We start from the raw sequence: 141,191 nt of genomic DNA on the forward strand, positions 1-141,191 counted from the left end.
AACGAACCTACACACTTATTGCAAAGAGTAGGGAATGTAGCTCCCAGTGTCTTAAGGGCACAGACTTAATTTAGAGCAGTGCACTGTTGTGTGTCCCACACCTTCATGGTTCTTGTGACCTTGTTTAAAAGCAATTAAGTAAATAAAGTATGTCTAGCACCCAACGCATGTTTTTTATAGAGCAGTTGATAGTAAAATTTAGCTAATATCTAAGACACAAGGGTTTGAACCCCATAAAGACCTGAGTTTTACCGACTTCTTAATTATTTCTCCAATTGAAATTTATGATGAGATGTTATGGGAGCACAGCTTGTTTACCTTTTGTGCCCACTGCTTTATTTCTAAGTCTTGTACACATAGAGCTTCAAGTTTCTTTTAAATTGACCAAGCTTCTGTGGGTTTACTCTGCAACTCAAAACAAAAGAGTAACATACTACCTGGTACCCAAACTGATCTGGAGATTCCACCGCATCAAGCAACTAAGAATATTGCTACTCCCCCTCCCCCCATACTTTCTCTAGAAGTTCAACCAGTAATCTTTGGTAAAAAAGGCTACATCTACATTCTAACCAAGTGGCCCTCAGGGCTCCTTATCTCATCCCAGTTTCTGCACCATGAAGTCAATAAAACTATTGCTTGGATGGGATGGTAGTCCATTATCAGCTACCCCCCTCTCCCCAGGCTTCCCTGACAGTTTGCACATACCAGTCTATACCCCCTGGATGGAGAGAGACAATGTCTAAGTAAAGTGTCTTGCTCAAAGATACAACACAATGTGCCAGCAAACTTATAAACCTAAACCTCCTAACTCCAAGTCCAGCATATTAATCACCATTAGGTCACAGCACTGTAGTAGTGTAAAAATCTTCTTGCCCAATTACCTAGCTGTTCTTCCAGCTCAATGAATGCATGTGTTTGCATCCTCTGGACAGTCTAGTTGAACCACCCAGTGTGCTGCAGGAATTTCTGCAGAATAGAAAATAACGGAGTGACCTTCATTACGGCAGACTTTTAAAGGATTGAATAACTATTTTATCCTAAAATACTCACCCAGATCCCTGAGTGCAATATATATCTGTAGCAAATAACACAGCCTCTGTCTTCCTACAGAATTCATTATAAATTGTTTTTGTTTTCTGTGGAGCCAGCAATGAGATTGCAGCACATAGACAATGAAAAGATTCATAATAAATTTTACCTGATTGAAGAAAGAGATGATAAAGAAGTTACGTGACAACTCTTAAAGTCAATTTTTGTGCAGTGCAAAACTAACTTTAACTTGAAGGAGACTACATGATCATTAAGACTTAAAGCAGCCAGGATGGCAACACTAAGGAAGACATTCATCAAAAAATGAATTTAAGTTTTTTGTTAGAATTTTGCAAATGTCTGGAGGTATTTACTGTCTCCCAGGGCACTACATCTCAACTTCAACATAATCTGTGTGAGCTGCATTGAGTTCCAAATGGAAAATTAAATAATTCACTGTCTGAGTTTCCATTTTAGAACAGGCAAATTTTGGTGATATGCATTGCTGTTTTGCAGAAGACAGCCAAGAAGTGTACAAAGTTTTAAAATGCACGTGCTGAGCTTTTTTTCTGCTCATTAGACCTTTTGTTTTGCCACCTCCTTGTTGCTGTCACTACTGTGATTTGCTTATTATAAGGTACCTGCTAGCTCAGTAGGTAAACAATAAAACAAAACCTGTAGCAGACAATAGTAAACTAAAAATAAACTTCCCGTCCAATTTCAGAAATAGTTTGGTCGTTCTCCCATTCTTTTTTTTGTGTTGTCACAAGCCAAAATTTATTTCTGGCAAGACCACCCATCTGGACAGCAATCAAAGGTGTAAATTTCACAGATTTGTCAAGCATACTGTGATTGCAATGATATACACCTGAGGCTCACGGTATTTGCTCTTGCTACAAGTTACAAGATGTATTCAGTCATTTCACAAAGTGTGGAAACTTTACCCGAAACTGTTTTCATACCAGTATGATCTGAGACCCTAATTCTCTTCAACCTTGGTTTGCATATCAAAAATTCACTGCTTTGTAAGAAAGAATTCTCAAAATATACACATTAATCAGGCAAAAATAATGCAAATCAATGTGTTTACTTAATTTCGCTTGTGTCAAAGCTTGCATTTGCATAATTCTGAAAATTGACCAGGAGATCCTTTGGACCATTAAAATACAGAGATATGAGCTCCATTGTGTGCTCCTCAAAACTGATAGTTACAACGGAAAAGAATGAGAAACACTAGGTGTAGTTGTCAGTCTTTCAAGGTAGTATGTAAGGAGAAACAAGTCACCCATTCAAAGATACTTAACCCTTGAAAACTCAAATCCCTGAAATTTTATCTCTCAAGTGGCCAAGATATCTATTACCAGTAGAACATAATAAGCCTTGATCCAAAGGGATTCTTAGTTCTTCTTAGTTGGCCCTGCTTAGAGGCCCTCTAAAAACATGTCGAAAACGAAGTTGATAACTTTATCATTCTAGCATGTCAAATGATCCATGCCCTCTAAAAAGCAATGTCCCCTTTGGGCATATCTTTATTGTGGCTCCGTGGCATCTGTTGAGGAGGGGGCCTTACCACTTCCTGTTTTGATGTTATGGCTGTCGTTTTGACTGCTTTTTCCATTTTATAGGCCAAAAGACTTTGGATTTCCCTTTGGGTGTTCATTGCAACTTGTGGAATGTCTGGTTTTCTCAAAAATACAAATGGGTTTTCACATTTGGTATTCAATGTTCTTTTCTGTTTTTTCTTATTTGGGTTCTGGCTTCTCTTTGGTCTAAGCAGCAATTATATGCCTCTATGATCTCAAATAGCGGTGAAACCTCTATGTGCTCCACTTGTCACCGCTCTATTGATTCGATTAGGGATTTGATACCTGGGATGTGAAAATTTTGTCGGTTTTAATGGTTTTGCACACAGTTTTCCATTTTGATAAAAAATATTTGCAGTTTTGAGGTTTTGGATGATTTTTTTCACAGTTTTGTGGTTTCTAGTAGACCCTAATAACCCCTGGTTGATTGGCATTCATTCACTCAAAGAAGCTTTAATTACAGTGGGTGCCCTTTGTAAATAAAGCCCTCTAGAAACGTGACAAAAACAAAGTTGTTTACTTTGTCGTTCAAAAGTGTCAAACGATATTTTTAGGTAGATAAATACAGATCTTAGTAATCTAGTACACATCTAGGGGTAACTCCTGAGAAAGGTAAGTTTACCCATTTTTCATCCAATTGTTATGAAAACCTAAATACTTTGTGACGGATTCGATTTTAGGGGGTCTTAGTGATACTGCCAAAAGGCGTGCCTTTCGTGGCCGCTTACAGCAATGATTTCAAACGCTCGATCGGAGGGTGAGGTTTGAACTAATGAAGAACCGACAAAAATACAAGTTTTCAAATGTAAAAATATAAAACTGAAAGGCCGCTAAAGCGAACGCGATGAACATAATAACTAGGAACTTACATTGTATCGGCGCTGTAGGCCGCGAAAAAAGGCAACTCTAAGCCAGATGTTCTCTCGGTGAAATCAACGATGAAACTAAAAAGCTACTAGAATATTAACAACATGTAAATTATAGCGAACGCGGGAAAGAAAAACAAAACGTATTCCCGAGGGAATGCTAATAAACTGAAATAAAATGCAAAGAATGCTAAATTCTACACTTAGTTTTCATTATCTCGAAAACTAAGACGGGTCTTACGTCTTACGTCTTAGTTTTCGAGGGTCTTAGTTTTTGTAACACCCCTTAGGTTTTGGCTGTTGTGTGTTAACACTACAAAAGACTAGTGAGAAAGTAGATGCCAGTTTTGAAAATTGACTAGGACATCCTTTTGTCGGTTCAAACTTTGTTTATTTACCTCTCACATTGAGGATTTTATGTTTTCCCAGAAATTTTGGACTTTGCTGTAGATTCTGATCTCCTTCCTTCAAAACATTTCAAAGCATTTGTGAGATCGTAGCTGAGAATGGATCTACTTGAAACACGCAATTAATCGTTAAATCTCCACGAGCCAACCATGATAACAAAAACTCACGTTTCTGTAGCGATCATTTAACTCTTTAATTTCTTGATCTACTTTCGTCCGTGATTCTTTACTTCGTTTCCGGCGATATTATTCAGACTTCTAACATTGTAACGTCCGCCATATCACTTCCCATCATAGCCTCCCAGTGGTTATCTCGCTCGGCTCGGCTCGGCTCGGCTCGGCTCGGCTCGGCTCGGCTCGGTTACAACTTATGTACGAAATCAGTCGTTTGCCAAACCTCAAGACCTTGGCGGTGTGCGTACTCTGATTGCATTGCATTGTGGTAGCGTTATTTTCAATATGGCGGTAAAAGCGGCGGAAATCGGCAGATTTTGACTGAACATTCCGTAAAAGTTAGGCCAATTATTTTTCCTTTTTCAATAGGTAAATATAATTTGATATATTTTGAATATGTAGAAGTATTTTTCGTACGTATTTGTCGCGTATTCTATCGTTCTCAAGAACAAACGCAAGCGCTGTTTTTAGCATGTAATTTGAAACCGGTTTTAGAGAAGGTCAGATTCGTTGTACGTCGTAGTTTGAAGCCTTTCAAAGATTTATATGGCCACTTTGATCCTTCTTCAACAGCTGTGACCAAACGCGCTCCAATAGTACAAATGTTTTATACATTTTAAATGATAGTGTTTGAGACCCTTTATGGAGCGAAAACGCCAATTGTTGCCTTTAGTGTGTTGCGTTACATAGCGTTACTACTGCAAGGACATTTATTTTATGTACTCAGTCGTGTTGTAAATCTATTTTCCTAAGTGAAGGAAAATTAACTAATCGCGAGTGTTGCATGGTAAATCTTCTGTTTTGATCATTGAATGAAGGACAGTTTAATAAGGGCAATGAAAAGAGTCACTTGATCACGTGACGTGAGGCTACACGCCGGAAAACCGGAAAGCTAAGGGCAGTCAACAGTTGAAAGGTGATGAGAGGCCATTCGCTAGTGCTTTTAAATCTTCTACCCTCAAAGTTTAGCTCTTTTTAGGATAACTCTTGATGACTTTACCGATGCAATGTGTTAATGAGGGTCAGTTTGGAGATGTCATTTCCCCATCCGTACGTTCTTGAGGTTTGGCAAAGCTGGATGAGATTGTGGTACAAAAAGAAATATTTTCTTGTGCGCGCGCGCTATTTTCTTTGTTTTAAAGTATATCTACTTCCCTACTGCAGAAATAAATCCAGAGATACGTTTCTCAAAACGCTCATCTTGGTTTCCTCTATTCTCGAAGGGTATTTTGAAACTCTACGTTTTTACTAAACGCGGAGTATGGGCGGCCGTCACCATAGTAGTCTCCCCGCAGCCGTGATGTTTCAGTCACACAACGCTCCCTCACGGTGTCTGTGAGGGAGCGTTGCGTGACCGAAACATCACTGCTGTGGGGAGACTATCACCATAGCGGAGCGAGACAAATTTGTTCTTAGGAGGCGTGGGGCTTCCTCTTTGACAAATCCCGTATTTACGCTTGAAATCCTCGAGGGAAAAAGTTCGTGTATTACTAGGTTTCTGTCTCTTTAATATGCGTTTGCATGTCAAGGGTCAATTCCCTGTTTTCACATTTGCTACCTCGGAATGAAACGAATTATTTTTGCAGTTTCAGGAGCCAGGACCATTTGGAACTAAGAACAGCTCCAGTTGACATGCAACAAGTTAGAAACGATAGACTTGAAGGTCGTTCCTCGCATGCCCAAACACTGACAAAATTGATTCGAAACATTCAGCTGCCAAAATTAACGCAGAAAAAGCAGAAGTTAATTGTTACGAATTAAATTTTGTTTGTTTCAGCATTTACCTTTAATTTTCAATGGTATTTTAACCTTTATTGCTTAAAATTAGATTCAAAGCAATATTTTTCATTAAGTGTTTGAAATGTCACAACTTGAGAGGAGGAGAGCTTAGTTATATACAACGCGCGCTCGAAAGTCGCCTCTGTCATACAATGTTTACATTAGAAATTACCTCAATATAAATTAGGGTAAAATGTAACTTTCAATTTCTTCATCACTGCGAGCGATGTAATAAGGCGTGTTTCTAACGACGAAAGTTGTAAAAAAAGACAACTTCAAAGCGCTCTGGTCGCTAATGTAAAGCAAACTGGATAAAATGGCAGTTATTTTCGAATTCCTGAGGAAAAAGTCTTCTGAGATAAACATTTTCTAGACCGTACTTTCCCTTTAAAGTTGTAGTAGTCAGGGAAGTAGTTTCTTTGGTGACACAGATCATTTAACATTGAAATTGCTCGTGGGCAACATCAAGCGAATCCTGTGTTCTGATTGGTTACCCAAGCGGGTAAGATGGGCCCACCTTCCCTCCTCGGGATTTCCCGCTTTGATTCGCGTATGAAAAAAATAATTAGAACTACGTTCGTAATTCTTGGACAATTTCGGCAATGAAAACGCAAAAAGCGGCAGAAAATAGTCAAAACAAAGAAAACAGGAACGACTCTCGCGAGTTTGTTATGCAACAAACACAGGTGGCTTTCTTTCCCGGCCCTCGAAGTAAAAAAGTCATTCTTAATTTTTTAATAAAGCGAAATATTTTTGCAATATAATAAATCCTTTATCAACCAAGCTTGTTCGGTCAAGATGGCTGGTTGTTAGAAATATTAGCCCAATTCAAATTTCACATTTTTATGAACTTCTACTTCGTATACGTCCACAAAAATGCCAAAAAAGAACTCGGCCATTATCCAGCCATCTTGACCTCAAGCTTGGTTAATAACTCATATTTATTGCAACATTTCTGTTTCAGCAAAGCTTTTTCGTGTTTTAAAGATCACCTGGATTTCTTGAAACTACTCTGGGTACAAAATGGCAGCTTTGGTTGGTGGATTTAGTAAGGAAATGAAGGCTACTGAAGAAGTGCAAAAGATTGTCGACGAGGTTTGTTTAGAACTCGTTAACTATTAGCAAGCGCGAGACATACAGCACAGGAGCACCAAGAGTACTGTGTGTGATTTTGGGTTCTAAAGATCATTAACGGAAATACCTAACAAATTAAGATCGAATTTTAAGCGTAAGGCCAAGCTCAGTCAGCCGATTTCAGAGTTTATCCAGTTGAATAGTAGCACAACAAGCGTTTGCAAAGAAAGTCGCCAAGAACGCGACAGAACACCTACGGAAAAAAGGTAACGAGACTTCACATGTTCTATTCCTCGCTTTTATTATGCTTTTTAACGTTTTTGACTTTTCCTTTTTTTAACGGCCCACGCCTACGCTTAGAATTAGATGTTAGGTATTCTCGTTAATGACCTTTAGACCCCAAAATCGCACACAGTATGCTTGGGTAGCCTGTGCATCCACACTAGCAAGGAGTATAGTGCTCGTTTCCTCTCGTTATTATGGCGAATCCAGATCTTGAGCTGGGGGGGGGGGGGGGAAGTTTTCTGTGGGTATATACGCCTGCCGGCTTTTCTTTCCTCTGCGTTTATTTTTACCCAAAAATAAGGGGGGTGGACTCCCTGGACCCCCCCTAGATCCAGCAACGATTAGTAATTTGGCTTGACTGTGTCTCGCCAAAATACAAAGCATGGCTAAACAATATTCGCTTGATATACAAATGTACCACTGAAGCATGCCAAAAAGTTAGGATTTGGAAAAGTAATAAAAGTTTAGCTGAAATTTCTATAAAAGAAGTTTAACAAAATTATATGCAACAGTGAAAAGTTAATCTTGACTAGATTTAATAAGTATGTCAACTTTGTTAGCCATCACAGCATCCTAACCATGTTGTTTTCCTTTTAAAATTCTCTGCCCCCTTCCCCTCTTTATTTAAAAAAAAAAAAACAATTTGGACTAAAATTTCCTGTGGACCCTCTTCTTTGGCAATTACGTTGAGGCTTATTTTTTAAGTCTGACCGTTAGTGCTCCATAGTAGGCAGGGCTGCAAATAACGGCCGGTCAACGGACAATGTCCGGTCAAAATTGGGTACTGACCGGACAAATCCTTGGATTGCCGGACATCTTGTCCGGTCCTTTACCGATTCGTTCAAAGAAATTTTAATTTTTAACTGTTTGATAATCACAAGAGACAACAGTAATGTTTCCGAAAGAAAAAAAAAAACGAATGTAAAAGTAGACAAATTAGTGGTCTAGAAATTCCCGGCAGTCGCAAATTTCCACGATGTCATCAAGTCCTGTCGCGACCGATGCGCAAATCATCGTGTATTCCGTTATTTTATTTGCTTTATTTAAGTGTTACCAGTTAGTAGAGGGTTTTACCGTTGGCTAGATACCATAATTTATTCTTAAATAAAGTGATTGTTTGATTGATTGAATGATCGGAAACTGAGCACCCTCATGAAGAATAATCTCGCTGCATCGAGAATACTCCGAGTAGCATTTATTGCAAAGTGCAAAAAGCGAGCAAAAGGCCCAAAACCTGTAGAAACCGACCACTCTTTCCCTCTAACAAAAATTCACAACTGTAACTTAAAAAAAAGGGCTCTGAGTTGTACTGAAAACAAAAAAAGTCAAGATATATAAAAAGAGAGTTTGTTTGGCTGCTTCTGTAGTAAAGAATAGTAAAATTATTAACTTGTAATTTTTATTGCTAGACCGACTTGGATTCAGTTGTTTTTTAGTTGTAAAAGGATTACTGTGCAATCTGGGTTCACTATGGCAAGAGTTCGGACTGTTAAAATTTGACCGGCCAAAAACGGGTAGTGTCCAAGCAAAAGCATGTTTGACCAGACAACGTGACCGGCGACTGCCCGTTAGTTATTTGCAGCCTTGGTAGGAGCTCAAAGTCCATGGCTTTTTCTAAAACAAGTAACTCACTATGCAGAAAATTATCTGGTTTGTCTCAGAATTTATACATTAGGAGATTATTTGAGAATTTCCTTGGCTGCAGATCACATGAACACAATTAAGGAGCATACTCTGGGAACTTAACCCAGAAACTACATGGTAAAAATCTTAAACCCACTTTGTGCACACCAATCTAAAAACAATGTATTTATTTTTTGCTTTAAAGGAGGAAAAAGTGCAGCCAACCAACGATTTCCCTTGCAAAAACCAAAAAGAAATCCAAAAAATGCCCAACTGCACAACAAAAATCTGAACCCCCCCCTTGGGTTTTTCCTCAGAGGCAATGCAGTCAGTTATTTTAGGTCTGAATTTTAATTGAAAATGATCACACTTTGTGCCATTTTGTCCTGACCAACCTTAATACACAAACTATGCACTTTGCTAGACGTGTCCTGGTATGGAGAAACAAAATTTGTTACCAAAAAAATTAATGAATACATTTTAGAAATCGCTGGTATTTATTTTGTTTAGGTGAGGAGCCAGGCCGAGGCAATGGCTGGTAAATCATTCAAGGAATTTAAAGCCATTTCTTATAGATCTCAAGTTGTACAGGGTATGAATTACTTAGTGAAGGTTTGTATTTGGTATTTGTAGAGATCTAATGCAATGTAAATGTTTTCTAGGCTTAAATTTTGTTGCAGAATAGGTCAGGATAATATTCTCCTCTCCCCTTTAGATTGTAGTTCACCACTTAATGTCATAGAGATGGCCAAGTGATATAAGGATGAGGGATAGGAGGTGGAGGCTGTTGTTAAGAGTGTAAAGAAGTGCTCCTTCTTAATCATCTTTTGAGACTTGGTGGTTTAACCGTTGGCACACTTAGAATAATTTAAAACAAGTTATTCCACAGACTTAATCTAAAAGGCTATTTAACTATTTAAAAGATATTCAAAATTTCCTCTCTCTTTGCTTAGCAATTAAATTCGTATACAATTTCTTTTAAAAGATTAAACATTTTCATTTTTATTTGCCTCAAAGTTTGTTCCAATTTCTAATAGTTTGTGTGCAAAAAGTCCGGCCTCCTCCTGTATTTTTCTTTTAAACAGGACAATGGAAATTTAAATTTGAAAAATGAGTAGATTGATTATGAATTCAGAATTTGTCTTTAATATAGAATTTATATAATCTGGAGTTGTACCCTCTAGTCTCTTAAAGGCTATAGAACATCCACTTTTACATGCCTTGATAAAAAATTAAATCCAGTTAATTTCATTAACCATAGTTAGTGTGCCTGTTGTTCTTTTAGCATCTAATATAATGCACGCAGCTGTCTTCTGCATCTGTAAGACTCTTTCTAGCAATTTCTTACTCCAAGATGACAAAATTGGACTGAGGTACAACATGACTAGCTCTATAACAGCAAGATAAAAAATTTACTTGTGCCTTCGCTTGAGATAAGGACTAATATGCCTCAAAAGTCCAAGTTGTTTTGACAGTTTCTTACATAAATCATCCATGTGTGCTTCAAAGCTAAGATCTTAATCAAAGATTAAACCAGAGACAAATGCTGTCATGCAGGCTAAGCTCAGCCAGGATTTGAAACTTTACCAGCTTATTGGTAATTTGAAGTAGTAACCTTGTATCACCTCCTTTTAAGGATAACTTCCGTTTTATTTCTCAGGTGCAAGTAGGTGACTCTTCTTATGTTCATTTGCGCATACACCAAAGTTTACCGCAGGATGGATCAAAAATTGAGTTAATAGCCATCAGAACTGGATTGTCGGAAGATGACAGCTTGGATGACTTTAAAGCTGATGGAAAAAATTAGTTTTTTGACCAATTAAAAATAATGGTAGTTTGGTTGGATAACTAGTCAATTCAGAATGTCTTTTTACAGCTTAAGAGGTCAAAAGAATTCATAACTGTTGGCACAAATTAGAAAGAAAAAATAATGATTAAGTTTTGTAACTTTTTTCAGTTTAAGTTAGCTTTTTGTAAGTGAACCCACTATCTGCAACTTACTTGTAAAACCACTACTTAACAAAAAAGGAAGGCCATGAACATTTAAAGAACTTTGCACAAACTCTCCTTTAGTAATACAATAAAAGCATCTCAACGCGGAGGAAAATGTGTGTTTTGATAACCAGATATATAGGTAAAGTCTTCTCTCACGCTTAGTGGCCCCCCCCCCCCTCTCCTGAGCTTCTCCTGGCTTCTGTAGCAAGTGATTGGATGGGATGCCACTCCATCAGGGTTGCTGTTATCATTATATACTCTTGTGTGGGGTGAGGGTTAGGGTTTGAACAAAAGCCAACCCTGCCTGAGAGCTTGAAGCTGAACTCCCAAACACAGAGTCTTGCTGGTTAAGGGTTAAAAACAGTCAATTTAACTCCTTTTTTTCCAATGCAATTTTGACCAAGGCTTAATTGAGATGATCTACAATTCAAGGCCTCCTTCATGGAACTTGTCTCTCAGAGAAAATCAAATCCCATGTAACTTGAGGAAAACATGTTTAAGTTCCTTGTTTCCCACTGCCCTTCTTGATGAGATAGGATTCCTACTCACAGTGATGCTTGATCGTGGGAGGAGAATCACTCTGCAATAACCAACATGTAACTATTGGCTGCCTTGTTTAACAAAGCCATTGACAAAAGCAGTAAACTAATGGAGGCATTTCATACTCAACAATGGTGAATCAGCCTGATTGAATTGAATGATTATTGATAATTTATACTACCAAAACAGCATACAAATGAAAGTAGTGCTGTACAAAATATTTATTTTTAATTGAATCAGTCATAACAATCAGTGCATATCAAAGAGCTATGGAGAGTGGCTTAGAAACAATTACAAGTAAGATACTCTCAATGCTAACTCTGGTGAGAAATACAGAGCATTACCAATCAAAAATAACATCTGTCTTTTTAATATTTACCAAAAAACAGAGGTTTCTATTGAGACCCATCAGTAGCGTATTATTTTAGCAGCTATTGTTTCCCCAAAATTCCCATGGTGTTTGTTGAAAAGGATGGTATAGTTTTCATGCAGTAACTCACTTCCTGGTTTAGAATTCTACTGACAATCAACCCTAATAAGAAAAGGTAAATATTGCTCCTCAAACAAAAGAAAATTAAAAAAAAGAAAAATGCTGGCCCTGCCATTTGTTGAAGAATGATGAAGAAAAAAGATAGACCACTGTGGTGCTTTGCTGTCTGTGTGGTCCAATAGAGTCAAGAAACCTAATTGGTCCCTCTACCTAAACTGCAATCTTGCTGAGTATCAGAAACACCCATCAAATCAATACATACATGGGATAACATTTGAGTTAAAATGACTTGAATTAATCCTAACTGGATGTTGCAGATGTCATTGTGGTTTGAAATACTTCCAGCACCGTCCACTGAAAGCCTAAAATGCAAAGAAAGAGTAGATATTTATAGGTCACAAACTAAAAGTCAGAGAGAGGAAAACAGTTCAAAGATTTAATCAATATATTAATAATTAAAAGTACCGTGGTTTAGGGTGAGGTGATAGTAAAAACTTTTCATAGTACAAATAGACGCATAAGAAACTGCAATGTCTTTATTGTCATGACAGCAGTGAAACTTCGCTTGTCACACCTTTTCAAAAATTCCATAACTTTTTTTTTTTTTTTGTTCTTCCTTCCATATCTAAATATTTTTACTGTCATCACTACTTGCTTCCATGCATAAAGGCTCTAAATTTAGGACTGAACAAGAGGCACAAAGGATATCACAATATCAACCTACCTTGAGGGTCCGGTTTTGTAAAACTTCTTCCACACTAAGTTCAGTTTGCATTAACCTAAGCTGTAAATGAAAAGAAAAATCCAGACAAGCTGATTTCGTTAGTGATCCTCCCCACTATTTGCCATACAATTCTTATGATGTTAGTTGGAGAATTTAGTATCATAATCAATTAAAAATCCCTTAATTGTATAGGTAATCACATGCTTTCAAGTGCAATTTAGAATAAATAAGCACGAGTTAATATCTTCAAAGACTAACAAAATTGCATGAGCCCATCGGGCAAGTGCAATTTGTGGTCTTTGAAAAAATTTACAAGTGCTTATTTATTCCAAATTGCATGAGAAAATCATGTGATTATGTATTAATAATATACAAGAAAAAATACGAGGAAGCTTCTCATAAATATGCAAAAGAAAAGCGTGTGCATCATGTGCAAAAATAATTTATTCAAACCCTGCAAGTGACATTGACCTTGACATTGACCAATCATTCTGACCAATCAGAATGTCCAGTTAGTTACTTTCTTTGCGCTGAATTAACCCTCTTCTGCACTGAATTACCTCTCTTCTGCACTGAATTACCCGAAAACCGCATTTATCTTAACCAACCAGAACGGAGTAATTTTTTTCATGTATATTATTAGGTTTGATATTGTTTTTTAATTCTCATCACTTGTCTGCTTGATATTGTATTGTTATTGTAAGGAGAAACTCTGGCTTGGTCATTCATTGGAGTTAAAGGGTTAATGACAGGAAAAACTGGAATATACTGACCAACTGTCCAGTTTCGCCCATCACTCTTGCATACATAGAGTATGTTCACTCACATAGTACAGAACTCATCCAAATTAATTAGAAAAAAAGTAGAATGTCGACACAAGAATAGAATGAAAATTGAACAGGAATGGCTTGTATACTTCAAGTAACAGGCTTTTTGCCAGATGGGCATCCATGCGGACCCCCACATTTTGAGGGAAATCCTCTTTTTTCTTTCATCTTGACATTGATCTGCTCCCTTTTAGCATAGCTAAATTTGGATAGCTTCACAAAAAATAATCACTATCTTTTTTCTTCCCTGTTGGATCATTTTGAGAAATTATTTTGCAGTCTTTTTCATTAGAGATGAGTGAAGATGGGACAGTAGTAAGAGTGCTCACTTCCTTGTGGCTCTTCTTGTCCACCATTCCCAGGTCAAATTGGAAGGTTGAACGATGAGGTTTTTGTGCAGGGAGGCAAACTGGAGGACCCAGAGAAACTACCCTCTGGGCAAGGACAAGAACCAACAACAAACTCAACCTATATGTGAAGCCAGATTTGGGAATTGAACCTGGACCACCGTGTTAGTAGAATGCCCACTGCTAAATTCCCATTATTAAATTCCCATTATTTCACATTACTGTTACCTTTGTTTGTTCTTTTTTAAGATTTCTCATGATTTGACCATTCTCAGGGTTCTTTTCTGTTTCCTCTCTGAGTTGTTTGGTGTTTTCAGAAACTACTGTGATACATTTCTTAATGGCTTGATCTCTTGTCATGTAGCCTGACATCAACTGCATATTGAAAAAGACATTGAAATAAAGAAAAATAATTCGAAGTAAGTCACTCAAAGAATATGCATAAGGTAATCATTACTATTTAATGAATTCCTGATAGCATCATCACTTGGCATTATATTATTTGGGAACACAAGCATATGCAAGGCTGTGCTCTAAGGAAAACTGAATGGAGCCAGTGCTCTGAAACTGTGAAATCCAAGGTGCTCAGCATAGGCTTAATATGAAAAAACTAAAATTCTTGAGTTCCCCAAGAGCAAGAGTAAGGCACCAGGGGCCACCAGGCACTGCTAGACCACAGCCTTTGTATGCAAGGTTATTCTCCATCTCTACACAAAATAAGTCCCTCACGACATTAAAATATTCTACTGAGAATTCTGGGTAGCAGGCAGACAAGTCTCCCATCTTTGATGCCTACTGAACAAAATATATTTAACCACCTTGTTATTACAAAGACTGAGTGAACCTTGACTTACTCTTATAAGCTTAGCAAACTGACTGATCCAAATACTAAAGCCAGTTTTTTTTTTTTTAATGAGGCGGTGGTTGTAGCAGTACAGTTTGATATTGTTTCTCATTTACCTCGTTATAGAGTTCTTGACATTTTTGTTCAGCATTGATTTCACCAACAAAGGAATCTGTTGGAATACTTGTGTTCAACTTATAAATGATTGCATCATCAACAAGTCTTAGGACCTTCAATGCTTCCTGCAACAAGACCAGATAATAAAGAAATGTCTTTTTATTTCGGTTTTTTTTTTTTTTTTTAATGGAAGATGCATGAGCCTCGCGGTCAACACAACATGCTCCGGATAAAAGTTCTTACTCTGAGCTCTGGCCAAGTAATTAACCCTTTACACCCTAACATTGTTATGCATATTCTCTATACTGTTCTCTGTATATTTCCTTTGGAGCTGGCAAGGAGAATTTGTTTAACAATCAAGAGCTTCTTTAGTTTGTCATCAGTTCCTTCATTCTCATGACCTTAAAATATGATCTAGGGTTAAAATTGCATTTGTAGGGAAGACACTTCTCTTCTCTAACTTCTCTTCTTCCCTGAGGAGTACAAAATGCTAAAAGGTTAGCATTATATCAAGGGAAAGAAGCAATTCTCTTGGTCACCTGGGGCTACAGTAAGAGGTAATAAGTTCATTTCCCATATAGTGAATGATGCATTCTGGTTCCTTACCTTAAGAGCTTTTTCATATTTAGTGCCAAAATGTTGTATTGTTTAACATTTCCACTGAGGATAGCGTTTAGAAGTAACAGATTCAGTCTGAATTTTTGGTTACATTTTGCCAGGCAAAAGAGAAATTTCCCCAAGACAATGATTCCCACAGTTTCTCTTAGGGTTTCTCTGGCAAATGTACTGGTGATAATGGATGACCAAGTGGTAAGTTTTCTTGAAAATGGTAAATCTGCAATAGGATAGGTTTGATTGGGTCTCTTCAAGCTATAGGGCTAACAGAAAAATACAGGTCTCTTTTATTGTAAGGATAGCCCAATCCTATGGGCACACACCCTCTTAACACCCTCTGACAACCCCCCCTCCCCAAGAAAAAAATATGTACTCATAAACTGTATTCAGCAGAAGTCCCTTGAAGTTTCCAGTTGTTTGACTTAACACTTAAATTTTTATCAGATGGTACTAATTACACAGAATGACTGTAAAATGTTACATCCTTCCTAATAAGTAACTTCTGCAAGTAGATGACGAAATCAAGTTCTGGCCTATATTGGATTATGCTGCCTGGCAATGCAACTGTAGTGCAGTTTTTCAAACATTAGCACTAAAACACAAACGATATTTCAGCCGATGTATTCAAACATTACGGTAAAGCCAGATACCTTGAATTCCCCAAAATCTTCGCATGACATTCGACTCAGCTCTTTTCCACCGGTGGCCATTTTAATACACACGTGCAAAGTAGATGTTCTGCTGGTTGTTAAATGAACATGGTACTAGTCCGCTGACCAGGTAATGTCCCAAGAAAGTTACGTCATAAAGTTTTAACCACCTGCCGGTGTTCGAAAATGACTTTCCGAAGTTTAATGATTAATAGACGAACGCCAAAAATCTCGAAATAATGGCGTAATGTTTGTTTTTCAGACTGGTTTTTGATCATTGCTCTCTGCTATCAAGAGGACAATTTTGAAAACTTACCATTGGATTTTGATGCGTTGAGCTCAGGGTCCAAAAGATTTTGATGGAATCATTAACTGATGGCGTCCGTTGTGTTCCGGCTTTGCGACAAAGCGCCGGATATTCTCAGAGAAGTATGTCTAGAACGTGGATGGGAAGAATACGACGAAAGTAGAGATGAATCGAATGGCGAGTGGAATCTATGGTGGAAAACTCAGGGCTTTACTTCAGGTGAATTCGAACACTGTCGTCCATGGCAACGCCTGAACCACTTTCCCAAATCGACAAATATCACCAAAAAAGATGGTTTAGCCAGAAATCTTAGGCGAATGAGAACTTCATATGGAGGCTCCATGTTTGAGTTTTTTCCACAAACATTTATCCTTCCTAGTGAGTTTAAGAAGTTTGTCGCAGAATTTTTTAAACAAGATAGTGGCCAGAGATCCAAATACTGGATCTGCAAGCCGACTGAGCAGTCTTGTGGAAGAGGAATTTTTATTTTCCAAGATTTACATGATCTCACTTACGACTGTGCTGTTGTTGTGCAAAAATACATAATCAAACCATTTCTTATCTCGGGTTACAAGTTTGATTTGCGTTTGTATGCCATAGTCACATCGTATCATCCTCTCCTTCTCTACATCTATCACGAGGGTCTTGTGCGGTTTAGCACAGAAAGATTTGATTTGTCCTCACTTGACAACCGTTTTTCACATCTTACCAACACTAGTATTAACAAAACTGGACCACAGTATTCAGCAGAAAAAGAAAGCATTGGAACTGGTTGTAAATGGACACTGAGTAAACTACGTCATTTCTTTCACAAACATAACATTGACGATCGCCTTTTGTGGCACCGCATTACATCCATCATAATCATCACACTGCTTTCACAAATGCAAGACATACCCAGTAATAGTTCAAACTGTTTTGAACTATTTGGCTTTGACATTCTTATTGATGAAAAATTGAAGCCATGGTTATTAGAAGTGAATTTCTCACCAGCACTGGGTAATGATTGCAGTCAAGATGAGATAGTGAAGAAACCATTGTTGAATGATATTTTGGAGAGCCTAAACTTTACTGAGCTGGACATCAAGAGAGGGGAAAGAGAAAGAGGAAGTAATTCAACCAAGAAAAAGGGGTTGAAAGGAAGCATTGCAAAAAGTGGCTCAGCAAGAAATGGTAAAAGCGTGTCCTTAAAATCCAAAATTGGCTTCAATCTCTCTTCACTAGAAGCAGAATCCAGATTTAAGCAACATGGTGACTTTGTCAAGGGACCGGTTTTAGACGGCAAGAAGCAGTATGCTCATATGGGTCCTCAAAATCAAAAGCGAAGCTATCTACAAAGACAGAAAGGTGACATGACTCTGGCTGTTTTCAGTGAAAATGACAATAAAGCAACAAATTGCAACCATAGTGGCAAACTGCCATCTTCAAAGAACAGTTTTTGTAGTTATGGAAGACTAAGCACTTCAGAGGATTTTGTCAAAGCTGGAAAAATCAACTGCAATGAACCTGGTCAAGATGAAATGAACAAAAACAAGTTGGCATCATGTGATGATATAGGTTTTCAGAGTAATCCTGATTTTGCCACATTTGCAGAGAAAAATCTTTCACTTTCAACAGATCCAAAAAAAGAAGTTGAGAAAAGTTGCACAGTACGGGAACCGTTATTGTCTTCACCAACAATAAGAGGTCAAAGTGACGGTCAGACATCTCTGCATTTATCCCAATCTGCAAACACATGCAAGCAGCTGCCACCTCACCTGCGCTTTTGTCGCTCTAATTCAGAAGCATCATCGCTGAAATCTCTTCATTTAGTTGATAAGGGCAGTTTGTCTAACGGAAGTCCAAAAACCTTGCACCACATTCCCTCCAAGTACTCAAGGTGCCCTCCAGGGAGAACTCCTAGAAACAAAGCAACTTCGGACATTGTGAAACTTCAGCCTAAAATTGGTAATTGCATTCTTGCCTTTCCTTTCAATGAAGTGACACATAAGGCCAGTAAAGGGAAGCTTGAGCAGAAGATAGTTGTTGAAGAAATCAAGAAAATGTTGAAAGCAATAAGTAATGACATAAAAACAACACCACTACAAACCAATGAGGAATCACTGGATTTACAAAAACCATTTTGGGGGTATAGGTTAAAATTCAACACCTTTTACAGCTCCTTATAACTAGATGTTCAGTGAAGAAGTCTTTTTTTTTTTCTCTAATTGCATGATCTTGAAGAGTGTTGGTGTTAAAGCTATAATATATTTTTTTTTTAATTAAGGATAATAATTTATGCTGGTGTGGGGTTTAAAATGCAACAATAGTTATTGTGATGTCAATAGTTTGAATTGATGTGTGGGGAAAAAAGATGTAGATGTAATTAAACTGCATCCTTTAATAAGAAGGAAAGGTGATAGAGAAAAAGGTTTAATTTCAAAATAATTGAGTGAAAGTGTATTATTTAAATCATTTGGAGAGTTTTATATATTTTCAGTTAATAAACGAGTGCTTTGAATTAATAACTTAGGTTAGGTTACTTGGAATCACTCACCAAAATATATGTTGTGTGTACATGAAAAATCAATATCTTTAATTAGTAAGAATAGTTTTCCTTTTTTCCCCAAAAGGAGAAACAGATAGAACATGAAACAATAAAAATGTGCAGCTATAAACTTCAACATTCATGTGAATTTCAAAAAAGTATTCCTAGTGAAGTGTTGCACACTGTATTTACTTTGCATATCACCTCCTTTGTAAATCTGCCATTGTACAACTTTATGACTTTTGTATTAGGTAATTGATCAAACTTTTCACTTCCATTAGTAACTAAGAGATAATTTCTCCTAACATTATCAATACACTATCGAACAGAGAGGTGTTTAGTGTAAAGAAAATATCAATTAGGACATACTATTTGATTTAAAACAAAATTCTCAGAACTGACATGTTAAGAAATGTATGAAGGCAGAGAGGAGAATTCCTCTGGAGATCTTGGGAGTGAAAGGGTTAAATCCTGCGCACTAGTGAATTTGGCTGATTCACATAAGTGAGAATCCGCACTAATGATTTTGGCTAATTCACATAAGTGAGAATCGGCACTAGTGATTTTGGCTAATTCACATAAGTGAGAATCCGCACTAGTGATTTTGGCTGATTCATGTAAGTGAGAATCAGCACTAGTGATTTTGGCTAATTCACATAAGTGAGAATCCGCACTAGTGATTTTGGCTGATTCATGTAAGTGAGAATCAGCACTAGTGATTTTGGCTGATTCACATAAGTGAGAATCAGCACTAGTGATTTTGGCTAATTCACATAAGTGAGAATCAGCACTAGTGATTTTGGCTAATTCACATAAGTGAGAATCAGCACTAGTGATTTTGGCTAATTCACATAAGTGAGAATCAGCACTAGTGATTTTGGCTAATTCACATAAGTGAGAATCTGACAATGAAAAAACTTGTCTCATGCATGTCTGCTCTTTGGCATGAATCTTGTTTGCCTGCTCATTGCTTGCTATAGAAGTGTAAAATTTTGTCAAAATAGAGAATTTTCATTTTGGCTAAAGTGCTCTAAGAGAAAATTTTGATTTGATGGAGAGAAACTGCTTCAGATGTCAGATGCGATACAGGGTGATTTAGAGTGCTTAATTAAAGCATCAATTTCAAAAATTTGGTACACAACTCTGTTTTCTAACTACAACTCTCTCCCTATTTAGCAATTGCTCCCACAATGAAATGTTTTCAGTTATTTTTTGGACTTTGATGCTAGTCAAAGTGTGCAAAAGATTTGTCACAGTCAAATCAAATCTTAATTTCTTCACTGTGGGGAAGGGGTGGGTGGGAGTTGGGAAGTTGAGTCCCTTCAGTAATTTTCAAGGATAGTCTTTATTGCAGCTGAACAACTCTTCTTTTTCCTGAACCTTCCCCTTCTGACCCTCAAGTTCCCTCCCCCCCGGCCCAACACCCTCTCAAATTTTAGAAATGAGACTAATCCACCTTGAAAAGTTTCCCATCGCCAATGCTACCACTTCATGAAATTCTCTCAGCTTCCATAAGCGCACCCGCGTTGTTTAGAAGTGTACTTGTCAGCGGCTGCCATTTAAGCACATGTGATCCATTTCTGCATGTTTCATATAATTTGAGAATTAGAGAGAAGTTTTCTGTTATCTTTACCTGTAAAATTCGAGGTATTCCTTGCTATAATGTCGACAGATCAGCTGCTACTATGTTATAATAAGGGTTGTGGAAAAAAATACAAAGAGGACGAAAATGGAGAAGGTAATGATTATTCGTTGGATAGTTGACAAGTACTAGTCTAGTAGTTCCGTCGAAATGACTTATCGCTTGCATGATACTCATTACTGTACAACTAATTTTACTTTTTCGATCAGTTTTAAAAGTGATATCTTTTCTACTGTGACTTTTAATATATTTTGAATGATCTGCAGCCAGTTTGGTATCCGACAGCTGAAATGTACTGAAACATATTTAATATCTAGTATGTACCCAGGTAGCACTTGTTATACGTTGAAAGGGAAATGTTTAAGGACATGTTTGAAATCAAAGAAAACCAGAGACAACATAGTTGAATAATCAAATGAAAACCCAAATGGCCTTTTTAGAAAGAAAATTTGGAATACATGTAGATGATTGGGGAAATTAAAAGTTTGCATTAACTCTTGTCATATTATGATACAGGTTCTTTTAGTTTTGGATATAACTATCATGCTTGTTTAGGCTGGTATAGATATAATTTCCTCTCTTTTCTGAGATTATTTGAAATGTCTGTTGAAAACAAGTGATATCAATTTTTTTACAGATGTATGTTTACATCATCCTGGTTGTCCAGTATTTCATGATGCTCTGAAGGTAAGATAGTAGTGAATCATTCTAGTATTGTTGTTCAAGTCATAGTAGAGATGCACACACTCCGATTGGTCAAGGATTGCATCAAATCTTGCTCTAATCACCTCACCTGTGCAGGGGCGCTAGATTTCAAAATGGCTGCCTCAACTTTGTTTTGGGGATTATTCAACAGAGTTCACTTAGCCTGCAACCAAGAATTGTTTAATATATCTGAGAGGGTTATTTGTAATTCTGGCCCAGGTTGTTCAAAGGTGGGTTAAGATAACCCAGAGTTAGTGTGAAATTTGATATCAGATCTAAAAGCTTTAAAAGAAAATTCAGTTCAATTCCATTTGTCTACAATTAATTGATGACTGAATGCTCTGAAAAGAATTGGGAAAATTAGTCCAAAATGGCTTTTGAACAGAGAAATATAGAAACCTATTGGTGCTAATCAGCCTTCAAACAACTGGGCCAGCTCTGCATTCATAACCAGAGCTGTGGTCTAGCAGCGCCCGGTAGCCCCTGGCGCCTTATTTTTGCTCTTGGGCGACTCAGGAATCTTAGTTTTTTCATAAAAAGCATATGCTGGGCACTCTGGATTTCAGCTTCAGAGCACTGGGCTCCCTTCAATTTTTCTTAGAGCACAGCCTTGATAACTAGTAAGCTTGCTGTCAACTCCAAGATAGAATTTCTCTTAAAAATAGCAACAGTAACAAGCAGACAACAAGTGAGAATTAAGAAAATTATCAATGTGGAGATTATTAGTTGATCCAAAATTGAATTCTCCAAACTGAAAATCATAAGAATTGTATGACAAACACTAATGAGAATTACTTAGGAGATCTTGGAAGGGAAAGGGTTAAAGAACATGGTTACCAGTAGGTACACTTGCATTGACATTAATGCCATTTTTAAATGAAAAATTTTAAAAATGGCAGACTTTTGCTTGTTTTTTCATTGTTTAGGTCTCTGTCTGTGGAGGCTAGTGCAGTGAACACAGACAAAAGATATGATCACGTGATCGATTGATCACTTGTAGAAATGGGAAAGAAAGAAAAAATGATAAAAATAATTTACTCTGATTTGTAGGGCTGGTCCTGTTGCAAGAAAAGAGTTACAGACTTTACAGAATTCTTAAACATCAAGGTAAGCTAGATAACTAAGCTTTATCTTTTTTTAAGGACATTTATAATTGGAAACTGGTATACATAACCAAAATGTGACAAACAAACTATGTAACAGAGAACAGATTTCTCAAAATGCTTTCTTTTGCTAGGGTTGCACTAAATCATGCCATACTAATGTGAAACCTCCTGAACCAGAAAAACCCAATACAGATGACAAGGCTCTCGGACTTGATGAGGTGAGATTCAACAACTGTTTTTCAAGGCCAGGTTTTTATGATTCCATTGTGTCTCTACTTACTTATAATCATGGATACTCTTACTTTTCAGGTGATAAAAGTTGAACCACCTAAACGAAAACCAATACCAACTGAACCTGTAGAAAGACCAAGGTATTTATATACTGTTATGGTATTATCCAAACCGCCAGAAAGATACAACTCGTACAACCCAACTACTTTATTGACTGACTTAATAACTACGGAGTGAAATCAAAACTAGTACAATAACTATCCTCGTAACTTAGAGCCCTCTATGAATCATATAACTTCAATCTCAGTGCACTACCGCACAACTCACAGTTCTCTTGAAAAACTCTTAAAACTTGTCGACGCACACAATACTTTTTCCAACGTAGCCTTCCACACGGCTCACAACAACTCCGTCCGGCTCTTGCTCCTCTGGGCTCTTCGCAACAGCAGCTTTATCTCACTAAAAAGGCCTTTTTCTCTAAGCTAGCATGACTCCTTATATACCTTTCACAAAAGTTCTAGAATGTTCTGGAGATCTTTGATATTGCTATTTTTAGTAACATTACACTACGATTACATCTTAGCAAAAATATGCTGAGTCACGGTTCTAGAAAGTTCTTCTAAAAGTTTCCGCTTAGTCAGTGTAACTAAGTGTTCTAGAAAGTTCTTCATGCTATTTTTAGGAATCATGTAACACCGCGCTCTTTGGAAAAATATGGGCGCTCTCCATAACAATACCAACTCAAAACTGTTTATTATGATTTTTAATTTCATTAATTGAAAAAAAATACTCATAAGAAAAATCTTTGAGGGCTTTCTCTCTGAAATGTTTTGAAATAACGTTTACCCAAAATGTGTCATGTTTTAAGTAATACTATCTGTGTTCTTGTTTCAGTGATGACCTTCCTAAGATAAAACTTAAAATGACAGTAGCAGATTCTTTGAAGAAAGCCCTGGTAAAACTTAAAGACCAAGAAAAGGACAAACCTGGAGTTTGCGAGGGTAAGTGACTTGAAAAATGTTTTTCAGTTTATGTGACTTTTTGGGAATTTGAATTTTTAGGTGTAAAAGTTGTATAGAATGAGAATACTGTGTAAGTGTACAAATGCTGTTAACCCTCAAACCCCAAGAAGTGATTAACAGGTAACTTCTCCCTATAATATGTATATTTGTATATTGTAGATTTGTATATTTTTATTATTAAGATTTTCAAACTATTTTAACTATGAATTTTGTTTCTTGTATATTATACACGTAATTCAGTCTTCGGACTGGGAGGTGTTTCTTTTTAATAAACGATTTATCTAACATCATCCATCAAACAGGTAATGAGAATACTCAGATTTATCACATAAAAGTTGTTACCTTGATGTAACACCAAATTCTTGTAACTAATTTTTAAGGAAATAATTTGAATATATCAACAAAGTTGAAATGGTAAATTGGCCACCGTTACGATTATAAAAGCTGACGTTTCATCAGAGCGAATCAATGGTGAATCATCGGTGGCCAATTTACCATTTCAACTTTGTTGATATATTCAAATTATTTTGTTACCCCCACCGATGCAGCCCCAAACAGTTTCTTTAGAAACTATCAGCCTTTATTCATGTGTAATTTTTAAGGAAATGTGTAGCAGCTAGAGGGCAGAATTAACAGTCAGATCTTTGGAGTTAGAGGGTGAAAAAAAAAAAGTGTTCAAAAGTTGTGGCTGACCTTGGAAACAAGGATCATTTCATTTCAGGTAGTGAAACTGATGGTGGAATTAAACCTGGAACAACCTGCAAGAACAGTGGATGTATCACTGTAAGTTTTTCAGACTTTACTAAATTAAATGGGATGAGTCAACCTTGGAAACAAAATTGTAACCCTGTTATTTGTTTTGCTATTTTTTAGTCATATGTAGATGAGAGTACAAATGATGATAAGTGTTGGCATCATTATGGAGTACCAGTGTTTCATGAAGGGTAAGGAACTGTTGACTTTGTTAGATAAAAATGACCCTAAGGAGAGGAAATACTTTCAACCCAGGCAAGGGGGAGAAGATCGCACTTCCACCCATAGGAAGTATTTTCCTAAAATTGAAATTGAGATGAGGTTAAGGAATCTTCTTTAAAAAATATAATAATTTACTGAACTTGAATAAAGTTTCCATGTTTTTGTTAGTCCCGGCAATCCTTAGTTACTCTACATTACTTTTAAATTGCTCATAATTCTTCTGTGTTCTACCTCAGGAAATGATTGTAACGAACTTTTTTTCCAATTAACCCTTTAAGTCCTGAGATGACCTCGTTCCCAGGGTCTCTCATCTTCCCGCCCCCTGGAGCGAGAGAAGAGAGACCCTGGGAACAGGGTTGGTCTTAAGAGTGATTAGCCTCTGATTTCTCTTTACAGTATCAACCCTGATCAAACATTAACCCTTTAGCTGAGTGACCAAGACAGATTTTCTCCTCACAGTAGCAATGCAATGTTGAGCAGACAAGTAAAGAGAATAAAGAAAAATATCAGTTAGGGGATTATCAGTTGATCCAATACCAAATTCTCCAAACTTGCACCATAAGAATTGTATGGCAGACAGTGGGGAGAATTATTAAGAAGATCTTTGGAGTGAAATGGTTAAGGTTGTAGAGAAATATGAAATGATTGCCAATACCATTGGTAATGTCTAGAGAACAGTATGGAGAATGTACATGCTGATGTTAGACTATAAAGAGTGAAAGGCAATTCACTTCCATGTGTTTTTGGGCAAGGCAACAGAAAGTCACAAGACCTCTTTCCACCCCGGAGAAGAACTGGGTACCAGGGGCCCTGTTTCTCAAAAGTCCCGGTAACTTAATGGGCCCATAAAGCTGTTCTGCTTTCATTCAAGATGGGGATTTCAAAAGTTTTGAGAATGTTACAGTAAAATTATCAGCGAAAGAAACAAAAAGGACTGGTTTGGTTGCCAGAACCTGCTTTCCTATCCTTTAAATTTTGATTTTAAAACATGGCTTCGGGCCCGTTAAGTTACCAGGACTTTCGAGAAATAGGCCTCAGGAAGTTGTCAGGGAATACTCACAAAATACTGAGGAGAGAGATGGGCTGGTTTCCTGTTCTTCCTCTTCCTGCTAGGACTTGAGTAACCCTTTCACTCTCATGGATACCCACTGTGTCATTTCACCTTAAACTGTCAATACATCATCCACCAGAAAGGTGATGAGAAGAAAGAAAAAAATATCAATGAGGGAATAGTGTTTGATTTAACATCAAATTCTCATAGCTCTAATTGTAAGAAATGTATTGAGGACAGAGAAGAGAATTGATAATGAGATCTTGGGAGTGAAAGAGTTGAACTTCAGCAAGATGGAGTTTAGTGCCCAAAAGGATTAACTTTTAATTACCTTTACCCAGTTGGTGAGGAAGAATTCAATATACTCGCAACTGATTTCAGGTATAAATTTTGGTCTTGTTGTCGGAAACGAACAACAGACTTTGATGAGTTCTTGAAACAGGAAGGATGCGCGTCGGGGTCTCACAGATGGGAACTAACGGAAGAGGTTGGTGGCATCCAAACTGATGTGTTGTTATAATTTGTACTGTGCAAGGCCCATCTATAGGAACTGTGGTGGGATATTTCGTGTGGTTTGTTTTTTTCGTCTCATTTACAAATTTTTCATCAAATTGTAGAAAACCATAAAATATAGGCAGGGCTTGACACTAACAGTAACCCACTAGTGACAGACTAGTAGAAATTTGGCCAGTGGCTTTCGATTTCCACTAGCCAGTTTGGCTCGGAAACAAACTGAAATTTGTCATAACATCTAAGATGTCACTAACCACTCAGCTTGTAAGCTGAAAAGTTTGTCAAACCCTGATAGAGGCAGAAAGAGAGAGAAATTTGAAGGACTTAGAAACAAAGAAAGATGGAATAAGTTTGGATTTTTTAGTGGGAGAGGATGGAAAAAGTATTATAAAATATATATTTTTGGCATCATGCACACATTTAGTTTTTTATCTTCTTGATTTACTTTTATTGGCAGGAAAAGGCAAAAAGAGTTGTTTGCCGGTAAGAGTTTACATTAACTTTTCAAGCTCACTTTAGATCAGCCAACTGAATGGCCATAACAAGACAGTAAAGCCAATTTGAAATTAAAATCTCTTTGTCAGTGCCATGTGACTAATGCATTTCTTTTAGTCCCTTTTTAAACTTTTCATACCTTCAACTACAAATACTACTCTCTGGGTGTGTTTTCAATTGCAAAACTCAGGGGTACAAGGGATTGGAAGGTCATGACCCTGGCCATGGGTAATAACATTACAAATGGAACACTGAATTCAAAAATTGGGAGTGGAACTAAAAGTAGATTGCTTTGGTCACATCTATAACCCTTTCACTCTCGTTGTTAACCTTTTAATTCCCAGAAGTGATTACATGTAACTTCTCCCTTTAATATCCAGTTATTACCCATCAAACAGGTAATGAGAATTCTCAAACGTATCTGGTAGAAATTTTTGTCTTAATCTAAATCCATATTCTAGTAGCTAATTTATAAGGGAATGTGTAGCAATGAGAGGGGAGAATTAACTATCAGATCTCAGGAGGTAAAGGGGTCATCCTCGGTGTAAAACCTGATGAGGTTTTCTTTGTTTCATGAGGTATTGTTTTGTTGTACGCTATTGTTTATAATGTTTTGTTGTCTTTGTTTTACGTCACTCGTGAGCTTCACAGGTTTTTACACCGAGGATGAGCTAGTTAAAGGGTTGATAAACTGACAGGCAGAAAGGTGATGAGAAGCAAAGAAAATTAGGGAAATTAATTTTGTTATCAGTTAGGAGACAGTTTTTAAATCCAGGGAAATGGAAATTTCATCAAAGAATTCCTATGCAGACGACATGTTTGTGTTCCTTTCCAGGTATGACTGGTTCAAGATGGGAAACTTTATCGTCATTTCAGTATTTGCTAAGCTGAGTGATCCTCAACAAACTTTTGTAGAAGCAAATAAAACAATTGTAAGTTGAACATTTCAATACTATTGACAGATATAGGTAATGGACAAGTGACCAAATTCCCTGTGCATGTAACACTTTGCTGGCAAGAAACCATTCCATCCACATAACCATTCTACCTTTCAAAAAGTGTCCAAGTTCTCTTAAGCACCCATCTGTCAAATAAGAACAACCCTACTTCCTCACTCTCTTAAATGGTAAGGATACAAAGAAACCCATGTCTATTTATAACCTTAAAGCTTCCTCTATAGCAGAATCAGTGTTTGAGAGTAGTAAGCATCCCCCTCCAGTAGGTGCCCCCCATTCACTTTTTAGCCAAAACTTTAATAAACTGCTGAGGTGCTTATTTGAAAAACAGTATCTGAACAGCATGATTATTTATTTTTACTTCAGGTGAAAGCCCATGTGGTGTTTGGGGGCTCAAATGTATTTGAACTTCAGCTCAATCTTCATGGGGTGAGTTGTAGTTTAAAATTACTTTGGAAAAGTTAGCTAGGGAAATCCAATATACAAAAATCAATTAAGTATCATGATAGCAGTTTTTAAAATGAAGTATGTCTTATTGTCTTGGATGTAAATTTGATATTTTATGGCCATTTGGGAGAACACAATATCTTATTTTATTACACGACTCAGGCAGTCAGAGGGCCAATAACTAAAATCAACCAATCAAAATGCTCTATTGCCAGTCAATATTCTCTCACTCTTGGTCTCGAATGGTCCCGAATGATACCGCACTTGTGTCCCTTTGAACTTCAGTCGTATAATAAATCTCTTATTAACCAAGCTTGCTCGGGACTGTACTGGAAGAATATCGGCCCTCGGTCTTTTTTGTACGGACCTCGCTGCGCTCGGTCCGTACTGTCAAGACCTTGGGCCAATATTCTCCCAGTACAGCCCTCACGCTTGGTTAATAAGATATATATATAATATGCCCTCCTGAATTTAAGTGTTTGTTTGATGTTAATGTTGGAACGTTTATTCCTTGGCATTTGGTGTTGATGTCATCTCAGCTCACCAGTATTAAATCACAATTGAACCTTTGTAAGATCAGAAAGAAAAGTCTTTTGGAAAGAAGAGTGGGACTGGAAGGACAAAACAGGTTGTTTAAATTGGCTGAGACATAGGCATACTCAATTTGTTTTGGATTGAGCAACAGCCAATCTAATAATAAGGAGTTTAGGAAAACTCAATGCTAAAACAAGTAAACTGTACAAAGTATTGCAGCACCTTGCCCCAATATTGGTTTTAGATTCAAATCTGGTTGTTTTAGTAGGTGGTGCATGGTTTCCAGACCAATCACAAATTGATTGTAGTGAAGCCTCACATGATGAAATCCCTTGTCACTTGTAACATAATTGTCAGGCAGACTTCAGATAAGCAGACAAGTAGGAAATATTGAGATCGATGTCAGCTTCTGAGCAACTGTGCACCCCCACCCCTCCCTTAATCCAACAAGTGTTGAGTTAGGGGAAGGGTGGGTACAGAGTTGTGCAGATACTGATACTGATCAAAACATTTCTGTTAGGAAGGAGCTAAATCTTCGCACAATGGTTTCTTTTTTAAGGTGATTATTCCAGAACAAAGTTCAGTGATGTTATCCCAGACCAAGGTGGAGATAAAACTACGAAAAGAAGACATCGGAAGGTGGCCTTCTCTGGAACTAAAGAAACCAACTGAAGAAAACCCAGTGAAAGTGGAAGAGTCAAAATAAATTCAATTTTTAAAATGAGAAACGTACATAACAAATAACAGTCAGAAACATCAAACACGATATGTATCACAGAAGTTTTCTTGTGCATGGCAATTTTCTTGTAGTTTTGGAATACTCTGTGGTTATTATTTAATCTTATTTCTGCTTGCCTTGGATAAAAGAAAAAGAAAAACAGAGGGAATAAACACTGCAGTGCAATGGTCATTTGGTTATTTCCCTACCGATTTTCTTCGGCAAGACACGACGCGAGCTATTGACCCTTTTTTTTAAATGAGCTTAGGAATTAGCAAAAATGGTGTGAAGAAAACAATTTTACAAATACAGAAATACTGTCTTATCTGTTGACAATAAGGTAATAAAGAAATTGGAACTGATTGTGGCGGTCGTTTAAGCAGTTTTTCCACATTCTCCGAAATGGCAAATGGCTACTTGCTTTAGCAATGTTACCCTTGCTCATCGGAGGGCGTTACCGCAAGGACCTCCTGATCCATCAAATATTTGTCTCGCTCCTAATTAGTTGTATAAGGGCGTTACCCACGCCAAAAGAACCATTTGCACAACCTGCTGTGCGCATAAATAAATCTTTAGTCATTTTTGGTAGAATTATCAAACCGACGCTACAAAAAGATATTCCACCCACGCTAATGCAATTGAACGTTTAACTAGAGTGCAAAAAAGCTCTCTTCGCTCAGCCGTCCAAGTCTGCTCTTCCCCAACCGCGACCCCTACTGACCACGGATTACACTATCTGTAACATCCAAGCAACTTAATGTTCCAAGAAAATAAGTTTTCGGTCAGTTTTGTACCAAAAAACAGTCGCAATCAGGTCTCAAAACTATGTAACCCACTAAAAACACGGAACCCTCCGATATCTCAGGGGAAAATTTGAACCTAGTGTTTCGTTGCTGCGTTGGTAGAGCATTAGTACGCGAAAACTGATCCGATGGTCGACTTTCGACCACTCGAAGGGAACTTTTTAGGTCCCAAGCGTGACCAAAAGAAAACAACGTTCCTTCTTCATGAGTTTTTTTTTTTTTTTGCGCGATTGACTGTTACCATATTATATTCAACAATTCACTATTTCAGTAACTGTGCAGTCCTGAAAACAGTAAAACACCAACAATGTATCACCATATTACCAAGAATTTATTTCAAATCCCTTTTGAGAAGTTCCTCTACAGAGTGGCACAATTAAAATTAAGAAACGTTGTCAGGTATCAGAGTAAGTGCGTCTACTGTAAGACCCATTCCAACGAACACTACTCATCGCATCACGGCACAGGGCCTCTTTTTAACCCAACTTGTGTCTTTCACTACTTATAGGTACTAATTCTATTGGAAGTAACGCGAGAAACTGTAAAAGTTCCTAAGGGAAGGGAGGGAAAAGGCTTAACCTCTAAGAGTGACAAGAGTCTAGTTTCTACTGACAATGTCACCCCTGAGTCACACAGAGAGGTCATGAAAATAAATCAAATGTGTAGAGAACAGTACTGAGAACATATATACTGATGTCGGGGTGTAAAGGCTCGAGAAAACCCTTCAAAGAAACACTACCCACAAAAAGAGCTAACTTCACTTGTAGCATTTCTAAGAATACTTTTTTTTTTAAAGAAAAGGTAACGCTTTCTATGTTCCTCTAGCTACCTACACTTTTATCATCTAAGAAGTCATAAAATTTTTAATTTTGCACGAATGGAAACACGTTAAAAAATTACTTTTAAACGAGACTTGGCACATAGAATTGATTTAAATCGATAACTTAATCGTTCCAAGTTTCAAATATATATTTATATATTAATATTAGGTCACGTTCATTGACAGAAAAATAAGTTAATAACCATGATTATACATAAGCTGATAGATAACGTAATAAATATCCTTGTATCAACGTCATAAATGTGCTCTTAACTTTGACATTAAGTGAGGAGGGTTTTTCCTATTTCGGCCACTTTTTTTCTCAATCTACGAACGATCCTTATTTCTAACACGATAAAATCTAAATCGACACCTGCTTGAAAGCGATAAATTATTCTCGTGATAAGTTCCACATTATATTAAAAAGCTAGTCTGGTAAAAGGGTAAAACAGCCCGTTGCTACCATGCTTAGGTGGCGGTAGCGTTTAAGGAATTGCTGGGCGCTTTTTGTATCATTTTGTTTAGGCAGACGATTGTATTTCAGAGGGGCGGGGTTGAATAACATGTATCTGTCCCCCCGGACCCGCCAATGAGGTTTCACCCATCAAATCGAGGTCAATCTGACGAGCGGCTTGTCGTCCTTCAGAGATGGCTGTCACAATCAGTGACTGACCGCGGCGACAATCTGAAGAAAGGAAAACAAAAGTTCACCCTTTGACTCCTTAGAGTGACTAACATTCAATTTCTACTAACATTCAATTTCTCCTAACAATATCAGCCCTGAATCAAACATTAAGGTCATGAGAATGAAGGAAATGATCAGTAACTTGTCAGCACCTTAATAAATGTGCCGAGAACAGTATGGAGAATATGTATGTTGACGTCAGGATGCAAAGGGTTCATTCAAGAATCTTTGATACGTCAGCCCAAGAGCCTAACGGAAGACGACGTGAAAACGAGGTAAAACATCATAAAATGCCCCTCTTATGTCGCGCTATTGTTCTCATTACATTTGAGTTTCCCTGTGTTCTGTTGGTGAATAGATGCAAAGAAAAATGGACCTATTTGTTAATTATTTTATAAACTTTTGCAACTATCATATTCTGTTACAGTTCAAGCAACAGACATAGCTCACCTCCTGCGGCATACACTTTGGGAGCACTGGTTAAATACTTGTTCTTTTCGGTGGCAAAATTGCTTCTGGGATCCTGAGGACGAAGACCCAGAAAACAATTGACAAAAAGAAACAAACGAGAAAAACTGAACTTGTAAAAGCATCGAAACCTAACCTTCTTTATTCCAAACTGTTCCGCCAGTGTTTTCTCAGGACCCAAAAATCCAGCCGCAATGATCACTTTATCCGCCGGGAACACTTTTTCTGAATTAGGTATTTCCTCCATTATCCACCTTCCAGTAGCATCCTGATGATAGTGAAAAAGAGGCACGTGTTCTGTTACTTACTTTAGGTATTATTAACACTCGAAGTGAATGGTATCCTTAAACAGTGCTCAGTGGGTGTGGCAGGTATTCAAGAGTTTAAGCACAGAAAAGTATTTCAGAAGTAGAGGTTAAGAGCTCTTTACCCTAGTACCTGCTTTAGCTTTCTTGTCTGCAGCGTTTATCAAAAGCTACAGCAAGAGCTTTTCAGTTGATTGAATTACATTAAAGAAAGCAATACATAGTTTCAGACTATGTCTACCCTGTAGAGGATAACTCTTGGACCAGCACGAAAACCATATCGGATAGGGTGTTTATCTGGATTTCCATTATCTCAGGCGCTCTTCTGAATTTCTTATCGGTTCTAATCTTCTTCAGCTTTGCTGATACTCTTTCTTTAGTGATAAATTAGGTTTTACCAATACGGGGAAATTATTCGTCTGTGCTGTCACTTGCATATCGTTCGAAAAGAAGTTCTTTTATCTTCTCGTACTTTGCTCTTGTCCCTTCCAACCCGGACCTTCGTACTCACATTTAGACTTGTAGACGAACTAACAACGCAGAACATCAAATTCATGGTCCGCCCACGAAAACCCCTTAGAAACCGCCATAATGAAAATGCGCGTAAATAAATTGCTGTACGTAGTAAATAGCACTTTCAGCACCAAACCCTCTTCCGCTAACCGTTCCGATACGATCTGTTGGACTGTGTGAATGAACGACTTGTTTCAGTTCGCAGCCGTTTCTGTTCACACCGGGCGGGAGTATTTTTCATGACGACATGATAAGCTGTCCAGTGTAGTGTAGACAAAGCCTCAATTGTGTCTCACTCAAAGACCGAGATATCGCGCGTGTTTTCACGCACATTGTGCGCCTGTAATCAAACATTACTTGATATCAATTTGAAGTAGAACGTACCTGGACCCACTTGATCTGAACTGTTTTAATTCCCTTAACGTGGCCTTTCTCGTCTCCCATGAATTCCTGGAAGCAAAGAGACGCGCAATTTGATTGTGAGAAGAAAATATGATCAAAATCAATTAACTTTATTACAAAAAAGGAAGAAATCAATATTCTGTGTTTACCTTGCTCATGATACTGAAGACACGAGGATCTGCACCATATTTGAGAGAGGCCTAAAAAAAAAAAGGTACGCGAGCAGCTTAGATATTGATGACATCGATTCACAAACTGACAACTTCCTTAATTATTCCACCGATCACTGAGGCGGATTCCTTAGTGGCTACATTAGGGAACGACGTGGTTTCCTGTTAAAATAAACGGGGCACCAACAAACCGTTTGGTGGGCGTACCCTTTTCATTTACCACCTCCCTTTCAGTAACTGTAAAACTAAAACTAAACTAGCACTGGTGAAAATGTTTATATTTGCCTGCTAAAAAAAATAAGTTGCCGCTTTTTTTCAGTTACATAACTTTGGAAGGCCTCTCCAAGATACTCCGACAACTATAGCGGCGGTCACTTTAGGTTTTGAAAATCTAGGCAGCACCGAAACGCAAATTTTAAACCCCTTCAAGGATTCGATGGGCACCTCCTTCATTAATACAGGAGGGTAAACCCCCGGGTGTAAGTCAAACTATCCTTCCCTTAAAAGCGCATGATATGATGACAAGGTGAATTCTTCATAGGAGCAGTCGTATTCAGTTGCAGCATTCCAACAACTGAGTCTCTATTACATAGACCCTACCTCTTCGTGGCCATATTCCACTCTAAAAACTCGTGGCCAGAGAGGCCATGGGTTGGTAGAGGTTCTACTCTTTGGAGGTTGGCCCAACACTTCGAAATTTGTGATGCTCTTGGCATGCTGTCGAGCAAAAGGAAAATATTCAGGCGAAGTGTTACTTGCAGTTGACATCATCAGAACTCCAAATATAGCGATCCCAGCAGACCTCTCCTTCCGCCATCTTTGACAAATAATGTTATTGTATGTATGCGTGTACCTGTCTGAGCGAAGTTCCAATGCAATCTACCCCAGTGTCACCTCCGCCGATAATAACAACATCTAGTCCAGTGGCATCAAGGGAAGGCAGATTATAGTTGCCTGCAGGAACAAGAGCAAACGCAGACAAGCCAATAAGCAACAAGAAATACTGATTAAGGAATGTCTTGACTGACTGACTGACTCAGTAACTCTTTCTCTGCCAAACTAACTGATGTACTGACGACCTGACTGGCTGAGTGACATAACGACCGACTCAATCCCTCACTCATTCGCTCTGTCAACTCGCTAACCCATTGACTAACTACCTACCTCACTCACTCACTCACTCACTCACTCACTCACTCACTCACTCACTCACTCACTCACTCACTCACTCACTCACTCACTCACTCACTCACTCACTCACTCACTCACTCACTCACTCACTCACTCACTCACTCACTCACTCACTCACTCACTCACTCACTCACTCACTCCCCCACTGACTGACTGACGACCTGACTGGATGTATCAGCGAATGAATGATTGACTGACTGACTGACTGACCGACCGACTGATTGGATGACTGACTCACTTACTCGCCCACAGATTGACTGACTACCTGTTTGCCTGACTAGCTGAATAAGTGAATGACTGACTCACTACCTCACTCACTGACTTACTTGCTGACCGACTGACAGACCGAATCATTGACTGACTGGCTTATTTTCATTTTTGAGTGAGGTTGTTAATTTGGTATCTCTTTTCTTTGGGTCCCAGTTGGTCAAATAGGATGGGAAGTGTTTGATTACATTTTCATACAACGGGAAAAAAAGGAAAATGCAACGCATTGAAGAGCATCTGACAAGTCTTCAGTAAACAACCTACCCATGAGCCTCTTCTGGCATGTTTCCAAGAACTGCAGAGCAAAATGGATTCCTTCCAAATCACGCCCTAAAAAGGGGAAAACAATCAAGGCCCATTAGACACTTCGTGCGTGGATGCGCTTCAAAACATTACTTAGCTTACCTGGGAGTGGAATGTCACGTGGACACGTTGAGCCCACAGTCAGCAGTACAGCATCATTTTCTTGCAACAGTTGTTGTGCATCCATGTTCTTTCCAATCTCGACATTATTAACGAACTTGACTCCTTCAGCCGCCATGAGGTCCAGGCGACGTTGTACTATCTGTTGAGACAAACATTCTTACTTAAACTAAGTTGAATAACTTCATAACCTGACACTTCTTGCCACTCACTCTTTCCATTACTCCCAAGAAAAACCACTGAAATCAGATAAGTTACAAGGACTAAAATTCGCGGTCGCACGATGATTTATAAACTAGAAACAGTAAGTGCAGGGGAAACGTTTAAAAGCCGAGGCTAATCAGTTGGGAAATCATCCCAATTCTCACAGTACGAGACAACGTTTAGAGCACTGCTACTTTTCCTAGAAGGGACGCCGGCCCGTAACAGATTAACCCCTCTCCAGCTAGCCGTTTAGTATCCCGAACAGTTCTCCAGTGGCCATTTATTACTGTTAGGGAGAGGCACTCTATCCATAAACACAAACCATGTTTCGCACTCAGAACATTAAATCTAAGTATTTATCATTCCGACACGTACGTACGTACGTACGTACATACATACATACATACATATACTTTATCTAACCTCGAATTTAGAGTACCTAAAGATAAGCTAGTATCTTCGAGCTACAAGTGTAATTCTAAATACTACTAAAATGTAAAATGTAAAATGTAAAATGTAAAATTGTAACATTCGAAAATTTAACTATGAAAAAGAGTCATACTGTAGAATCTTGCGCTTGAAATCAGGGAAGCCAGACGTTCTTAAAACGTCTTCCACATGATGGGTATTATTAACCTGCGACTGGGCGTTCTTATTCGCGAGGAAGGGGTGGGGGTGGGGGTAGGGGGAGCGTAAGAGAATAGTAGGCCAAGATTCAACGATCGCTGCTGTACCATCGCGCTCCCCAAAAAAGAACACCTGATCGTAAGTTAGGGTTTTATTCAAAATCTGCCAAGGAGGAAGATTTCCTGAGACACTGAAAATGAATTCTTCTTCCTTTCCTTAAAAAAAAGAAAAAAGACTTTGAGGAATACAATTTTACTGACCTTCTTGCTTAGCTTCATGGGTGGTACACCATACATCAACAGACCTCCACACCTGTCATTCCTCTCGTAAACTGTTACCCAGTGACCAGCCTAGAGAGAGAGAGAGAGAGAGAGTAAAACGTGGTAATGAACGGCACAAAGACCTGCTTGCTAATTTTAAAAAAGAATTCATCAAGAGTGCGATTTGTGTTGCAAGATGAATTCCTCACCCAGCAAGAGTGCTTAGTGACAACCTAAACAGCTTCATGAGTCGATGCCTCGGCTAATGCATAACAGTACCAATGTTTCCTCACCTTGTTTAGTTGCGCTGCGGCTGCTAATCCTGAAGGTCCACTTCCTACAATAGCGATCTTCTTCCCAGTTCGATGGGCTGGAATCTGCAGGCAAGAATAGGGAACATGTCAGAAAATTTACAACCAAAACACAGTGAGAATCGTTTGGACTCTAAAGAAAGCAACTCCGAAAGTTTGAATCTTCGAATGGGTTGTTCCAGGGGTTAAAATGAACGCATATTAACCCTTTGGCCCCTATGACTCCTAAGAGTGACCAGCATCTAATTTCTCCTTACAATATCACCCCCTGAATCACACATTGAAGTCACGAGAATAAAGGAAATGATCACCAACTAAACAAGCTCTTGAATGTTAAACAAATTCTCCTTGTCAGCACACTACGATATGCACAGGGAACAGCGTGTAGAATATGCAAATTCGGTGTAAAGGTGTAAAGAATTAACGGACATATGTCACATTTGCAAGTCCTTTAAGTCTTCTCTACGACCTTTTGTACACAGCTCTTTTAAAGGGAGACCACTTAAATGCTGATGTACCTGTGGTGTAATCCATCCTTGTTCAAATCCATAGTCGATGATAGTGCACTCTATTTTCTTGATTGTCACCGGCTCGGCATTGATTCCCAGTACACAAGCGCCCTGGAGCATTTAAGGGGAGAAAACGTTATCTCGACACTCTGACTATTTGTACGCAAACAATCGGAAAATCGCAAGCAAAATGAATTCTCTTCACACTGGTTTTTCTGATATTCACCTCGCAAGGTGCTGGGCAGACCCTTCCAGTGAATTCTGGAAAGTTGTTGGTGAGCAAAAGTCGGTCTAGAGCGTCCTTCCATTTGTCCTGAAAAACCAAATGATCAATTGAAATTTAGAACAACAGTAAATTGTGCAACAAATCCGAGTACTTTCAAGATCATATCCCAACTACACACTAACTCGTGCAGTAGGAGAATGTCATCAATAATGGAACCTTACCTGGAACACCAAGTCATTCCATCTTGGGATAATGTTTCCTAAAGGACACCCCGTATGAGACTGACAAAAAGGCACGCCACACTCCATACACCTATCAATTGAAGGGAAACAACGAATCTACGAGTTAGTTGGTCACCTCCATCAAAAGTTGAAGGATACACGTTTTCAAGACGTATGTAAAACTTCAACCCACCATGTCTGCGTCAAGTGACGAAAGAACTCGTTGGAACGTGATGAGACTGGGGGGGTTTTTCTATCGCCCAGAAAAGGGTCTTTTAGCTTGGCAATTCGGCGCTGAAACATTTTGGTTGACGCCCTTACCTGGCAGCTTGAACTTTTAGTTCCGATTTTCCTTTGTTGTAGTATATCTCATCCCAATCCTTCATTCGCTGTTTAGGGGAGCGGTACTTCACCTTGCTTCTGGAGTATTTCACGAACCCTCTGTCACCAAATAGAAACAATAAAATGTTATCGTTTGCCAAAACTACCAAGTGAGACGAAAATCTGCTTTGAAAGCAAATGCTTACGTGAAAAGGCTACAGTTTAGGACTATTTAAGATTAATGAGACAATGACTTGAAACCATCTGCGATTTACTCAAAGAGGGAACTTTCCAAACTGAGTACAGATTACGCTGTTAGGGCGTTTTTTAACCCTCAAACTCTCATGAGTGACCAAGATAGAATTTCTCCTTACAATAACAATGCAATATCAAGAAAACAAGTGATGAGAATACAAAACACTATCAATTAGGGGATTATCAGTTGATCCAATACCAAACTCTCCTAACTAACATCATAACAATTGTATAGCAGACATTAAGGAGAATTACGAATACCACCTTGGGAATGAAAGAGTTTATACAAAGACCAATCGTAACAAAGGAAAATGTCACTAGGAGCAGATAAGAACTAGATGTAAAAACAAGCACAATGCCCAACGCGCGAGAATACGCGCGTGACCAGGACGCTGGGTTGGTTCTAGTTTTGCATCTGATTAGTTGAGAGGGTAGCGAGAGTTTTCAAAACCAATCACAGATTGAAGTGAAACAAAAACAGTGCAGCTAGGAATAACTTTCGAAACCCATTTTAAAGTTTTTCAATCAGCAATCAGCAATACTGAAAAATTGAAAAACAAAGCAACACAAAGGAAGCACTTCATCAACCTTGAACAACTGCACAGAGACCTTCTTCGGCCGCCCTTTGAACCGAGATATACTTCTTTACCTGGTCTTGTCCAACACTCTGTCGATAATTATCTGGTCATTGGTTGTATTTGGGATGGCTTCTTCTATGTCAGTCAAATTCTGTTCCGCTGATTTCTGCACTGGGTGAGGTGACTCTTCCTGTGTACCTCCGTTTGACATTTCGTCATTCATTTTTTCCCCGTTTGTCTTTTCTCCATTCGTTTTTTCTCCGTTTGTCTTTTCTCCATTTGTTTTTTCTCCGTTTGTCATCTCTCCAGTTGCGTTCTCGCCATTCTCTTCCGTGCGGTTTTCGTTTTTGAGTTTCTGCCAAGGAAAAAGCAGTTTCAAAATCACGTGCCACGTTTTCAGATGTCCCTCAGCTAAAAACAAGGGCCACATAAGGGAGGAGAGGAATACGAAAGAGAGAGAACTCGCGTCATTTTTATTTTCTTCCCAGTTGTTCGCGGTTTACGGTCCTAAGAAGTTACTTTACCAAGTGCCACAACAAACGATACGACGTCTTCACGTCGGCGAAATGTTTTCACTGCACTACGCCATCTACGTTTCGGCTTCAAAATTTTCCAACCTCCTTATGTGCGGTTTATTAGCAAATCCTCAAAACATTTATCAGGGATAAAAATTATAAGGATCTTTTTTCAGTCACTGGGAAGATTTGATAGCACTGTTCATTTTGCTATGATCTCGCTATCACTGAAGTTCTCCTACAGACTCTCGGTATCACTAGCACAGCAGAAAAAAAATGGGCTCAAGATCAACATGTCTTTAACGGTTTGTTGACTTCCTCTGCAGGTAACAGTCACTTCGCCTACACTTGTCAACTCGCCTCCGTCCTCTCCACTTCTTTGAAAACAAAATATTATCGAGGCCATTTCGAACGAAACTTTGCGCCGGGTAAACTAAAAATAGCGACTGCACACGAAATTAGTATATTTCTGTTGCTTTTTCATACTTAAAAGGTCACTGGAGGGGGCAACTTTAATTTCGCTGCACTCTGAGAGATATGATGATTGAGTTGCCTGGCGATAGAAATACTCTTTCCCCCGCAGAGTCACCTTAAAAGAAATTGCAAGTGACATCAAACTAAGTGATCTTTGGTTCGATTTATACCTCTGTTCACTGTGTTCAGCGGATAGCTATCTTAAAGCATCTACGGAGGAGAGAGCTCTCGAGCAATAAACAAGAATTTAATGATACCTCAGCTTCCTCCTCTTCTTTAAATTGTTCCAGAGCTCTTTTATAGTCACGAGGCATCACCTATCACCGTCAACGAAAAAAAGAAAACAACATTAACCACCAGCGATACGAACTGCGATACTCTATGAAACAGATGGTAGACGTCCTTGTTAAACTACGCAGCTAGGAGTAACTTCTCACCCGAATATCGAAAGTACTTGTGGATCGTGTTAGATTTGTTTCCCCTTAGTTCTCTAATTGGTCCAGAAAACTGGCGCAATCCCGCCATCGAATGCAAGAATTAAACCAATTGTGTACTTTGCTCCTGTTTGTTTCTTCGATTTCTCATTGGCTCTTTATCATATTTCACTTTTTTCTGATTTGCCTTCTGATTTCTTTGGTTTTTCCGTTATACTTCACGACACTATACCTTCACAAACATCTTCAACGAGCTTTCCCATTCTTCCAGAAGACGTTCGGCCACGAGTGAACCGGTCAGCTGATGATGCTCTCGCACCAGTCCCCTGACCAGTTCTGCATCTGCTCCTGCAACAGGCTCTAAGTCCACGATCTCCTGGTTACACAATGTGGTAAAGACCTTCTTCCTGTAAATTCAAGAAGTTAGAATAAATTCATTGTGGCTGATATGACTGCGTAGCGGGCACTCAATTTTAAGCAGCCAAGAGTGATGAAGACCAACACGCGCGAGCGATAAACTACGCGCACGTGTGTCTGCTCTCCCACGCACGTTTATCACCTTCTTACTGAGTGCCTACCACGCAAGATAAATTTTCAAATCTCATTTTACCTGTCAAGTACAAAGGCAATTCCTCCAGACATTCCAGCGGCAAAGTTTCGACCAGTGTCACCAAGAACAACCGCAACACCTCCAGTCATGTACTCACAGCCATGATCACCAACGCCCTTATAAGATGATGAGATATCGTTCGTTTTTTGTAATATTCTAAACTTTCTGCTTTTAAAGCATGTCAAGGTTCAGTTACATGTTAAGTAAGGAACGAACTTCAAGAAAAGCTAGTCAATGGTAAAACTAATAATGGATAAGATAAAGCAGAACCAAATAAATGAAATTAAACAAGGAAATTAATTACAAAACTCAACTCAACTCACCTCTACAACAGCTGTCACTCCAGAATTCCGGACACAAAATCGTTCGGCAGCAATTCCTCTTATAAAGGCCTAAATAAAAAAATAAAAAATATATACCTTAAAACAACCCATTTGGTCCACAAAATGTTGGTTAAGTTTACTTTCCGAAGACGAAGTTTACGAAGTCAGTAGGTTTACGATACGAGGTCATTTTTGTTGAAAATTAGGACGAATCAATTAAACGAATCAATTGTAATACAAGTCTCGAAGTTTACGATAGGTACTTTACCTTTCCGGCAGTGGCACCGTAGAAGCAAACGTTTCCCACAATAATGTTTTCTTCGGCTTTGAAGTTTCCAGGACGTTTGCTGCTTGGATAAACTATAATCTTGCCTCCAGCTAAACCCTAGGAGCGAATTTATTGCAGTTTGATAAATCGCAAAATCATTCAGAGTATTCGAAAGAGGGCATGGAGAAAACCTTGAGTGCAACAAGTAAGTCAAGCTCTTGGATTATATGTACAGCATCATTTAGAAAATTTCTGAAGGACGTCTAAGGTAAAGATTTTAAGTACATAATTACCTTGCCAACATAGTCATTTGAATCACCCTCGTGTTCCAGTGTTACACCAGGAGAGAGGAAAGCACCAAAACTCTGACCTAAAAAAATTAAAACAGACTACGCTGAAATCATAACTACTCGTCTGGTACCGTGAAACAAACGAACATCTCTAATACGGACATTTAAACGCTTAATGATCTATTTTATTTTAATTTGATAAGGCTTCGTAGATATTTTGGGTTTAATGTGGTTTTATGGTTCCCAATCGAAGAATCCAAAAGCAATGGCTGCTTTACAAAGAGATCAAATGCACATTACTTACTTACCTGCTGAGCCTTGGGTTTTGATGTGTATCGTGCCATCAGGAAGACCTTTCTCGCCAAATTTCCTAACAAAAAGTTTACTTCTCAATTCATTTCCTCCACAAAACCACGAAAGCAGGTAATATTGTTATAAGATAACAGGCAACATAGAAAAGGCTTCAAGCTTAAAATTAAAGGAAAGGAAAAAGGAAAAGGAAACTCTTTATTCGCACTAACTTGCGCGGATACATTTCTCAGGTCTAACCAACTCGGTGGAACTAATCAGTATTTATGTGGGCAGTCTAATGACAGTCAAGCTGATCATCAGTTGATAAACGTCGATGAAAGGCCAAAGCCAGTTTCAGAAAGCTGAAATTTCGAGCACTTGCCTTCCTCGGTCCAAATTGGGGAATTATGGGTGTGTACATATGGTGAAGACTGGAGGGTTACGCCGAAACGTCGATCGTTCGTCTATAATTTTCCAGTCTTTGAATTATTTTCGTTTTATCACGGGAGAGTTACTGTTAGAGTGAGTGTGGTAACGGATGACGCATGTGTAAAAAAAAAACATTTACGCGATAATCGTTCGAGGATAAAAAGAAAAAAAAAGGGAGCTTAGAGACCGATTTAAAAGACACTATGACGCTTTGCGACTTTCAGTGCAGCCTTGGTCGAGACAAAGCCTGCAAGCAACCACATCTTTACTAGAAAGACCAAGATGAAAGTTTAGAAAAGGGCTTCGGACATTATTGTCGGTAACTCATCACCGTGAAGATATAAATATCCCTGGTGATAACACCTCAGTTTGTGGTGGTTAACTAGCGCTGTTCAGGTGAGGGGAGTGATATCACTTTTGAGCTGATTACTCACTTTGCAATGTGGTAACTGAGAGTGGTTCCAAAAGCTCGGTCCTTGTTCATCACGGGAACCTCAAGACGTAAATGTTTTGAGGCCCCATTCAGAATGTCTTTCGCAGCCTCAATGAGCTGGTTGTCCTGTGAAGTGAATAAAAGAGTGGCACATCAAACCTGAAAGTGCGTCTCTTCAACAAGTTCAAGCAAAAAGCAATCAATTACAATCTTACAACTCTCAAATATTTTCTTATTCCGGCAGTAAAATACCTAAGTAAGAAGGTCTAAGAAGCTTAAAATCTAATAATTCTTTGACGTTGAAGTGTAAACTGCAAACTTGACACTACACTGGACTTGGTTAAAGCAATTGTGCCGAATCAGAAGAATCCAACTGTTTTGGGATAAAAGGTCGACTTCAAGTACTCGACTCAGTCCTCTTGGTTCGCGTCCAATGTTTACCTTTCGCTGCTCCAGTTTATGATTTTGTGGCTCACTTCCTCCCAGGTGATCTCCAGGGTTCAACTCATTACCGAGCGTAAGGATGGCACTAAAGTCTAACAACTGTGGAAAAGAAACAAGATGATTACGGAAAATAAAACTACAATCTCTTCCTGCTGAATCTGTGCGCGCTTCTCAAGTGAATTCCGTAAAAACCAAACTTAAAGTAATCACAATAGTCAATCAATGCAAAGATATGTACTCAATGACACATACATGGCCTTAAGCATTGGGAAGCGGAGAAACCGAGAGGCAAGTGGTTTTATTTTAGCATCTGATTAGTATAGAAGGAAGCGCACATGTTTTTTTACCAATGTCTGACCAAAGTTAATAAACACCAATCTAATGCCAAATACACCGTATTTCCTCGAGTAAGCGCTCACGCTCTAATAGGCACCCACCCCCGAATAGGCGCTCCCTTCTAGGCCATAATTTCAAACAAGCACCCCCCTCGAATAACCGCCGCCCCCCCCCCCTCCTCCCGTCTTGTATTGACCGGGGAGAAATATGAGTTACGTCAACGCGACAAAACGAACTATGAGTAGGAGCAAAAAGACTCTCAGCTTTCTCGGCCAGAAGTTTCAAATTCATAATCCCAAAAGGTTATTTATCTCTTGAAATTACTCATGTCCGAGGTCGAAACGAGTTTCACTGCGTTCGGATTTTCTAAGTTGAATCACTTTTTTTTTTTTTTTTTTGTATGAAAATAGAAATAGCACCACTGCCGCAAAACGTACCTTGACTTTTTCGTTGAGAGGGTTTGCGGGCTCAAGAAAATCACATCGCCCAACCATCTCGCTCAATTTTCGGAAGCCCATCTTCGCCATATACTCACGGACCTAAAGACAGAATGTTGACGGAGGCTCAAAACCTTACACCAGCCGTTAACTAAGCACTTTATTTTACATACCGTAGGAAAGGAAAAATAGATTTAAACAGAGGTTCTAACAGGTACCAAAGGAGAAATGTTCTTAATTACTCTTCACGAATCAAGATAAGAATAGAAATATTCTTCAAACAGGAAGTAACAAGTGTATCACAAACAGAGATCATTTTCTCATCACCTCTTCGGCCAACATGAAAAAGAAGTTGATAACATGCTCCGGTTTGCCTGCAAACTTTTTCCTCAGTACAGGGTCCTGTAATAAATTTAAGTTCCTTCATTACAATCACATAACTATTCTTCACTTCTTATTCATACCTTGCGTTTCCTCCGATCAAAAATTTGAAAGAAAGTATTGAAAACAAAAATTTCCGCAAACTATTAGATCTCGCTAGTTTTAGATGCTGACAGAACAGCCAAGGTTAAATCCAGCCAGAGGTGATCTTATTGGCAAATGAATTATCAAAATGGAACACCAAAGATGGCTTAAAAAATCCTCACGCATCAGCGAGTTCTGGATCCAATCGGGTGCCATGGCAACGAAATAGTCCAGCTCGTCTCGTTGGAGCACATCTGGTTGGGTCCTTTTTTTGCCTCGTTGGTATCACTAGGAAAGCACAATTCTGTGCTCATCACATCGTTTCTGACTCAGACTATACTTTTTTCTGTAACAAGAGCAGTTGTGCAAGAGCAGTTGTGCAACTACCTGTGTAGCAATTCCAACTGGACATGTATTCAAGTGGCACTTCCTCATCATGGTACAACCCATAGCAATGAGTGGAGCAGTAGAAAATCCAAACTCATCAGCACCCAACAGAGCACCCACTACCACATCACGCCCAGTCCTGAGCTGCCCGTCAACTTGAAGGATGACTCTTCGGCGCAGATTGTTCAGCACAAGAGTTTGATGGGTTTCAGAAAGGCCTAGTTCCCAAGGCAACCCAGCATGCTTGATGCCTGACCATGTGCTTGCGCCAGTCCCACCGTCGTGACCAGAAATAACAATGTGTTCAGAGTGGCCCTGGGGAAATTAAACAGGTTAACTTAACCCTTTGATTACTAAAAGAGAAGAAAACGTATCATCTCCATACAAACTTCCTACATTAGAAATTCATTAATATTTCCAGGTGAAGAGACACTGTACACCTTAAGTGGAATATCTTCAAACCTATGGTTAAACTCGCCACAGCTGGAACTTCAAACAAAAAGCAAAGACCATACACAGGATTTTGAAAAGATCAGTTTTTTAAGAGCTCACAAACCTTTGCAACTCCAGCAGCAATAACACCTACGCCGACTTCAGACACCAGTTTCACACTGACTCTAGCATGAGGGTTGGAGCACTTTAAGTTGTAAATAAGCTACAAAACAATGGAAAGAAATGTTTTCAAAAGAATTATTTGATAACAAATATGAAGCATTTGAATAATAAAAAAACAAACAGACAAGAAGAAAATGACTGTGTCTCAAAGTAAACTAACCTCTGCCAAATCTTCAATAGAGTAGATATCATGGTGGGGTGGAGGGCTAATCAAACCTACTCCAGGTACAGACTTGCGAGTCTTAGCAATATGCTTAGAGACCTGTCAAGACATAATTCACAATATGCTTAACACCTCACACAGTTAATCTGTGCATATAGATGATGATGTGAAAATTCTTTTTACAAAAAAACACTTCTTTAGTGAAAGAGTCAGACTAATACGCCTCTACTTAAATTTGGTTATTTCTTCAGTCAGGAGATTTGAGTGCATAGTATCAGGCAGATCCAACCCTTGAGTCCAGGTGGGTGGGGTAGTGTGCTTCCATCTTGCTTCTCTGGCTGATTTACCCTGGTGACCATCCCAATTTAACCCCTTTTTTTGTCTCAAAAATTAGTTACGCACCTATTTTGATCTGACAAGGTGTGCACAACCTTTGTGTCACACTGACCTTCATTTTGACCAGCTCATGGCTAATATTTATCAGCAAGTTATAATAAAGCAAATATAGTCATTCATACCTTGTATCCTGGCAACTCTCCACCTTCACCTGGCTTAGCTCCCTGAAAAAGAAAAAAAATCAGATTTGATTAAGTTTGGCCAAAATCCATTACATAAAGTACAGAAGGCCACCGGAAGTAGGAAAAAACAGGAATTAGACTCAGTTACACCAAGTGAACACCCTGGTTGGTAAACAAGATTAAAAATGGTTGCATACATTGAATTTTTTTTTTTAATGAAAAGAAATTTTTTAAAAGGTTACATTACTCTCTTCACAATTTCACTCATACCTTTAGAAAGAGATTAAATTATGTTTTCTAAAGCTTAATGCCTTTCCAGGTTTACCTGTGCCATCTTGATCTGCAGGTCTTCTGCCATTGCAAGATACCAAGCATTCACTCCAAATCTTCCTGAGGCCACTTGCCTGATGGCAGATCTGGTGTTGTTGTCACTTCCTCTCACTGGATCCTCGCCACCTTCACCTGTGTTGCTTTTACCACCCATCCTAATCAAAGAAGAAATCAATGTTCCTATCCACAAACTATTACATATTTTACAATTACCAGTACTTTTTTACAAATATGATTTTCCCTCATTTATGGCCAACAGAAGAATAACGAATATAGAAACTCATAAGTCATTGATGGCCAAATACATTTCAAAAACAAAAACAAAATTAAACAAAACAAATAATGCAGATCTGAAATCACAACAGAGGACAATTACAGCTTTTCATAAACAAAGAGAGTCAGTTTTTAAGTCAAGGGGCTCCCAGTAGTGTGATATTTTGCTAAACACTGAATGAGATCAGGAGTGCGTCCTTGTATAGTGACTTTTGAACTAAGAGAGAAGTCTGAACTAGTTTCTGATAGATAGTGTCTGCATCTAATTAGGGAAAGGTCTTCTCCCCAGAATCTGTATATAGTGTTTGTGAAGGGAATTTAACCCGAGTTTGAAAGAGAATTTTTCTTTTATGAGAATGGCTATAAGGAAGGATCCAATTAGATTCAATATACACTAATAAATCAGACAAGTTCAGAAAAATTAAACATAAATTCCTACTTACTTGTTCATGGCTGTAGCGAGAGTCGAGTGGGTTTCATATGAAATGGAACCAAAACTCATGGCACCTACAGAGAAAATCAGTAAGACAACTTTCATACAGAAAACAAGTTCTTAAATACTATTTCACCTATACATACTTTTGAGAAATAAGTAAAAGAAGGCAAAAGAATGGTTTTTAAACAAACTTTATGGTGGTTTTTGTCACAGATGGTTTAATTTCCTGCTTACCTGTTGCAAACCTCTTGACAATCTCTGAAGCTGGTTCAACTTCTGAGATGTCCAGAGGTTTCTCGGTAAATTTAATCTTCAGCTGTCCTCGGAGGGTGCAGGAACGTACCTACAGTATTCAGGACATACATAAATGACAAGCTTAAACAAGACTACTAGCAGATGTCCAAAATAAAGCAGACAATTTTTCACTAAAAAATCTACCCACCACTTCAATTGATGTCTCACTATACTTTTGATAAGCAGGTTGGCTATTCATTCTTACAGCATCCTGTACAAAAACAATACATATTAAAAGTGTATGATATTGATGGATGCTACATCTCATATAAAACACACCGACACCTTGACTCTTTCTATTTCATACATGATCCAAGCAATAATCTAAGCTATGCAATATTCCCTGTTTGACACTCCTCTTACTTCTCATAACCAATCCCCTTCACTTTTCACAGTGAAATTCAAAGCAGAATTTATATACTCATCACTCTCTAGGTGGAAGGTCAAGAGGAAATGTGTGGCAGAAACTTTGCAAGAGAAGTTATACTGTTTCTATTCCCATATTGAGTAAGGTGATGCTCTAGTTATTTTACAAAGAACATTTTAAAACCCAAGTGAGGTAGTTTAATCGAGTACTAGAGTGTTTTAGAAGCTAACCTGCAGGTTTGCAATGCATCTGGGATCATTGATATGCTTTTCTCCTCCCAACCGCCAGTGGTACTCACCCTAAACACAAACCAGTCAAAACATGATTCACGTCAATTTGACTTTGTACACAGTTTAAATTGAATAAACCTTTCATTCAGTCTTCCTAATTGTACACACATTGCTATCGTGGAAGTGCACCAGGGAAGTATCACTAAGCATGACCTGTGTCTAAGTAAAAAGTTTTAGGGCCAGTTATTTTAAACAAAGTTTAGCTGTTGTTTAACAAAACCACACTCTAAACTGTCTTTGTTTCAGCCATACCTTTTATGTGAACATGTCAAAGGACATTTCTTTAATTAAATCAACCCTCCAATAGAGTAAACTCGCACCCCATTGTTTGCGTAAAACCATAGTTAAGGTTAGAACTCCTTTAAATAACTGTTCCTAAATGTCCAACAACCCATGAACACTCTCAAGTACCTTGTTGTTGATGAGGACATTGTCACATTCCCTATCCGAAAATGCAATACTGTGCTTGTCCAATGCCTGTAAAATAGGAAGCCATAACTAATTATAATCTCACACTTACACTAAACTGATCACTTTTTAGGCATATGCCATTGAACAGCCTAAGGGACTGTAAGTACGCACCTCTCGTGCTAACAATTCAAATGTCACTCCACTCAATCGTGATGCAGTTCCTGCAAAACACTTATCCACCACCTGCAAGACAAGAAAATAATTTTTTTTAAATGATTTCAAAGAAAACAGCATCACTGTGTTTACTACAACAATGGGTGCCTGAGTAGTCTTTCAGGGAATTAAATGTTATTCCATTCCAAAAAAAAAGCTACCAAACAGAAAAACTTTTTTTATCAATCAGACATATCAAGTGGTGATAATCAGAGTGAAGTTCATAAAAATGCTAATTACTTGTGAAGATAAAAATTCAAACAACATTCAGAATTCCAAATTATTTGTAATACATAACTAGAAATTTTTTACCTCCTCTGCAAGCCCAACTGCTTCAAATATTTGTGCACCCTATCAAAATATGATCAGTACTAAATGTTAATGCCTGACTGGGTATTACAGTCATACTTGGAAAGCTTTTAGCAAATACCTGAAATCTTTGGAAATTTTTACCATGTTAACACAATCTCAGTGGTGAGCAAGATACATCAGAAAACCATGAAACAGTACAGTAATTACTGTCACTACTTACAGCTTCATTCTATCATTTCTAGTTCTGCCTTTTGTTCTAATGAACTAACCAGGCAGTACTAGGATACAGCAACATTCCAGAAATGTTTATGAAGCCATTACAACTTCACACTGATTTAAGTGTGTCATTTGAAAATGGGTTATATTGTTGGATGTTGTGGCTTCAAGGCTTGAGTTGTTCCTCTGGACATTCATTTCAAAGCTTATGCTGATCCACTGAAAGTGAGTTGAGTAAGTTTGGTTTCCTTCATTTGGGAAAAGGCAACATCTTTTCAATGAAGACCTGAAGAATTCTTAAACGAATGGGCCAATAGCACAATTAAGTGGACTTGAGCAGTGAGTTTAATCACATTGTCCTTTTGTTCTTGAAGTACTGCATGTGTATAAAAAGACAGGACCTTACTTTGTAACTGTGAAGTGTAGAAATCCCCATTTTTGCCATGACCTTTGCTATGCCTTTTTTCACAGCAAACATATAGTTCTCAACTATTTCCTTATCTGACAGAGGAGGATCCAGCAGGCCTTAACAACATAACAAAGGAAGTACATCAGTAAAGCTATAAAATTATTTGAATTACAGTCTTATGAATAAGAAATGCTGCAAATAGTTTGAACCTAACAGTAACAACCTCATCAGAAATAATCTTTAAAGCTATGCGGGACACCATCATTTGACTATGCCACCTCATGTGCCTAGTCTCATAGAACACCATGGTGAAAGCTGATAAGTCTAGGGCCACACAGGTAGATGTGAGATGGTCCCGAAAAACAGTTGTCCAGCCCCACATTTGTGGGGCTCTGTTGCATTTTGCAGGAATATGAATTCTAATGGTACACTTCAACTTAAAATGAATCATGGCTTTCTTGTTCTCACTCAAAGAAATAACGGAAAGAGTTTTTTTACTGTAAAATCTTTTTTTTAGTTGTCCAGTGTGCCATTCTTATGTAATCACCTCCTATCCAGGTTAAAAAATAATGACTGAGTAAGGCTGCACTTGCTCAGTGCTTTCTGATTGTGACCAAAAACCAAACATCTAAAGGTTCTGGCCTCCTGCCCAGTCAGTAAAGTACATTATTGACAATACGATAACTTCCTCTCAGGCGTTTCAAAAGTCAGTGGATAAGGCTAGCCTTAACCAGAAAATAACAGTGAACAACTTGCTATAAACAGTGATCACAACACCTTGTTTGATACTATACCTTGTTGTCGCTGATTTACAACAGTCTCAAAAACCAGGTATGGACAAATACCATCTGCACCGTAACCCAGCAGAACACAGAAGTGATGGATTTCCCTGTAAAGAAATAAATGAGCTGGTGTAATTGCCATCCTATAATATCCAACCACACAAGTTTAAACAAACTGAGTAAAAGTGAAAAAAAAAGAAACAAATACTCTGTTTTTGAAATAAAAAAATTAGATGGAAAAAAATTCTTTACCTTACTTCTGCTGACTCAACAATCAGTCCAACCTGTGACCTTTGCTTCATTCTGATCAGATGATGATGAACTGCCCCCAAGGACAGTAATGAACTGCAATACAAACAGCAAGAAGGATTTAGTGATGCTTTATATGGTCATAGAAACCAATTTTTCTTTCTGCACTTATGGTGTAGCAGGCTCTTCAGAGTATTTCAATTCACTGACAACTCAATTAAAATAAACCACTACCGGCATGCACAAGAACATGGCCACAAACATTTGAAAAAAAACCAAAGGAACATGATAACGAACACTTAAAAACAAATTGAAACTGCACTAAATCCAGAAACCACTTTGGTCTCCATGGTAAGATGAAATAAGGATTCCACTATAAAATTGTGGAAAAATTCATCAATTTAAGAACTTTTTTTCCAAAGCGGTATAGCAAACCATGTTTCCACTTCTTAGTCTTTTTCCTCAGTTAAACTGAAAAAACATGTCACCCTGTGAAACACTGTTTTTTATGGTTTCCTTTTATACATTTTCCTCTTTAACCAAGGTTGTTTGAGTAGAGGCAAATGAGCAGCCATTTTGCTCAATTCAAAGACAGGCCAAGTGGCCAGCAATTGAGCATATCAACTAATAATTCACTGCATCCTTTTCTAGTTATTATCATTTTATTTTTGTCCTCTTTTTTTTCAATCTAGTGAAAAGAGTTTAACTTGGAGCATTGGAAACATCACCTCATAGGGACGTGGTCCCTTCCAGCAGTTCTGTCAGATAACACAATAAAAGCACATCCATTTTCAACAGCTTGAGAAGCCTGGGAACAAAAAGAGGAAAAACAAGATTAGTGTATGTTGAAAGGGAAAAAAATACCCTACAATTACAATAAAAAAAGTGGCTAATAAAATCTTAAAGCTATTCCATCAGCCTTAAACTTAACTACCTTTAACTTTTTCGGTCCTTTGATCTGGCTGCTAATGTATCAACTGATGACCTTACATTGTTTATCAGATTAACTGCATACAATGTATGTTTCAAGGGTATCAAAATTGTTACGACAATTCATATCCTCATCACTCCTGGTGGTAAAGTGACACTTGAAATTCTAACAAATAGTCTAAAGTAAGTTGACATACCTCCTTACAAATTCTATCAAGTGATGGAACAAGACCATTTACTCCAGCTTTCACAGGGTACACCATCTCAATAGTCTGTGTCTGAAAATGAGACAATTTGGATATATCAACAAAGTTGAATGGTAAATTGGCCACATGTAATTAGAACACAACCCTTGTGTGCTTTAAGGCTCAAACAAAGTTGTGATTCCTAATTTGTGTGTACATACCTTACACCAGGATAGACCACTTCCTTTGATTGCCTGTACATCAGCATTAGACAGAATTGGGTGGTCTAAGTACACACGGGGGCAGTCTGCAACATCAGGGTCAAGGAGATTTGGCTCTGGTCCAACAGGGCAAGCCTTGTAATAAATGATACAATTATAATTATTTATTGCTAGATGTAAGTTAACTATAAAACACAGTACAAGGAAATTGGACTTTCCTTTTTATCCTAAAAACTAGTAATACTGAACCTTACAACAAAGAGGAGCATTCATCACAAAAATGTGATGAGAATGGTGGCCTCCACTAATTTTGGTCAGGATTTGATTTCTAGACCTGGCATCACATGTGGGTTGTATTGCTTTTGTCATTAAGGAAGAGTCACCCAATGGAAGTGCCCTTTCTGAAACACATTTTTTACAGAAAACTTTCACATAACTCAAGTTCAAAGCGGAAAAACCTGTTGAAGACTTACCAGTGACATGACAATTTTCTCACGGATTGGATCAATTGGAGGATTTGTCACCTAAACCAAGATGAAGCCATTGTCAGATGTCTAAAAAACACTATGCTGCCATCATGGTTGTTTCCTAAATAGACCTTTGACGTGTCAGGGGTTTAAGTAGCATCTTAGAGGTAAGACCAGGGAAAAGATAAAAGGCTGATAAATTATTTCCAACAACTTTTTGAAAAATGTTTGAACCAGTTTACATATGTTCCAACATCAAGCAAACTAGCTTTGATCACATTTCCACACTTCAAATAACATCAAAAATTCTCCTTTAAAACCTTGTTACTGGCCTCACAACAAATTGGGCAGTTGCTTAAATTTAACCAGAAATTGGTAGTCTACTGGGAGCCATCTTGTACTGAAAACCATGTGTTTCCTTAGTAAAGTAGGGCATACCATTGTTTCTCCAAGTGCAGAAACTCACATTATTGTTGAAAAAGGAAAGCCTAACTTTGCCTCAGTGAAAACATAGATGTTGGACTGCTTTATCTACGAACTTACAGTACATATAGTGACTTTAAACTAGGAAAACCTCACATTTACATGTATTACAACATACCTGTGCAAAGAGTTGTTTAAAATAATCAAACAGTAACTGTGGGTGCATTGTCAAGCAGGACAAGGGTGCGTCATTACCCATGGAACCAAGAGCCTCTTTCCTAAACAACAATCAGAGTATGAAATAAAAGAAAACCTTTAACAAACCCCATGTAGCTGGTAAGACCAAAGAATCTTCTGTCAAGGGGCTGTAATCTGTCAACAATACTTCAAAGTGCCATCATTTTGGGCACCAAGAAAGATACAGAAAAGTTTCAGTAACTAAATTTACAACTAAATTTGCCAATTTTGTGACCTGCAGCAAGCTGTACGGTCCAAAGTTAAAACTGAATAAATATTGGCATAAAAAACCATTTAGTGAACGCTTCATCATTTTCTTTAATTAAATTGCAATCTTATTCATGGTTGTCCAAGTCTTGAGTCTGGATATGTCACTTGAGCCTCCAAAAACAATAACCAGCAAGTTTCTTTTTCCTTTTTCCAAGGAGAGATATTTCATTTCTGGTCACCATATTCTATTTTAGGTGGCCAAATGGAACCTTGGAAAAAAGTTGAGATTGGAGCCCCGAATGGTTTACTACCCTATCACTGGTTGCACACTAGCCTAACATTCTTAACTATTGATTTCTCTGAATTAAACTGCTTAAAAGACCAGCTCTTTTTAAAACTCTTAATATGTGGCTTACCGCATTAACTTGTTATTTCCATTAACTCCAGTTCAACTGAGGACTGAAATATTTTCACGTATAGTTATTTTCCCCACCTTCTTCAATTTGTGGCCAAATAAAATTTCTCTTGATACACAATTGACAAGGACATAGATTTGAAGATCCTCTTACTTGTTCTTAACCATTGGCAGAATCAGGATGTTCAGATCTTCCAAGGAATAGCCAAACATTGGCAGTCTCTTGTCTCCATGAATCAACTCATTCTGCGAGGATGCCTGGATCAAAGGCACTTCGTCTGCAGAAAGATTCTTGGAAGCATAGTAGGCTTGGTGAATATCTTCCAAAGTCTTTACATTCTTTTTCAGCAGCTCACCGCAAGGCCGCAGACTGGCCATTCTGTGTTTCAGCTCATGATCCTTGACAACAGACCCCAACTCTGTGTCAACCAGAAGCATTCTTCCAGGTTGTAAACGACCCTAGGAAAAGAAAAAGATTCTATGTTCTTAGGCTATCGAGCATTTGCAATTATTTCACAATTACATTCCATTTGAGCACAGCAATGTTTGAAACCTTTGTTTCACTGTTTACATCAGAGTTTGTTTCCCAGACTTAGCATCCATTGTAACTTGAGTTTGCTGTTTAGTTCTAGTTAAGCCCACAAGTCTTTTTCCAGGTTCTCAAGTTTTCCCCTTCTGTGAAAATACCCCCAAAAATCCAATTTAATGTGGATTCAAAGGATTTAGAACCACCCTGTAGATGTGCAGCATCACTGATAAATTCTATGAATTAATTAACTTATTATTCAGCAAATTACTTCATGTTCATCTTGAACATTTCATGTTTTACCTTCTGTACAATTTCTTGATCAGGGAATGTACTAACTCCAACCTCACTTGCCATGACCATGAAGCCTTGCTTAGTCACATAGTATCTTGATGGTCGCAGTCCATTCCTGTCCAGGATAGCTCCAATATATCGTCCATCAGAGAATGTAAACAAAGCTGTCATTGAGCAATGAAATTGAAGTCAGGTTACAAAACAGTAAGCACTGTTTGACTAAACTTTTACCGTATTTATTCGTCTATAAGCCAAGCAATTTTTTCACAAAACTTTACTAAAATCTTGAAAATTGGAGCTAGAGAAGGGTCTCCGGCTTATAGCTGAGTATCGTTCCAAACAAAATTTTTCCAAAACAGCACATTCAAAGAAAACATAGATTTATTCATCTATAAGCCAAGATACTGCATGCAGACATAAATAAAACAAGTTGAAATTGGTCATTGACTTTTATTTTTGTGGCAGCTCCTAAAGGAGCCATTTGCTGTTTTCGACATGCAGCAAAGACGGCTTACTGTTTGTCCTCAGTGTCAGTGTCGAATTCATTGTCCATCTCCTCCTCATCCGCTTCGTCTTCTGCTTCTTCTTCTTGTAGACTGCTTAATCTTTTGTGCCGTATAGAACGTTAGAGTTTCTGCAGGTTATGAACCAGTGTATGGATCTTGCTACATTGTTTTGATGATTACAAAACTGACCAATCAGAATTTCCCATTCCCATGACTGGTAAACAGACTAGCCACATGATATGGTGTTGAGATTTGCGATCACGTAAAACAAAAACTTACCTTGGCTTCTCTGCTCAGTACATCATTCAAGTAATCTCTCATCCAGCTGCAGATATTACGGAGTGCAACGGCCCATCGTTGTGCATTTCGCTGACATCTTTAGCTCTCCATTAACAAGGTTCTCTCGATCTTTCCTCCAGCAGTAGACCATAGACTCACTGGTTAATCTCGAAATTATTTTCGATGGCAATACTGCATTGAAACACTTTTCTGTTTCAAAACTCTTGCATTCATTTCTGATTGTTTGAGAATGGAATTCTCTAAATATTGTCTCTACTTACAGCCAAGTATTTTCAATTTACATGTTTTAAGAGCCTTCCAGATTAAAACACAAGTTGGCTTGTAGATGAATAAATATGGTTATTGTACTGTGATCAAACTGGCAGATAATGGCTTGATGATTTTAATAAAAACTACTGCATTTCTTCACCTATAAGCCGATCTCGGCTACAAGTCGAGACCCTGAAAGTCAGGGTCTCTCCGCTAGACTCGAGCTGCCCCCCAAAAAAGTAAAACCATCTACTATAAGCCGAGAGCAAACTTATTGATTGTAACTGGCCATTTGAGCAAGTGAACCTCACCGTAAACATAAGAAATTGACTCACTAAACACAAAACCTAATGAATTACAATAAACACAAAAGAAAATAAACGAACCAATGAAGAGATATGAATATCAATTGATCCAGCGATGTGCATAAATACTACCCCGTGACAACAGATCAACCACAACAACAATATCAGTTAAACGTTTCAAAGTATCAATCGATTGAGTATCCCTTTCGTGGAGCATCATCAAGTATCCCTTTCATGCATAAAGCACAACGTTCCTCGTATACTATGGCTTTCAAGATAAAAGTTATCACAGAAGCTGAAGCAGTAGAAAACAAATCAGAAATCGCTTGAGAATATGGACTAAGCAAGTCTGTTAAGGACGATTTTCCCAACTTTAGAAAATAGTTAATGACGATTCGATCAGACTGTATCAACAACGATTTCTTGTTTTAATATTCTTATGACGATGTTACAAGTGACCTAGCAATGCGACGACTAGTGGAAAAACTGACACCTAAAAACATAACGAGTCTTGAATAAAGAATCAATATGCAAATGATAGTCACACGCTACGTGACAACTGTAACATAACAAAAGTCTCTTTAACAAAGTCCATAGTACGATGCTGGAGAAGAGTCCAGGTGACTATTCTTTCTGGTGACTGAAGATGTCTGCAAAACGTGCTATGATGGGCCGTTTCACTCCGAAATATCCCGAACTAGACCAGCAAGTGATGGAGTGGTTTTCACAGCAAAGAGAACAAGGATGGTATTTACTTTACTCCTCTGAAATTTTAAGAGTTTTTGAAGAGTTGAATGATATCGTCTTTCAGTGCGTGGGAAACAGACTTTGATTGGTCAGAAATATGTTGTCATGACAATTTATTATAATAATAATAATAAGAATAATTTAATATTTATATTGCGCAAATTAACATGTGGATATGATCAAATGCGCATCACAACACTTTTCGGGGACTTTGGCCGGACTGCATCAGCAGTTTACAAACAATCGAAGGAAACTTATTTGAAGATGTCCCCTCCCCCCCAAATTCCCAGTAAACAGGCCAGACCACATCACAGTAATCTCGTGAGTGGGTTCTTTAACGTCCCCTGCCTAACCAAATTAACTAATTAATAGATGCAGGAGACGGGACCTACGTTTTATTTGTCCTTATCCAAGAAGACTAGAATTTCTATCCATTTCTTGATATTATAGAAAGGTAGCGTATTCTACTCAGTTATTTCAAGACCTTGAGTGTTGGTCTGGCCGGGCTCGAACCATCAACCTCAACCTCTTGCACAACAGTTCAGCACTCTAACCAATTGAGCTAACCGGGAGGCAGTTTCATAACATGTCATGAAAAGAGTGCTGCAGTCACGAATCCATGGTTATCTCGCATCAAAATGAGATTATTATTTCATATTTTGTAGGTACTGCTGTGAGTGGATTGATGCTTCACCTTAAAACTAAAGAGCTCTCCGATGATCCTTCTTTCAAAGCTTCCCATGGATGGTACAAGAAATGGAAACGACACCACTCGGTCAGCCTATGAACAAAAACAACTCTGGCCCAGAGATTTCCCGCCGACCTCGAAGAGAACATTGTGTGGTTTCATTGCTTTGTCATTGCAGCAAGAAAACATGCTGACTACCCTTTATCCCACATCTATAACATGGATGAGACACCCATGTGTTTTGAGCTGCCATCAAACCAAACACTGGAATTCAGTGGGAGCCGAACAGTGCCAGTAAAATCTAGCGGAGCGGAAAAGCAGAGCTTCACCGTCATTCTTGCTGTTGCTGCCAATAGAGCAAAGGTGCCCCCGAAGGTCACCTTCAAAGTGTCCGTACACCGAGAGATCTAGTTGTGCCGCGGCCTCTTCGTGTTTCCTTCCATAAGGAAGGTGGATGGATGAACAAGGCATCTGAGAATGGTTTCGAGAGAGTTTGCTGCATGCTGAGCCTTCCCTTTTGGTGTGGGACTCATTCCGAGCTCACTCGATCGATTCCATGAAAGATGACCTGAAGCAGCGAATCATTGACATCGCAGTTATCCCTGGAGGCTTAACCCCGGTTGTACAGCCCTTGAATAAGTGCCTAAACAAGCCATTTAAAGATAATGTGCGCCGAAAGTACTTGGCATGGATGACATCGGGGCCATTTGAGTTTAACCCGGCTGAGAAGAAGGCGCAAAGTAGAAATCTTGTCCTCAGGTGGATCAAGGAAGCATGGGCAGAGATACCCTAATAGATGGTCATCAAATCCTTTAAGACCTGCGGTATTTCCAATGCCTTGGACGGAACAGAGGATGACGTGATCTACTCTGAGGAAACCCCAGAAGTAGATGATGAAGACATGGAAGACAACCAGTTCGAGACAGACAGTGAAAACGAAATGGTTGGCGAGTAAATCACTGGGTTGAAAACCCTTGTACATGTCTGTCAAACGGCTCCTTGAGGAGCCACCAATTTCATAAAAGTGAATAACCAATATTTAGAAGTTATTTTTGTTGTGTTTTATTACTTTTGCTTCATTGCTAACTTGACTACAAGCCAGGGGGTAAAAGTTAGTCAGCAACTGTATATTTTTAAAATCTAAAACCCTCAGCTACAAGCCAAACCTCGTTCTTGGTGGAAAATCTCCCAAAATTTTGGGTCGAAAACTAAAAAAATTGCTCGGCTTACAGGTGAAGAAATACAGTAAGTTATACGACTCTGAAGAAGCTAGCAGCACCAGTAAAGCGGTAAATCACAGTACAGTTACATCTAAATGCCTGTTTCCCTTGCTTGCTGTCCTCACAAATTAAAAAGTTACTTTGGTTTCTGGTTATAATCAGACTATATCACATACCAGGTCCATCCCATGCCTCCATAGTACAGGAAATCCAATGGTAAAAATCCTGTTTTTCTTTATTCATTAAACCATTGCCTTGCCATGCTTCAGGAACCATGGTCATGATAGCCTAGGAGATAACAACACCAGCAATAAATACATACAGAACAGATGATCATGGTATAATTTAAGGAAAAAAGGCTGTACCTTCTAATAGAAAAAAAAAAAAAAAAACAGATGCATGCATGTAAGTCTATGAATGTCCCTTTTTATACCTTTTCACCAACAAATTCTCAGAACAAATTCTCTATACAGCATGTCACACATTCCTTAAAAATTAAACAAGTAGCTATGTGAATTTCCTGTTAAATCATCTTATGTTGCTCAGTTAATATTTTCCACTTTCCTCATCACCCTTTTACTTCACAGTGAAAAAAAGGAGTAAAGTTACTTAGTAGTCACCTCTCGGAGTAAAAGAGTGAAATAAAGATGTCAAGATGTAATGAGTCTTTCCTATATACAGGTTAAAACTACCATCTTCTGGTAGAGTATTACATTCACATTAATCAATAACCCAAGAGAAACCTTGGCAACCTGACTTGGAATGTACAAATGGTGACACAACTCCTATAATACAGTGACATTCAACCTCTTTCAGAAAGATACGCCCCCTAAGTTGCTAAATTTCACATAAGGGAATACATTGCAGGGGATTTTAAGAGTATTGTATTGTACCTCTGGAAGGGAACGTCCTCCAGCCATGACAAGAAGTTCCAAAACATTATCCACATTTCCTGAGTCTGACAAGTCTGCTTCTATCACAGGAAATAGCCTGATGAAGTTGAGGAACAAAAATCAGTTCACCCAAACTTACAATTTATTTTATGCTCACTGTAGCCATGTGTTACTTAGTCACAAGTCTACAAATTCACTTGCCAGCTTAGCAGTTCTAGAGAATTTTTTTGAAAATGGAAGCCTTTGGCTGTTCCTACAGAATGTTAATGGATCTTTGACTCTTTTTAAAGCAAGGTCTTTCTTAAGCCATTACTTTCAAAAGACTTGTTACATACGTAGAGTAAAGTGCTGCTTCAATATCCTTACTTTTGGGTGTTGCTGCCAAAGTACTTGCTGAACATGGTGCCTTCTCTTGTGTTCATGTTGTTGATGTTGCCTCTTATTGTGTTGATCTCTCCATTGTGTGCCAGATATCTGTCAAAAAGAGTCATCACCATGATCACTATTATCTTTCCCCATCTCATCTCAATAGAAAGGGGCAGGGTATACTAGATACTTGTAAAAAAAAACTTCTCACAATTAAATAAGACATTGAGAAGTTTGCTCCAAGGTTATTTTCCACCTGTCTCGCCTCCGCCAGAGGGTGCATAATCACATCAAGATTATATCCAAACCCCAGCAGTGACCAACACTCTCACTAAATATAATCATATCTCTCTCACCATCATTATCATTTTCGTCATCACTATCATCATCATCTTTTTCAACATTCTTGTCATCATCATCAATATCACTATTGCATCTCTTCCACTACCCATGCGATGGTCACATTTCAACCTTCAAATCATATTAACCATTTAACCCTTTAGAGTGATGAGCATCTAAATTCTCCTATGAGAAGCACCCCTGAATCAAACATTAAGGCCATGAGAATAAATGAAAAATGATAATAAACTCAAGAAGCTCTTGATTGGTAAAAAAAATTCTCCTTGTAAAATATATCATAGGAAAGGTACAGAGATCAGTATTGAGAACAGAACTGATGTTATGGTGTAAAAGGTTTCAAAACATAAATAAACACAAATATTCATGAAATAAAGTTGCAGGACACAAACCTGTTTGGATGAGCCCTCTCCCAGCTTGGAAATGTGTTTGTGGAAAATCTTCCATGAACCAAAGCAAAATGGGTCCTATCCAAGACAAATAGAGACACAATTACGATAATCACAATATTGCTGTCTTACTTTTTCTCCAAATGCCTCCCCTTTTCAAAATGTAAGAGCAGTCGGAAATGGGCTATTGAATTACTTCAAGGCATTAAATAAATTAAAGAGAATTAAAAGTGAAAAGATTAATTTGAAAGTCATGATTGAACATGCTGTACATCAACATATGCAACTCCAAGACAAATATTGTATTGTTTGATAAACAAAAAGTGAAGTTAAGAAATTGTATCGATTATCATGGGCTGTTGTAATATTGTAAAGCAATATTCTCACCAGTAATCTTTACATTGCAGATCAAGATAGAATCCTTGAAGTTGATCTGGCTTTAACATTCCCTGAGATCACAAAAAAAAAAAATTGTGGTTATTTTCTTTAATGTTGAATCATTTCAACCCCTTACTCTGACAAACCAAATAAGTTTAATGGCCCAAAAATTTTGAGAGCAATATTTTTCATAGTAAGTACCTTGTAAACAATAGTATCACAGGATAAACTGCAAACGTAGAACCGCCTGTTTTTTGTGCCAATTCTATTTGTAGCCATTTTTCTCAAGAGATAAACCTGAAAATTCAAGACATGATCAATAAATGTCAATCACTGAGTAAACATAAGCTCCAAATTGTCTGAGATCTTCCTAACTTCCTAGCATAATTGCCTCTGCTTGTGAAGAAACCACTAAACTATGGTTTGTTACTCTTTTAATGTTAAAGGCATGATGTACGTGTTGATCTAGACTGATGTAAAGATGAGTGGATGTTTGCAATTTGTATAGACAGAGATATAGTAGGGAACTGTAAAATAATAATAAAAAAGAATGAGTTAACCTGCTGAGTTAATCCTATAATAATCAGTTACTAATCTGCATCTTTTCTTGGATCATTGTTTCTATACCTGTTTTTTGAATACTTCTTGGTCAAGTGAACTTGTCACAAAAACCTAAAAGTAATTAAACAAGAGAGTTAAAATTTTCAAGCAAGTCCAATGTGCAGTCAAATTCAAAAGGGCTCTGATTTTCAAGTTACGGTAAGCTGTACCTGTCTGATTAGTGGCTGGCTTTCTACTGCAGTTTTCCCAATCATACTGTTGTCATATGGCACATCCCGCCAACCAAGAACCTACTCATTAAAATTGAGAAAATATATCAGAAACTTTAGAGATGCACTTTATAAACTGATGTAAAGCAAAGTAAATGAAAGACATGAAAAACACAGGAAATTATCCATGTTCAAAATTTCCATAAAAAAATCAACGTAAGTTTCATGTTTACCTCAATTTGACATTCCTTAGCAAGTCCTGCAAACATGTCTTCACACACCTTGGCCTGCCACAGAATTAAACATCTGAGACTCAATCAAACTGACAACTGATTTAATTCGTATTCTTCACTACCCTGATTCAATGTCAGTATAAGATGTTCACTGTACTTGTACAAACTCTTATTAACACTGTTGTCCACCATGAGGTGTTACTGTCTATGTAATGATTAGCTATGAGGGCTCCTAGCTCATGTTTTTTGCAAGTTGCCTCTTGGCTTTATGTGCATAAAATCTTGACATATTGTTTTTCCAGAAACAAAATGTCAGTTCCCAGAGAGTAAAAAATAGTGGTTTAACTTAGGTTTGGCACTTAGGCTCATTCTAAGTTTAAAATCATGGAAACTTGGAGGTTTCCGTAAAAAATATCTGAGATTTCACAGGAATATCTGACATTCCCATGGACACTTTTAGGAAGTCCAAATTGTGACTCTCATAGCAATTGATGGAAATTTCTTCTGTGACATAATTCAGAGTCATCTCATCTCAGTTCACCATATTTCCTACTGTCAGTTCTCAAACACAATGATTCTGATGCAAGAACCTTAAGGAACTTAATATTATTATTAATAATCATTATATTTAAATCAAGCCTACCTTACTAGGGTCTGTATCAATAAAGAAAATTCCAGTTGCATAGTCACCAGCTATGGGCAGTGTGAATCCAAGTTTGTTCTCCCTAAAAGTTAAAAAGAATTACTGGTATCAAGTGTACAGCTAAACAAAAATAGATATCCAAAAAAACTTTAATCCAAATATAATCCATTTATAGAATCAGCACAGAGAAAAAACTTACCATCCTTCTTATTCTACCGTAAAATGTTACAAAAATGTAAATGTTACAAAAACCTTTCCTCTTTAAGTGAGCCTGAGTCCTGTAGTTTTGTATGCTTAGACCACAGCACAAATACCATGTAAATTGCTTTTAATTAACCCAGCTTTCTTCCATTGGAGGTAATCAAAGGAGGCAGTAGTATATTAGCATAAGCTTCTGTGGTTTCTATAAAGACTTGTAATCTAATGATCTATCAGATTGAGTCTAGTCTATCACATTCACTGCACTTTAAACACAATCTCAAAATTCATTGAAAAATCCTTACTGTATAACTTGCTCATAAAAAGCATGTGGAATTCCTGTCATGACACCAGCACCATCTCCACAGCTCTCTTCACACCCAACAGCTCCTCTGTGTTTCATCCGTTCCAGCACTGTAAGTGCTTCAGATAACACCTTACAGAAAATAATCAAAGCAGTTCAAAACCTAATAAAATAATAATTCAGTCCTTCGACAAAATATGTGATCAAGTCGCAGCTATTCAAATCCATGGTTAAACAACCATTTATGAAGGATTTGATTTGCCTACTTCTTCTTACTGCAGTTTGCCAAAAAAGTTAAAAATTCAGGTTCTTTCATGTCTTTTGGATTAATATCTTAAGTTTACTGTCAATAATATCTGATGAAAATTTTCAACATTTCTTTTTATGCTCATAAGTTAGAGAAAGCTGGTAAGTATAGTTTGACGAAAACAAATTACAAAATCTTAAAAAGAACAAGAGATGCAGCAAAGAGAATGTTTTAGGAGGACCCGCACCAAAGAGTGAAGGTGTCATAATCAAAAAGGCCTCCAGCAGTGTTGACATTTTCCATAGGCTTTATAATCAGGATATTGATTTGCATATTTTGTTTACATCTCATCTTGCATTGCACAACAAAAGGGAATTTCTTCCACATTAATTTTTGCAAAATGCTGAGAATAGTCCCCAGTTTTTCTTTTTCCCTAGCTTGCTTTACACACTGTTCCATCTGGTTTTATAAAGATGAATTTAAGTATTTCATTAGTTTCGTTTCCCCGGTTTCACAAAATGTCCTTTCAGGCAAATTTTAAAGGAGTTCTTGGTCACAAGACTTGCCAGGGGGTTTGATGTTGTGTTTTATTGGTGGGTGGCATGACCATAGTGGCACACACTACAAAACTGTGAATTTCTTTGGAGGTCAAAAAACGCAAGGTTTGTTTGTGAGTTATCTCTACTTGAACAAATTTTTAAGGTGGTACCCAAGGCTAATTTGGTGAATTTTTGTCAATTTTGAGAATAAAATATCGTGTGACAGATTTGTGACTTCTAATGTTCACATGATAATTATATTATTTTACTTATAATCTGGAGAAAAAATTATTTTGGTGGGTGTCATGAAATTGTGCAATTTCATGGAATTAAGGGTTGTATCCAAAATGCTATTTTATGGGCTTGAAAGTGATATCTTGTTTTCCATGGTTTCTTTAAGGCAGCATGTGTTGGACAACTTTTCCAGAAGACGCCCTGTTTTGTTGACAGCTGTCTTAAATAATCATATAATCCTAATGGAAAATCATAGCAAAACCTGACATGTATTAAGCTGGCAGGGCTTGACACTGATGGTAGCCAACTAGCCACAGACTACTAGAAACTCAGTTTTGGCAAGTGGTTTTCAATTTCCACTAGCCAGTTTGGCTAAACAAACTGAAATTGTCATAACATCTAAGCCACTTGGCTAGCAAGTTGAAAAGCTAGTGTCAAACCCTGGCTGGACAGATTTGCCTGAGCCAAGACAAGACAAGACAAGACAACTTTATTTAGCCAGGGTGGCCCAGTCAGCTGCGAGGCTGGTATCCTTAGGGGCCCTGGTTTCTATAAAATTTACATATACACATTTCCAATAAAATTAAAAAGTTGAATAAAATTTGCTAAGATTAAAAGAGGAGATAAAATCAGATAACATGTCCTTTAAGAAGGTGTTTAAAAATTTCTAGAGAACTTGCCTCTTTGATTTTTCTTGGCAGTGAATTAAAGGCTAAACGTCCTGAATTTTTAAAAGTTCACCCTCCTAGAACAAGATTTGTTTTATTTGGGTGAATATTTCTCCTCTGCCTAGTGTTACAATTGTGTATGTCACTGTTAACTTTAAAATAGTTTTTTAAGTATGTAGGAACGAGATTCCGTAAACATTTAAATACTAAAATACATTTGTGTATTTTTCGCAGTGTTTCTAAATCTGGCCAATTTACAATATTTCGGGCTGTCCTTGTACTTTTCTGACAGGTGACGATTTTCACGGCTCGATTTTGTAATCGTTGCAGACTAGTGATGCTGCTCTCGGGTAGTTCACCCCAGGCTGTGTCTGCGTAGCTAAAAATTGGTTCAATAATACATTTGTATACCACTCGAACCATTGTGGAAAAAGCCACTTCACCCCTAATCTTATGGCTCTGTTGCATAACTGTGGAAGTTGACTCAAAATAACACAGAAATTATAAAATCAGTCCTGTTTTTCTAAGAATTACGAGTTTCTTGTTCTGAATTAAAGAAATAAAGCAAAGTTTTTATAGCAAAATCTTCCTTTTGGTTGTCCAACATGCACCCTTCTTATGACTGTAATTTCTTCTATTTAATTATCTTTTGACATGAATCAAAATTTCACAATTCAACAATGGTCATATGATAAAATACTCAATGACTCTGAGTTTGGTTGGGCTGAACAAACAAAATAGTTGGTTCTTGGTTATCATGTGAAGATCTTCCTTCACTCAGACCATACTTTATCACCCTGAACCAAACATTTTCCTAAATGACTCTTCCAGCCAATTAATAGTTATATCTTCCAGGTTGTATTCCGACCTGCTCGTAATTCAGGTGTACATTGGACATTGGAGATCAGAGAATTGTACAGCTTCTGTATACACAATCCTCCAGCTAAATTTTCAATGGCCTAACATTTTTTTGGAGACTGACTCTATGGTCAATTTCTGTTTATAGGTTAAATACCCCAAAATTATATTCCTTTGGAAGGTATTCCTGTTCCCACTCCTTTTTTGAACAGTCAGATCAAGAAGAGAACAAAATAATAATTTTTTTCTTGTACCATGGACAGCGAACAGCTTCAACAAATCTTAATTATCATGTCTAACTTAAATGAAACTGAAGTGTTCTCTTGTTCTTAATATGTTCTAGCTGAAGCTGAAGCAAGAGTCTTCTATGTTTTCTTATCACAAAACTAAGGACACATATGTTTCACTATCACCTTCTTTCAAAATTTTTGCTTTGTACTACAAGATGAAACAAGCCTCTAGGATATGAGCCAAAGAAATTTCCTTCCACCCAAATTCTTATGATTGCTCCTTAAAAGTATCTATCAACGTGCAGACAAAAAATTGATCTGTTTAATTTCAAGACTGCAGACAATGAAACTATTATAATGAGAAATTTATTTTGGTTCAGCTTAATAAAACAATAATCTTAAAAATTTCCCTTGACTTTTAAAACATACTTTATTTGGCTGTTGTGGAATAAGTTTATGTTTAATTGATACAATTTTATCTGTTGCAAAATGAGACATCAAAACTTTAAAAAACATTTAAAATATGCTTGACAAAGTGAATTATGTACATGCAGACTGTATGCATACTGATAAGATTTTGTCAAAACCATAACCAGAGTTATTTCTGTTATGCATCAACCAATGATTCTCATGAAAATAACACCCTCGCAAAGCCATCATGGAGATTCTAGTTTGAAATCAATTATTAAAAAATGTTTGTCTTTATGTTGGTATGTTTTTTAAAATAATAATTTATTTTGGACAGGAGATAATTCTTCACAGCTTCCAGACAGAACAGATTTACAGTTAGAATTCATTCACTAAATTTGCTATGCTTACAAAAGGTCTGCAACACAACTTTGTTAACTTTTTCAACTTAAAACAATGAAATTATTATTAGATTGATACCAGTTAAGTGTGTTGCTCTGCAAGACTAATATTCTTCAGACAAAAAAATTATATATTGAGCTCATCTGATCACAAAAACACAAAATTCACCAAAGTTTTCAATTAATTGAAGAATTTTACTTTCTTAACCTGAAGGAAATATTAAAAAACAAGTTACAAAACAGTGTATAGTCAGATCAAGATACTAGATTCCACTACAAACTACAAAAAAATAACTTACCAAGCTAAAAAATAGTGTAAATACTGTATTATTCATGGTGCAAATACCATGAACTCCAAAAATAGAATTACATTCAAACATTGAAGCGAGCAAAAACTGAGCACACATGCTAATAGCACAGTTTCCTGAAGTATGACCAGAAATGGAGCACCCTTCTGATCAATTTCACCATGGAAAATTAAATTTACGATGGCAAAGTAATAAGATCCTCAGTTTTGGACAAATGATTATCTAAACAACAGCAAAACAGGTTGCAAAGAAAATCATTGGGGTGTGGTTTTTTTTTTAAGGCATTCACCAAAAACAGTTCCAACAACACAATCTATGTCAACACTTTCAGCCATCCGGTGGTTTATTTTACAAGAAAGTTTAAAAAAATTCCAAAATCTGTCACAGGAAGTTTATCACAACAAGACCACACAGACTAACGTATAATCAACTGAATGATAAATAATTTAAAGCCGGCTTTAACTACACAACTGTTTAATGATAGAAGAATAAAAATTAAATTAAAATTTACTCTGGAAATTATCACAGAAAAAAAAATTCATAGCACCCAGACACTGAAATAAATACAGCGTCAAAAAGGATTGTGCAAGGGTCTTGCTTTAAGTGAAAATCTTCCTTCCCAATGAAAATTGCTGGGCTATCCTAGTTTCTATAGCTATTAACGTGTTACCATGCACACCTAAGAAATGAGGTGAGGGATGTTTCGAGTACAGACAAAAAAGTATAATTCTATAAAACACGACAGCAAGATGGCTAGACAAAAAATGAAACATGTATTGTTAAAAGCGAACAAGAGCCCACCCAAGCCAGGGTCAATAGTGCCTTATATGATAACAACAAGAAAACAAAGTCACTTTGTATCTCTTCTAACATACTTAATATTTAATGCGTAAAGAAAACCTTCTACGCAAGCATCTTGAAACGAAGTCAAAGAACACTATAAACAAACTAAAAAAGCCCTGCATTCTACCACAATTCTCAGCGAGGGTAATTGACCGAAGAAACGCGGTAAAAATTACTTACTCAGAGTAAAACTACTCGTCAAACACATGACGGCGTGTAATAGCGTGAACGAACACCGTTGTTTAAGTGACACCAGTGCTAGGAGAATTCTACAATATAACCGATTGGCGGGGTTTGCAACGTTTTACATGCCAAACTAGGATTGCCAAGCGGTTAGGAATAAAAAAAATCTTGAGGTGAATTTATGAAATCTTTTTGTTTACATCGCTTGATCATGAGTTAGAAAAGCAATAAACCGTGTTATTCAAGGATTCCATTCATATTCGTGCCAACACTTAACAAAACTAGAAAGTTGCATAACAACAGAACACCTCTCTTTACCTGATAACTTCTTTCTCCATTTATCTTTGCCACAAATCCAACACCACAGGCATCTTTTTCGAGATCTGGAGAGTACAAGCCTTGTTTTGGGGGATAGCCATGCTTAGACCGTACCATGTCTACTGACTTGAGTTGACGTTTTCAGTCAGACAAATAGTTTTTATTACTATGCAGGGCTAAAGTAACTAAGAAACTTGGGAATGCACCCTGTACTGTACACTCTAGCACAAGCTAACAGACACTGGTGAAATCAATCGAGAAACGTGGTTGAATGATTGTTTTTCCACGAAGAATTGGACTTTGGCGCTACACACGTGAATGGCATGCCATGGTGTTACAGGAAATGTAACCAATTAAAAACCACTTCCGGTCGTACCCGAGTCACGCGTTAATTTTTCATTGGTGTAGAGCAAGGCGAAACTTTAAAAATATATATATATATATATAAATAAATGTTTTGCAATTGCTTGAAATGTTAATTAGGTATTCTCAATGTCGAAATTTCCATATGATTATGAATTTTTTAAGGAGAAATGATAAAGATCATGACATGTCTGGCGCCGTCCTTGTGTGTGAGGAGTATCTGTGTCACAAGAAATGACTTATATTGCAATCAATCAAGCTACGATTTTTTTTTTTTTTTTATAATTTCGATTTAATTCGTTTATCCCCGTAAAGCCTGTGATGCGAACTGTAAATCTGATCCGGAAATGCTATGAACAGTTTTTAAGCGGAGGTCCCTTTATCGTTGTGGGTCAGTAAAGCCAGATGTCGTATCATCTGCTTTGCTCAATGCAGTTGCAGTTCCACTTCCTATCAGAAAAAAATGACAGTTAAGGGATACCCTTGAATACCTAATGACTCACCAAGGATTGTGCGTCCAGAAATGAAGAGATCTAAGCAGAAATTCAAAGCTTTGCCTCTCTTGAGTAGTGTTTTATCATCGCCAAGCTGAACGCTTGAGTATAGAGGTATGTCACAGGCGCATAACAGGCGCGAAGCGTGGTCGTTTTTTCAAGTACGCACAAGTACATATGATCTAGAAACTTAAGTAAACTGAGCGAAAAATACTGCGTTCTTTATTTCTTGTTTGAAATAGTCGTGTGAATACAAACAAAGAACAAAGCATCTTGCCCTCATTTTGAGCAAACTTGGCGCAAACACAACATTGTTTTCAAATTTTTCTGGTCACCTCAAGTACGCAAGTGCGTATATGCGAAAAAGACGCTACGCGCTTGCATGAATTACATGACTGGGGGAACTGCTGGCATTTATCTGTATTGCTCCAGACTAGAACAAGAATCTGAGTGGAATTCTATATTATTCAAGCGAATGGGTTGAGTTTTAGTGCAGTATTCGTGCGCTTTTTCACTGGTAGCGATCTAATGAGTAATATTACCGGCATTTTGAAAATTACGTAATTTAGGACAGCCGGCTATTTTGTAACGCTTTCCTGTATCACTCCTGCCCGCTTCGTGAGCTTCGAATTAGAACGTGACTATGCTCGCCAGCAGGCAGAAACGTGACCAAAGTAATTGGAACAACAGATGATTACTTAACTTTTTCTTTCGTGAAAAAAATATCGTCTAGATTCTGTTATCAGGTAATTTTTTTTCTTAACTGTAACTTGCTGCACGCTGGAGGAACTTTGGGGCTCTTGAAACCTTTGTTCACCATTAGCTGATTGGAGAGATTTTAAAACAGTTTTTTCCTCTTTTTTTTTGTGCCCAGCATGAGCTAGCTAGACACAATTAACATGACACATGTGACTTACCAATGCACTAAAACAAAACTAGAAATGTCATACTCAGATACTTAAACTGGTCATCCTTTCGTCATTTTCATATGATAAGCTTTGTTACGTCCAAAGTCCATTTTGTCATATCACATTCGCTCTCTCCTTTAATACAATCAGTAGTTTTCCAGTTGACAACGGAAGCTGAGGCGACACCTTTTTTTAACGGTTATTTCATTGTACTTCACTCGCGCGCTTCTGCCCAATAAAATCAACAACTCTCCGTGTGATACCTGTTGCATATCATTGTTCGAGCTCTAGCGTTCAAATCTCTGGAGTTACGAAACATTTTGAAATAAATCGTCCCATGATATGGTGGTCGCGCTCGCACCTCCGAGTAAACACTTGCGTGCGCAGTCGAGAGTAACACTACTGATTAGATCCCTCGCTTGACATCTACAGAGATTTGGCGCAGGCAGAGATTTCATTACAGAAAAGAAACAAGGACAAGAAATAACACTTTAATAGGACAGTAAGAAAGCCCTAGGGAGAATCTACCAAACCATCCTTGCCTCCTAATTTAACCGATTAAGCCCGCAGTCAAATACTGTCAACCTACTTGGGCAAACGTCCAAGGTTGAATAGGCTGAATAGGCAAGTTGTAATAACCACTCTTGGTAAAAACAAATGAGGTCACATAATTAATAATAATAATTTTAAACTTTGAAAAGACGCTTTATAGATTTGGGTTTTTTTTAACTTTTTTTACGACTAAGGGTTTAAATTTGTCATTTCTTATGTCTAAGCCGAAATTTTTCCCTTTTACGACGGTTGACCCGCTTTTCGACTAAGAAGATGAAAATAAAAGATTTATCAAGTATTTAGAAGCCAATCTCGTTGATCGACATAACTACAAGATCCTTGTAAGCGAAGTTTGATCGGTTTTGGAATGAATTCCTCCCCGAGGTGTATTCTATTTACAGGAGTGTTCATGCACGTGGCCGAGATATATTAGTGAAGGTGGCGGCTTTAGGAGCCTAAATATTTGCTCCAGACGAGTAACGTTATAAAGTCGAACCTGTATTAAGCGGCCACCTGTATTAGGCAGCCACCTGTAAGCGGTCTATTGTCAAAGTCCGGAAAATTTTGCCCATTTAGTACTACTCTCAAGTCCAATTTATTCCATGTTTATCTCCCGAAATCAATGTTAGCTTAGCTCTTTGAGTTAAAATTTCTTCAAAGCATAGCAGTTTAACTTTATTCTTAGGACCGTTACGACAAAATGGCTTATTTTTATTGGGGAGCCTGTATAACCCAGCTATTCCTCGTGGGCGACCGTTTAGTGCAGGTTCGACTGAAATCCATTTACAGAGCTCTTTTGGTTTATTCTGAGGGGAGCTTCGTCGGTTCCGTAACTCCCCGAGTTTTCTGATATTTTCTTAATTGCAAAGACGGGTACATCCAATTTGCTCATTAAGTTTGGGAACTTACTCTGAAATCGGTGAACACCTTACCCTTTGTATGAAGGTAGATCCTGGACAGAATGTTCAATTCGTCGTTTCGTTATGGCGTTTCGTCGTTCCGTAAGGTCGAGTCGTTGTTTTCCGAGTTCGACTCGTCGAACTTTCAATTCGTTTCATCCTCGGAGACCCAAGGGCTGTGAGTCGATTTCAAGTTAAGGGCAGAAGAGCTCTTCTGCCCTTAACTTGAAATCGACTCACACCCCCTGAGTTTCCGAGGATGAGTTCGTTTCGTCGTATTGTCAGTTCGACTCGTCGGCTGGCCTCTTCGACTCGTCGTTTTACGAGTCCGACTCGTCATCGACCACATCGGTTCGTCGTTTTGTCGTTTCGTTATGTCGTTTCGTCGTTTCGTTGTTTCGATTTGTCCACTCAAGAGGAGCTATAATTCAACCTAAATTACATGAAAAGTTACTTGATTCCATACACTTACATGAATCATTAATGTGGTATCTATAATTTGCCCTCTGCCGAAGGAAATGGATCGTTTGAAGAGCGACTTACGCCACAGCATAGAATTCGTCTTGAGTCGAGTGAATGATCGTTTTCAATAAAGTGACAATGGAATTGGATACCTAGTAACACACCTTGACAGAGTCTTCTATATTCTAGCTCCTCCATCTTCGTTATTTAACATTCCTCCTCATGCAGCTGGAGTGTTTGTTACAAAGAGCTCGTTTTTTGCTCTTGGTGGCAGTGACAACTCATTGTAAAGGCGGTTGTTTAAGTTTATAGAATGCAGGGGTCGTCCCAGCATAGATATTCCCAGAGAACTCCTGGAACAGTACCTTGAGAACAATTTTAGACATATTTAAATTCGAGATGATAGCTGATAGTAGTTTTTGCCGTTTGAACGAGCGGATGATAATGCATGATTCCGACGTTTTAAGCGGTATCACTTCATCGCACAGCGAATAGAATGGGTAGGTTACTTTTCATCATCTTTTTTTCACGGTAGGAGAGACTCGACACTAGTACGTAATTCTAATTTTAGCAATATATGTTACGTTTTAATTCAAGTAATTAAAAGATTTAGACCCTCAACTAAAGCACGGCTTTACTGAGGCTTTTATTATGCCACACTTCCACTACTAAAGCACTGTGCTAGGAATTGGGAAAAAACTAGAACTCCTTTAACATGTTTTACTAATAATCCTTGGTGAAAAAGTCAGTACATACGAGGTGCTTTTGGAAAGTCCAAACCTTGTCAGCTTGAGAAAGAAAAGACTTTTTCATATATTGATTTTAGTTCACAAGTCATTTCAAGCAGCCGCAGCTGCCTACGTAGCAGTATTATTTACACTGAGAACCAACATTAATGGGCCTAGAGATATAAATGGGTTGCAGTTACCATGTGTATAAAGGGTGACGCTATATCGAAGGCGTTCGTCGAGGGTAAGAGTAAACAGTATTTTGGTCAGCGGGCAAATTATGAAACCCGCGAGTACGAGTATTGCGAAATCCCGCGAAAGGATGACATTTAAAAACCGAAGACAATTTTTGACTAAGACACTAGAATGCGTTATGATGGCGACGACTCAGTAAATATATGAAAATAATGTATGTTTACTGCGCTTTCATAAAATATATGAAAGCGTTCTTCGCAGTAATAAACCCTACTTATCTAATTGGTGGAAAGAAGGCCTGAAAAAATTTTAGGTCCGTACGGGATTTGAACCTATGACCTCTGCGATACCGGTGCAGTGCTTTACAAACTGAGCTAACAAGCCAACTGGGAGTAGGTCATTATGTTGGTTCATATTAAACCCGTCAATGAATTTGAATAAATGAAAATCATATATGTGTACTGCGGTTTCATAAAATATACGAAAGCGTTCCTCGCTAAACCCTATTTATCTAGTAGCGACTAAGTACTGTAGACATGACTTATTGACTTGCCCTGTTCTGTCGACAGAAGAGCGAACATGATAGGCATGCAATGTCTACTTTCGGGGCTTATAATAAGTGTAAAATTATTAAGTCGTAAGTGAAAAAAGCGGCTGTTCTTTCAATTTAAAACGGCAGTCACTTTGAGAATAAAGCAACCCTTTAGTTGCCTGTCATTATATTTGTAGTGAGATCGCTGACGCCAAAACGGGCTGGCTTTCTCTATCTTGGTCTTGCATTGAGCTGGTGCACTCAAAACAGAAGGATGGGTACAAGTGCGGAATTCTCATTTGTCTCACGCTCTGCACCCACACGCGACATTTAGTTTTTAAGTTTAATACAGAAGTCACTAAAAGGAATTTAACGGATTATTACATATTCTTCACTCATTTTTCCCAATGATTGATTTTTGTTCTCGATCGTTTCTTTCAGTTTGCTAGATGTTTGTGCGAAGAGTCCTCTGTAGATGCAGCTTTCGACATAGCAACCGAACGTGCACTAATAACGTCTATGGTGTTTGGCTGTCAGTTACGATGACATCCACGAGTCACTGAGTAACCTAAGTCATAGCTTAATTGTTTCCAAACTGCATATCCTTTAATCTTGTCAAGCATTGGGTTTGATCCTTATGTAGAGTTAAGAGTCAAAGTATGAGACCTGACCCAATAAGAAATGGAAGACATACTTAAGTGAATGATAATAAAATGCTTGTTCCGTCCACTGTAGGAGAAATATCAACGTCTGCATAGTGTGCCATGATGACGATGGAGAAGATTGGCTGGGGTGCGACAGTTGTGGCCAGTACTTCCACGCATGTTGCATCAAAGTGGATTTCTCAGACTCTCTCCAAGTACTTTGTCTGCCCTTGCGGTTAATTTCACAACATCGTTGCGGATTAGTGACGTAAATTGATGGTGGAGAATATTCTTCCCAGTGTGGGGCTGGGTTAAGACTAAGCTAGGCTGTGTACAATCCCTGAAATTCCCGTTATTTCACGAATTATTTGACGCTTAAGTGTTAACAAGTTTTTCGCGTTAAGTAAGTGAAAAATTGACTCAAGGTGGCAAGGAGAATCTCCCTCAAAATTTACTCTTAAGCGTCGAAGTTACAGTCCAAAATTCAAACGTTACTGCTAGGTTTATTGGCGCATTGACAACCTTGTAAATAGCTCAAACATACTGAAAACATTTTCATTCGTTTTTGTATATCTTCATCCTTTGTTCAGTACGATTTTACACACTTCGGGTTTGAACTTTTCGTGGGGAACACGTGCTACAGCTTACATGAAGTATTTCAAATTTAACCGCTGTGATATAAACTTGTGTGTTCGACCCTCGACGAACGTCACCCGTGTATAAATACTACCTCTTATGGGAAAAATTCTTTCAAATTTCTTGCACCCAAATTATGGAATTTGTAGTTTTAGAAACAACTGCTTAAACTTTACAAGCACTTTTTTTTATCTACATCTGGCCCCGGTTGTTCGAAGGATGGATAACGCTATCCAGTGGATAAATCCCTATCCGGTGGATAGCGCAGTACGTTTTGGTAACACTTATCCGCTGGATAGTGATTTATCCGTTGGATAGCGCTATTCGCCCTTTGAACAAACGGAGCTTGTTCTCTTGTTCTTTTTCTTCATTAATTTTACCTATATTTTTCACTATTTATTTCTCAGAGAAGTGCTTGTACAATAAAGTTTTACACCACCACTACTACTACAACAACAACAACAAATCAATTATGACAAATGGAAATCTCTCATATGGTATCTTTGATTGGCATAACGGGAGTTTCAAGCCAAATGGCAATCTGTTATGTTTTCAAACTCGATCAATTCATATAAGTAAAATCAAAGTATGTCTTTTTTTCTTTTGAAGTTTTGCAAATGTTTCATGCCTTTCAGTGACTACACGTCAAATTATGTCAATACTCTCATGACTTGACTGTGTTCAAGTTGAGTCAACCAAGTCATTTAAGAATCAGTTCATGCTTTCAGCTGTGTATATATCACATTTCTTCACTCCATGATGTTACAGTGACACATGAAATTTAACCAGATTTATGATCGAATATGAGCTTTCTGTGGGTTCTTAATTTAATTATTTGAAAAGTAATCAGGTTTTTGAAAACGAACTGGCCACATGCAATTCACTATCTCGCCCCTTCCCCACTTGCTACTCTTTGGAGTGATTTCAACCTATAAAAAGAGCTAATTTATTTATTTTATATCTATTGTAATTTAATGGCATAAATACACAAATGCAGGTATGATATAGTTAGTTAACTAAAAAAAAATAAAAAAGAAATCCATAGGGAGAATCTACAAAAGAGTCCCAGACCCCATGTAACAGCAGATCACCCAATACATATAGTACAAATGAGATACTGTTATAATAAAGAAAAATAAAATGATGATTTACCCACAAGAAATTTCTTCACATTAAATTTAAAATTCCCAGTACAATTTGCAGTGTGAATGTCAACAGGCAACATATTCCAAGAAACTACTATTTGATGGAAATAGGAATATTTAAGGGAATTAGCCTTTGCATATTTTATTTTAATGTCAGATGATCATAATGTCTCAAGAAACAATAATCTAAACTAGAGTAATCCACAAAAGGTGAAACAGGAAATAGGAGAAATCGTGTAAAGTTAGGAAGCAATATCAGCTCCAACAGATTAGTCAGTCGAGACTGTCCTCAAGGATCTGCACTGGGTCCTCTGTTGGGAAATATATTCCAAAACGATCTATCTTATCATATTAGAGATATATCAATGTACGCGGACGACCATCAGTTTTACCATACAGGTCATGACCTACCCACTACTACATCCAAACTTAGAGACAGTGCGGAAAAAGCAACCAACTGGTACGAATCTAATCTATTAGTTGGCAACCTTAAAAAATACCAAACCTTAATTATTGATAGCAACAATAACTCTGAAAATAACATGGAAGAATGCGCTATCTTAGTAAACAAAGAGAAAATCAACACGACCACTACTCTCCAACTTCTCAGAGTCACATTTGGCTCAAATGTGAACTTCAATAATCATATATATACTATCTGTAACAAAGCCAGTCAAAGGATTGGTGTGCTTATGAGACTCTGCAACTTGATTCCAACAAATGCAAAATTACAACTTTTTGAATCAGCCATTCTACCATATTTAACCTACTGCCATCTCACATGGCATTTTTGTAAATCTAGTGATAGTCACAGATTGGAGAGAGTTCAAGAAAGAGGCCTAAGGGCTGTATTCAAAGATACACACTCCACTTATGAACATTTGCTTCAGAAAGCTAATTTACCTTCGCTAGTAAACAGAGGCTTACAGGATATATGCATTTTAATGTACAAAGTTAAACACAACCTTAGCCCCTTGAATATTTGTAATATATTTCAGAAACACAATGCTTCCTATAATTTAAGACAGGCCGACTTTTCTATTCCTAGATACAACACAATAACTTAGACAAACATTCATTACGCTATTTAGGACCTAAATTATGGAGTAAACTGACAACTTATGACAGATCAGCCACAACATTAGCTAGTTTCAAAAACCGCATATGTAAGCGTGACCTCAGCTCCCTATTAGATGATGGCTGCAGGGGCTGTGCTCTATGTACTTCTTAATTCATTTCCTATTTTTTCATACATGATATGACTTAACTTTATTCTTAAGTTGGTAAATAACTTTTATCCATTTTATTTGTGTCCCCACATTAGTATCGGATATCTCCCAAACTAGAAGGTTAATCTTTGACACGTTAATAAAGTTTCTATCTTCTATCCATCTATCTAACATCAATGTCAACAAACCCTTTCAGTGCCTTAAGAAAGAAAGTTATGTCAATTAAAACCCTTCTGTCTTCCAAAGATAATAGATTTAACTTGTCAAGACGAGCCGCATAGCTATCCTTAGTTTTCAAAATAAATTTAGTGGCGCATCTCTGCACTCCTTTAAGCTTATCAGTGTTCTAACACGAATTTGGGGACAATATCTTAGAGCAGCATTCAAGGTTAGACCTTACTAAGGGATCTCTTGCACTCTGGGGTAAAAGTAAGGGGGTCTACTCACACTCTGTCTTTAAAAATTAGTTCTTTTCTTCAATTATTTCAGTCAAATTCGGTTTAATTTTTCCTATTTAATTTTAAAAAAGGGTGAAAAAGTTACCCTCGACCCTCATCAAGAAACCCTAGACCCTCCTACCCGCGACAAAAAGATAGACTCCCGCGATAATTACTCCAGGGTGCTCGCCCAAGTGATTCATTAACTTTTAGCTGAAAATACGTTTTTCTAAATAACTCGGACGCTTCTGCAGATTAAGTAGCTATTCTAAAGATCCATTTCCATTTTGCAGAGGGAAAATTATAGATACCACATTAATGGTTCATGTGAGAGTGTACGAAATCAAGTAACTGCTCATGTAATAAAAGTTGAATTATAGCTCCTGTTGAGTGGAGAAGTCGAAACGACGAAACGACATAACAAAACGACGAAACGACGAAACGCCATGACGAAACGACGAACCGATGTGGTCGTTGACGGGTCGGACTCGTAAAACGACGAGTCGAAGAGGCCAGCCGACGAATCGAACTGACGATACGACGAAACGAACTGAAAGTTCGACGAGTCGAACTCGGAAAACAACGCCTCGACATAACGAAACGACGAATCGAACATTTTGTCCAGGATCTACCTTCATACCTTTGACCCCTAAGAGTGATGTGCATCTAACTTCTCCCAACAAAGTCCTCCTCAATCACACCTATAGGTTACGAGAATATGTGAAAGCATGGTGAAAGTGATTACCAACTTAACGCGCTTGAAAGTACTATACAAATTCTCCTTGTCAGCACCTTAAGAAATATATGGAGAACAGTATGGAGAATATGTGTGACCAAGGCAGGTTCTGATGTTGTTATTTGAACAACGAGACAGACTTATAGCCACAATAAAATTTATTTTTAAAGGAAAGTACAAAAGAAATAATACTGATAAAAAGAAAGGGTGATTGCAAGCTAAAAGAAATAATAAATGACAAATAACAAATCAATAATTTAAAATAATGAAATAAAACAATTAGTAAAAAATACAATCGATTGTCATACAATAGTAAGGCATTAACAAGACAATTTCAAAGCATTGCATGACAGAACAGTAATCATTGTGTGACACTTAAAAGACTTAATCCTCATAACCAAACATAGAACTATTGAATGGTGGGCTATTCTTAGAATTATACATGAAATGACTGGAAACAAGTCAATACTGATAAAAACAATAGCTCAAAACAACATAACATTAGATAAGACTAATTTCAATCACAATTTCATATTTTCCTTCGACTTAAAACTAGGAAGACTGGCAAAGTCTCATTCAGTGACAGGACAACATCTGTCATTACTGATGAACCAAACAATGAAGACTGTAGTGAAATATCTGATTTCACCAATGAACTTCAAGTCAAGTATACAGATAAATGCAATGTTCTGAAAGCTGAATGCAATCTCGACACATTTTGAACATGAACTGTAAAGGATTGTATAGAGTTATCAGTCATCGAGAACCGAGGTTTCGTCATCAACGGTGGCTAGTTTTCAAGTTTTCAAGTTTTTTTTTAACCCTTTGACTCCCAAGATCTGATCGTCAATTCTCTTGTCAGGGAATTGAAGAGCTAAACACTCTCCTCTACTGTGCCTTCGCAACCGTTTTTGGGGAGTGTCACGCTTAGTACATCTGCGCGTGACATAAGGGTTGCGTGACATTTTCTATCGCTCGTGGCCAGTTCCTGAGTGTTCACATGGCAAGCCAGCCATTTGGTGAGTACTGTTTTGTCTTGCGTCCACTCCATTTACGGTCTTAAAACAACACGGGAAGAGCTTTTTTAGGATAAGCTTCGCTCCATGGCGAAATTTGTCGTTAAACATGAAATAGACCCAGGGATTTATGGAGCTATTAGTAAAAGTCAAAAACCACGTTACAAACATGAGGTCAATTCTGCGGCAAAGATTATGTAATTTGCTAAAACAGATTATCAACCCAATAATCAGAGGCAAACGAAACAAAATCAACGCTGAAACTATTGTGACAAGCATCGCCAAAACCTTGTGTGTCATCCGTTCCCTCCTTTCCTCAGTGGATGGCAGTTGGTTTCCGGGGGGTGCAGCCCGACTGATTTTGAATCCAATGGCAACGTAAAGTGCGATGATGATGACGAGTGGTATAGCTATCATGGTGGAGTAGCAAAATAGGAAATACGAGACGACCAAGTCCAGCTTCGTAAAATCAATCGTGCAGTAGAGAGTTCCGAAAGAATCCTCAATTACTGCGATCAACCCAAACAGAGGGGCAGTGAACAGTGTGGTGAAACTCCATACAGCGATAATTATACGACGGGCGATCTGAAGCGTGATTATTCTTTTCATCGGATAAAACACCAGAAAATAGCGATCCAATGCCAAAACAAAGAGACTTCCGGTAGAAACCAAGATTGGAAGTTGGGTAACGAAGAAGGAAAAGCGACAGAGGATCTGACCAACTACTCCACCGACAAGCCATCGAAAGTTGTGAACAGTTAGGACAATATTCTGAGGAACTGCATACAAAACCACCAACATGTCGGCCAAGGCCATGTTTACGATAAAGCAATTACTCGGAGTCCGCATTCGCTTGTTGGCATTCTTGTAGATGATTGCAATCAGCAAGGAGTTGCCGAGAAGGCTGAGAATAAAGACGACAAGATAGGCTGCGATTTTAACGCCAGTTGCAGGGTTGTATACATTAATTGTCATGAGGTTTGAGCTGGTGCTGTTGTTTTCCGTAGAATGGAGTGTTGTGCTGATGGTCGAAGAAGGCATTTCTGTGAGCCCCCTAAGAGTTATTTCGTTTCTGTCAATCTCGTATTTTCTCTTGGGTTGAATGTCTTCAGAAGTACAAAAGATGATGTCGTCTGGGCTTGTTTTAGCGTCAAGACCTTTTTTTTCTAAAGAGGCAATTTCAATGCCCTTGAAGAGTCCTCTGCCCCTATCTTACTGTCGTTGGTATGATGTTTCATAGTATTTAAACACCTGTTTCGCAAGGAGCGTTCATTTTAAAAGGTCATTAAAAATACTTTATTCGATCAGAAAGACTATATTTCGTCGCTTTGTTTTGAAGATAATTATTTACGAAACACTTACAGCTAACAGGAACTCATTACTTTGTGGAGTCCTGTGGCTAGCTGGTATGTTTAATGATCTTAACATTTCTGGCACCTGAGAACCAATTTTAAAGGAAATAAATTTATTAAAAACAACTTTTGTTGACCATTCGGTTTTAATAATATTTAACTGCACTCAAGAGATAGGTTCATAAAGAGCTTTTCCTCAACGGAAACAACAGGACTTCGTTTGAAATTACCTTGACAATTATTTCTCCTCTAATTGACGCCGGTGCAAATTTTAATTTTCAATCATTTGATCTTGTCGCATCTCTTCAATCTTGCACTCAGACACTAGCACATGATAAAGGCGAATAAACTGTTAGAAGAGCAACCAGAATTATTATAGTTGGAACGTGACGACTTACTCCAGCCGTGTGGTCATTAAAAATCACATTATATTCATCCCCAAAAGGAGAAACGCCGGACTTTCGTGCTGGATGACAGTGGTTAAAATTAGCATTTTTAATATTATTTCCAATCTCAGTAAGAATCATTGGCAATCGCAGGGACAATGTAAAAACAGACCCGAAGATTCATACATGTCGTAACAAACCAGGACTTGAGCTACTAAGGTTTTTTTCCTCTAAGAAATTTAGAAATTGCAGATAAGCTCAAGTGAATGTTGAGGAAGCGGTAAACAAAATTATTTTGAATCATAGTTTTTACTGTATGCCTCGTTAGTTGAGACTACCTATAGCAGCTAGGTAAATATACCATACATCCTTGGAAAATTTTCAGTCTTAGTGCCAATAACTTAATTAAGCCGTTATCATGGAACGCCGCGCTCTAAGCCGTCCTCAATTATAATCTTCTATCATTTATTTGCGTTAGCTGGGTCTAAAACCCCAGCATAGGCGAGATTGCGTTTAGGTAATTTTCTGTACGTCGTTTCAAGCAAGAGGATAACTTGTCAGGCGCTAAGATTCTCAATTGTGAGGTACATGACCGGACGAACAGTCTACTTGGTAGAAATGCATGCGTGTTGTGTTGCATGTTGGTTTTGTTATCAACCATCGCCAAAACGACACAAAGTTTAATATAAAGAAGGATACTGCATCGCATGAACATCTCCAAGTGCTTATGCGCTGTGTGATAATGCACGATGGTTGGGTTTAAACAATCCTACCAGTCCTGACCCCAGGCCTCACCGCGCACGCGCGATCAAGACCAAAGACCAGGCATGGAGTGATGCTTTGAGATCCCTGTAACTGTCTTTGTTATGCCTTAAACTCTGAATGGTCGAGAGCATACAATCAATAAGCAATAGCGTGTAAAGTTGACATGATGACCCAATATATGCAGCAGATATTGGGTTATCATGTCGTTTTCAAACTGCCTAGTTTCAAAGCCCCTCGTGTGTGTTGTGTTCTCCAACTCTTGCAATGTCATAGTTGAGGGAGTTTTCTTTTTTTTGTGCAGATTATTTTCAAAAATGTATAATAAAGAATTTTTGAATTAGGTTTTCGCATTTGTCAATCATTCAAACAAATAACCAAGCTCAGAAAGTTTGTCCGCTAAAAAACCAAAATATACGGTGGCCCATAAGGCTCAACGCAAACAAAAAATATACTGCGGCAAATAAAAAATATGCTGCAGCAAATAAAAGATATACTGCATCAAATAAAAAAATAAAAACGCAAAGAAAAAAAGTACGCAGCAAATAAAAAAATGCACCGCAAACAAAAATACTGCAGCAAATAAAATATGCAACGCAAAAAAAAAAAAAAAGAAAACGCAAACGAAAAAAATTGGAACGCAACGCCAAGGAGGACTGGGTAATAGTTCTTAGTTTCCCGCCAACACCCGTTTCATCCTTTGCTTGTTCGCCTTTGCGAAACCATGTTCTGCAGCGAACTTATGACAGTACTGGTACCATGCTGCTACTTTAAAAAATCGATGATAACTCTATTTTCATACCCTTGATGAAAGTAATTTTCTATAATCCTACGCTGATCGCTTTCGTCCTTAACCAAAAGCGAGTTCCAATTCATGCTGTTTTGGCGGGAAACTAAGAACTATTACCCAGTCTTCCTTGGCGTTGCGTTCCAACTTTTTTTGTTTGCGTTGCATATTTTATTTGCTGCAGTAGTTTTTGTTTGCGTTGCATTTTTTTTATTTGCTGCGGTACTTTTTTTCTTTGCGTTATGACTTTTTTATTTGCTGCAGTATATTTTTATTTGCACCAGTATATTTTTTATTTGCTCCAGTATATTTTTTATTTGCTACAGTATACTTTTTATTTGCTGCAGTATATTTTTTATTTGCTGCAGTATATTTTTTGTTTGCGTTGAGCATTCTGAGCCACCGTAAAAATAGGTTTTGAAATCGCTTAATATTTCCAAGCAAACATCACCTGCAGTCAACCTCGTTCCCAGGGTCTTTTATCTTCCTGGCCCCCGGAGCAGGAACATAAGAGACCCTGGGAACGAGATTCCAACTAAATTGTGAGCCAGACTTCTCTCAGTTGTCATTAATGAACATTTCACAACATGGCGGAGAAAGCTTCCGGGTCGGAACTGCTACCAAAAGCCCCATGGCAGCGTATTAAACATCCTACGACCAATTTTTCTGCACTTTGCCTTTTCAGAATTAAAAGGTAAGAGTTGTAAGCAGTCGGCAATAAGACTCGACGTTCCTCCCTGGATCATCGGGAATTTCACTCTAACTTTTAGCACCACGGCGTTGAACTAGGACAGCGAGCAAGCAGCTGTGCACATGACAAATTGTCCAGAGATCGATGATTTAGTCTAAAAAAAAAATGAATGAACTGTTATTTTGTAGGTTGAAAATCCTTGCATGGGCAAGCGAAAGCTGGTTTAATATAATGGAGAATAGTGTCATCTCTTAAGCAAATCAATTATTCAAACATTTTCTTTTCCTGTCCACCAGCTGTGGACAGGAAGGAAAGTTGAGTTAAAACAAATGGGCAAATATAGTCCGGCAAGGAAGAATTCAAGAAACTGAAACCTGCAGGTGATACATTGCTCATCTATAGGACTGTACAACATTGAAATTTCTTCTTTTCACTCCCCCACCCCCTCCTTGTGGGAGACGCCGTGGCAAAGTGTCAAGGAAGTTTGATAGAATTCAGGGTGGTAACCTTGTGAACAACTAGCATTCCATCCAGGGAGAAGTAGTGATTCTTCCGGTCACTTCATGCCCAGGAAACTGGTTGGGCCACTAATGGCTCAGGTACAGACTTTACATTTACCTCTACTCCCCCTCCCCCCCACCCGGTACAGTGCTGATACATGAACATTGCACCATATCCAGGATAAAACAGTGAGAGGGATGGTACTTGCACCTGTTGTTTTTAATTCTAAAGTGGATAATAGACTCAGACATTTAGACTGTGATTGTAAAACAAGAGATGGGCATTGTTCTGCTTTTTTCATCACTCTTGTTAATTGATGAACTCTGGATAGCAGTCTTTTCTAAGTTTTTGTACATGAATCCAAGCTCTTTATAGTCACTCTTCACTGCTCTTTCCTAGATCAGGCCTCGAGCCTCTTATACTATAAATGTGGGAAATTATTGAAAGAATTTTGTGTTTTATCAAAATAGCACCCTATAACTAACAATTCTGTGTACTCTCATTAAGGGCTCATTCAAGATTTATAAAAAGAGTTACAGTTTCCCTGAGGTGGTTGTCAGTAGGGGGGTACCCAGTTTCTTCTTTTAAAGTCCTAGAGAAATGCATTTTTAGGTACTCTGGGGCTATGTCAGTCTTTTTTTTTGTTGGAACATTTTCCCCTCCCCCCTCTAGATCTGTGGTAGCTCAGCACCTGATTACAGGATTAAATATCAAAATTACAAGGAGAAGTTACATTTATAAGTTATCATTTCGAACATTTAAAAGGTAAACACATCAATAAAATCCAAATAATTTCATTTTTGTTAATTTGGTGTTACTGTTTTTTTTTTTCTGCCCAGAGATATTACAAGTATGTACAAAGAGCCACCTCCTGGGTTGTATGTAGCAGCAGATGAAAACGATATTGCAAAGGTTTGTGACAGATCTAACACGATGTTAGACTCAGATTTTTTATTGTATTTCAGGGAATGTTTATGTTCTTACAATTCCGCCAAGAATATCCAACTCTTAGTCTAGTGTTTTAGTCACCATTTGTTGAGTGATTTGTGTCCAGAAAGTATTCCTTTGTAGTTCAGGATCTTAATAACTACCTTTTTTTCTTCCATTTTATTTTTTCAGGTTCATGCTTTAGTCATTGGTCCACATGGCACACCATACGAGGGGGGGTTTTATTATTTCCTCATCTCCTTTACCCCTGAGTACCCAATCAAACCTCCCAGAGTGCGTCTTTTAACAACAGGAAATGGAAGAGTCAGATTTAACCCCAATCTTTACAAAAATGGGTTGGTTTGTCTTAGTATTCTAGGGTAAGCAATTGATGTTCTGTTAACTTTTGTTTGTCGACTTTGCCTTGTTAACTTGATCTGTATTTACGAAGAGTGATTCTGGTAATTGTTACAGCAGCACTTTAGAAAGAGTGCTATGGCTGGATTTCATGGTTGGACCAAAAAAAACCCATAAATTCATAACCTTAGCCTAGGTCACAGAGAGAAAAGCAAAGTCTACTTTGCATTAGGCTGGCTCATCCATGTCAGTGATCAGCAGAGAGGTGAAAAGACTTTAGAGAGCTAATTTGCTCTACAGGAATTGTTTTTTAAGGTGACCAGTGTTGAAAATTCATGCAGACTACATTTGACTGTCATATGATTTTAATTGTTTTTATTTGTTGTCTAAAAAACTATTTTTCATCCACAGAACATGGCCTGGCCCTGCATGGAGTCCTGCCCAGACCCTCTCCAGTCTACTGATCTCAATCCAGTCTCTTATGAACGAGAAACCATATCACAATGAACCAGGATATGAACGCAAGGTTGGTAAAGCTCCTTCAGAGTCACACTGATTCTCAATTGTTTTTAGTCCAGTTCTGTTTTAATGTACTCATACTTGTTGAGTGGAAGGAATTTTGTGAGTTAGTTTCACTTTCGAGGAAAAAATGAAATGAGATAAACTACTTATATCCAAATTCCAAGTTAAAAATATTGCTGCCCATCTCCATCTCTGGACATAGAGACACTTAGTCCAAGAACAGTGCTCTTAAACATAGGAGGGGGGCATTGGGGCCTCTGGGAAACTGCAAAAGCAGAGAAAAAAAACCTCCAAAACCGAAAAACTGACGAAAAAAGGCAGCAAAACTGAAAACCAGAGCAAACCTGGCAAAACCGCTACATTTTCACTGTTAAAGGGGTCAAAAATGAAAAACCAAAAACTGCATCAGAGTTTTTGTGAAAACCGAAGGCAAAAGCACATAAAATCTGCAAACTGCTCTGAACATCAAAACCGAAAAATTGAACCTTTTTGGCCCAAAAACCGAAAAACCAACCAAAAAAATAGTAAAAAAAAAACCGAAAATCCCAAAGCTCCCCTCACAAAGTTTTTTTGTATTTTCAGGAAGCCTACAAAGGTGACAGCAAACGATATAATGAATGCATTAAGCATGAAAACCTCAGGGTTGCTGTTTGTGATATGTTAGAAGGAAAATTAAATCTTCCTTTAGCTCTCAGGTGTGTGCCCTTGATCAATTGCCAGTGATTACTTCTTATTACGATTAATTATAGTAGTATTTTTATTAGGTATTAAACCAGTGTCATACCGGAACTTAGAAACATACAAGGATGTGTTAATTACTTTTCTCTTCGAGAAGGTGTCATATGTACCTTCCAGAACTCACACCTCATAGGCCACACCTTTGGGTCCATTGCAAAAGCGTGAGGAAAGATGGATTGTATGGTTCTTCATTGGTTTGAAAAGTTGATGTCACCTGAAGATTAGTAACCTGATTAGGTGTTGGCTTTGAATGTGCTTGGAAAATTTACTTAATAAATATTGATACATAATATTTGAATGGGTTAAGGTAGAGAGATCACTGGTCTTGAAATTGAAGAAGCTAATATACAGTTTTCAAGGTTGTGCCTGTCTTGGTGTGAAAATACCAAAAACTAACACTATAAAGTTTCCATCAACATACTCAACTACCAGCAGAAAAGGATGAAAATTGAAGTTAGCACTGTGCAAAGGATGTAATAAAGGGGACGAGTGGGAGGAGAATAAAACACCCAGAAGGGAGGGAAGGGAAAGGGTTACAGGCAGTCATGCCAGTGATACTTAATTCTTATAACACCAGGGTGCAAACCCAGTGGTAAGCAAACTAATTATCTGGTAATGCATCTCTTACAATTTATTCAATCAGAAGCTGGAAATAATGCATATTTTTTATTATGATCCAACAAATATTTTTGCTCATGCGCGATGTTCAAAACGCATTACGTGACCCAATATTCCTTAACTAAAACTGAGGAATATCTGAAGATATACCCCAAGTGATATTCCCCAATTTTCAAACCCCGCATCCAATCGGAAGACTCTCCGCTTAAAATATGATTAATTAGATGGGAAAAAGGAACGTATTTTTTGGGACGTATACAAAACATGGACCGGGGTCCATAGACCACCCCTATGGACCACCCCACTGGAACTGAGTTTTCTCGTACACTAAATAAATAAATAAATAAGTAAAAGGACTTCCTTTTACGCGGGGTAGTACAACAAAGTCTTGCGACTGTACATAGCTCGCAATACAGGCGTACTTTGTGGGTACGAGCAATAAATACTCACCTGAACTTTGGATCGTTTCAAGGCAGCTGCCATCTTGGATGAGGGAGCGCGAAGGGGCTGGAGCGAGTTTATGTTATCCGGCAACCTACCCCCACCAAGGTTACGCTTCGTTTAACACGGAAACTAAATGATTCTGTGCTCTCTCATTAAAATTACCAGCTATCCATTAAACTTTTTCATCAATATACCTTGATTACAAATTTGTGTTTGTAGGGTAAACTTCGCTTATAAAATAAATCGACTTATTTTTATGTACGATAGAGTATAATAAGCGGGGTAGGGGTGTCTTCACGATCGAATTGCAATTTGGAAGTGTTGGAATGAAAATATTGGGGGTAGAAATGCACTCGATCTTCTGTATCTCAAAACGAGTTTATGGTCTTCCCATTTATGGGGGCGCAATAAATACGAGTCCATGTTTTTCATACCCTGACCTCCGGTAAATTTCATATCAACAGGGGCGATCTCCTTTTCAAAAATTAGGGGTGGTCCATGGACCCCGGTCCATGTTTTGTATACGTTCTATTTTTTGTGCATAAAATCGTATCAGAGAACACTGAAAAGTGAATATCCCACGCCGTATACGGTTAGCTGTTTGTTAACATTTTCCCCGCGCGTTTAAAAATATTTGAAGGATAATAAACACAATAGCCCCCATTTGGCGCGTTTTTTGCTCGTATTTTTGTCCTTGGACATTATCTGTTCGCATTTCAGAACAGATAATGTCCGTAGACAAGTATCCGTGCTTAATTTCGCGCCAAATGGAGGCCATTATATTGTTTATATTTAATCGCTTTTTCAGAAAACGAATGGAGAAGTTATTCCTTGGGTTTTATGACAGATATTCGTCACTTGTTGACGAGAATATGCTTTCTAACGGAAAAAGGATGAAGGTAAGGAGAAACATTTTCCCATTTCTTTGCCTTTTTCTTCTCTCTGGGTTAAGACTGTTGCGGACCCGGCGGGCACTCGATATATTCCTGCGTGGGGAGGTGTGGCGCGGCCTCTCATACCCTGACCCTGTTTAAAACAAATATCGCTGATTTTCCTACCCTGTTTAAGACAGAATTCCGATTTTTGATACCCTGTTTAAGACAATTAATGTGCCTGGTATCAATGCCAAAATCAACGGAATTCAATATTAATTAAAATTAGAGCTTGTAAAAATTTTGCTGTTTATCTTCCAAGAAAAGATATCCTGTTTAAGACAAAATTGATAAATCGATACCCTGATTAAGACAAAAAATGATAAATTCGATACCCTGTTTAAGACAAAAATCTCGAAAAACATACCCTGGCTGGCCGCACGTCCCCATTAAGCCCTTCATGATAAGGGAGTACCCCCCGGGATTGTGGATAAGTTTTCTTTCGCATAGTCACCAAGTGCGCTTTGTCTTACTTGAGATATGTAGTATACGGTTACTGGAAGAAAGTAGGTTTTGCAGTTGTCGAGGGGTGGGGTGGGGGGGGGTTATCTGACGTTTAGTTTATTGTCCGTTTCACATAAGGGTATTCCTAATAAAAACTGTAAGACTATCGCCGCGCCACAGACTGTGACATATTGCAGTACATTGTACGTAGGTACTCTTCAGATTAGACTAGAATGGGGTTGCACATTTTCGGGATTTTGGGGAATAAGAAAGTTAGGCAAGTTGGGATTTAAAAATGGGAATATTCGCAGTAAAAAAGGTGTTACCATAATTAAGGTGTCGATTCATTTTAGGATGACCGAGTGAAAAGCTGATACGATACGATCACTTCATTTATACACGGTACTTTCATCAGTCATTTAAGATGCTCAACTATCTAGCCACTTACCCAACTACAATGAAAAAATAATAATGTTCTAGAAATAAAAACTGCTATTCGTGGAGGCCGTGTATTACTATAGCGCCTAAATTTAGATTTTAAATCGGTCAAAGAAGATGCTTGCCTTAGGTCTATAGATAAGTGGTTCTACAACTGAGGTCAGCTATACGAAAAACTTGTCTTGAGATTATTAATAGTCTGAGGTTGTGGAAGAACTGGGTTTTTTTAAGTTAGATGCATAAACAAAGGGATTAAGTTGGGACCGCAAAAATTACATTTGTCCAAAGGTGATTAAGATGGGGTCGATACAGATGAGACTCTGGGTGCTCACCATTTGGCCAAAAAATTCGGAAATTTCGGTTTGAAGTCAAATGGTAAGGTAATTTTCCGGAAATTCCTTTCGGAAATTGTGGAGAACCTTCAGAGGTACTCCTCTTTTTCCATTCGGAACGGAAGGTCATAAAATTCCGTTTCCAGGCCTTTCCGCTTGAGATGCCTTGGGTTGGAGCGAGACGAAACGCCTGCTGGATAAATGGTAAGCTCAATCTCATCCGGTTGGTCCATGAATTCGGAAACTCCCTTACCTTTATGCCACGGTTACACCAATCGGATTTTTCTTACAAATGGTAAGCACCCTCTAACTGGGTAGGGGTTCTGTCTAAGAGGCCAGCGGCACATACCCAGCAAACATTTACCCGAGTACCCCACCCCCGTTTTGACTGTTTGGTCTTGTATGAATTTTTAGAATAAGGATGGAAAGAATAATATTGCATTTTTACGTAAAATAGAATCACAATCTGATATTATCGATTTGATATTCTTTCACTTTCAGGATCCCTTCGGAGAGAACGAGGGAAAGGTGGATTATGCGTCGATAAAATACAGACTAGATGCCATTAAGAGTCGTCTCGATGAGAAGAAGGTTTTGGGGCATGAATTGGATGACTCATCGAGTGAAGAAGAAGAAAAACAAACAAGAGAGGAGAATGCTGCAGAAATTGATGACTGGGAGGCCTTTTTATATGACGATGACTAATTGAAATAATTTTTACCAATTTTTTTTTTCAATTTCAATGTACAGGACACAAAAAGGATGTGGCAAACAGATGATCATTTTATAAATCATTTACACTGTTACAGGTTTCCGCATAAAAATGCAAGTTAATTAAATGATAAAGTAAGACACGAAATAATAATTGTTAGGCACGTCGTGAGCTCGCAGTTACCAGTTTATTTAACGTTCATGTTTTGTTTTCAAGATTTCATTTACGCTGCCTTTTTCGGAGAACTATATGACTGTTTATACTAACTATTTTGTAAGTTACTTCTGTGATTGTAGATCTTGGCCGTTGAATTTTGCACGCGAAGTTTCGGAAACCAGCAAGTAGATCAAGTTATTTATGGTAGAATATTTCTGTATAGTTCTAGTACGTAATATTTTTTTGACAAGAAAACTAACAAGTTGTAAAGGATTTGTTAAAATGTGAGAGTAAGTATTTGTTTGTACATATTATACATAAATAAGGTATTGAGAATTTCATAGGAAACTTTATTTAAATAAAACATTGTTAAACTTGTGTATGTGTGTTTGAGGTAGCACCCCCATCTCTATGGTAATACATTCTGTTTTGAATTCAGCTTCCCGAGTTTACCTACTACCACGAAAAATGTACACAACACTCGAAATTTTGAACAATCTAAATATGACAACACCCAGTTTAAAAGTGTTTTTGTTCGATTAGACTTGATACCTTTGATGTTACTGTTAACTAAATAGGGTGTCTTCCGGAAAAGGCTTCCCACGCGCGCTACTTTAAAAGAAACCGTGGAAAACTATATATAATTATTACCCTGTTTCTGTCGTTAAAGCGTGTTACCACCGCGCCCAACTTATTGATCGACATTCAGCACTACAAACGTCGCATAAGGAAGATTCCGACCGCATTCCATTCACTCTCACGTTTCACCCTCACAACCACTCAGTTAAATCCATCATCCTTAAAAACCTTTAAATTACTTCAAAACGATCCAGAGACAAGCACTATCTTTTCGCAACCTCCGCTCATTTCATTCAAACGAGACAAAAACATAGGCAATTTTTTGGTCAGAAGTTCTTTTCAGACTAATGACCAACCAAGCACTTTTAAATGCGCTCGTGCACGATGCAAAACTTGTCCTTTCATTTACAACACTGTTAAAATATCGGGACCTAAACGATCCATTAAGATCACCGATCACTTCACGTGCACCTCCGCCAATGTAATCTATTGCATAACTTGTACTTATTGCAAAAAGATATACATCGGCGAAACAGGCAGAAGACTAGGTGACCGATTCCGAGAACACTTTCGAGACGTAGAAAGGAATGACAAGGACACATCGAAACCAGTCGCTGGGCATTTTAATTTACCCAATCATTCTAAGCAACATATGGCAATCTGCGGTCTTTCCTTACACTTAGTTAGCACGGAAAGCCGTAAAAATCTTGAACAAAAGCTAATCTTTCAAACCGGCAGTCTAAATCCCACAGGGATCAACGAACGCTTTTCATTCCACTTATTTATTCTTGTTTTTCTCGTTGCCATGTTCCCACCAATAACGTAGCTCCATTTTCTGTCTTTAAAAGCACACACAACCCACAATTCCTCTATTCGCTTCGACGAAGGGCTAACGCTCGAAACATCAGCTTTTGTAATCGTTACGGTGGCCAATTTACCATTTCAACTTTGTTGATATATCCAAATTATTATATATAATTATTACAGCTTTGAGTATAGATCCTGAAAAAGAAGTTTTAACACTCGTGTTTTCATAAGCACGTTCAAGTCTTTTTAAAAACGCAAAACTGACGGTGTCTCTTTGACTGAATTACCAGTCTCCTCGTTACTGCAGACAACAAGCTGACAAAGTGTGTTAGGCAATGATTTTTTGCGTTTGATAAGATTGGTTTCTGAGAAAATAGGTTTTGAGGTTGGACAAGAGGAAATACTTCGGTTGTTGTCTTATTATTGAAAATTTTCTGGCTGTGATCCTGGAGGACTTTATCTCCGATCATGTGTGACAGTCGCTCATTGCTATAAGCAGGTGACGAAATGAAACGAGCACACATGCAGTTGTCAGGGACCTTTTCTTCAGCTTCTTATCCTTGAACTCACAACTTAGCAAAAAACCTCTGCAATTTTCCAAAAGAAATGCGGCGAAATATGCCGCTGCCTTTAGTGATTTTTCATCCATTTTGGTGAGTGACCCCGTACTGAAGTGTAGTTAACTTCTCCACCTGATGGCACTGGGTACGAGTCACTTGCTCCTGACCAGGTCTCCCGCACTACCTGCCATCTTTGTTTTGAGAGAGGATCAATCTTTCTATCTTCCTTCCTTGCTCCTTGTCAAGTGAGGAAATAGAAGGGAGCGCCATGCCTAAATGTTTACGTCTAGTAGTTGTTGGAGGTAGCTGTGTCGGCAAAACGGCAGTCATCGAGCAAGCTGTGTTTGGAAATCACTCTCCTGGCCAAGTAAGCGAGCATTTAAATTTTCACCAGCTCTTCATTTTGTTGTATAGCAATAGAACGAGATCACTTGCCACAGAGTTAAGACGCTAGAAAAAGAGGTTGTTAAAAATTTCAGTGGGAGTCAAGTTTGAGGGAGAAGGAAGGATATATGTATTTTTTAGCACTTGGCGAATACAGGAGTAATATTTGTTTCAGATTGAGGAACAACGGCTGTCCTCGTACTCTTCTTCTTGGAGACTAAGAATTTTTTTTTATTGAATTGCCTCTGTTATTTCTAATCATACTGAGTTTGCTAAGTACTGAAGTTCCTCACTGGCATGTCATGATCAAGAAAACCTGTGAATTGTGCGAGGATATGAAAGTAATGGTTGTGTTTAGCGAAAAAAATGAACAGGTGACAACAATATGTGAGTTCCAACAGCAGTCCACCAGGGTAGTCAAACAAGGGTGTAGAAAGAAGTTTTCTCTGAGGGGGGCTTAAGGGCTTTTTGGGAGCTTTCCAGGCTGTTTTACTATGTGGATTTTCCATTTTACCCCTCAGCATAAGGATGAATGGGAGGGGGTGGTGATACATTTTTGGACCTCCTTGTTTGAAATGATCCCCCTGTTTCATCATCATCAGTCTTCTTTGTGCTCTGTTGTGCAGAAGGCCTTGATACTTCCCTTCCATCGGTCTGGGTCTCTTGCAATAATCCTCGCTTCTTCCCACGACTTCCAACCTGCCTCACTTCTTTCCTTTTCAATCGATCGCCTCCAAGTTGTTTTGGGCCTGCCCACCTTTCTCTTACCATCTGGTGACCATGTGAGGGCCATTACGCAGTGGTGGTCTTGCAGCATCCTCAAGACATTTCCAAGAAAGTTCCACCTCCTTCTCCTGACTTCTATGCCCATCGACGCGGATCTGGTTTGTTTTTGTAATTCCTCCTTTGCAATGATGTACCGCCAAAATATACCTTGAATTCTCTTCAGGCACTAGTACTGAAAGGAATCAAGTTTCGTATTTGTCTTCCATGTTTCACTTCCATACAAAAGGACCGGTTTCACGAGGGTGTTGAATAGCTTAATCTTGGTCTTCTTACTATATTGCTGAGAGCTCCACACTTTTCTCAACTTCTTGAATGTTGTCTTGGCCTTACAAAGTCTGCTTTCTATGTCCTTATCTGCTCCCCCTATCCACACTTACACATGCTCCAAGATAAGTGAAGTCATTTGTTTCCTGGATGTCTTGACCGTTTTGGAATTTGATAGAGTTGTTGTTCTTGCAATTAATTTTCAGTATGCGTGTTTTCGATTTGCTGATGTTAGTCCCACTCTCTAAGCTGCCTCTGTTAGCTTATCTGTCTTCTTTTGCATCTGTCTGTGATTGGTTGAGATCAGAGCGATATCATACGCGTAGTCTAGGTCTGCTAGCTGACTGGTGAATTTCCATCTGATGCCTGTCTTTGCTAGATTGGTTGTCTCTTGCATTATCCATCGATGGTGAGGAGGAATTAGAAGCCTGACATTACACAACCTTGCTTGACGCCAGTTTTTACTTGGAACCATTCAGATGCTTGACCTCCATCAAGGACTGCAGATTTGGAATCTTGGTAAAGGAGTTGGATTATTCTGATGAGTTTACTCAGTATTCCATATAGCTTCATAATATCCCAAAGGCTGTTCCTATGTAACAAATCAAGTGCTTTCTCGAAGTCGATGAAGTTCAGGATCAGGGAAGCCTGCCATTCATGTGTCTGTTCGATAATGTTGCATAGTATGAATATCTGTTCGGTGGTACTTCGTCCCTGGCGAAATCCAACTTGTTCTTGACGTAGTTTTGCATTTATTCCTTGCTTCATGTGCTCCATGAGAATCTGGCCTAGGACTTTGCTCGCAATAATGAGTAAGGTTATACCTCGCCAGTTGGTACAGTCCCTTAGGTTTCCTTTCGTGGGTAGCTTAATGATTAACCCTTTTAACCATTCTAAGGGGGCTCGTTCTTCTTCCCATATTAATTGAATTATTCCATGTAGCTTTTGGGTGGATATTTCCAGGTCTGCTTTGAGAAGCTCTGCTACTATGTTGTCAATGCTGCCTGCCTTTCCATTCTTTAGTGATCTAATTCCTTGCCCAACTTCATCTTTGCTGATGGGCTATGTATGAATTCTTCTATTTCTGGGATATCTGCGTCAATCATCAATGGGTTTGTTGTGGCTTCGTGGTTCAGGATCTCTTCAAAGTATTCTTTCCAGCGGTTAATCTGGCTGAGTCTTCGGTAATGGTTTTCCCTTCTTTGTCGTTAATTGCGGTGGAGTTGCATGGCTTCTCATTACAGATAGATTTAGTTATCTTGTATAAGGTTTTCATGTTACCCATGTCCGCTGCTTTTTGTGCATCGTCCATTTGGTTGTTGAGCCATTTCCATTTGTCTTCTTTGAGGTTCTTCTTAACTTGTTTGTCTTTAATCTTATATTTTGCCTGAAGTTGATTTTGGATCCTCTTTGACTTTGCATTTTCCATTTGGATCTTCGGGTGTTTTCTCTCTTCAATCGTTGACCAAGAGGCTTGACTGATCCATGGTTTGCTGTTTTTCTTTTTCTTACCTACTAGTATTTTTTTCTGCCATGTTGTTATTAGCTTTGTCGAAGTGGGACCACTTAGTATCAATATCATGTTCATGTTCCTCTTCCTGTTCCTCTTCATTGTCATCAATTGACTCGAGGACTGAAAACTGGTTGCGAAGTTCTATTGAAAATGCTTTCATAATTGACTGGTTCTGTAGTTTACCAGTGTCATACTTAGTCCTTGTGCTGGTAGGCTTGGTGATTTTCTTTAGCTTGAGCTTTACCTTGGTTCTAACCAGTTGGTGATCTGATCCGACGTCTGCACCTCTCAAGACTCTTGTGTCTTGAACTGATCTTCTAAACTGCTGGTTTACTGGTACATGATCGATCTGGTTCTGTGTTCTTCCATCAGGGGACATCCAGGTGTTTTTGTGATCCCCGTCCCCCTGTTTAAGGTGTGTTATTTCGCATAAGATCCATACAAGGGAATTTCATTGTAAGTAAAGATAAAATACCATGTAGTTGCGCCTTTACAAAGTGCAGTACTTTGTGTCCTGACATGAATAATTTGTGACTGTTTCTTAATTGGTCAATAAATTGAGATGTGTTTTAAAATTCATGTCAAGAATGCTTGATCTACAGTACTTTTGGAACTTTGAAATAGAATGGTTTTGCTGGGAGATGGTTTGTTTATTTCTCTTGTTATTATTCTCATTAAACATGAAGCCAATGTTTCATACTATTGAAGACATTTATGAAGTTCAGTTGGACACGGAGCGAGGAGGGAGAGAAAGAGTACGAATTTTTGATACTGCCAGTGTGGTAAGTTATAACTATGAATTTTCATTGGTATATGTTTAGTGTTACTTTTCTAGATCAACTGAGTAAAAAAAAAGATTGAACCTCCAGTCCCAAGCACATATGTTGCCCGAGGACACCTTCTGCCTCTTCTGCCCCTTCCAATAGTGGTCTTAAAGATGGCAGGGGCAGATCTAGGGGGAGGGTGCAGGGGGTGTGCACCCCCCTCCCCTGATATGACCTGCGGCTTTCTAATACAGGTGGTATTCTGCTATTACAATTTGTTTACATCCGGTCACCAGTCAGTTACGCCATTCTTTAGTGGTGCGCCCCCTCCTCAAAAAAATCTTGGAGCCACCCCTGGATGGTACAGAAAAATTGTCAACTAACAAGACTGGAAGGGGGAGAGGAGGGAAGGGAGAACATTACAGAAATTTTTGCAGGAAAGTGTGCTGACTAATTAACATGTTCTGACCCTGGTTGTTTCAAGGATGGATAATGCAATCTGCTGGATAAATCTGTGTCCAGTGGAGAGTGGAATGGGTTTTGTTGACAATTACCTGCTGTATACTGATTTAACCATTGGATTGCATTATTGGTCCTTTGAACAACTGGGCTCAGAGGAGTGTATGTTTATTGCGTACCTAAAATAACTACATTTGCTTACTTTGTCATTTGTTCATTGATTCTTCGACAGGATTCAAGCAATGGGGAGCTCTCTAAACACTACTTTAGTCTGGCAGATGTAAGCTTGTGTACCTTGTGCTCAAAACTTTTTTTAACATATTTTTGTTTTGAATTATACAATATTTACGAAACAAAGGCTTCTGTTTTGCAGGGATTTGTTCTTGTCTTTAGTGTGACTTCAAAGAAGTCATTTCAGCAGGTCCAAGCCATAAAGAAAGAAATTGAGAAAAACAAAGGAAAAGATGTAAGTTGATATATTTGTCCCAAAGTTAAAAAATTATGATATGAACTTATTAAATACTTGCCTGTGCATTTATTGTTAACATCAAAGAAAATCCTCAAATGAAATTGTAAGCAGTGGTACCAGCAGGGCTGGAAAAAAGCAGCATTGAACCCCAGGCCCATTGAACCACATGTGGTTAGCTCATGTTGTAGAGCACTGGACCGGCATGCAGGAATGCAAGGGAAAGCCCTTGACCAGACCAACACTCAGGGTCTGTAAGTGACTGAAGAGAATGTGCTTCCTTTGCTAAGACAACTGCAAATGATTAGACATTGTAGTCCTCTTAGATAAGGGTTAAAAACCATTGGCCTTCTTTCCTATATCTCCTCTGTACTGGTTAGCAGGGGATGTCAAAAAACCCAAAGAGTAGGAGACATAGCTCCTGGAGTTGTAGTCGGGCCTTGCTATTGTTTATACATTTTAATGATCCTTCTATAAATCTTTTCTTTGTAGAAACAGGTGGGGCAATAAAGGAAGAAGAATAAGAAAACAAACTCTATTTTTGGCAGTGGTCAATTGTCAGGACACTGTACATAGTATTTCTGACCAGATGGTTGCTAATATACCAAGATCTTTGTTTACAGTTTCCAGTGGTTGTAATAGCAACAAAAACTGATATAAAGGAAGAACGAGAGTGTGAATCTGTTGTCATGAAGAAGTGGGCTGAGGCGGAAAGAGGTAATCTAAACTGATTATTGTTTCCTAATTTGTTCTTACCTATTTACTGTTAGTTATTGACATCTAACACTAATAATTCTTTGCGGAAGACTGATTTTGAATTCTTTCAGCATAGGTGCTTATCTTTCTTTCAGTACATCTGACGGAAGTTTACGCTGGTGACAGGAAAGCACTACAGGATCCCTTCATGCAAATAACAACAAGAATGGCCTCTAGTCTTGGTGGGCAAGCAAGACTTGTAGATTTTATTTTTTTGTAGATAAGTTTATGGTATATGGAATTTGGTACACTTGATTGATTAATTGATATTTAGTGGCTTAATGGTAAGCATGAATTAGAGGGGTTTTGTGGCTCTCCAAACTGCCTAGCTGTTGGAAAAGGCCCAGACTGCCATATGTTACTCAGAATGAGTAAGGAGATTAAAGGGTCAATAGACTGCTTCTCTCTGGATTGGGTTTGACCTCTAGCCATGGTCATTGTGTTGTGTCTTAGGGAAAGACACTTTGCTCTTACTCATCTGTCTACCCAAGAGCATACATACATACCTGGAAATTATCAGGAAATCCTAGTGAATTTTTTGGAGGTAGCCTGTGATGGACAAGCTTCCTATCGGTGGAGAGTCACAAAACTTCTTGTTGTTTCCTGGTGTAGAAACAGCAATAATTTCTGGTGGTGTGGCCACCTTGACTATGCAAAATATTTTAGACTTTACAGACTTCTTAGCTAGTTCATTTAGATTATGTTAAATGTCTCATTTTAGGAAAAGGTTATCTTCAGTCTGGTCACTCTGAGGTGAAGAGGTTTCTCTCCATGCGGAAAACCAGTAAGACAATGTCTGTATCTAAGGAATCTGTACTGGATTTTACAAAGGAGTAGCAGCACACTATGATATAGCTGTACAATAAATTGTAAGTGATGAGATGCATAAATACAAGACGTTATGATTAAGTAAAACAGAGAATTTAGAGAAGATGAAGTAACAATATATCACCAAATCTCTGCAGTGCAGACTTTACAGAGTTTGACTGTTTTAACTAAGAGTTGGAAATGTTGAATTTGATGTTGTTTCTTGGAATAGGTGTGTTTTGGGATCACTACACCGGTGTTCCAATTTGGGTTTTCAGTTCAACCATGTACTAGGTATATTTGAATTTCTCTACATTCTACAGCAGGAGGTATAGATTGAGTTCCAACACTCAGCGAACCTAAATATGTCTACAAGCAGGATGGGCTCCGGTTACAACTTAGTTCCTTCCAGAGAGTATAGTTGTTGAGTTTTTTAGCCACTATAAAAGGTGTGGAAGCAGTAAAAGAAATTGAAATTGGGATTGCCAAGAAGACACAGTCCTGTGTAGCTGGGAATGGAGAAAAATTGTTGAAACGACAGTTATAGATTCTTGCTCGGCTTTCCCCCCTCGTTATAACGTCCCAACACTGTAAACTGTTCATGATCGCCCATTGGCTTTCGTGGTGAATGAAAAATTCACCCTGAAAGCCAGCGAAGTTTCGGTGCAGTGAAAACTTGCCGTGGTGTCCTCGTCTTTTTTATAAGCTGCCTGTTCCTTCCTGAACCTAAAAAGAACTGCAGGAGTGGAATCTTAGAACCTCATTATTTCATCATTCTCTTTCACACCCATATTTAGTTCCTTACACTTCCTTTTGCGTTGTCACTGAAACTCCTTTGCTGCCTTTTGCAGCACATAATTAATGTGTGATGATGACCTTTCCCATAGCTGCCAAAAGTTGTATGTTTTTACCCAAACTTCTGTTAGGAATTTTATGATATCTCTCAGAAAGATATTGCGCTATGATTGGTCAATGCAGCGGCCTACAAAATCCAAAAGTTTCTTTGAATTGAGCTGTTCCCCCTCTCTTTGAACCCAGAAATACAGGTATGATAAATGTCTTACTAACTTCGTTTACTTGGTCCGTACCGTATGTAACAGAACCTCGTTTTTTTCCGCGCTTGGGCCATAAATCCGAGCGAAAGTGAAAACTCGGTCCGTAACTTACGGAACGAATCCCGAACCCGGTTAGTTAGAGGTTTTGAGTACGTCATTCTGTGGTTGTAATAGTTGCGATTACTTTTTACAGGGCACAACGTCAATTACTTCTAAAGCAATGCGTTAAAACTTGAACAGACAGAGTCAGTATTCCTCGTCACCGAGGAGATAACACTTGGATACCCACTGGACGTTAAGCGACACAGTTAGCATGGTTTATGATCAAGAAAATAACTTTGGATTGTTTTTAGATTTGCTGATTCATCGCTGGAAATGCCATATTCAAGGAAGGACTCGAGTCCAACTGAGCACCAAGCCAAGATTTGAAATTCTTTGAAACATTTGGGAACAGTTTATATTCCTAAAAAGTGAACTAGACTGACTGTATACACCGAATGCAAATATGACGTCCAACTTGTTCTGGACTGACTAGCCTCGTCTTCACGTGGAAATACAAATGTGTGAGAGGCTAGTCAGTCCAGAACATTGGCAACTCAAATTGGACGCCATATTTGCATTCGGTGTATACATGCTTGTCTTGTTTAAGAGGTGGATGTAATTAAATGATAAAATGGAAGGTTTTTGACAGATTGAATAAAAGGTTCAATTCAGCCCTTATGAATGATGGGACAGTATTTTTGTGGTACCGAACATTTATGGAATTAATAAAAATCTTTTCCCCTCAGTTCCGTGCGCCGATGCGTATTGTTGTTGCTGTTGCGGTTCTTTTTTTTTTCACTGTCAACCACTGTATGGTTTTGAATAGAAATTAACAATTGGTTCATACGTCAGCGTGCGTTCATTGAGATATGAAGCACGCGGGAAGTTTGGAGAGCACGAAAGATGCGTAAGAGTCGATCGAGGCGTAGCCGAGAGCAAATCTAGCCTCTTAAGTGCTCTCCAAACTTCCCAAGTGCTTCATATCTCGATGAACACACAGCTGACGTATGAACCAATTGTTTTATAACATTTTCAACGCTGTAGTTTATGTATAAAGGGCAGAAATTCCCTCCTACGCTTGTTGTAAAAGGGCATTATCTGACTGGCTGACAGTTACCTCTGGAGTACCTTATTTTATGTCTATGTATTTATTTATGCATCCATTTAGTCTCCGAGGATGGAAAGTGGCAAGTCGCAAGAAAGTCGCATCTAAGTCGCAAGTGAAGAAAAAAGAGAGAGGAAAGTGTAGGTCCCTTTGAAGCCACTGTAGATGGCTGAGTTTATGGCTGGCACGCGCAATTTTATTGAATAGATCTTCGTCTGCACATAATGTGCGCCTCCTATCATATAGGATTCGTGGCCCAGCTTTAGCTAGACCTTCATTATAATTACAACCTGGAAAGATTATGCGGAACGCACGTTTTACGTTAACGCACCGCGTTTACGTAAAAAGACCAACTTCAGCTCGCCCTTACACGTTTTACGTCAAATAGCGTGAACCTTGCTGCTTTTGCTTCGCTTGAGCTCATTTCATGGTGGATTTGAAAGCACCCTTTGAATGTATGACTTTCAAGGAATAATTTTGGTGCCCTTTTTTCCGGCAAATAACTTCTATTCTGTGAAAGAAAAAATGAAGGAAATCTTACGTACCCGGAAAACGTGAAACAGGTTACTTTCACGTAGTAGCGGCAAACGCAAAAAATTAATGGCGGGAAAAACAAGGTCACGCCGTCACACTTGCCGTTCACGTTTTACGTAAACGCGGTGCTAAATCTTTCTATAGTCACTTGATGCGACGGTAATATAAAGCTGGCAGTGAGAAATAACTTGAGATAATCAAATTCACACATGTTTTTTATTGAAACGCAAAAAGAGAAGGAAGAGGAACAATTTTCGTCGATTTGCTCAGGTAAACACAAGACTGCGCGCGCAATGCAGATCAAAAGTCACGATTAATTTTCTCTTGGACTATCAATTACGTCCATGGGTCGTCCTGACATAAACATTCCAACTTACCTCAAAGAAAATTCGTAGGAAGGGTAAAGAGGCACCGTACTGTGTGAGAGCTTGGAGCTCTACCTAAATTGCTTTTTTGACGGTACGGTGAAAAATTTTGTTCATAAATCAAAAATGTGTCAACCTAAAGGAATCTACCCCCAACACTGAAGTCCAGCGACAAAATGGTAGTCCTTATCATACATCTACAAAAAGAGGATTGCAACTATATCTTACCAGGCATTTTACAATAGAGCTCCGGCTGGTACCAGCTCTCTATTTATGACTTCCGTCGATCTTCCTTCTCTCACCATGCACGCGTCTATTCTATGGAACAACTTACCCATGTGCTCAAAGAGCAAACCGAACACTGTTTCTTTAAATCTGCTCTTAAAGCAAAATCCGACATTTTAGATAAAATAACATTTAATGGTTTACAGGGAATAAATGAAGACATTGTAAATTACATATATTAATGTCATTTTACTATTTTTATTTATTTTATTTATTTTTAACACTACAGTCGATTAACTTTAAATTATCTTACTAGGTATTACATCTTTTCTTACTTACCATAAATTCACAAGTTAGTTATTATTATTATTATTTAAATTTTGTAGATACACTTTAGTTTGTTGGTCCACATCAGCTTTTTAGCTCCCTTTTATCGACCTACCTGACAAATAAAGTATGTATGTATGCACTGCTTCCATGTCGCGTTGGGTACCTTGGATGATAGCCTGCGTGCAGACGGACTTTCCTTCGTTAAAAACGAAAGAACGAAGGAAAGTCCGATTGCACGCAGGCTATTTGGATGCGTAACTATCCCTTCTCGTGCCACGATTTCGTGACATGTTCGAGCGGTCATGCGGAGGAGACTGCGAACGAATGTAGACATGGCGGTCGCAACAGCCATTTTTCATCGTAGAAGTATTGACTTATTTAAAGCTCTAGTAATTCGCTTCTCAAAAAAGCAAATTTGTACCACCGTTGGTGGCGACGCGGATAAAGCGATAGAAAGAAGGTCTGATGGCTTAGGAACCGATTCACACGTAAAAGAGCTTGATTTGGTCCTTACATGTTTACGGGTGGATCGTGTTGCAGCTAGTGGCTTTGGTATTGGAAGAATGTAAGGTGGTTTGGGTGGGACATTCACGTTCGTGTTGACGAAATTTTATTTGATTATTATTTAAAGTTAAGTTTTTCTGTCTCACTCTCTCGTTATGTGCCAGTAAAATAAATATATCTTATTAACCAAGCGCGAGGGCCGTACTGGGAGAATATCGGCCCGAGGTCTTGACAGTACGGACCGAGCGCAGCGAGGTCCGTACAAAAAAGACCGAGGGCCGATATTCTTCCAGTACCGTCTCGAGCAAGCTTGGTTAATAAGAGATTTATTATACGACTGAAGTTCAAAGGGACACAAGTGCGGTATCACTCGGGACAGTGCCCGGTCCAATACTGAGAGAATATTGACCGGCAATAGAGCATTTTGATTGGTTGACTTTAGTTATTGGCCCTCTGACTGCCCGAGTCGTGTAATAAATGCACAGTACCGTACATAGCAAGTAGACACGGTACAGTGCACAGTAAACTTGGGTCATCCTCAGTGTAAAAACCTGACGAGGTTTTTTTTGTTTCATGAGTTATTATTTTGCTGTACGTTATTGTTTATAATGTTTTATTGTCTTTGTTTTATGTCACTCGTGAGCTTCACGGGTTTTTACCCCAAGGATGGGCCATAAATTTATACCCTATTCACACCAGCAAAACATGTTTAGTTAAATGGTGTACAGTTTAACTGAATGAAAATCAGAAATAGAGGTTTTGCACAGAAGCCATGTTGCATGGCAGGAACAATAGATTATTTTTCCCATGGGAAAAAAAATGTTCTTTCTTATGCAAAATATTTTCATTGTTCCTGCCATGCAACATGGCTGCCATGCAATACCTCTATAGAGAATATAGGATTCAAGTAATTGCTGACTTACATTTGAAGTTGACAAACAAAGGTTTAACCCGCTGCTATAAAGAAAAAAATTTGGAAAGAGTTCCATATATGCATTCATTTCATGAAGACTAAATATAGAGGTTTCTTTGCAATACTCTATGCATAATTAATGTATGGGGTTAATATTATGGAACTCTTGCCAGAAAATTAAACTGCGTTTAACTAAACACATGCGTCCCAAGCTCACGTCTCGAGCCAAAGCGAAGGATTATTTCATGAAAGCGTCGCACATTGTGTGACTTGGTGTGAAGTCTGATAACAGGAAAAACAGTGATGGCAAAGCAAACCCAAAACAATGGAAATCGCCAAAAAACACAACAGACACACAAGGAATGAGTAAGTTTTATTCATCTAACTTGTAAAATGTTCATATTTTGGAATATTTAGCGTGTAAATGGACCATATTTTGTTCCCCATACTATTCCTTAAAATACATTCAAATTCTCAACAGTTACTTGTGTAAATAACACGTGTCACACAACACGTGATGCTTTCATAAAATAATCCTTCCCTTTTCCTCGAGACGTGAGCTTGGGACGCCTGTGGTGTGAATGGGGTATATGCTTAATTCTAAATTTTGTTTTGATGAAAAAAACATTTTTTTCTTCTCATTTGAATCATCTACAGCAAAATACAAAACCTCATTGCTGCCAAAGAGTTGTTTGTCAATAAACTCAATCCATGCAAGTCTGACTTAGTAAGTACAATTTAACATTATGTAATCACTTCATGACAGATTTGTTGTATTAACTGGAAGATGCAAGAACCTAGTGTGTGGAAAGTGTTTAAAGAAAATTTTAACTTCAAGGGTTATTGTCAATAATGATCAATTACACACACTGTGGTCATGAATCAGGTTAGGTTGTGCAAGCGTAGTAACCCACATTTTATCCACCACATCTAATTTTCAGGGGCACGAGACAACCAGAAGTATTTATACTTCTCCTGGATGAGGGGTTTGTCTACCTAAGGTGACCCCTCTCCCTCTCCTCTCCCTCCCCTCCCCTCCCCTCCCCCCCAACTGCATTTCTTCAGGATGGAAATGAGAACTGGGCATGAGAGGTGTCTCGACAACACAATCAGCCAACCAGCACCAAAACTCAGACCTCGAGCATGAACTGGAACAAATATCAAAAGAAATCCATTGTTTAGAAACAAATATCAGAAGGAATGAAATTGTTTAGAAACTGGAATTTTGTGATATTATCATCTTCTTGATCCCTCTGGGACTCCCTAGCTCATGTGATTGAAAATAATTATTGTAACTGCCTGGAAATTCAAAAATCAAAATTTGCTTGACTGTGTTTGTTTCTATGTTTTTTACTTAAGCTTCTTCTTTCATCAGTTTGATGAAACTTTCTACTTGTGAAGGCTTTGTTAAATTATAGTAACTCTGATCATAGTTTTGATATGAAAGATATATTAGTAACACTTTAAACAATATGGTGCTAGAGAATATTTCAAGTGAGGCATTTCAGGCTTTGTGGATTGAAATTATCCTCAACCACAAAAAGAATATTGCTTGTGGGATTTTTTACAGACAACACAATTCTCCGGAATCTTTTCAATCATACTTTGATAAATCTGTAGAAAAATATATCCTGCATGATAGGCCCGTCTTTATAATGGGGAATTTCAACATTGACTTGCTAAAAAAGCAGTCATCATCTATAAGCCAAAGATTTTAAATGTCCGCACATAGCTTTCATCTCTCACCAACTATTGACAAGCCCACTCGCATACATAACAAATCAGCCACTCTTAGTGATAACATTTTTACAAATGACCTCGATCAATTCTGTTTAAGCGGTAACATAGTCTCCGATATAACCGACCATTTTTCTCAGTTCTGTATTTCACATCACCCGACTAGTCGAGTTCTATCTACCTCTCCTAAAGTGCTCAACATTTTACAAGAAATTTAATAGACTGGTCAATAAACATGCACCCTTGAAGACGCTTTATCGGCACCAGACAAAACAACTCTCTAAACCATGGATCACAAGAGGCATTAGACAATCAATAAAAATAAAAAATAAACTGTTTTTGTCAGGCAATACAGAGAAATATAAATTATATCAAAATCATATCCTAACATTAACTTGTCTAAGCATTCGACACCGTAAATCATGAAATTCTTCTGCAGAAATTACATCATTACGGAATAGTCAACAACTGGTTCTCTTCTTATCTTAAATTGCGTTGGCAGACAAGTAACATTGGCCCCTATATTTTGGAAAAGGCTCCAATTGATTGCGGCGTTCCCCAAGGTTCTGTTCTGGGGCCTTTACTGTTTTTGTTGTATATAAATGATATTACAAATTTTTTAGATAAGTTCAAGTTTTATATATTTGCCAATGACACCAGTATCTTATATGGTAGTAAAAACCTTAAATCCCTAGAATTAGAAGTAAACTTTGAGCTAACCAAGCTTTGTGAATAGCTGACAGCAAACAAATTAACTCTAAATGCTAAGAAATCTAATTATAAGATATTTCAAAATTATAGAAAGAAGCTATCTTTCCAACCGATGATAAATATCTTTGACATCAAGAAAATGTCATATTCACCATTAGAATGCAAGGATTATGTAAAATATCTTGGCATACTCATTGACAAGAATCTTAACTGGAAAACTCATATTGATCTCATTGCTCTAAAAATTAGCAAATCCATTGGTATGAGAGCTAAACTGAGACGCTTTGTACCCCTTTCTATCGTTGTCAAGTTATATCGGTCTGTGAAGGTGTAGTCTGATCGTCCGGGTGAGTGTAGTCCTGAGGACTGTTGTCGGTGGTAGTGACTGACGTTTCGACAACCTGTGCGGAAGTCATCATCAGAGCCTGATGATGACTTCCGCACAGGTTGTCGAAACGTTAGTCACTTCCACCGACAACAGTCCTTCTCAGGACTACACTCACCAGGACGATCAGACTACACCTTCACATGTTACCCCCGGGTTCAAGCCATTTACTGCATTATATCAGTCTCTTATCCTCCCCTACCTTACTTATGGAATCAGCTCGTGGAGTCAAGCGTCACAGTTAACTTTGGATAAACTTCTCCTTCAGAAGTGGGTAATTTGTTCAGTAAACTTTTCTCCAAAGTGTGAACATGCTATTCCTTTTTTTATTAATCTTAATATCCTGCCTGTTCATTTTCTTTATGTCGAATCTGTTTCTTGTTTAATGTATGATATTCAAAATAAACTAGCTTCTCCCTGTATTCAAAATCTATATACCTATGTCTCAGATATACATTCCTATAACACCAGATCAGCAACTACCAAAAAATTTTATGTCATGTCTTCTCGTCTGGAACAACTTAAGAATTCTTAATTCTTAAGTTGTTGTTAAATTCAAAATATACGAACTTCATATATTTCATTGTATCTGATTTATCATCATGGGTTTATTACGAATCAACTTAACGGCCTGCTCCCAGCTGGCTTGTTAGCTCAATTGGTAGAGCACTGCACTAGTATCGCAGAGGTCAGTGGTTCGAATCCCGTACAGGCCTGATTTTTTTCAGGTCTGATTTTCGCTATTGCTTAAATAGCGCTATCTATTGCGAGGATCGTGCATCATACGCACTTAAGAATTATTTTTCCCACTTTGGCGTGTAGCTATGGAATGCCTTACCTGACAGTATTAAAAAATCTGCCCATAGAAATTTATTTTAAAAAACAAATACACGAAATACTTATTTATATCTTCAAACAACAGAACTTGCATCTTACACCATTGTCAATTCTTGAAATAATTAAAAATGTGTAAACCCCATCAATCCTCTAGCTACAACCAGTATAGTGAAGTCTCTTTCTATTTTCCTGTTATTATTATTATTAAATTAATTTGCTATTTTAATTTTAATTTATTATTTATTGTTATTTGAACTACTGTTTTCTTAGTGTAATCTGAACTGCTGCCAATTCAAAATCCTTGTAAGTACTAGTGATAAGCCCAACTTAATTATACCTACCCGCCTCGACTAGTTTTTTTTTAATCGTGGGTAGGCATTTCTCAAATTGTAATTGTTGTAAATCAATTGAAGGAAATATTTCATAGAGTTGATCGAGTAACATTCAGCTCTCATTACAGAGGATAATTTTCATAATGAAACCTGAACTGAGCAAAACCTTATTAATTAGTCATCTTTCAATTAGAAAATTAACATGATTATGTTTAGAGACAAAAGTGAGGGTCCTATGTAGATCCAGGCAGCAATGGATGTGAGCTGTGGGATCACATATATTAAAGATGCTTTACACTTCCAGGTTAACATGGGAGATGAAATTGATCTCACAAGATATAAAGACAATTACAAAGTGGTTTTGTCACGGTTCAAGGTGTCAATAATCCATAAAGATCTTACCAAGAAAGCAAAACGACGCCTTGTTGGAGTGCGGTATGGCAGAATTATAATATCAAGAGAAGAGTATGACAGAGATTATCCTCATCAAACTGGCCATGCCTCATACGTATGGTGACATTCTCTCAGATTTCTCTAAAATCATGAGGTTAAGGAATGGTGTCTCAAAATTTAACCTTAGTCAAAACCTCTGGGTTATCACGTGCGCTATTACACTTTTTTTTGACAATCTTTCTGGTGACAGCTGTAGATATAAGGTGTTATGCAAGTTAGTTTTAGTGCTGACTATCAACAGTATCATGACATGATCACCAAAGGGACTATTGTGATATCAGTCCTTCACTGTGGGGTAAGGGGAGGGTCCTGCACACTTTCACGTGTATTAAAGAGTAGAAATAACCATCACAAAGTTGTATATTTTAAATAACTTTAAGGTTCACATATCGTGAAGAGCAAAACATTTAATTTCATGTTTTCACAGGTCATGAATATTAAAAACTCTTGAATCCATCTCATACCAGAATCCCTTTGCCCCCCTCTATGCTGTTAAAAGTTTTAGGTTTTTTCTCAGCTTCATGTGGAGGTTGCAAGCTGCTATATTTTTCATCAAGCCCAGAAGTGCATAAGTTATGGTTGAAGAGCTTTATTCCTGTCAGTTTTCTCAGCATTCTTCGATAGAAGCATTTCTGTTATTCCCCAGGGAGTGCAGAATGTCTTCCACAGAAAAATATGGTAACCTCTAATTGTTAATTGATCAGTACTTGAATCTGTTTTCATCCAGTGTCGAGAAGACGGACATTTTAGGAACCAGTGCAACAGTCTTTTCCTTTTCCTATTAGCTAAGCTGGAGTAATGTTGGCACATTTCAAATTAAATAAATGTATTACACTTGGCTGGCTAAAAACACGGTATAAGTGCTCATCTCAAAGCCACTCATCCTCGGAGACCCAGGGGCTGTGGGTCGATTTCAAGTTAGGCCATGAAGAGCTCCTGGGGACATTGTCTTACAAGACTAGTTCCAAACGGTCGCAGTCGTTCTGCCATCTGATTGGTGCCAGGAAATGTTGTGTTTTTCTGCCCAATCAGAGTGAAGTGTGCTTTAGAGTCCTTTCGTGTGTTTTAACACGGACATATACTAGTACAGGGCCGTGGCTAGCATGGGGCAAGACAAGGCAATTGCCTCGTCTTGATTTTTGGCCTTTTCCTTTTATTTTTTTTTTGCACCCGCATCGCTCGGCAATAAAAAAGTGAACTTCCACACTTCCCAAGATTGACTTTTCTAAAGAAAAGTGTCACGGAAAATGCTTGAAAGAGCATTTCTGAGCCTCTAGATTTCAAAATTTTCTGGGGGAGGCATGCCAGACCCGAAACTTGCCTCGTCTTGTTCTGAAGTCTGCTACGGCCCTGCAGTAGCTCAGTTGCTCGCTATGTTTGTTTGGACCGTGCACAGGCAGCCCAAGCTCACTACTAGAAAAGCGGACGTAAGTCTTAAGGTGTTGCGCAACGTTTTATATTTATAAAGGTTTGTATGGGATGTTATCGGTTTGCCTTAAAAGAGAGAAAAAAATGTCTTGTTTTGAAATAAAATGGGCTTACCTTCTTGCTTTGTTGTTTTCTTTGTTGATTCCGAGCGTCTTAGGCCATTTTGAAGCGTTTTCGGCGAGTTAGCGCTATGTTGGTGTTCAACTGCTAAAAGAAAGCAGTTGAACACCAACATAGCGCTAACTCGCCGAAAACGCTTCAAAATGGCCTGAGACGCTCGGAATCAACAAAGAAAACAACAAAGCAAGAAGGTAAGCCCATTTTATTTCAAAACAAGACATTTTTTTCTCTCTTTTAAGGCAAACCGATAACATCCCACACAAACCTTTATAAATATAAAGCGTTGCGCAACACGTTAAGAGTTACGTCCGCTTTTCTAGTAGTGAGCTTGGGCTGCCTGTGGACCGTGCGACGGAGATTTGCTTGAGGTGAAAAGTTTCAGTCTCAGCACACAATCTAACATCCTCGGAGACCCAGGGGCAGTGAGTCGATTTCAAGTTAAGGGCAGAAGAGCCCCTGGGGACATTGTCTTACAAGACTAGTTCCAAACGGTCGCAGTGGTTCTGGCATCTGATTGGTGCCAGAAAATCTTTGTGTTTTTCTGCCCAATCAGAGTGAAGTGTCCTTTGGAGTCCTTTCGTGTGTTTTAACACGCACATATTCAATAAGCCCTGTTGCTCGCTATGTTTGTTTGGGTCGTGCGACGAAGCTTTGCCCGAGGTGAAAAGTTTCAATCTCAGCACACAATGTAAGAGAAATCGATCAGGTTGTCCGCGAAACCTTACCGGAAATTATACTGAATACTTTCGCAGGTATCACAAGAGAACGAGTTTAAAAGTTTGCGAGGTTCGTATAAAACATAATGGTTGCAAGCATTGATATGTCGCTTTAAACGTTAGATGAGATGTAAGCCTAAATCTTTCAAGATTTTTTGTATAATTTGCTGTCACTGAGACTTTTCCAATCCCGTGAAGCTATTTCGTCGCACGGGCCACGCAGGTATGTCGAGCAACTGGCGCTTACGCAACTTTTTGTGCACACGCGGCCAAAATCTAATCTAATCTTCGCTTGAAGAATTAAAAAGAAAAGCTAAACGTGGAAACTTTTGTTTATTAGATGTGGGTTGCTAACCCTGTACTAAGCTGACATTTACAATAAAGCGAGTCCGCCCTTTCCATCCAATATTTCTTGGTCTTTGGTTTTGTTTTCCCCAACGAAAGCAGCATCGATTCCCAAAGATCAAAGGTATTTAACTCGGTCTTCAACAATCGACCAAAGAGGTGAAATGACAATGACCAAGGGACTAGAAGAGAATCCGTGGCCTTTCGAGCTCAAGAATTTGAACACTCAACGCAGCAGTTGAAAGATCAAACTTTCTCCAAACCCCTTCGGTAACTGTCCGAAAACATATCTCCTTTCCACGATGTTCTCGACGATTAGTTTTTGTTCAGATTCTAATTAACTAACCGGAAACACAGCTAAGCTTTCTTTAAGCGCTTGCAGGAGGTCGTCCACGTACTTGACGTTCCCTATATCTTTGGCCAGATTGTAAAGACTTTACTACAAAGCAGCGATTAGAATTTGGCGCGCACAGAAAGCTACGTGAGCGTAAGCGCCAGTTGCTTGACATACCTGCTTGGCCCGTGCGACGAAATAACTTCACGGGATTGGAAAAGTTTCAGTCACAACAAATTGTACAAAAAATCTAAAAAGATTTAAGCTTACATCTCATCTAACGTTTAAAGCGACATATCAATGCTTGCAACCATATGTTTTATACGAACCTCGCAAACTTTTAAACTCGTTCTCTTGTGATACCTGCGAAAGTATTCAGTATAATTTCCGGTAAGATTTCGCGGACAAACTAATCGATTTCTCTTACATTGTGTGCTGAGACTGAAACTTTTCACCTCGGGCAATGCTTCGTCGTACAGCCCTAACAAACATAGCGAGCAACAGAGCTTGTTGAATATGTGCGTGTTAAAACACACGAAAGGACTCCAAAGGACACTTCACTCTGATTGGGCAGAAAAACACAAAGATTTTCTGGCACCAATCAGATGCCAGAACGACTGCGACCGTTTGGAACTAGTCTTGTAAGACAATGTCCCCAGGGGCTCTTCTGCCCTTAACTTGAAATCGACTCACAGCCCCTGGGTCTCCGAGGATGACAATCTAAGAGAAATCGACCAGATTGTCCGCGAAAATCTCACCGGAAATTATATTGAATACTTTCGCAGGTATCACTAGAGAACGTGTGTTAAAGTTAGCGAGGTTTATATACAACACGATGGTTGCAGCCATTGCTATGTCGCTTTAAACATTAAACGAGATTTGAGCTTAAATCTTTTGTAGATTTTTTGCATAATTTGCTGTGACTGAAACTCTGCCTATCCCGTGAAGTTATTTCGTCGCACGGGCTATGCAGGTATTTCGAGCAACTGGTACTTGCGCAACTTTCTGTGCGTGCCAAAATCTAATTTCATCTTCGCTTTAAAAAAAAGAAAAGCTAAGCGTGGAAACTTTTGCTTATTAGATGTGGGTAGATGACCCTGTACTACTAAGCTGACATTTGCAATAAAGCAAACCCGCCCTTTCCATACAATATTTCTTGGTCTTTGGTTTTGTTTTTCCCATTGAAAACAGCATCAGATCGATTCCCAATGATCAAAGGTCTTTAACTTGGTATCTAACAATCGACAGAAGAGGTGAAATGACAATGACCAAGGGACTAGAAGAGAATCCGTGACCTTCCTAGCTCAAGAATTTCAACACTCTAGGCAGCATTTGAAAGATTAAACTCTTTCCAAACCCCTTCGGTAACTGCCCGAAAAAATCTCTCCTTTCCACGATGTTCTCGTTATAAGTTTTTGTTCAGATTTTAATTAGCTAATCGGAAACACAGCTAAGCTTTCTCTTAACACTTGCTGGAGGTTGTCCACGAACTTAACGTTCTCTGCAACCTTGGCCGTATTGTCAACGACTTTACTACTAAGATTAGATTATGGCGCGCACAGAAAGCAGAAAGCTTCGTTAGCGAAAGCGCCAGTTGCTCGACATACCTGCGTGGCCCGTGCGACGAAATAACTTCACGGGATTGGCAAAGTTTCAGTCACAGCAAGTTATGCAAAAAATCTAGAAAGATTTAAGCTTAAGGGGCTGATTACATGAGCCGAGCTGGCACGGTTAGCCGGGCTGATTTCTTTTGTTTTCACGCTTTGGCGAAAACCAAAACAAAAGAAATCAGCCCGGCTAACAGGGCTAGCCCGGCTCATGTGATCAGGCCCTAAATCTCGTTTACACGAAAGGACTCTAAAGGACACTTCACTCTGATTGGGCAGAAAAACACAAAGATTTTCTGGCACCAATCAGATGTATGGTGGCCTAGGAATGCCATAAGAAAATTGTGTAGTACCTAGTTAGTTTCCGTTATTTATTATGTTATTTCATTTTATTTTTAAACTTTAAACGAAAAAAAAATTATATCGAGATACTTTAAATCAAAAAGTAAAAAAATTTTTTTTAATAAATAGTTAAATGAAACGAAAATAATATTATCTTTGCCTCGCAGTGCCATAAGGTTTTTCTTAAAAAAAAAAAAAAAAATTTCAGTCGTGGCCTATCGATGCCATAGCCCACAATCCTCCTCGGTGATCTTTTGCGTGGCTCCGAAGCGATGTGTAATTGAAACATTTTCAGTGTGTTGTTACACGATTTCCTCATGTCGGGTAAACGTAAGCAATGGGACGACTACAAGGAACGCCAAGGAAAGAGACGTGTAAGTACAAAGACCGATAAGGCTAGCCCCAGGGGATCTGAAGGCACCTTGACTGTGCAGAGACTATCGGCAAACGTTCAAGGCAAGTGCCAAAAGTACAACCGCATTGGCCCTCATCCTCGGAGACCTAGGGGCTGTGGGTCGATTTCAAGTTAGGGCATGAAAAACCCCTGGGGACATTGTCTTACAAGACTAGTTCCAAACGGTCGCAGTCGTTCTACCATCTGATTGGTGCCAGAAAATCTTTATGTTTTTCTGTCCAATCAGAGTGAAGTGTCCTTTGGAGTCCTTTCGTGTGTTGCAACACGGACAAATACAAATAGCTCAGTTGCTCGCTATGCCTTGGGCCGTGCGACGGAGATTTGCATGAGGTGAAAAGTTTCAGTCTCAGCACACAATGTAAGAGAAATCGATCAGATTGTCCGCGACAATCTTACCGGAAATTATACTGAATAGTTTCGCAGGTATCACCAGAGAACGTGTTTTAAAGTTTGCGAGGTTTCTATACAACACGATGGTTGCAGTCATTGATATGTCGCTTTAAACGTTAACCGAGATTTTAGCTTACATCTTTTCTAGATTTTTTGCATAATTTGCTGTGACTGAAACTTTGCCCATCCCGTGAAGTTATTTCGTCGCACGGGCCACGCAGGTATATCGAGCAACTGGTACTTGCGCAACTTTCTGTGCGTGCCAAAATCTTATCTCATCTTCGCTTGAAGAAAAAAGAAAAGCAAAGTGTGGAAACTTTTGCTTCTTAGATGTGGGTAGATGACCCTGTACTATTAAGCTGACATTTGCAATAAAGCAAACCCACCCTTTCTATCCATTATTTCTTGGTCTTTGGTTTTGTTTTCCCCATTCAAAGCAGCATCGGATCGATTCCCAATGATGAAAGGTATTTAACTTGTTCTTCAACAATCGACAGAAGAGGTGAAATGACAATGACCAAGGGACTGGAAGAGAATCCGTAGCCTTCTTAGCTCAAGAATTTCAACACTCTAGGCAGCATTTGAAAGATTAAACTCTTTCCAAACCCCTTCGGTAACTGCCCGAAAAAATCTCTCCTTTCCATGATGTTCTCGTTATAAGTTTTTGTTCAGATTTTAATTAGCTAACCGGAAACACAGCTAAGCTTTCTCTATGCGCTTGCTGGAGGTCGTCCACGAACTAAAGCCGTATTGTGAACAACTTTACTAAAAAGCGAAGATTAGATTTTGGCGCGCACAGAAAGCAGAAAGCTACGTAGGCGAAAGCGCCAGTTGCTCGACATACCTGCGTGGCCCGTGCGACGAAATAACTTCACGGGATGGGCAAAGTTTCAGTCACAGCAAATTATGCAAAAAATCTAGAGAAGATGTAAGCTTAAATCTCGTTTAACGTTTAAAGCGACGTATCAATGACTGCAACCATCGTGTTGTATAGAAACCTCGCAAACTTTAAAACACGTTCTCTAGTGATACCTGCGAAACTATTCAGTATAATTTCCCGTAAGATTGTCGCGGACAATCTGATCGATTTCTCTTACATTGTGTGCTGAGACTGAAACTTTCACCTCACGCAAATCTCCGCCGCACGGACCAAGGCATAGCGAGCAACTGAGCTATTAGTATTTGTCCGTGTTACAACACACGAAAGGACTCCAAAGCACACTTCACTCTGATTGGGCAGAAAAACACAAAGATTTTCTGGCACCAATCAGATGGCAGAACGACTGCGACCGTTTGGAACTAGTCTTGTAAGACAATGTCCCCAGGGGCTCTTCATGCCCTAACTTGAAATGGACCCACAACCCCTGGGTCTCCGAGGATGATTGTGCCTTTAACCCTCGTGCCATTCGACAAAGAACCAACCTTAAAGAATATCAAGGAGGCCAGTAAGTCGCATTTTGGAACAAAATGCGAATGTGATGTCCTCGTGGGCGAACACGCATGAAAGTCAGATCAAAGACTGGTCGAAGGTCATTCACATCAAATTTCTGGCACTTAATTGTCACTTAAATTGCAATATATTTATGTTGTTGTTCAAGGTGAAGCGTTAATGCAGAACCCTATGTCTCAGGAGAGAAGTTCACAGTAGTTATTGTCAGCATGTTGTGTTCATTTGCTTATCAGCTGACTTAAGTTCGAGGTATTTTCTCTGTGATTTGCATGGCTCATATTTCAGTAAATGGTAATTAAAATTGACTTAATCAATTATGTTTAGACTGTTTATGTACTTATATAGTTATCCATCCTATCAATGTCAATTCAGGCAGCAATGCATTAAAGAATTCTTTCCCAGGAAAGGAATTTGAGAATTGTAAATAGCAGTTCCTGTTACTTAAAGTGCCCCTGAGATCAAAATTTTCGTACATCATTTTTTTACATTATTGTGTTCAGTGTGTCTCCTTCAACTACTTTACCAAATTTCAGTTTAGACCAAGCACCAGAAATATCTTTTTCGGGCCGTTAAATTCACGATTTCGCGTCCGCCATTATTTGATCATGTTCCGGAAGTTGATCGCAGGACTCACAGGAAGTGGCGTCAAAGGCTCAACGCGAAAATCTCACATGGCAAAATGTCAAGCAATCATAACAGAGTGCTTTACTCTATTCTTACAAAAACTAAACAAAAATGACTGGGCATCGATGCGTAATTCAAAGCTGAAGTAATCGTGCAGAGCATGCTGCAGGTATTTCTCTGCATCGGAGCCTTGCAAATAGATCACAGCGGGAAAAACGGATGCGATTTGTGCGACCTCGCCGAGTAAACTTCAATCCTACGGAAATATTTGTGATCTACTCCGAACACTTCTCGGAGGACTGTTTCGAGAGATCTGTGTACTTTGAAGGATCTAGGCGAAGAATTCTGTCGGGTTCAGTGCCTACCGTTCAAGAAGAGAAGGGACAAGAAAAACCGTCCTCAGTGCGATCTCGACGCCGGAAAGCGAAGTCTACGAACCTCAACGGATTTTGTCACCTTTACATATGAGCTGATCAATCTCCACCTTTAACAACTCTCTGGCAGAATACCTTACACAAAGGAAAGTACTCGGTGAACATTGTAAATAAGAATGATAAAATAGCCGAATTGAGGTTTGAGATTTCTGACCTCAAAGAGCTCACTTTTTTACAAAAGAGATGAAAAATATAATTGTGTGCTCTGATTCTAAAAAAAGCTGGCTTTAATATCAGCGAAAGCAGGACAAACAGCTTAAGACACAGAGCGTAAAAACACTTTAAAATGTAGGCTTGCAGCCAAAAAACCGAGAAAATGAAAATTTCTTTAAAACCTGTCAAACTATCAACCATCTGACAGCCAAGTCAGCGTGCTATCAAAGGGTCTCAAATTCATCCCAACGCCCGTGACAAACGGATTTAAAATCTGGCCAACTTTTGCGAAATTTATTCGCAAGACGAATGCGCCTCCGTTACACCTTTCACGGACAAAACAAAGAACCACTTCTGTTTCATATCAAACTGAATGCCGCCGGTTCAGTCTTCTATCGCCCTTCAGAGCTACTTGCAGACTGCATCTAAGCCAAAAAATACTTTGTAACGCAATGAGGTCACGGCTCTAAAAGAGTTGAAACAAACTCTGCTTTAAACCTCACCGAAGCAACACAACAATACATCATGAGATACGATGAATATATGAAGTTCATATATTTTGAACTGCGGTTATAGATACGTATGATGCACGATCCTCGCAGTAGATAGCGCTATTTATGCAATAGCGAAAATCAGACCTGAAAAGAATCAGGCCTGTACGGGATTCGAACCACTGACCTCTGCGATACTAGTGCAGCGCTCTACCAAGTGAACTAACAAGCCAACTGGGAGCTGGCCGTTAAGTTGATTCGTAATAAACCCGCGATGATAAATCAGATACGATGAATATATGAAGTTCATATATATATATTTATATTTATTTATATATTTATATATTTATATATGCTCGCTTACTCTAGTTTGAGCACTCTGGCATGGCTTAGACGATACCACAAAGGTTGGGTCGTTTGGGGTGACCGTCTCGGTTCTCCCCCATCCTAGCATTAGCACTGCACTGATGAGGCCCAGAAGGCCGAAACAGTACTGTCTGCAGTTAGACATAGCTCTTTGGCATACAAAGCTTTCCTTTCATGTCCAAATTGAGCACTCTAACTAGGATGAGTCATTGCTCTGCAATTGCGCATGCTCGCTAGTGTACTCTAGTTTGAGCACTCTGGCATGACTTAGACGATACTACAAAGGTTGGATCGTTTGGGGTGACCATATTGGTTCTCCTCCATCTTAGCATTAGCATTAGCACTGCACTGATGAGGCCCAGAAGGCCGAAACAGTACTGTCTGCAGTTAGATATAGCTCTTTGGCATACAAAGCTTTGCTTTCATGTCCAAATTGAGCACTCTAACTAGGATGAGTCATTGCTCTGCAATTGCGCATGCTCGCTAGTGTACTCTAGTTTGAGCACTCTGGCATGACTTACACGATACCACAAAGGTTGGATCGTTTGGGGTGACCATATTGGTTCTCCTCCATCTTAGCATTAGCACTGCACTGATGAGGCCCAGGTCTCGCATGGTCAGTGTTGCTTCATACTCTTGTAGTTTGAAGTTGGTTCTGGTGTTTTTCGAGGTCTGAGTTGGATAAGTGAGTACCTGCCGGGAGGGAAAACTTGCGACTTTTTCCTCCCTGGCAGTGGTTGTTTTCTTTGGTTCCGTTTTGGTCGCCCATCCCTTTTTTGGGATTTCTCGGTCGATCCGAACTTGCTTTCCTTTTTGCTTTTTCTCTGTTTCGGTCACCCATCCCTCTGACTTGTCTTTGGGTTGGGTCCGAGTTTCAGCATGGTCGTGTCCTTTAATAGGACCATCGACGTTGACTGTCAGGGGCTCCCTGAGGAGGTACTTTTCTCGGAAGCGGTTGGTTTGTTGCTGGGTTTTTTTGACCGTGAGTCTGACCATCGGGTGGCTGCGGTGCAGGCATGTCCTGGCCGTGTTGCGAGAGTCACTTTTGCTGAGAACGGCGATGCTGCTAAGTTATTTTTTGAGGAGCTAGGTGTCATCAAGTTGGGCGATGTAGAGTGTAGGGTGGTTAAACCCCCTCCTCCTCCTCCCCAGCTTACTACTGTTGTAGTCTCTTGGTTTCCCTTTGAGGGATCAAACGACGCCATCAGCACAGCTTTGTCCGCATATGGTACGGTCAAATCTGTTCGCAATCAGGTTTGGCCCGGAAGGCCTTCAGTGTCCACCGGGTCACGCATTGTCCAAATGGTTATTAGGAATGTCATTTCACCGTTTATTTCTATCCGTGGCGTCCGCTGTAAAATTTGGTATAGGGGGCAACCCCTCCAGTGTACTACTTGTCACAAAGTTGGTCATAAGTCGGCGGAGTGTCCCCTTAGGGGCAAATGCTTCCGATGCCGTCAAGGTGGACATCTAGCTAGGAACTGTCAGGCGACCGTGGGTGCTCAACCTGCTGTAGACACATCAGTAGAGATGGACATACCCTCGTCTGTAGCTCAAGAAAATGATGTGACAGCTGAGACAATTGCTCCCGTCCCTAAGGACGTTGTTGCTGAGTCTGAAGAGTGCGATTATAACCTTGAGGCCAGGAAGGACCGTTTTCCAACCTGCACATCGGTTGACCAAGTACAATCAGACAATGTCTCCCGTAAACGCGCTGCTCCCCAGACTTCTCCGGTTTCAAAAGGAACAGTAAAGAAGCCTGCTACAACGGATACAACCCAGTCGATTTCCGTACCAGTCGCTAATAAGATAACCGCGCCACCCTCCGTTACGTCGGTCATTTCTTCCAAGTCCAGAAGTGAAATTCTCGAATTGCTATCCACACCTCCTGGCCTTTCAGGTGATAGAGTAGACCTCCTACGGTTAACATCACACCTTCAAGTTCCTCCTGGTTCAATTGCCTTTGTTCTCAACCCGCAAAATGGTCCTCCTAGACATGTGCTAAAGTACACTCCGAAGAAATAGTTTATTATTAGTTTAAAAATTTAAAACCTAAAAATGAAAGCTAAAAAGTAGTTTAAGTTATTTAAGTTATCGAGTGTGTGTGTTCAATTTTTGGTGTGAGTGTGTTAATTTTTGTTGAGGTGGGGTTCGATTCCCCAGCGAGTTTGGTGTCTGGTGACCCTCGTTTCTGGTGGACCCCAACCCTAAGGCATTGCACGCAAGCCATGGGTGGGATTAGTCCTGTTGGTCGGCGGGCATTGCACACGCCCTTCATCGGGGGCCCGGCCGTCCACCTTAAACATAAAAAAAAAACTGCACTGATGAGGCCCAGAAGGCCGAAACATATATATATATATATATATAACTAACTGCAGACAGTACTGTTTTGGCCTTCTGGGCCTCATCAGTGCAGTTTTTTTTTGTTTTTCAGGCGCCCCCGGCCACGGACCCTTTAGTGCAATGGTCAGTGCTGCAACGGCCGGACGACATGTATACTTAACGGAACCGGAGTGCAATGGTTCCGCCGAGTAACGCCTGAAGGAGGGTACACCAGTACGCCAAAATCGCCCAGGAATCGAACCTGGCCCCCCGGAAGCGCTCCCCGCCTAACGGGGCACCTGAACAGCCGGGGTGTGCAAGGACTGCTGTTGGGTAACGAGTCCCATAATGCAGAGAACTACATGCTATGAGACCCTAAACGATCCAACCTTTGTGGTATCGTCTAAGTCATGCCAGAGTGCTCAAACTAGAGTACACTAGCGAGCATGCGCAATTGCAGAGCAATGACTCATCCTAGTTAGAGTGCTCAATTTGAACATGAAAGCAAAGCTTTGTATGCCAAAGAGCTATATCTAACTGCAGACAGTACTGTTTCGGCCTTCTGGGCCTCATCAGTGCAGTGCTAATGCTAGAATGGAGGAGAACCAATATGATCACCCCAAACGATCCAACCTTTGTGGTATCGTCTAAGTCATGCCAGAGTGCTCAAACTAGAGTACACTAGCGAGCATGCGCAATTGCAGAGCAATGACTCATCCTAGTTAGAGTGCTCAATTTGAACATGAAAGCAAAGCTTTGTATGCCAAAGAGCTATATCTAACTGCAGACAGTACTGTTTCGGCCTTCTGGGCCTCATCAGTGCAGTGCTAATGCTAGAATGGAGGAGAACCAATATGATCACCCCAAACGATCCAACCTTTGTGGTATCGTCTAAGTCATGCCAGAGTGCTCAAACTAGAGTACACTAGCGAGCATGCGCAATCAGTACTGCAGACAGTACTGTTTCGGCCTTCTGGGCCTCATCAGTGCAGTGCTAATGCTAGGATGGAGAAGAACCAATATGGTCACCCCAAACGATCCAACCATTGTGGTATCGTCTAAGCCATGCCAGAGTGCTCAAACTAGAGTACACTAGCGAGCATGCGCAATTGCAGAGCAATGACTCATCCTAGTTAGAGTGCTCAATTTGGACATGAAAGCAAAGCTTTGTATGCCAAAGAGCTATATCTAACTGCAGACAGTACTGTTTCGGCCTTCTGGGCCTCATCTACTGCGAGGATCGTGCATCATATATAAATACATCATGAATAAGACAGAAAAAACAAAAGAGGCCAAAGTGCAACTCAACAACAGAGTTCACTTCAAGCCTCTCAAAGCACCGATAGTGAAAAACACGTAGGAAAGGGTTAATGAGATCATTGACCAAATGCATCGGAGAAAAACACATTGATGGCTTAGAAATGGCTTTCACAAACTCCCAATATCCGCCTTCGGATACACAATTAGCCATTGCCGAAAACTATTTTTACTATTCACCCGATCATTTCTTACAAAAAAGGAAAACCCTTACGACAAGCAAAAATACAGTTCGAAGGCGAGAAAGCGATGCGAGCACAAAAGCCACATGGGGGAGTCCGTGCCGTTCTGTGTTTATCTTTATTCGCATGGCAAAAATTCATCGTTTGTCGGCGCAAAACTATCCACAGAAGCTTCAGATGATTTCTAGGACAATTCATTATCTGAAAAAGTCGACATTTCCCGACTGACAACGAAACAGTTCTCAAAAAAGTAATATGTGCGATTCTCTGTGCAGCGAACAAAGAGAGCTGTGACAAAGCAAAGCATGAGCTTGTTGAGCCTTTGACGTCATGATGACATTTTTGCGGGCTCGGCTAAAACATGTTTTCAGCAATGGCGGACGATTTTTGGACAACTTTGAAGCGGTAAAAATTGGTCATCGAAGGTTTGTTTTGCGTTTTTAATGGCAAAAAGGGCCTTAACTTGACCCAATTCAACATTGTGTAAACAATTTAAGCCAAAATAAAATGGTCAATTTTCGTCTCAGAGGCACTTTAAAATTTGCATAGTTCTCAAATATGGGTAAAAAAATTTTTTTTTTAATTGTCAGTAGATATAAAATTAAAATTTATACATAGTGTTAACCAAAAGAAATAGGAGTCACTGTTACACCCTGTTTACATCAAAATTATTCTTTAAAAATAAATAAGCATTCGCTGCGTATGCAGGTTCAACATCATTAGTAGTAGGAAAAGGGGGTTTCTGGCACATTTTCAAAATACCCTGAAAAACAGGGCAGTTTTGAAAGCTGATTTTCTTCATTTTTTATCTCATTTAAAAAAAAAGAACGTTGTTTTTAAGGAAAAATGATTGGCGCAGTTTCTTTCAAAAAAATCAAAGATTGAAGAATTTTTAGATTTGATTCAGTGGGTTTCTGGCGCGATTGCCTGAAAAACAGGGCAGTTTTGAAAAATGATTTTAATTTTTTATCTCATTTAAAAATGAACAACGATGATTTCAAGGCAAAATGATTGGCGCAGTTTCTTTCAAAAATCAAAGAAAAATTGGAGAATTTTTAGATTACATTGATTCTCAAGACAATCTCAAAATTCGTTTGAACCATCAGAAAAAACTAATGACAATATCTCAGAAAAAACTCATGATCGCGTTATTAATAGGTCACACTTTCAAGCTCTCTGTTGACGATGTTGAGCTGAGCATCAGAAAGAATGAAGATGTGACATTTAACATTTCTTGAACCTGATCCTTTCCTGTTAATTGCAAGATGAACTCCATCTTTTGTATTCACCAATCTCAATCCTGAACCGTGAAGATCATTGTCTCTCATGCTTCAAAGATCGATAAAGAGACCGAACCTGTCTCCAGCATAAAAGTCTGTTGCATTCATCGCGCTGTTCTCCTTCCCAAATCTTCTAAAGACTTCTTCCCACATATCTCTTGCCTGCATTCCTTGGCTGTAAATCTTATTTGGAATACCATCAACAGTCAGCTTAACATCAGTGATGTTGGGATTAAACGTCTTTTCACTATTTCTTGTTCCTGCTGTGTATGTGTCATAAAAGAGAAGAAGAAGCCCCTTCATAGACCTCCTTGGAATATTGATGACCTCATTGATGATTGTGTCAAAACCTTTATCTATTGAGATTGTCTTGAGATGAGTGATATGCTCATACATGGATCTCTTTCCATTTTTGTAGTTAGAAAGGGCTTTATCAGCGAGTTTTTGGCTGTGAATGACTTCATACTCAAGCTGGATGTCAGTCAATTTATAATAAAGTTTTGTTGGGTCGGATCCCTTCGGAACACTACCATCAAGTGCAAGCCTGAGCTCGAAGAGAAGCTCATTAGAAAGAGCTCTCGGAAAAAAGGCTCCATGATCTTTCAAGATATCATGATCCAATGAAATCTTGTACATTTTCCCATAAACTTCATTGAGCTTATTTTCTTTATCAACGCCCGAAGTCTTCTTATCTCCAGCGCTGCATCTGATTTTCGAAAGATCTTCAGACTGAATACCTTCTCTGAACATGTTTGCCCTCTCATTCTCAGTCAAGAAGAGGTCCTCCCAAAGCTTGAATAAATCATAACCATCAGTGTCTTTGTTGTAGAGCGTTTTCAAGGATTGATATTTCAAGTATTTCTAGGTTTGCCTTTTGTTTTATTAAGTCTCGCCTTTTCGCCCCTACGTGCTATTTTGATGAATCTATAGTTTTGACCATTTATTTTTAGTGTGTGCTTAAACTTGGCTTAGCACTTACCGTGCTAGACATTTTAATCCCTTGTTGTGGTTGAGGATAACTAGTTTGCTAGGTGGTCATGTTTGAGTTGGTAAAACTGACCTTGAGTCTTACCCACACTGAACATCCTGTTTTGGAAATTCCCACGGTTAGCTAACCCAAACATGTCTGTGATTTTTGTATTTAATACTGGAGCACTCCTTGCTGAAAGTGGTAGAAAATAAGCAGTGGAACAAGAGAGAGAAGATTAGCTGTAGTAGGAGCAGCAGTATAGGAGAATAAAGAGGAAAATTACAGAGTCTCAGTACCTCTTGTTCATTTGCCAAGCGAGTGGTAAATCCCCCACAACATCTTGCAAAATTTCTCTTGCAAACTTCAAAGTCAGTCGATCGACAAGAGCTCTTGCTACATTGTTCACGAGGAAATTGTTTGCATGCCCAGCGACTTCCAAGTTGAAGACGAGTGCATGCGATCCAGGCACGAGTACTACCCCATTATCAAGTTTTGGAACTGGAACCCTAAGGACTTCACCAGGGAAAGCACTATTCGGGTTGAATGTTACTCTGTGAATCACACGGTCTGCCTTGAGAGCGTTTGACATCTTTTTTTAAAAACTCGGGCCAATTCTTTCACTTACTTCCATTTTTATAAAAGATATTTTAAAAAATGGCAGATTTTGGAGATACTGATCCTCTGTTAGAACATAATGATGATGATGATAATGATGATGATGATGATGAAGGAGACACAACAAGACCTTTTCAACCAGACAAGAATTAAACTCCAGGGCCCTCAGGCGAAGAAATTCCAATGACGACAATGAACAGAGAGCAAGAAAAGGACTCAAAAACTGGTGAGACATCTTTTATTGAAGGTGATATTTTTGGTTCGCGAGTTTTAACTTCAAATGAGAATGCATGGGAAACACTTACTACAACTTTTCCTGAGGCAAAAGCTTCAGAACTTGAAGTTTCTTATAGCAAGAAAGGAAGGTTGCAGGTGAAGATGTTTGGTCAAGGCAAGAAGACATATCCTTTGTTTACTGAAGAAAGAGGCACAAATGAGCAGAGGTTGAATCCAAGTCTCTCAAAAGAAATTAAAAAGTCACTTGGTCCAGAGCGAGAGGTTTTGATTGGACAGAAAGATAAAGAAATTGAGAAGCTACAACAGTCAATTCAAGATGATCGAGATATTGCTGATGATGAGAATGAAAACCCTGCTATAAGAGAACGAGCAAGAAAAAGAATAGCAGAAAATCAAGAGCAGATTGATGCACTTGAGAATGAAAGAGAGAGAATAGAAGAAAGATTATCGCTCCGTGAGAGAGTTAGAAACATCTTCAAAAAGTATGGTTTTACAGTCTCTGCTGTTGTTTTGGTCGTTGGAACAACGATTGGAGTGATTGTGAGCACATTGACAAAAGGCTTGAAGACTGTTGCAAAAGGGGTGGGGAACGGGCTAAAGACTCTTGGAAAAAAGATCGCTGGAATTTTACCAGGTCTCATTGGTTCAATAGTCGGCTTCGCTTTTAGAGCTGCTGGCTCAGTGATCAGCTTTCTCGGACAAAATGCTTGGGTTCTGATAATGGGTGTTGCCATATTCATGGTTGAGCGATTTCAAAACAAAAGGCGATGATACGTATGATGCACGATCCTCGCAGTAGATAGCGCTATTTAAGCAATAGCGAAAATCAGACCTGAAAAAAATCAGGCCTGTACGGGATTCGAACCACTGACCTCTGCGATACTAGTGCAGCGCTCTGCCAATTGAGCTAACAAGTCAACTGGGAGCAGGCCGTTAAGTTGATTCGTAATAAACCCGTGAAAGTGATAAATAAGATACAATGAAATATATGAACTTCATATATTTCATTGTATCTTAAAAGGCGATGAGTCAGGAAGGCTGAGACCAGTCCAACTGAAATCAATCCAACCTTAATTTTATCATGATTTGTATCGCTTGCGCTCTCGCTCACGCTGTCGCTGGCGCTGGCGCTGGCGCTCTCGCTTGTCTTCGTAGCCTCAGACTGAACCTCAGTTGAAGTCTTTTGAGAAGTAGGTCTCTTGATTTTCGATAAGCCCCCATTCATATGCTTAACTCCGACTGATTTCATATCCAAATTCACTGATTTATTGACCCCAAACTTCATGTCAGAACTTGCCTTATTCAGCTTGTTATTATACCCAACTGTGCTCTGTGTGTTCAAAAGAAGATTTGAAGGCATGAGCCAATTACCTGGTGAGATTGCAAGATCAAGTCTGACTTTCGCCTCATCAATCGCGAGCTGAAACCTCTGTACGCTCTTTGAGATGTCTGTCATTCTGATCGCATCCTCAACTAAAACAAGGAACTCACGCTGAGCCTCTTTCGCACTTCCTGATAAACCCAAGATGGACGATCTTACATTGACTTGTGAACCAAGAATACAATAAACAAATGCCTCAATCGACTGATTCAATCTCGCCATCCCGGCTCGCGCCAAGCCTTCTGACTTATCTGCCATGAAAAACTCAAACTGTTTTTCAACTTTAACATTGTCATTCCTTATGAAATATATCAGATTGCCTTTCGTAGCTTTTCCGCCTTCATCACTGAACTTGTTGTCACCAGGATATGGGATTGCAGTTGCCATAGGTCCAGTATTTGTGACATAAATGAAAACAGATCCGAGACCGTGATTGCCACCTTCTTTGAAGCGGAAGTCTGTGCTTGACGAAATTCCAAATTCTGAACACAATCTTTTGAACGACGGCTGATCGTAGTTATTTTTCATCTGACTGAAAGTTGAGTCGCCTGGGAGAGCCGATTCACTCTGTATTCCACCCATCTCAAAGAGAATTCTTCTGATTGTGAAATAAATGTGAAACTGCAGAAACGACTTGATCTGTTCTGGAACCATGTCAAGTAGTTCACGAGAGATTCCACAGCCTGAAGTAGCGCACCACACAGCAAAGTTGAGTTGTTGAGGCCAGTAGCTCATATTCGGCCCAGCAAGCCATCTCTTTGATTCTGCGCCTGAGCTATGCAGAATTTTCATTCTTGTGAATATTTCTCTGAATTTTGCTTCAAAATCTTGATTTGGGGTGACAAATATCTTTATCTCTTCATTAAGGTGACTTTTCGCATTCTCGTGAAATGGAACTGCTGGAACCTCCTTAATTGCAGAAGGATTCAAAGTGAGCTCAATGAGAAATCCAGCTATTCCAAGCGCACGCTTCATTTCATCACCCCGGTCTTTTCTGATTAATCCTGAGACGCTAGTTTGAATACCATCAGCTTGATTTAAGTAAACTTCTGCTTTTCCCTGTTTTTTGCTAAAGAATGTTACCACCACTTCTAACTTGCTCAAATCTGCGTTCGGATATTGTGCTTTGAAATCATTTCAGGCTTTTGTTCTTTTTTTCTCAGCAATTCTTTTTGCTGAGTAAAAGCAAAACTTTTCTCGTTCAAAGGCGCCTTGAAGCCAAATATCTTGAACCGAGAAAGGAATATCAAAAATGGTTGGGAGACGAGCGTGAAAAGATAACAGGTCATCAATTCACTATGATGTACATAGATTTTGATCTCATTCACAAGTTAAAAAATAAATTTTGGAAAAATAGAATAGAAGAAGATAGATTAAGACTGAAGAAAACTTATCGCTTTCCAAAAGATATCGATGAAAACCTCTTTCTGCTTTTGACAGATAAAGTAATAAAATATCACTGCGAAGGTGGGCACAGAAAAATTTCACAATTTACTTTGAAAAGAAAAGCAGATTTTTATAATTACTACACTAATCTCATTCAAGCAAATTTCCAAAAATAATTTTCTAAAGCTGAAAAAAACCGCGATAAAATTATAAAAATATAAATTTTTTATATTTTTATAAAAAATGGAGAACTGGAATGTTAAAGAATTAAAAGCCGAGGCAAAACGACTCGGGCTAAAAAAATATTCAAGCCTCAGAAAGCAGGAGTTGATTGAGTTGGTATCTAGCATTATTGACCACCCAATTCCAGCAGATTTCAATGCTCCTGTTCTCAGACCAACAGGAAATTCTGGGCAGTCGTTAACGCTTGATCCGCAAGAACAAAGGAGGACAGAAATAAGAGAAATTGAAGAGATGCTTGGATTGAGACCATACGTCACCACTTCGGATGACGCGACAATAGCAAATGAATGGAACGAGTTCGTTGAAAACTACGAAAATAGTCCATTTGGCACTAGCGCTACAGTTCGGGATAGGCGCGCCCGCGAGTCAGCATCTGCATTGAGAGGTTTCGCAGGGCAGTTCAGAATAGATGGAGTTGAGGGTTTTGGGCCAAATCAATTCATGCAGGAGGCAAAACCGGCAGTTTTGAAAATCATGAGAGAGAACCGCCAGACAAGACTCAAGATGATTCTTTCTTGCGAGATGAAGAGGCGAGCTATGGATGGAGAAGTTCAGTATCTTGTCACTTATTTCCACACCAACACAATTGAAAATCTTAATGCAACTAATGAAAGCGAAACGTATGAAAGATTTGTTCAAACTATTCAGGAAAGAATTGAAGAATTCGACAATAACGGAAGTAACTGGGAGTTTCACAGAGTCATTTCACTTGACTTGCATCTTGTAGAGTACAACCCTTTGAACGGCAGCTCTTACATCGAACTACCGAAAGCGCTTAAAGGAAAAAATGGTGCATTACAAGAGCGCTTTATCCAGTTGAGAAAAACCCTCAAAGAATAACGAAGATTCTTAAAGAACAATCTGATCGACTCGACTGGAGAGGAATCAACCTCCCGGTTGAGCTTGACAAGATAAAAAAGTTTGAAAAACAGAACGAAAATATCGCGGTAAACGTGTTTGGTTATGAAAGTGAGGCCAGAGTCTATCCTCTCAGAATAAGCAAGTCACCAGCCGAAGAAAGGAGTCAGGTGATCAATCTTCTTCTCATCGAGAAAGACGCAGTTGCTAATAAACAATACTGCTTTATAAACAACATCAGCAGGCTTCTCTCGAGTCAAGTTTCAAAGCATAAGGAACCAAAAGAATTTTGTCTCAGGTGTTTGAATCACTTTTCAAGCAAAGAAAAGCTTGCGGAGCACGAGGTGCTCTGCGCAAACAATGAAGCTGTCAAGATTCAAATGCCAAAAGAAGGAACTTTTATCGAATTCAAGAAACATAACCGATCAATAAGAGTGCCCTTTGTTGTTTATGCCGACTTTGAATCTTTCACAAAACCAATTCACTCTTGTGAGCCAAGAAGCGATAAGAGCTTTACCATTAAATATCAAAAACATAAACCGTCCGGCTTTTGCTATAAGCTTGTCTGCTTTCATGACCAGCTTTATTCTCAAGAGGCAGTCATCTACAGAGCAAAGTCTGAGGATGAGGATGTTGCTCAGATCTTTGTTGAAATGCTTGAAGAGAACATTAAGAAGATTCACAAAGAATTTGACTTTAAAAACAAGATGATCTTCACTGATGAAGACAAGAAAATGTTCAATGCGGCGAAGTGCTGTTGGATATGTGGTGAGTCTTTCCCCACTGATCCTGTTGTGCTCACTTTGATTGGCAACTCGCGCGACAAAGTTAGAGATCACTGTCATTTCACTGGCAAGTATAGAGGAGCTGCACACAGAAATTGCAATTTTCAATTCGCAAAGCCAAAGTTCACTCCTGTCATATTTCACAACTTGGCTGGTTATGACTCTCATCTTTTTGTAAGAATCTTGGAAAGACCGAGGGAGACAAACTGCATTCCCAATAATGAAGAGAAGTACATCAGCTTCAGCAAATCTGTTGCTGTTGGCTCTTACACCAACAAAGAAGAAGAAGAAGTTGCCATCAAGACTGAGCTTCGCTTAATCGATAGTTTAAAGTTCATGGCTTCTTCTCTCGATAAACTGGTCAGTAATCTGAGCCACGATAAGCTGAAGAAAACTGGGGAGGTGTTTAGAGACGCTGAAATCGAGTTGATCTCAAGAAAGGGTGTTTATCCACATGATTACATGAGCAGCATTGAAAAGTTCGGAGAACAGAACTTCCACCAAAAAGAGAGTTTTACTCAAAGCTTAATGACTGTGATATAAGTGAAGAAGATTATGAGCATGTAAAGAAAATCTGGAATTAGTTCAAGATGAAGAACATGGCTGATTATCATGATCTTTATCTCAAATCAGATGTTCTCTTGCTTGCAGATGTGTTTGTAGAATTCAGAAACGTCTGCCTTGAGAATTACAATCTCGATCCTGCTTGGTATTACACTTCTCCTGGATTGGCTTGGGATGCAGCATTGAAGTTGACAAAAGTTGAGCTTGAGCTTTTGAGTGATCCAGACATGCTTCTGATGTTTGAGAAAGGAATTCGTGGAGAAATCTCAGTGATCCCAAATCGCTATGGAAAAGCAAACAACGAATACATGAATTTAAAGTTTGACAGAGAAAAACCATCAAAATATCTGACTTATCTTGACGCAAACAATCTTTATAGATGGGCAATGTGCAAACCTCTTCCTGTCAGAGGTTTCAAATGGATGAGTCAAGCAGAGATTGGAGACTGGAGAGCGAGCGAGAGAAATATGAGCTTAAGAAACAACGTAGCATCTCCTCTCTTATGAATGATTTGAAGAATTATTTCATAAATTCTTATAGAGACATTGATTCTTTTGAAGCTGTATTATAATCTAGTTTTATTGTATTTATAATCCTTGACTAGTTACATTGTTGAAATAGTTAGTTCTATTTTAATCTCTATGGCTTAGAATGTATTACTTACTAACTAACTTTAGTTTTGAGGGCCACTGGTTTGTCAGCGCAAGCTGTTATGTGTCTACCCTCTTTAAATAAAGTCGATTATTATTATTATTATTATTATTATTATAAATATTCCCTGCATTCTTGAGGTGGATCTTGAATATCCAAAAGAGCTTCATGATCTTCACAACGATTATCCTCTTGCTCCAGAGAGAATCATGATCGGCTCAAACAAAGTCGAGAAACTTGTGCCAAATCTGAACGATAAGAAGAAATATATCATTCATCACCAGAATCTCAAACAGTGCCTTGAACTCGGTTTGAGACTGAAAAAGACTAACAGAGGAATCAAATTTAAAGAAGAACCTTGGCTGAAAAGTTATATAGAGCTCAACACAAATTTGCGCGCGAATGCAAAGAATGAATTTGACAAGGATTTCTTCAAGTTGATGAAAAACTCTGTGTTTGGAAAAACAATGGAAAACATCAGGAAACGAGTTGACGTGAGGCTTCTGAACAATCGAAAGAAAGCACAAAAGCTTTCAGCAAAACCAAACTTCAAGCATTGCACAATATTTGACGAAAATCTCATTGCAATACATATGGGGAAAATATCAATAACGTTTAACAAGCCAGTTTTCTGTGGAATGGCTATTCTTGATCTCAGCAAGACTTTGATGTACGATTTCCCCTACAACTACATAAAAAAGAAATATGGAGATAAAGCCAAGCTTCTTTTCACAGACACTGAAAGTCTCATGTATGAGATTGAAACTGAAGACTTTTACAAGGACATAGCAGCAGATGTTGAAGAAAATTTTGACACCAGCAACTTTCCAAAAGACCACATTTCAAAGATATCCCAACTGGTTGCAACAAAAAAGTTGTGGGCATGATGAAAGTTGAGGCTGGTTGAAAGATTATTGAGGAGTTTGTTGGATTGAGAGCAAAACTTTACAGCTACAAGACTCTTGAGGGCAAAGAAGAGAAGAAGTGCAAGGGAATCAAGAAGACTGTGATAAAGAAGAATATAACTCACGAAGACTACAAAAAGTGCTTATTTAGCGGAAACATACAGATGAGAAAGATTAATGTAATCAGATCACACAGACTTGAGATATTCAGTGAGACCATCGACAAGATTGCTTTGAGCGCAAATGATGATAAGAGAATCATAAGAGAAGACAATGTCTCAACTTTTTCACATGGGCACTATAAAATATGAATCCTCAGAATATTCCTTTCAATGCATGAATAGTTGGACCAACAAATTCAGGAAAGACGAAATATGTCGTCAATCTTTTGAGCAATAAATTCGATCAGAAATTCGATTACGTTTTTTTGATTTGTCCAACATTCATCCACATCTCGTTGCGAGTGGAAGAGCAAAGGAAATGATTGGTGTCTCTCTCACCCAGGATCAAGTCAAAAGGCTTCCTGAAAAAGATGTTGAGAAGTACTTCAAAAGATATCAGGCCACAATCTCTTCAAAGACTTGCGATGCGATAGTCGACACATTTCTTCAGCTTTCATGTAAAGCGTTGGCGTATTTTCTCCCTGTTGATGAAGGAAAACTCATGAAAGACCTGAACGATGACTTCATTGTGAAGAGAGAACTCGGAATGATTGCAGGAAGCTTGAGTTTGAAGTATGGAAAGTACATGGCGATCGCAAGTGCTGCTCTTCTCACTGCCAAAAATGTTGAAGTTCCCTTAAAACCAAATGTGGTTAATGTTGAAGTAGAAAGTAATTGTGAAGAACTTGAAAAAGAACTTGAAAAAGAACTTGAATAAGAACTTGAATAAAAACTTGAATAAGAACTTGAATATGAACTTGAATAAGAACTTAAAAATAATGTGACAAGAAATAAAATGGAAGAAAAAGTAACTCAAGATCCAGCAGAGCGAGGGCGACAGCCCGAGCCGTCGCAGTCGCAGTCGCCGCCAGCACAACAAGTCACTTCAACTGATCAGAATAAGACGAAACCGAAAATAAATCCAGGGCGTGTCGCTGCTGGGAAAAAACTTGCTGAACATAACAGAAGAGTTAGAGAGCAAAAAAAGGTGAATGCTTCGAAGCAGCCAAACCTAGAGCCAGAACCAGAACCAAAACCAGAGCCATCATCATCATCCTCATCATCATCATCATTGTCACTCACTCAAATTCTTTCAGTAGCAAGTATTGTTCTTTCACTGGCTGGACTGTACTATAAAAGGAAAGAGTTGATGGAGCTCGTAAAATCACGACCAAACCCAGAACTAAAGCCAGAACCAAGGCAAATTCAGCGCATCTCTGCGGGGGAATCAGCGGAGTTGCCTCAAATTCCAAAAGGAGTAAAACCAATGGATTGATTTTTTTTGTCTTTCAAATAAAAATGTCTGATAATACACTTGTGACTGATTCAGCTACATTGACTGGATTGGCTGCTGGAATTGGATGGGTAACAAAGAGAGTTATCAAAGAACCGATGACTTCTGATCCGAGTTCAAATCTCATGAACTATGCAAAGTTCACTCTCGTGATCGCTGGATCAATCGCAGCAAAAAAATATCTTGAAGAACAGAAGATTTTGCCATCTTAAGAAATGCATTTAAGTTTGCGGCGACAACGCAGACTAACTCAATATTCTATGAGATCAATTTCATGATGAAAACTTGCCAGCGATTGATAAAATGGCAAGCATAGCAATAATGATCGGAGGAGCACTCATCAATGCAACTGCATTTGTTGGTGGGAGCTATCTCGCAAAATATTTGAGTGGAGATAAAAATAGCGTTGAAGAAGAGAAGAAGAGATATGATCTTGCTGTAGAAAAATACCAGGCAGCTTATGAGAAATATCAAGAGAATCGAACAAAGCTTCTCGATTGGATTGCAGCAAACGACCGAATCAAAAAAGAGGCAAATCAAAATTTTGTTGATACAGATTATGCTTTCAAGCTTTTACAACAAGGCTCATAGTGAAGAGCTTGATATGAAAGAACCACATTTTTCTAACTTCTGCAAACCGAGCACACAACAGAAACAAAGTGAAATGATTTATGCCGGAGGAATGGCTTTGGCTTTGGGATTGGCTGCAAGTCGATTTTTGTGAGAGCAAAAGAAAATGGAGAGAAAACTTTTAAGAGTTTACTATAGCCCGAAAGGATTTTGGAAGGGATTGGGTGCAGTGAAAAAGTTGGCAGAAGAAGCTCGGGTTCCTAAAGATGTTGCAAAGCTCTGGCTGACGAGACAAGCCATCTGGCAGATTTATTTGCCTGCACCTAAGCATATCCCACGGCCAACGTTTGATGTTGATTTTCCAAATGCAGTTCATCAGGCCGATCTTCTTTTCCTTCCTCATGACAAACTTTTTAGAAAGGTCTATAAGTATGCATTGACAGTGGTCGATGTTGCGAGCAGATTCAAAGCTGCTGAACCTCTCACCTCAAAAGAATCTTCTGAGGTCTCAAAGGCTTTCCAGACGATTTACAAGAGAGGATCATTGAGATGGCCAGAAATTCTTCATGTTGATCCTGGACGTGAATTCATGGGTGAAACAACTAAAGAGATGGCAAAGCATGATGTGAGAATTAAAAGAGGAAATGTAAACGTTCATAGAGATCAAGGGATAGTTGAGCGATTTAATCGAAGTTTGGGTGAGCGCCTTTTTAGTTTCCAATACGGCCAAGAGATGAACTTCAAAGACAGAACGAGATCAACAGAATGGGTGAAGAGGCTTCCAGAAGTTGTTTCAGCATTAAATCGTGAGGAGACAAGATTGACTGGAAAGAAACCAATTGACGCAATCAAAGAAAAGGTGGTTGACGCACAGTGTTCAACTTCTTTTTCAAGACCTGTTGGCTTGAAAGAAAAGAGACTTGACTATTCAAAAATGTGAGATATCTCCATGCTCCCGGCGAGTTAGAAGGTGGACAAAGAAGAGCAACAGATCCAATCTGGTCTCTAAAAGTCTTCAATATCGAAAAAGCACTTGTGAATGAAAAAGAACCTGTTCTTTACTATCTGAAAGATGGACCAAAGCGAGGATTTGTCAGAGAAGAGCTTCAGATTGTTCCACCTAAAACTGAGCTACCTCCTGAAGGAATTCGATGAGGAGAATGCTTCATAAGCCTCTATGTGTTTTTTCTGAGATATTGTCATTAGTTTATTCTGATGGTTCAAACGAATTTTGAGATTGTCTTGAGAATCAATGTAATCTAAAAATTCTTCAATTTTTCTTTGATTTTTGAAAGAAACTGCGCCAATCATTTTGCCTTGAAATCATCGTTGTTCATTTTTAAATGAGATAAAAAATTAAAATCATTTGTCAAAACTGCCCTGTTTTTCAGGCAATTGTGCCAGAAACCCACTGAATCAAATCTCAAAATTCTTCAATTTTTCTTTGATTTTTTTTTTAAAGAAACTGCGCCAATCATTCTGCCTTAAAAACAACGTTCTTTTTTTTTTTTTTTAAATGAGATAGAAAATGAAAAAAATCAGTTTTCAAAACTGCCCTGTTTTTCAGGGTATTTTGAAAATGTGCCAGAAATCCTCTATTCCTACTACTTCATTTGTGTCTGGTACGTGTCTTTCCCATTCTCTTCTGAACCCAGCCTCCAAATAGTCACTTGTCCCTTCCAACACACCTGAGAGCTCTGCTGTTTCCTGGAGTTGTTGTTCGGTTACTGTGAGGCCACATTTTTCCCCTCCATAATTCTGCGGATACATGTAAATGTGCTCTGGTACTCCATCAGGAAGCTCTTTAGCCTTCTGCTTACGCATGCAATGATTGTTCCACACTGATACTCTAAAGGTATCTAGTTCTTTCTGTAGCACGGATATGTACACATATGCAAGTAGGTTCCTTCAGAGTAAACAGCAAAAACTCACTTTGATAGGTGCAAGTCATTTATTATTCTGAGAAGTCTTTGACACAAGAACATCCTTTTTATGACCTCTGAAAGAAACGCTGCACCTATTCATTATTTTGTAGCCAAACAGATTGTGAAAAAATTGTCTACAAAACAAAAGTTTTCAATCCCAAAACATAGGAATATTGTTTGTATTTACTCATAACTGAGTCGAAATTATACCTGTGTGTTTGATCACTTGGGTCATAATCTCCATTTTCAACTAGAGACGACAACTGACTTTGGAAAAACCTCTCCATTCTATCTTGCAACTCACGCCACCACCGTTCTATTTTATTTTTGGTCGAAGGGCCATAGAGTACACTATCAACTGGATCGTCTTGATCATCATATTGCGCACGGAGAAAAGTGTGCATTGTTGCCATAATCCCAGTTTCTGAACCTCTGTCTGTCCGGATTGTTAATGGTAATACTGTTGAAATCAAAACATAAAAACTGAATTTAAATTAAAATGGTTGTAAAAGATGTCAGCATACTTTAACTTTATATCCTTTGTATTTTTGGGTCATGATATCTAAAAATAAACTGTGATTCCTGGGTTTGGGTTAATTCAAGTACTTCAAGTTGCTACCCTGCCCTAGTATAATTTTATCGTGTCAGCGGTCGTAACCGTTTCGTAAAGTGAAATAGAATGACGCAACCAGGAGGACACAGCCAGGAGGACACAGCCAGGAGGACACAGTCAGAAGGACACAGCCAGGAGGACACAGGCCGGAGGACACAGCCAGGAGGACACAGCAAATAATCATTTACTTTTTCAAAGGGTTACGACCGCTGAGGGAGAGGGGTCACTAGGAGCTCTCTCGAAGCAATTACCGAGAAAAAACAAACATATATATCTTACGTATATGAGAACGATCCTTCGCAGTAAAGCACTATTTGAGCAATAGTGAAAATCAGACCTGAAAAAAATTTCAGGCCTGTACGGGACTCGAACCACTGACCTCTGTGATACTAGTGCAGCGCTCTACCAATTGAGCTAACAAGCCAACTGGGAGCAGGCCATCAAATTAATTCGATATAAACCCGTAGATGATAAATCAAACAACAACAAACATATGAAACATATGTGTGAACTGCGGTTATGAGACGTATATCAGAACGATCCTTCGCAGTAAAGCACTATTTGAGCAATAGTGAAAATCAGACCTGAAAAAAATTTCAGGCCTGTACGGGACTCGAACCACTGACCTCTGTGATACTAGTGCAGCGCTCTACCAATTGAGCTAACAAGCCAACTGGGAGCAGGCCATCAAATTAATTCGATATAAACCCGTAGATGATAAATCAAACAACAACAAACATATGAAACATATGTGTGAACTGCGGTTATGAGACGTATATGAGAACGATCCTTCGCAGTGAAGCACTATTTGAGCAATAGTGAAAATCAGACCTGAAAAAAACTTCAGGCCTGTACGGGACTCGAACCACTGACCTCTGCGATACTAGTGCAGCGCTCTACCAATTGAGCTAACAAGCCAACTGGGAGCAGGCCATCGAATTAATTCGATATAAACCCGTAGATGATAAATCAAACAACAACAAACATATGAAACATATGTGTGAACTGCGGTTATGAGACGTATATGAGAACGATCCTTCGCAGTAAAGCACTATTTGAGCAATAGTGAAAATCAGACCTGAAAAAAACTTCAGGCCTGTACGGGACTCGAACCACTGACCTCTGCGATACTAGTGCAGCGCTCTACCAATTGAGCTAACAAGCCAACTGGGAGCAGGCCATCAAATTAATTCGATATAAACCCGTAGATGATAAATCAAACAACAACAAACATATGAAACATATGTGTGAACTGCGGTTATGAGACGTATATGAGAACGATCCTTCGCAGTAAAGCACTATTTGAGCAATAGTGAAAATCAGAAAATGTGAACTGCAGGCGTACAGGCCTGAAATTTTTTTCAGGTCTGATTTTCACTATTGCTCAAATAGTGCTTTACTGCGAAGGATCGTTCTCATATACGTCTCATAACCGCAGTTCACACATATGTTTCATATGTTTGTTGTTGTTTGATTTATCATCTACGGGTTTATATCGAATTAATTTGATGGCCTGCTCCCAGTTGGCTTGTTAGCTCAATTGGTAGAGCGCTGCACTAGTATCGCAGAGGTCAGTGGTTCGAGTCCCGTACAGGCCTGAAGTTTTTTTCAGGTCTGATTTTCACTATTGCTCAAATAGTGCTTTACTGCGAAGGATCGTTCTCATATACGTCTCATAACCGCAGTTCACACATATGTTTCATATGTTTGTTGTTGTTTGATATATATCTTATATAAAACAAACTCAACATTTATTTAACCAACGGAAGTTGCTAGGCAACAAACATCTTAACTCGGCATTCGTAAAGATAATGCAGGTACAATTTTCCTATAATTTTAGGGTTGTTGTTTGAAGTCCAAATTCTTAAGAAATTTATCCTGGCACTGTACGTTCTTGTGCACCGTAGAGACACAAAGGAAACATCGCCTTCTGGTATCCGCAAAGCTTGTCATGGCCATCTAAAGACATAGTGCAGTCTGCTCCCTTTCGAATTCAGAAAATAAAGACAATAGTGTTATAACTACTCCTAATAGCTATTTAAACGCGGCGTCATTTCAAGTAAAAAACGGATAAAAGCCTACTTACACCAGTAACAAAAGTATTGGTTCTCCGGTGCCGCTTTGATTTTCCCACACCTCCTCTCGCTTGAAGCCCTTCCGGGGAAACTTCTTTCATCACAGCGCAAACAACATCACGGGGCACATTTAGCCCGTGAATCTCGCGCACCTTTTGTTGCATGGAAGGATAGCCAATCAGCTGTCCCGGACCATTCATTTCGCGTCTCACAGCTTCTTTCACATCTTCAATATCCACTTCATAATTTGTGAACTTAATGTCAAAGTACTGCAGCCTGCGTGCTAAAGTTCGCTCACTCCATGCATACATTGGGTATTTCGATTCTATGAAGTCTAAAAATCTCCCTTTTTTCCAGTTTTGCCGGACGTACTTTGATAAATCACCTTTAAGCGTTTGATCTTGCATCCAGTCGCCATTCCTGATTTAATTTCCCGCCATCTTGGCAGGAAACATCATGACCCAAGTGCATTGTGGGCTATGGCATCGATAGGCCACGACCGAATTTTTTTTTCTTTTTTAAGAAAAACTTTATGGCCTTGCTAGGCTAAGATAAGATTATTTTCTTTTCATTTAACTATTTATTAAAAATTTTTATTTTACTTTTTGATTTAAAGTATCTCGATATAATCTTTTTTCGTTTAAAGTTTACAAATAAAATGAAATAACATAATTCATTACACGACGCGGGCAGTCAGAGGGCCAATAACTAAAATCAACCAATCAAAATGCTCTATTACCGGTCCAATATTCTCTAAGTATTGGACCGGGCACTGTCCCGAATGGTCCCGAATGATACCGCACTTGTGTCCCTTTGAACTTGAGTCGTATAATAAATCTCTTATAAACCAAGCTTGCTCGGTACAGTACTGGAAGAATATCGGCCCTCAATCTTTTTTGTACGGACCTCGCTGCGTTCGGTCCGTACTGTCAAGACCACGGGCCGATATTCTCCCAGTACGGCCCTCGCGCTTGTTTAATAAGATATATAAATAACGGGAAACTAACAAGGTACTACACAATTTTCTTATGGCATTCCCATGCCATCATACAGATGGCAGAACGACTGCGACCGTTTGGAACCGCAGGGCGTTCAGACAAGCGACGAGTCTGGTTGTTTATTCGAAATAGAAAGGAATATATGGGAGAATATTGAAGAGTCTTATTATCGTAAACTTATATCATAAAATGCCTTAGTTAAAGCTCAAAATAAATGTAAACCTACCTCACTTGCTGTGTATTGTCGTTTCCGTGGCTCTAAATGGCGAATTTGAGCGATTTGGTGGGTTTTTTAGAGAACAACCTCCAAAAACTTGGTACACCCCCTGAAAAGTTTCAAAAATTAATTTTCTCCTTAAAATCTCTGGAAATAGGAATAATAATAATAATAATAATAATAATTTAAACATATTTATAGAGGATTGGTGCTTCAGTTTAGGAAAGAAAACTGTCATCAATGCAGGTCCTGTTAAAAAAATAAATAGAAATCAATTTAGAGTAAACTATAAAATAGTTACAATGAACGAAAGTAAATTCGGACAATAATAAATTCACGAATTATTAAAAATTATTTAATATCATTAAAGATTTTTGCACCTTTATACAAAAAAGCGCGCTTGGTGCATTCTAATTTAACTTTTTCTAAGACCATCATTATTTCTAGTGCAGTAAATGGTTTGAACCCGGGGGTAACATGTGAAGGTGTTGTCTGATCGTCCGGGTGAGTGTAGTCCTGAGAAGGACTGTTGTCGGTGGTAGTGACTGACGTTTCGACAACCTGTGCGGAAGTCATCATCAGAGTCAAGTGAATGATTGTTGTCAGTAGAATGTTCTTATTCCAGTTCGTGTGAAATGATCGGTTGGTTTTGCCGTGATGTTATTGGCTGTAAGACTCAAGTGACGTAAGTCGGTCGTGATTGGTCTGTTTCGATCTGTCGGTAAAGTTAGGTCGTTCTTTTTCGGTCGTTTGTGATGTTTATGTCGTGAGTGAGTCGTTTGTATGGAGCGGGTAGTTGTTGACATCTATTTAGGGGAGTCTGTTCTAAGTTAGTAAACCAGCTTTCCAGAGTCAGTCGTTGAAAATAGTCAGTGCTGTAGGTTAGGCATTGCGCAGAGTCCCAGTCAATGTTGTGGTTGGTAAGGAACAGACAGGGAACGATTTATAAGATCAATTGTTCCGACTGCCAAGCCTCCTACATCGGTGAGACTGGCAGAAACCTCACAACAAGACTGACTGAACACAGACGGGCGACGAGAAAAGGTGATGTCAGCAATCACATTGCTGAACACCATCGACTTACCAACTACAACATTGACTGGGACTCTGCGCAATGCCTAACCTACAGCACTGACTATTTTCAACGACTGACTCTGGAAAGCTGGTTTACTAACTTAGAACAGACTCCCCTAAATAGATGTCAACAACTACCCGCTCCATACAAACGACTCACTCACGACATAAACATCACAAACGACCGAAAAAGAACGACCTAACTTTACCGACAGATCGAAACAGACCAATCACGACCGACTTACGTCACTTGAGTCTTACAGCCAATAACATCACGGCAAAACCAACCGATCATTTCACACGAACTGGAATAAGAACATTCTACTGACAACAATCATTCACTTGACTCTGATGATGACTTCCGCACAGGTTGTCGAAACGTCAGTCACTACCACCGACAACAGTCCTTCTCAGGACTACACTCACCCGGACGATCAGACTACACCTTCACATTATTTCTAGTATTGTAGCGGTGAATGTCGCGAGTTCTTACATTAAAATAATTAAAAAGATATCTGGGAACTCTATTTGCAATGCACTCATTAACAAATCTAGCAATATGTGTTCGTCTTCTATGCCTTCGACGAAGTGCCTTCGACGAAAACAGAGTTCCTTGGTTTTAAAAGTCAGCCCTTACTATTTTCCGCTAATTTCGCTAAATGTTAGACCTAGGGCACTTGAGCCTGCGTTGTTGATGGCAACCCGCTGACGTAGCATTTCATTATTCAGCTCTGTCCAGTACACACAGTACACGTTTTCAATGTAATCTTCCCGCGCTCACACTTCCCCGGATGTATACTTTTACATACGTAACCGCTGTCCTAGTATACTACAATTGTGTAAGACTTCAAGTTCATATAGATGACAACATAGCTACTCTGCATTTGAATCAACTATTTATTTTACCTATTTATCAACATGAGACAAATAGAATTAAACCCTCTCTTTACACTGCTCTTTGGAGTCCCCAAGAAATTTATGAATACCCATTCCAATCACTATTTTTTCTCCACAGGGTTTGACTTACTTTGATAAATGTATGTTGACTACTTTTCATGCATTATATAGGTGTGCGCTGTCAGTCGCAAAATGGCTTCTGTATGAAATCAAAGGCACCTCTGAGTAACTTGTTTGATGTAATGG

General features: G+C 38.7%; 11 protein-coding genes and 2 pseudogenes across 20 annotated transcripts; 8 read left to right on the plus strand and 5 right to left on the minus strand.

Moving 5' to 3' along the window:
• The first annotated feature begins 3,083 nt into the window (after positions 1–3,083).
• Positions 3,084–10,927, plus strand: LOC111335231 (cystatin-A). 3 transcript variants are annotated; one of them, XM_022941111.2, is made up of 4 exons: positions 3,084–3,224; positions 6,826–6,933; positions 9,331–9,432; positions 10,481–10,927. In XM_022941111.2, exons 2-4 carry the CDS (start codon positions 6,862–6,864, stop codon positions 10,625–10,627), a joined length of 321 nt encoding a protein of 106 aa, XP_022796846.1. In that variant the 5' UTR covers positions 3,084–3,224; positions 6,826–6,861; the 3' UTR covers positions 10,628–10,927. The 3 variants fall into 3 exon arrangements, with proteins under 3 accessions (XP_022796846.1, XP_022796837.1, XP_088587424.1); XM_022941102.2 differs by having other exon boundaries at positions 3,085–3,224; positions 6,803–6,933; XM_088731298.1 differs by lacking the exon at positions 3,084–3,224 and adding an exon at positions 4,405–4,428 and having other exon boundaries at positions 6,803–6,933.
• On the minus strand, positions 10,779–16,167 carry LOC111334361 (protein MIX23). Of its 2 annotated transcripts, XR_015991061.1 has the most exons (6): positions 15,970–16,167; positions 14,704–14,829; positions 13,972–14,118; positions 12,570–12,629; positions 12,108–12,207; positions 10,779–11,395 (listed from the first exon to the last, which is right to left on the minus strand). XR_015991061.1 is itself a non-coding variant. In XM_022940076.2 (5 exons), exons 1-5 carry the CDS (start codon positions 16,027–16,029, stop codon positions 12,166–12,168), a joined length of 435 nt encoding a protein of 144 aa, XP_022795811.2. In that variant the 5' UTR covers positions 16,030–16,167; the 3' UTR covers positions 11,559–12,165. The 2 variants fall into 2 exon arrangements, 1 of the variants encoding a protein (XP_022795811.2); XM_022940076.2 differs by lacking the exon at positions 10,779–11,395 and having other exon boundaries at positions 11,559–12,207.
• Positions 16,168–16,344: 177 nt separating this feature from the next.
• Positions 16,345–18,975, plus strand: LOC111334342 (uncharacterized). Its single transcript, XM_022940054.2, has one exon. It carries the CDS (start codon positions 16,345–16,347, stop codon positions 18,442–18,444), a length of 2,100 nt encoding a protein of 699 aa, XP_022795789.2. The 3' UTR covers positions 18,445–18,975.
• A 1,376-nt stretch (positions 18,976–20,351) lies between these two features.
• Positions 20,352–29,561, plus strand: LOC111334351 (cysteine and histidine-rich domain-containing protein 1). Its single transcript, XM_022940065.2, has 13 exons — positions 20,352–20,541; positions 21,083–21,132; positions 22,201–22,257; positions 22,388–22,474; positions 22,566–22,627; positions 23,382–23,488; positions 24,231–24,292; positions 24,383–24,453; positions 25,917–26,022; positions 26,506–26,531; positions 27,379–27,475; positions 27,866–27,928; positions 29,040–29,561. The coding sequence occupies exons 1-13, from the start codon at positions 20,466–20,468 to the stop codon at positions 29,184–29,186; spliced, it is 1,011 nt and encodes a 336-aa protein (XP_022795800.2). The 5' UTR covers positions 20,352–20,465; the 3' UTR covers positions 29,187–29,561.
• A 752-nt stretch (positions 29,562–30,313) lies between these two features.
• LOC111333886 (uncharacterized) lies at positions 30,314–68,738 on the minus strand. 2 transcript variants are annotated; one of them, XM_022939525.2, is made up of 61 exons: positions 68,463–68,738; positions 63,227–63,357; positions 62,724–62,805; positions 62,081–62,134; positions 61,848–61,928; positions 61,705–61,749; positions 61,279–61,374; positions 61,087–61,148; positions 60,703–60,777; positions 59,954–60,061; positions 59,588–59,684; positions 58,871–58,982; positions 54,689–54,843; positions 54,014–54,318; positions 53,176–53,275; positions 52,581–52,631; positions 52,108–52,242; positions 51,899–51,979; positions 51,500–51,579; positions 50,775–50,867; positions 50,535–50,629; positions 49,738–49,856; positions 49,116–49,154; positions 48,762–48,833; positions 48,591–48,656; positions 48,120–48,188; positions 47,671–47,733; positions 47,463–47,571; positions 47,236–47,299; positions 46,515–46,674; positions 46,190–46,231; positions 45,669–45,770; positions 45,450–45,548; positions 44,894–45,208; positions 44,369–44,443; positions 44,042–44,143; positions 43,266–43,367; positions 42,826–42,950; positions 41,980–42,041; positions 41,675–41,751; positions 41,382–41,498; positions 41,114–41,182; positions 40,791–40,906; positions 40,413–40,587; positions 40,004–40,063; positions 38,829–39,112; positions 37,925–38,044; positions 37,604–37,694; positions 37,383–37,469; positions 37,166–37,267; positions 36,630–36,713; positions 36,337–36,426; positions 35,228–35,387; positions 35,087–35,152; positions 34,218–34,318; positions 33,965–34,081; positions 33,344–33,394; positions 33,177–33,242; positions 32,111–32,242; positions 31,957–32,029; positions 30,314–31,506 (listed from the first exon to the last, which is right to left on the minus strand). In XM_022939525.2, the coding sequence occupies exons 1-61, from the start codon at positions 68,577–68,579 to the stop codon at positions 31,343–31,345; spliced, it is 6,342 nt and encodes a 2,113-aa protein (XP_022795260.2). In that variant the 5' UTR covers positions 68,580–68,738; the 3' UTR covers positions 30,314–31,342. The 2 variants fall into 2 exon arrangements, with proteins under 2 accessions (XP_022795260.2, XP_022795268.2); XM_022939533.2 differs by lacking the exons at positions 58,871–58,982; positions 59,588–59,684; positions 59,954–60,061; ... (7 more) ...; positions 63,227–63,357; positions 68,463–68,738 and adding an exon at positions 55,195–55,416.
• A 9,824-nt stretch (positions 68,739–78,562) lies between these two features.
• LOC111334759 (neuropeptide FF receptor 2-like) lies at positions 78,563–80,656 on the minus strand. The gene has a single exon (XM_088730551.1). The coding sequence runs from the start codon at positions 80,477–80,479 to the stop codon at positions 79,391–79,393; it is 1,089 nt and encodes a 362-aa protein (XP_088586677.1). The 5' UTR covers positions 80,480–80,656; the 3' UTR covers positions 78,563–79,390.
• Positions 80,657–83,256: 2,600 nt separating this feature from the next.
• On the plus strand, positions 83,257–90,915 carry LOC111335311 (ubiquitin-conjugating enzyme E2 Z). Of its 5 annotated transcripts, none has more exons than XM_088730554.1 (8): positions 83,283–83,419; positions 83,713–83,796; positions 84,757–84,829; positions 85,037–85,224; positions 85,613–85,727; positions 86,306–86,418; positions 88,332–88,422; positions 90,171–90,915. In XM_088730554.1, the coding sequence occupies exons 3-8, from the start codon at positions 84,770–84,772 to the stop codon at positions 90,372–90,374; spliced, it is 771 nt and encodes a 256-aa protein (XP_088586680.1). In that variant the 5' UTR covers positions 83,283–83,419; positions 83,713–83,796; positions 84,757–84,769; the 3' UTR covers positions 90,375–90,915. The 5 variants fall into 5 exon arrangements, with proteins under 5 accessions (XP_022796930.2, XP_088586680.1, XP_088586678.1 ...); XM_088730552.1 differs by having other exon boundaries at positions 83,284–83,419; positions 83,713–84,015; XM_022941195.2 differs by lacking the exon at positions 83,713–83,796 and having other exon boundaries at positions 83,257–83,419.
• Positions 90,916–92,646: 1,731 nt separating this feature from the next.
• LOC111335126 (NF-kappa-B inhibitor-interacting Ras-like protein 2) lies at positions 92,647–100,522 on the plus strand. Its single transcript, XM_022940989.2, has 8 exons — positions 92,647–92,850; positions 96,117–96,212; positions 96,886–96,933; positions 97,027–97,119; positions 97,743–97,836; positions 97,971–98,057; positions 98,597–98,744; positions 99,931–100,522. The coding sequence occupies exons 1-7, from the start codon at positions 92,752–92,754 to the stop codon at positions 98,710–98,712; spliced, it is 633 nt and encodes a 210-aa protein (XP_022796724.2). The 5' UTR covers positions 92,647–92,751; the 3' UTR covers positions 98,713–98,744; positions 99,931–100,522.
• A 2,114-nt stretch (positions 100,523–102,636) lies between these two features.
• Positions 102,637–108,671, plus strand: LOC111335281 (uncharacterized). 2 transcript variants are annotated; one of them, XM_022941161.2, is made up of 3 exons: positions 102,637–102,903; positions 104,413–104,482; positions 108,062–108,671. In XM_022941161.2, exons 1-3 carry the CDS (start codon positions 102,641–102,643, stop codon positions 108,272–108,274), a joined length of 546 nt encoding a protein of 181 aa, XP_022796896.2. In that variant the 5' UTR covers positions 102,637–102,640; the 3' UTR covers positions 108,275–108,671. The 2 variants fall into 2 exon arrangements, with proteins under 2 accessions (XP_022796896.2, XP_088586602.1); XM_088730476.1 differs by lacking the exon at positions 102,637–102,903 and adding an exon at positions 102,929–104,121.
• A 13,906-nt stretch (positions 108,672–122,577) lies between these two features.
• On the minus strand, positions 122,578–124,218 carry LOC148725633 (uncharacterized). The gene is made up of 2 exons (XM_088731521.1): positions 123,829–124,218; positions 122,578–123,337 (listed from the first exon to the last, which is right to left on the minus strand). Exons 1-2 carry the CDS (start codon positions 124,083–124,085, stop codon positions 122,578–122,580), a joined length of 1,017 nt encoding a protein of 338 aa, XP_088587647.1. The 5' UTR covers positions 124,086–124,218.
• A 1,159-nt stretch (positions 124,219–125,377) lies between these two features.
• LOC148725634 (uncharacterized) lies at positions 125,378–126,624 on the minus strand. The gene is made up of 2 exons (XM_088731522.1): positions 125,460–126,624; positions 125,378–125,401 (listed from the first exon to the last, which is right to left on the minus strand). Exons 1-2 carry the CDS (start codon positions 126,519–126,521, stop codon positions 125,378–125,380), a joined length of 1,086 nt encoding a protein of 361 aa, XP_088587648.1. The 5' UTR covers positions 126,522–126,624.
• Positions 126,625–130,809: 4,185 nt separating this feature from the next.
• LOC148725635 (uncharacterized) lies at positions 130,810–131,432 on the plus strand (annotated as a pseudogene).
• A 1,447-nt stretch (positions 131,433–132,879) lies between these two features.
• LOC148725636 (uncharacterized) lies at positions 132,880–133,300 on the plus strand (annotated as a pseudogene).
• The last annotated feature ends 7,891 nt before the right edge of the window (positions 133,301–141,191 follow it).

This window comes from Stylophora pistillata, chromosome 8 (assembly GCF_964205215.1).
Source record: "Stylophora pistillata chromosome 8, jaStyPist1.2, whole genome shotgun sequence".
In the NCBI taxonomy this organism is placed as follows: Eukaryota; Metazoa; Cnidaria; class Anthozoa; order Scleractinia; family Pocilloporidae; genus Stylophora; species Stylophora pistillata.

Bases quoted from the DNA above. Each gene is read 5' to 3' on its own strand.
- LOC111335231 (XM_022941111.2), top strand. From the start codon at position 6,862: ATGGCAGCTTTGGTTGGTGGATTTAGTAAGGAAATGAAGGCTACTGAA. The intron at 6,934-9,330 runs GTTTGTTTAGAA...TATTTTGTTTAG, and splicing joins TGCAAAAGATTGTCGACGAG to GTGAGGAGCCAGGCCGAGGC. The intron at 9,433-10,480 runs GTTTGTATTTGG...TTTATTTCTCAG, and splicing joins GTATGAATTACTTAGTGAAG to GTGCAAGTAGGTGACTCTTC.
- LOC111334361 (XM_022940076.2), bottom strand. From the start codon at position 16,029: ATGGCCACCGGTGGAAAAGAGCTGAGTCGAATGTCATGCGAAGATTTT. The intron at 14,830-15,969 runs GTATCTGGCTTT...GTCTTGTTGCAG, and splicing joins AAGATTTTGGGGAATTCAAG to GAAGCATTGAAGGTCCTAAG. The intron at 14,119-14,703 runs GTAAATGAGAAA...TTCAATATGCAG, and splicing joins GTCAAGAACTCTATAACGAG to TTGATGTCAGGCTACATGAC.
- LOC111334342 (XM_022940054.2), top strand. From the start codon at position 16,345: ATGGCGTCCGTTGTGTTCCGGCTTTGCGACAAAGCGCCGGATATTCTC.
- LOC111334351 (XM_022940065.2), top strand. From the start codon at position 20,466: ATGTCGACAGATCAGCTGCTACTATGTTATAATAAGGGTTGTGGAAAA. The intron at 22,475-22,565 runs GTGAGATTCAAC...CTTACTTTTCAG, and splicing joins AGGCTCTCGGACTTGATGAG to GTGATAAAAGTTGAACCACC. The intron at 24,454-25,916 runs GTAAGGAACTGT...AACTGATTTCAG, and splicing joins GTACCAGTGTTTCATGAAGG to GTATAAATTTTGGTCTTGTT.
- LOC111333886 (XM_022939525.2), bottom strand. From the start codon at position 68,579: ATGGTACGGTCTAAGCATGGCTATCCCCCAAAACAAGGCTTGTACTCT. The intron at 44,444-44,893 runs GTAGTTGCACAA...AATTTATTACAG, and splicing joins CAGTTGGAATTGCTACACAG to GACCCTGTACTGAGGAAAAA. The intron at 41,183-41,381 runs GTAAAGTACCTA...TTTTTTATTTAG, and splicing joins ACGGTGCCACTGCCGGAAAG to GCCTTTATAAGAGGAATTGC.
- LOC111334759 (XM_088730551.1), bottom strand. From the start codon at position 80,479: ATGCCTTCTTCGACCATCAGCACAACACTCCATTCTACGGAAAACAAC.
- LOC111335311 (XM_022941195.2), top strand. From the start codon at position 83,313: ATGGCGGAGAAAGCTTCCGGGTCGGAACTGCTACCAAAAGCCCCATGG. The intron at 85,728-86,305 runs GTTGGTAAAGCT...TTGTATTTTCAG, and splicing joins AACCAGGATATGAACGCAAG to GAAGCCTACAAAGGTGACAG. The intron at 86,419-88,331 runs GTGTGTGCCCTT...TCGCTTTTTCAG, and splicing joins AATCTTCCTTTAGCTCTCAG to AAAACGAATGGAGAAGTTAT.
- LOC111335126 (XM_022940989.2), top strand. From the start codon at position 92,752: ATGCCTAAATGTTTACGTCTAGTAGTTGTTGGAGGTAGCTGTGTCGGC. The intron at 97,120-97,742 runs GTAAGTTGATAT...CTTTGTTTACAG, and splicing joins AGAAAAACAAAGGAAAAGAT to TTTCCAGTGGTTGTAATAGC. The intron at 97,837-97,970 runs GTAATCTAAACT...TCTTTCTTTCAG, and splicing joins GTGGGCTGAGGCGGAAAGAG to TACATCTGACGGAAGTTTAC.
- LOC111335281 (XM_022941161.2), top strand. From the start codon at position 102,641: ATGCGGAGGAGACTGCGAACGAATGTAGACATGGCGGTCGCAACAGCC. The intron at 102,904-104,412 runs GTAAGGTGGTTT...AATCATCTACAG, and splicing joins GGCTTTGGTATTGGAAGAAT to CAAAATACAAAACCTCATTG. The intron at 104,483-108,061 runs GTAAGTACAATT...TTACACTTCCAG, and splicing joins ATCCATGCAAGTCTGACTTA to GTTAACATGGGAGATGAAAT.
- LOC148725633 (XM_088731521.1), bottom strand. From the start codon at position 124,085: ATGTCAAACGCTCTCAAGGCAGACCGTGTGATTCACAGAGTAACATTC. The intron at 123,338-123,828 runs GGGGGATTTACC...CAAAGACACTGA, and splicing joins GAAATTTTGCAAGATGTTGT to TGGTTATGATTTATTCAAGC.
- LOC148725634 (XM_088731522.1), bottom strand. From the start codon at position 126,521: ATGAAAATTCTGCATAGCTCAGGCGCAGAATCAAAGAGATGGCTTGCT. The intron at 125,402-125,459 runs GTGAGCGAGAGC...GATTGATTTCAG, and splicing joins GCGCCAGCGCCAGCGACAGC to TTGGACTGGTCTCAGCCTTC.